Source organism: Camelus dromedarius, chromosome 21 (genome assembly GCF_036321535.1).
Source record: "Camelus dromedarius isolate mCamDro1 chromosome 21, mCamDro1.pat, whole genome shotgun sequence".
In the NCBI taxonomy this organism is placed as follows: domain Eukaryota; kingdom Metazoa; phylum Chordata; class Mammalia; order Artiodactyla; family Camelidae; genus Camelus; species Camelus dromedarius.
In genome coordinates this window covers 7,282,250-7,422,679 of record NC_087456.1, presented here as the reverse complement: position 1 = coordinate 7,422,679, position 140,430 = coordinate 7,282,250, and the positions used below count along the sequence as shown (strand labels likewise).

Below are 140,430 nucleotides of genomic sequence, written 5' to 3'. Positions count from 1 at the left end.
GGGGTGTGCCGGGGCAGAGGACAGGCTAGGCAGGAAGTTTAGGTCTAGTAGAGGGCAATGGCCAGTACCAGACTGTGTGTGTGTGTGTGTGTGTGTGTGTGTGTGTGTGTGTGTGTGTGTGTGTGTGTCTGTGGCGGGGAGGGGAGCAAGGGCTTAGAAGATCGGACAGTAGATTTCCTTTGTTGAAGAACAGGAAAATTATAAATAAGCTCTATGAGCTTGGAAGGGAGCAAAAACAAAACAAAAACAAAAACAAAAACAAAAGCAAAAACAAAAACAACTCCCAGGTAAGAGGGTGTTGGCCGTGGGAGGCAGTAATACCGCCAAGAGCCTTCCTTGTATCAATAAATTCCCAGAACCGCCCACGGAGGAGGGCAGTAGCCTCAGTTTTCAGATAAGGGGACTGAGGCTTCCTCTCCCTCCCCCTCACATCCCACCAAGTCCCGTCAACACCACCTCGTCACTCTCTCCCTTCACTCCCTTCTCCCCTCATCTTCTGCTCCAAAGGGTCCAGCCGATCACATGCCTTGCCTGGACCACATTGCCCTCCCTTCTTGTCCCTTTCCCTAGCTGTTCCAAATGGCAACCATCACAGTGACATCCACAGGGACAAGTTCTTCATGTGATCTGCAAGGCCTTCCACCGCCAGCGACCGCCTGCTCGTCAGGGCTCAGCTCTGGCCACAACTTCTCTTGATGCTGCAAATAGAGGCCCTGCTCTCAGTCCCCAGGGATGCCTCTCGCTTCCCTGCCCTGCCTGGCAGGCGGGCCTGTGTTGGAAACACTGGCCCCTCTCTGGTGCTTCACTGGGCTAACTCCTCCTCAGCTATTAGCGATCAGCTAAAGCATCATTTTCCTCCAGTGAGGCTTCCCTGATCCCAAGACCAGGGTAGGGGCCCCAGCATGTGCCCCACAGCCCCCACGATCACGGGGCCAGAACATCAGCTCCGCTGGGATGGGAGTGCCATGGGGCTGGGGTTCCATCCGTGTTTTCATCCGTTTTTCACCATCACCTCCCTTGTGCCCAGAGCAATGCGTGACAAGTGGTTGAGACTCAAGAAATATTTTTGGAAGGAACAGCTTCTGCAATATTGTATCATAATTATTTGGTGTCAGCCCTTAAACTGTAGTCTTCCTGAAGGATGGGCCTGTTTTAACGCCAGCCTTCAGCATAGAGATCGGTGCTTGTAGATGATGAATAACTATTGTAGAATACAATAGAATAAAATTCTTAAAAATAAAATAAAATAATTTTTTTAAAAAAGAACAATGAAACGTCCTGTGTAATAACGCATTGCAATAACTATGTAATAATATATTGTTATGTGAAAAGCAATGGCAGAATCATGGGTATCCCATGCCCTCTTCTACAACAGGAGGCTTAACTAAGATTTTATATCATTTTCACTTGTATATAAAGAAAGCTCTAGAAGGATAGATAAGAAATGGATAAAAGTGGTTACCTTTCAGGGGGGACTGGGCAAGCAGGAGTCAGGAGGGGAAGCAAGACTTTTCCTTGTATCATTTTACACTGCAAATTTTGAACTCTCGTAATACATTATGTAACCAATCATTTGCAAAAATGAAAACAAGTATTGGCGGAAGAAAGAACAAGCAGAGAGAGAAACAAAACTCCAACCAGGACTTGGCTGCCTCCAGTCAGTCACACCCTATGGCCTTGAATCCAAGGCTGACAAACTTGGATTCTGCCGCCAGAGAAGGGCACATGCCTAAGAAATCCCCCAAGCCTACGTGCTCTGGCCAAGACGCCAAGTCCCCTGGGGTGTGGTGAGATCACCTCAAGTTCTCTTGGTTCTCCTGTGTCCTATAGGAGGAAGCTGTCTCCTGGAGTGTTAGCTAATAATTGAGCGAATGTTTCCAACCTAAGAAGCTCAGCTCTGGAGATAAACTATCAAGTCTGTGCATGGCTCTGTGAATTACCATATAAATGACTATACCTAGGGGTAGGAATTTCCCAATGTTAAATCTCAGGGCTTACCAGCTTGTCGGCACCCAAGAGTCCCCTTCCCTAAGCCCACACTGACCCCTGAAAATATGCTGCTCTACCTTATGGACTCCACAGTAAACTGGAACAACTATTTTTTGGCTATACTGTGTAAAAGGCACTACATACAGGCCCTCCACCCCTGCAATTGCACCCCTGCATATACACAAACCTTGCCGGTGCACCAGAGGACATGATCAAGAATTTTCTCCCACAACCAACATAATACTAAAAGATGAAAAGCTGAAAGCCTTCCCACTAAATTCTGGAACAAGGCGAGGATGCCCATTCTCACCAATTCTATTCAACATAGTACCGGAAGTACTAACCACAGCAATCAGACAAGAAAAAGAAATAAAGGACATCCTAACTGGAAGGGAAGAGGTAAAATTGTCATTATACGCAGATGCCATGATACTCTATGCAGAAAATCCTAAAGGCTCCACGTAAAAACTACTAGAACCGATGAATGGATTCAGCAAAGTAGCAGGATACACGATTAATATACAGAAATTGTCAGGGACAAGGCAGGCTGGTGTCACGGGTTGTAAAAGAATTTACCAGAGACAAAGAAAAGTGGAAGGAAAAGTTTGTTAGGGGAGTGCTGCCACAGACAGCAGTGGGCCACACAGACAAGGGGTGCCTGTGTGAGCCCCAAGGGCCGGTTGTTGGGGTGTTTTATAAGATAGGATCACAAGGTGCCTGATCGGCTTGTGCACAAGTCTCTGATTGGTTGTAGGTGAGGTAAGAAGTTGAGGGTCCGTGATGGGCTGTGGGGTTTATCACTCCGATAAAGTGGGCTGAAACAAGCCAGCCTGTGCCACTGTGAGATTAGGCATTACCTCGGGCCACTTGTTAGGGCAAACATGCCCAATGAAGAATGCACTTTATCTGCTGAGGAACTGCAGACAGACATCTGAAAGCCCAGGAATAGGGGTCATTGGACTTAGAAGGATGCCAGTTGGCCCCACATCCCCCCCCCCCCGACAGATTGGCAGTGACAAATCTTTGCAATAGGGGTGAAGGTCTCTTCTTCTGTATCTACCTCTTGCCGAATGAGGGTATCGTGCTGGCCCTGCCTATCACGCCAGTCTGTTCGGGGTTACGGGGTCCTGGCACCCCTGCAGCCTTAAAGGTGGGAGCGGAAGGAGACCCCAGGGACATCCAAGGGCTGCATCACCAGGATGTTGGCTTGGTTCATGGCCGCAATCTTGGTAGGAAGGGTGTGTTTTTTCCTAAATTCTTGGACCTCAAATAGAGATAACCGTTTTTGTAAGAGAGGAATACAAAACAGAACTAAGCATATACCAAGATAAATGGATAAACCCAGCAGATGTCTGAAAAGAAAGACCTTATCTCTTCCGGGATCCAGGAAAAGGCATGGAAGAACCGGTCTTTGCTTTGCTGTAAGCACTGACGTATCTGTATCTGACTCATCCGGGGTTCAGCACAGCACTCAGCACGTGTAACTGCCGGTGTGCCCCCTTGAGAGGCTGTAAGGATGTCAAGAGCCATGTGGTTTTGTAAGACAGCTCTCCTTAACGGCCAAAGCAGATGTCACCATGAATGGCTTTAGTGCCTTTTTCCTAGATATGAGGAGGTGCAAGACTTTGGGCTCATAAAATCTTCTCCAGAAAACATCTAACTACCTGAAGGCCTGTTTTGCCAGTTTTCCCAGAGCACAGAGTGTCTCATTCTTGATCTCCACCCTGAGCTCCTTTCAGGGTGTGCTGAAGGGCAGCGACTTCAGTGGCTGGTGATTTCATCCTCGCAGAGGCAGATGGAACGTGCCCCCGTGAGCATAAATTCGACCAAGGCTTGGGAGGCATTTCGTGGCTATTTTGTCCTATGGTGCTAGGAAAACGCATTCCTAGGTCAGGCAAGGATTTCGCTGATAGGTCTCTCAATGTGCTCTTATGGGACGAGGCTTTATTAACAGTAGCAAAAAGCCTCTGGACCACCTGTCTTACTAGTCTGTTATGGCCCAGGAAGTTATTCCCGCTTGTTGCTTCTTCCCGTATCTAGAGTTACGCTATGATCATCACGAGTCTCCCACAAGCTCTACATCTGATTCACTGCTCCATTGCTGCTGGTTGCTGTGATTGAGCTTGAGTAACTTGGAAGAAAATGTATTTTTACGGCCAGGATCAGAGCAGGAATCAACTGGCCAAGTGAGGGACTCTCACCTAGTAGTATCACTAGGGGCCTGAACAGAAATATAATTTCTTTTTCTTTTTTTTTTGAAAAATAATTTTCCAATTAGACCTTTAGAGTAGAGAAATCCACCAAGGTAACCCAGAAGTACTGGATATAGGTAGTTTTTCATAAACCTAGCAATTGGATTAATTTTAACTCTGCATAAGATTGTGAAAAACATTTAGATGAGTTTTAGAAATAAACCTGGAGCTTTTTTTTAAATAATGTAATTAAACTTTGTAATGATCCCCAGGGGCAAGACAGCTTTTTGCTGGCCATGTCTTGCCCTCTTCCTTATAACCTAAGGGTAAAGAATGGTCTGGGAAGTGAATCTTAGTAAATACAGACCTCAATTAACAAAACTCGAATTTAATAGCCACTGAAGAATAATCTTTTTCTCTCTATAAGTATCTTTATTTTTATCAAATGTAGACAAATGAAGACTAATAGATCATATAGGCTCTTTTAAATTGGTTGTGTTGAACCTCCTTAGAAGGAGCCTTAGAAGGAATTCCTCAAAATACTCAAGGCCAGGAAAGCCACGCCAGGGAGCTGTCACCGCTCTTACCTTACAGACTGAGGTGAATTCCTCTCTTTTTGAGGTTCCAAAATACCTCAAGATTCCTGTACTTGTTAGAAGGTGATCTTTCTAATTTATCTGATAAAGTTGTTCGGAACTTAAGAGTTTCCAATCTCTGGAGGGATCGGATAGAGAAAAAAGGATAAATGATTTAATTCTGCTTACCAAGGTGTAGTTAGCTCGAGAAGGGTTTCTTTATATTTGGAAAACATGGATTAAAAGCCAGTAATAGTTTAGATAAAACCAAAAATTATAATTATATTTATCACTCAGCTCCCATGTAACTAATCCTTTTTGTTAACAGTCTTATGAAATCAGAGTTTCCATCCGACTTTTTAAATTTCTTACCCATTTCAGCAGTATGATTAAAGTTTTCAGACTCACAGCGAAAGAGAATATGACAATGAATGGACATATGTTCATGTATAACTGAAAAATTGTGTTCTACACTGGAATTTGACTCAACATTGTAAAATGACTATAACTCAATAAAAAAAAGTTTAAAAAAAGAAAGAAATATACCTAAAAAAATAAAATAAAAAAATAAAAAAGTAAATAAATAAATAAATAAATAAATAAAAGTTTTCAGAAACCTGCATTTGTCAAAAAGCCCTTTCTATAAATCTTCCTAAAGAGAAAGCATTTTTCAAAGGCATTAGAGTAAAACCATACCTGTTTATGAATGACGAAAGACTTAAGAAGCATGGTTAAACACCTGGTTACACTGTAACTGATACAGAAACCTGGTTACAATGACTAGAATTATGACTGGTAACATTTCAGACATACCAGATTTTTAGGAATTCCGTATAATTTTTAGAATATCTATATTAATAACATTTTCCCATATAGTATAACCTAAGAAGATTTATTGCTTATTTCACAATACTTCCCATGCAATTTAACATATCAGATGGACTTAATTAGCTTAATATCTCTCTTCAGCTGTTTCAGGGGCCCTCCGAAGCATCCCAAAGTTAGCTGGAAGTCAAAAGGATCTTAATTAAAATTTGATATTTGCAAAGCTTGTTAAAAAGTTTCAAAACACTTGATCAGATAAAATCATAGTTTAGCACAATTTTGAAATTTTGAGTAACCAAATATCTGAAGAGACTATTTTTGAGTATAGACATTCCTCAAACATAATTGTTTCTAAAGAGTTCATCCAAAAGCTCTTATCTCATTTGCATTTAATTTAATTTTAAGAGTTTCATCACAACAAATCTTTCTTTTTTTTTGCTAACGAATTTGCAACAGATATGACAAGATCTTATCTGACTTCTATTAAACCTAGGTACAACAGAAGTATTATGCTTAACATTGATGACTCTTAATTAATCAAATCTGCAAACTTTAATACCAGGTATTAATTTAATACTGAATACTTCCCAGTTCACATGAACTGAAAGTTATTCTGGCCAATTTCCTTTTATATTTCTGAGAATTTATATAAGCGCTTAATTTCCTTTAAGCCAATTAAATAGAGATATTTTATGAATTTAATTCTGATAACATTTTTAGAGGTAGAAGACGTCTCGTGTGTGTAATGTGTACACAGACATATGTACGTCCAGATAAACACAGACAGAGATAGTTTTCCTACTTGAGTTTTAAACAGCCTTTTTCTACTTTTTCCTTTGGTTTGAAGTTCTACCAATTAACCCAAGGCTGAAGACTCAGGCACAGCAGTCTGCGTGTGTGATGACAATCATAAGTCACAACACAGGACATAGTGTACAAAACACACTTCTGCAATGCGGAGCCGGCTGGCGCTCTCTACAGCCACTCTGAAGTCCATAAAACGCTCACTCCTGGGCTCTCCGCGTGCCTGGAGCCAACTGGCACCCTTAACCCCCACTCCCCACCTGAGGACCTCTGCATAGCTACGTTTATGCAAGATGAAAACATCTTCCCTTGACGTGTGTTTACTCTAATAAAACTACTGCCCCCAGGAAATGGCTAATCTTACAGTATCCTGGGTGGACAGGCGTCACTGCAGAGCCCTAAATCCCATTAAGCAGAGGCGCCCCTGACAAGTCTTACCTCACTGACCACCAGTCAGGTGCCTGTGCACGAATGGATCATACAGCCCCCACCCCTTGTGCTCACAGCCCCTTCCTCCCAATAAAAGACCCTGCCCGTTCACCCTCGGTGCTCACACAAGCACCTCTTGTCTGTGTGGCTTGCTGTTACATTAAACTTTCCTTTGTTTCTGAATCATTCCTTTGTCTCTGAAACATTCCTTTGTCTCTGGTAAACTCTTTGACCACCCGTGCACAGGCCCGCCGTGGCACCCAACATACGACACGCATACAAACACACAAAACACAGAGACCTTACAGCTCCCATTTCAAAATTTTAGCTATGAATCAGGTACAATGATGTAAAACCCATCAGTTACAAAAGAGGCTGGATTCAAATTGAGTTTCTGACAGAAGGAACAAGTCAAAATCATCCAGATGGCTGAATCCTTTTTACTAATACTTATGGGAAAGAGGTAAGATGTCTATTTGTCCTTAACAGGTCAGGTGCCAAAATACTTACCCCCTTTCTCATAATTCGCATTTTTAAAAGCTGGCAAGCTAAAGGATCCTGGAGAAGACATGGGGAGAACACTTGCTTCTCAAAGGCATAGAAAAGCAGGCTCCTCCTGCAGTGACTTTGTTTCCTTAGGGTCAGAATTCTGAAAGGGTATCAAGCTAGTTTTTAGTTTTTCTAACTGTGTATGCAAAAAGAACCAGTTTGGGAATTTTCAAAGAGCTTCCCTGAAACAATTTTCTCTGAGTTTAAAGAATATTGTGGCTGTGCAGTGTTATAACAGCATCTTTTTCTTAGTCATAGGCTCATAACTAAAATCTTTCCAGCCAGACAGAATTTGCCCAACAGGGCTCCATGGTGGGCCAGAACCAGAAGTTTCCATTTCCCAAGACGGCATGACAATCACAGATCACAAGACGGAAGACAAAGTACAAAATACACACAGGCATGGCCATCACAGACTGACCCGCGGAAGCCCTCATCAGGCAGCCCTTTCTAAAACCAGATCAGAGTTTTGAGAGAGAGCCAGGAAGGCTTGGAATACGGGACCTTGGACCACTTGCCCAAGCTGTGACAAAAGAGATCAAGCGGGCAGACGGTGTTACCATTTAGGGTTTCATTAAGGAGCCAATTGTCTTGATCCGGGAGTTGATATTGTGGCCAGCTGTCTCTTAAGTCTGGGGACTGAACTTATCCCAGTTCTTTTAAATGCAACCCAAAGGTGAGTCCTGGGGGGCAGAGGAAGTGTTTCCCACAGCAATTAAGAGAGGTGTCAAAGAGACAAGGAAACCAGCACAGACTCTGTTCTGGGCGGGGGTCCCCCAGAAAGAGAGAGGCTAAACTCCCAGCATCCTCCTACTGTGGGCGTCGCCCAAGAAAGAGGAGCTGACAGGCGCAAGGGTTAAAAGCAGCACCAAGCCCACCAGGGCAGAAGCCGAGGAAAAGGCCAGTGCAAGGGCTGAAAAGCCGGCACCAGGGGCCCAAAAGCGAGGGAAAAATTGTGGGGGGAGCTCACCCACCCGCGGCTTCTACCTGGCTTGGCCACCAAAGGCAGAAGGCTCGGTCAATCTGGAGGTGCGATCCCCAAAAAGCAGAGAGAAGGCACAGAGGTACACCAAGTGGTTGGGCCTGAGAACTAAGGAGTTTCCTGAGGGCCAGAGCCAGAGGAGGGGGAGGGGCAGAGAAGGGAGTGAAAAGCAGAGTGACAGGAAATGGGTTTCAGGTCGAGGTGTGCTGGTTCTGGGGAGGAATTTCCAGTGCTTTTACCCACTAGACAGGCCTCTCCCTATCATGTGTCCGGGCAGACAGGAGACAGGGTCCTGGGTGTCTCAAGGCACTGGGTGGCCTGTCCTTATGTGTGCCTTCCCCACCGAGACACAGAGCCCCCTCTGACCCAGGGATGGGGTGTGTAGCGGCAAGGAGAAAAAGGGTCAAGTATTTAGAGAAGGGAAGGCACTTCTCACTTGTGTTCACCCTAGAGGGCCGGGGTGGGGGTCATTCCCATCTGTCAGACTGAGTTTCAGAGCCCGCTGAGAGTAGCCCAGCCAGGACTCCTCAGTCCTCGGCAAGACATAGGGGAAGTCCTGGACACCAGGGAGGGCAGAGACGGGAACAGAGGAGGCCTGCCTTGGCGATCTGGCCTCCTAAGCAGATTCCGATCAAGCTGGGGGAGACCCGAGTAGGAAAAGGAGAGAAGAGAGAGAAAGGGAGAAAGGGACATCTGCTCGTAGGGCTCCCCATAACTTGGTTCCCCATACTTTGGGATCCCCATAAGGACTCCCAAAATGTCAGGGGACAAGGCGGGCTGGTGTCTCAGGTGGTAAAAGAATTTACTAGAGACAAAGAAAAGTGGAAGGAAAAGCTTATTAGGGATGCACTGCCACACACAGCAGCAGGCCACATAGATGAGAGGCTCCTGGGTGAGCCCCAAGGGTCGTTTGTTGGGGTCTTTATAAGGGAGGGTCACAAGGTGCCCGATCGGCTGGTGCACAGGTCTCTGGTTGGTTGTAAGTGAGGTAAGAAGTTTAGGATCTGTGAAGGGGCAGTGAGGTTTATCACTCCGATAAGGTGGGCTGAAATGAGCCAGCCTGAGCTACTGTGAGATTAGGTGTTACCTAGGGCTTATTAGTTTGTTAGCGCAGACACACTCAATAAAGAATGTACTTTATCTCTTGAGGGATCGCAGATAGACATCTGAGAGCCCAGGAATGGGGGTCTTTGGGGTTGAAGGACGCCAGCTGACCCCACAGAAATCTGTTGCATTTCTTCCCTCTAACGATGTATCAGAAACAGAATTTTTTTAATCCTGTTTAAAATTGTATCCAAAAAAAAATCTAGGAATAAACCTAACCAAGGAGGTAAACGACTTATGTGCTGAGACCATAAAACATTGATAAAGGAAATTGAAGGAAATTCAGGGAAATAGAAAGATAGCCCATGCTCTTGGATTGGAAGAATTAACATAGTTAAAATGGCCATACTACCCAAAGCAATCTACAGATTTAATGTGATCTCTACCAAATTGCCCAGGACATTTTTCCCAGACCTAGAACAAATAATCCTAAAATTTATATGGAACCACAAAAGACCCCAAATTGCCAAAGCAATCCTGAGAAAAAGAACAAAGCTAGAGCCATAACCCTTCCAGACTTCAGACAATACTACAAAGCTATAGTAATCAAGACAGTGTGATATTGGCACAACAAACAGACATATAGATCAATGGAACAGAATAGAGAGCCCAGAAATAAACCTACCCACATGCAGTCAACTAATCTTTGACAAAGGAGGCAAGAATATACAATGGAGAAATGACACTCTCTTTGGCAAGTGGTACTGGGAAAGCTGGACAACTGCATATAAATCAATGAAATTAGGACACACCCTCACACCATACACAAAAATAAACTCAAAATGGCTTAAAGACTTAAATATAAGACATGACATCATAAAACTTCTAGAACAGAACATGTCAGAGAATGTTATTCTGACATAAACCATAGCAGTATTTTCTTAGGTCAGTCTCTCAAGACAAAATAAATAAAGCACAAATAAACAAATGGGACCCAATCAAACTTAGAAGCTTTTGCGCAAAAAAGGAAACCATAAACAAAATGAAAAGACAAGCTACAGACTGGGAGAAAATATTTACAAATGATGCAACTAACAAGGGCTTAATTTCCAAAATATACAAACAGCTCATATAACTCAATATCAAAAAACAAACAATTCAATCAAAAAATGGGCAGAAGACCTAAACAAGCAATTCTCCAATGAAGACATACAAATAGGCAAATGAAAAGATGTTCAACGCGGCTAATTACTAGAGAAATGCAAATTGAAACCACAATGAGGCATCACCTCACACTGGTCAGAGTGGCCATCACCAAAAAGTCCACAAATAATAAATGCTGGCGAAGATGTGAAGAAGAGGGAACCTTTGTGCATGGTGTCCTCCCTGCTTCATGCACCTGGCACAGTTCTAGGCCCATGAGGGCTACTTTTGGGGAGGAAAGGCCTTTGGTCAGCAGGGGGCTACCCAGATATCTACAGCCTTGGATCCATCATTATTGAATCTGTAGGAGTTTCCCTTGACTTTAAAGTCTCAGTAACATTTGTTTCATACACAATGACAGCTCATGATTGGAGAAAATTAAATGGATTTCCAAACCCTGAAAGTAGGAGAGACTGAGATTTTTAGGCCTTCTGAGAATCTCTGTTAGTCTCTGATTTGAATTTTTTTCCAAACGTTTCAGGCTAGATTTAGGGGAGGAAATGACTTGTGGAATCACAGTGTCATGGATTTGAAGTCAGGTAATTTTAACCATGCCTTTGTGTGATCTTGAGCCAGTACTGTTTCTAGCCTCAGCTTTCTCCCCTGTAAAATGGGAGCAATAATTATTCCTTGCTCACTTCACAAGGATGATAGAATGATAAAATAAAATCATGAATATGTTAGTTGCCTGGAAACTATACAGCTCTGCATAGCGGCATAGAGAAAGGACACTAGGCTTGGAGTCAAGATACTTTGGTGGGTTGGTTGGCTCTTTTTAAGTTACCAAATATGTATTGAGGATTATCATGTATCAGGCAATCTTCTGAGCACTTTGGACACTGGGGCACAGAATCAGTAAGTTAATAAATAAATAAATAAATAAATAAATAAATAAATAAATAAATAAGGCACAGATGTGATATGCTGGGAGTCCATCCGGGTGGAGAGGCAAAGGAGGGCCTGTCTGAATTGAGCACTGTAGAGCAGAGCCCTGAACAGGAAAAGAAGCTGGCTTTCAGAAGACCTTGGAGGGAGAGCCAATGAAGCAAGGAAGATGAGGTGTCAGTGAGCTGGGAATGTGCTCCATTCAAGCTGTAGGGCAGTGAGTGGACTGACCTGAAGAGTCATGAGAAAGGGGACAGTGGTAAGAGGAGAGGTAAGAAAAGAAGGCTGGACCTGCCAGGCCTCATAGACTGCGGGAAGAAGCATGGGGACCACCCGAGGTTTCCAGGCAGAAGAGCGATGTGATCGAATTTATGCTTTAGAAGAAATATTATTAATAGTATTAATTGTTTAAATAGCATGGAGGTTGCCAATAATAATTATAACAATGCTCAGATGACAAGAGACAGTGAGAAGAAGAGGTCTGGGAAGGTGGACGTAGGCTGGGGGAAGGGACAGTGGTTCAGCAACTGACTTTTGCAGGTGTTTCCCTTCATCTGAGCTTCAGCAGAATTAAGCCTCATTTATCTTATATATGATAATAAAGGGCTGTAAATGGAAATAACTAAATAGATTTCTGGGGCTCTGCTGTGAGAGAGATCAGATTTTTTTCCCTTTTCTCTTTCCACCCTCAAGGAGAGAGGTGGCCCAGAACCCCAAGGGTGTGGGGACCCATCTGCTCTCTGGAGCAAGATATCCATTGAATAGTTTGGAGGATGATTTTTATGACCAGCGCCTTCTCCCCAGGAGCAAGGCTCTTGATTTCTAGATGCAGTTCAGTCTTGGTCAGAATGCAGCCTGAGAGTCAGGTTTTCTGGGTTTTTATTGTGTAGCCTTGGCTGCCCTCTGGGAAACAGGCAGACAAACCCAGCCTCACTCCTGCTTCGCCACCATGAATTTGTGAGTGGAAACAAGATCCCACAGAATAGGGACAATGGAAAGGGGAGATGGCACTGCTGGGACCTGGTAGAGACCTTGGATGTCTGCACTGCCCCTCTTCTCCGATTCAGATGTCTACACTGTCTGTCTTCTCCTCCCCATCCCCCTCACCATGCTCCTACACAGTCCTCTTCTCCCTCCTGGAGAGGGAGCTGATCCACAATCTTAGGAAGCTGACAAGAAGCAAAGGAAAGGAAACTCCAAGAAACAAAACTTTTAAGAAACAAAAAGATTGAATTTGAAAACTTCTGGACAACTGAGTTATTTCCCCCATGCAAAGAGATAGAATTATGCAGACTGGAAATCAGTACACAGTCCGATTTCTTCCTCTTTATTTCCAACCCCAGCTTTTTGTACCCTTGGAGGTGTCGGGGGTGAGAGGATCTTGCCAGAATTTCCTGTGCTGATGCAAAGCTTGAAGAGTTGAGTTTTCCAACCTCTCCCAACCCCGGGACTGCAGATTTCTTACTTTGGTTCTGTTTCCCTCCACTCGGGCCACAAGACATCCCTGGAAGGGACCTGGATTAGGGTAAAGGGAAATCCTTTACCAATCCTGATTCCCTCAAGCTAGTCCCTTGTCCCAGTGACTGTACAGGACTTTTATATACTGTATTCAGCGATGACAGGGCAAGTTTGAAGGAGGGAGGAGCTGAAAATAGACTCATGCAAATAGAATCTCTTTATGCTAATAATATGCAAATACAGCTGGTTTCCTTTTCTTGGCCCCCTGGAGCCAAGAAATGTCTTGTCTATGTGCAGTGGACCAAAAAGAGGCCCAGAGAGAGAACTAGAGAGAAGGGAAGAAAGAGAGGCCTGAGAGCCCTGGTGACAGCCCCCCTTCCCAGACTCGTGACCCTGGGTGAAGGACAGCTGACAAGGTAGCCCAGGCTGCCTGGAGGAAGCACAGAAGTCAGATGGGTGGGGGTGGGGAGAGTATCACCTGTGTGCTGAGCTTCCAGGACAGGTGCTGTCCCCCTTCATCCCCCGTGGGGAGTGCCTCTCGCCACCTCCCTCCACCTGTGCTATTATCCCCTACAATTGCGCATGAATGACAACTCCCCCAGCGGCCTGCCCAGCACTTGAACTCCTTCTGGCCCAAGCGGCTCGCCTGAGGATTAGCTCCTTTTTGGAGAGTCCACAATAGCCCTCCACATCCTTTGTGACTGTATTTGCTGCAAATATTGAAGCTCTCTCCTGAAACCCATTACAGGCCTTCAGGACAAAGGCTTTCCACGGGGCTCCAGGACAGAGCCAGTGCCAGGATGTTCCTGGATACGGTACCTGCTGCCTCACCTGCCGCTTCTTCTCCAGTTACACCTGAAGGGAAATAATCCACATTCACACCATCATCCCTGCACCAGGGCGGTGGGCAGTGGTGCCCACGCCTGGGCTTGCCCATCACAGGAGAAGTGGGGAGCTGGGCACCCTGGGAGTGAACAGGGGTCACAGACAGTTGTGGGGGGTGGAAAGATCTGGGGCAAGGGAGCCCTGGGTGGAGCTGAGGACACAGCAGCAGATGTACCATGTGCTCCATCTGCCTGGAACATTCCTCCCTCACTCCCCAGCCTAATCTTCAGAGGCTAGTTTTATTCATCCTTCTGGTCTCACCCTAGACTTTGTCTCATCACCTCCTCCAGGAAGCCATCCTTGCCTCCCAATTTTAGGTGTCCTTCCTCAGCACTCACACCTGGTAATGTAACTGCCTGTTCACTGTCTGCTTCCCTTGTCCCACCGACACCCAGGCCTCTGAGGTTCCCAGGGCAGCTCATCACTGTGCCCTCATGCGGCACAGCTCTAAGGAGCATGGAAGATAAATGTGGCTGAACCAATGAATGACTGAATGAATGCAGCAAGTGTGGGCTATGCCTGGTCCTTGAACCCTCTGAATTCTAACTATAATGGTGTTTCAGCCCCACGAAGGGACCCAGGGAGGGACAGACCGAGAATCTCTCACTGCCGTCTATGGAGACTTCTCTGTTTAGCAAAAAGCAGTGGACTGAGTCCACCGACCAGGGGACTCCAGCCACCTGAGCCTTGGTCTGCTCATCTGGCAAAGGGGGAGAATAACATTGGGAAGATGGAGTGAGAGAAAGCTCTGAAAATCGCAAAGGCGTTGATATATGAGCTGTCACGTGGGGGGACTTGAAGGACCCTGGCTGGAGGCAAAGGGACCGACCCCCTCACAAGAGGAAGGAGTTCTCCAAGCAGGCCCCCTGCTGCTACCCAGGAACAGGTGCTGGGATGGAGACTCGGGGTCCCACTTCCGGGTCTGAGGGTGCACCTCTGGGACCGGGTGGCTCATGCCGAAGCCTGAAGGCCAGCTCACCCTGCTTTTCCACCTGCCCTTTCACTCTCCCTGTGAAGTAACAAGGCTGGTCAGACAGGCCAGGGGCTGAATCCAACCACTCAGTGAGCAAGTTACTCATTTCTCTGTGCCTCGAGTTCCTCCTCTGTAAAACAGAAATAACAGTGTTGCTTCACAGGATTGCTAAGAAGCTTAAATGAGATAACTAGGTAAAGTGTTTAGCACTGTCTCCAGCCCCTAACAAGTGCCCGACCCACACAGCCCATTGCTCCTGTCCGTCCCTGCACTCACCCTCACCTTGTTTCAGGGAAACGCAGAGATCATCCTCCTGTTTTACAGAAGGAGAACCCAGAGAGGATCCGGAACTGACCAGAGGTGAGCGGTGACTCAGAGATGGGAGGTGGACACAGACCTAGGACGCCCCAGTTTCCACTCCCATTTCCTCATGGTTTTGGGCTTGAATCATTCTCTCACTACTTCATGTGTGCAGGCCCAGGCTACCCAGTGAGGCAGCGACAGAAGTTTCTCTCGTGTCCCCCTTACTTGCTTGGCAGTGCTGGGCTATAAAAACCCTCAAAAAAGAAATAGTGGGATGGCTGATGTATTGAGAGACAGACAGCAGAGCTGCAGTCCCCTGATCCCTCCAGACTCCCCAGAGAAGCTGTACTAAGGAGCCCCGTGCTGACCAGGGGTGTCTGGGGGTCCAGAGGTCCCGCGGTGGGGAGCGGTGCCCAGGTGACTCTGGCAGCCTGGGGAGGGGCGCTCTGGGAGGGCACCTGACAGGCCTGGCAAGTCAGGCCAGGGGCACTGGTGCTGAGACGGGCTTTCCCCAAAAGGACAATCAGAGGCCGGGGCAGCCTGGGCTGCCCAGCCTGCCGACCCGCCTTATAGTCACATGGAAGGAGGCTTCCACGGAAAAGTGGTGACATGCTTGGGAGCTGGCAGCCAGTAAGCTCTCTGGATGTTTCCCTGTGAGGGCACAGAGGCAGTTGGCGGGAAGTGGGGCACCGCCATCCAGGTGTCTGCCCTGGACGAGGTTGCTCCACAAGGAGGAAGGCTTTCCAAATGGAAGGGACTCTCCACCCGAGCTGCTCAGGAGGGCAGGGCTCAGGCCCTTGTTTGTGGTTTTCCCCCTGTGCTGAGCCAGTGTCTGGCACACAGCAGGCGCCTACACACACCTGAGGAACAACGGGATGAACTGTCCTCAAAAACCACCGGGACAGGAGCTCCCACAGCCTCTTCCGCATCAGGACCTCACAGGCCCCTTCCTCTCACCTCCCCTCAGTCCTTTCAGCTGCCATTTAATCCCCAATTTTTGGGTCAAGAGCTAGTAAGTAGCCTCTCCAAGGTCTTGGATGGAGATAAGCTGCCCCCGTGGCCTTTTCTGGAATAAGTAATCCTAAAAATATCTTTCATCACTTCCTTGGCTCTCCTCTTGGCCCATCTCCAAGCCCTTCCTCCGATTTCCGCCTTGGACCCGACCCTGAGCATTCCTGGCCAGCTCTGCCAAGGAGAGAGCCCCTGTGTGAAGAAGCCTGAGGTGGGGGTGGGGGTGGGGACCCGGAGGTGAGAGCAATTTTCCACTTCAAGGGCCTCCAGCCAGGGCACTACCTCCCTGCCCGAGTTTCTGAAACTCTGCTCATTCAAGCCGTCTTATGTTACCACCACCAGCCCAGACCCCTTCCTGGCATCCTGGGAGACGAGCCCCTCCCGGCAGGACACAGCGTGATGATCTCGTGCCCCGGCTCTCAGCGCTCCACTTTGACCATTCCTGAGCACTCCCTGGAGGAGCCTGTTAGAATGCAGATTCCCGAGCCCCATCCTCAAAAATTCTGATTCCAAGGATCTGGGTTGAGGCTTATTTTCAGCCAGCCCCCAAGATGCTGATGGTCCAGAAATACTCACGGACCATCTCCCCAGGAAACCAAAGGGAGGCAGGGACTTGGTCTTACTGCCCATCCCAGATAGAAGAGGCAGATGGAGCGGTGGGGGCAGGACAGTGGCAAGGACCTTGGATCTGGCCACCTCAAGAAAGTGAAATCCCCTCCCACCATCCTCCAACTCAGAGCCCAGAGCTGCAGGAAGCCAGTGGAGGGAGGAGCAGAAAGCACCCCCAGGAGAAGAAATGTCGGGCAGCTTCTGCAGTGACAGAGGTTTTACTCTGTCCCAGGGCACTGAACGGGCAGAGACTGGCCACCCGGTTGATGGGGAAGGACAGGGCAATGGTCCTCAACCCTAACCCTGGTGAGTGGTCCCTTGGTGATCTGTAAGGCTGTCCAGTTGTCCCTCCGGTCTCTGCCTCTCTGTCTCTTGGGAGTCATTTCGGCCCCTGAAACTGAGCCCAGCTCGAGGCTCCTGAGCTTCCTGACATCCCCAGATGCCCCGTCCACAGATGAGCAGCAAACACCCTCATCACCCCTTCACTCCATTGGTCTCGGGCCCCCACCGCAGTCCCGATGGACCCTTTGATTCTGTCAGGCTCTGTGCAAACCCACCCCATCCCCGGGGAGCTCCAGGTATTCCGGATTTATAGTCTGGAGGCCTGGCCCTCTAACTAGCAGTGTGAGCTAGGGTAGCCTCCCAGCATCTCTGAGCCCCAGTTACTTCATCTGTAAAGTGGGACTGATAATCCCCACCTCCCAGAGAACCCATGAGGATCAAATGAAATAAACCATGTGGAGGCACCTAGTTTGGTATGTTCTCTGTGTTCCTACCAGAGCCCCATCCAGGGAAACCATGAAGAGAGACGTCTATTCAGCTTATCTGATGCTCAAGGAGGTGACTTCCAAATAAAGATGTCCTCACTGTTGTCCTTCTTCAGGGTGGTACCTGGTACTCTTGGAAAAGGAGTGCTTGATCAATCAAATGTACATTCTGTTGACTAGACATCACCTGCTCAGCCCCAGCTGGCCTGGCCTTGTCACCTGTCCTCAGACATCCTGCCCTCTGCACCACCCCCACTCCCTCCCTCACATACCTACATGCATCTCCCAAAGCCTGCAGACTCCAGCTGGCAAGGAATGCTTTCATTGCTCCCCAAATCAGGGTCACCTGCCAGTCTTTTCTCCCCACCTAGACCTCACATTCCCCAAGAGCAAACTCTAGGAATTGCCTGTTTGATCCCAGCTTTAAATGATCCAGTTCCAAAAAAGTCAAATGTCATAGCACATCACACAAACCATTCCCAAATTTGTCCCTCTCTGGGGACTTGGAAGCTAGCAGAGGATTCTGTAGTATCAGGTGATGTCATGATGGCCCAGCACGGAAATTCAGGGTTGGGGATGTCCCAGCTGGTGGCCTGCCAGCCACGGTGTTCACCATTCCTTCTCAGAGGCTTTGGTGAGAGAGACCCTCCCTGGTCATGCTGGCCGCTGACGAAGACCTCTGTGCTCATAGCCAAATGGTATTATGAGGACCTGGGGCGTTTTGCAATGTACTTTTCAGAGAACATAGAATATTAGAGCTGGAAGGGGTCTTAGGGAACATCTAGTCCCACATCCCTTCCCACCTCCACTTTACAGACAAGGAAACAGGAAGTGACTGGTCCAAGGTCACCTCGGGAGTGAGGGACAGAGCGCAAGTCCAGATTTCCTAGCACCCTGATCTTACTCAGAACCCCGCTGGGAGGGAGCCAGGATAAAGAGCCATGAAATGTACAAAGCCCTGGAACATTCACCTTTCATTTAGTCTTCTCCTCTAGCCTGTGAGGGAGGTATTATCCATAGCATTCTGATTTTACTGTAGTGGAAGAGGCTCAGAGGGGGTATGGTACCTGCCTAAGGTCACACAGCTAACACATCTGGAGCTCTGTCCTTCGGGAGCCAATCAAGACCAGCTCTGGTAGAGACCTGAGGTCTCTGTGTTTCATGGGCTTAAGGGAAAAGGGCCCTCTGCCTCCTAAGTGGGAGTGGGAGGGTGGCCATGGGAGGAGGTGAGAGGAGACCTCACTCCGTAAATTCTTACCCTCACAACATCCTGACAGGATTGTCCCCAAAGTTTCACAATCACTGTAAGTTAGTGGTGGCTCTCAGAACTGGGCCGAGCGGAGGTCTTCTGTTGTTGGGCTGTTGCCTCTCCCTATAACCCTCCACCTGTACATAAAAGTCCCATGGTGGGGACAGCTACTGTGAGCCAGGACTTACTCACTCACTCGCTCATTCAGCAAACACCATGTGTCGGGCCATGTGTGAGGCACCAAGCCTGCTCAAGTGGCTAGGACAGTCAGCAGAGCCAGAGGGGATGGGGCTCCAAGGGGGGTTGGGGTCCTCCCTGGCTCTCACCTCTTAGCCACTTACCTGTGTTCTAACGGGGGAGACAGAGACATCAAGGAGGAATAGACCATTCACTGAGGCAGATGCTCTGATAAAGCTGTGCAGGGGCTCAAGGAGCCCAGGAAGGGGCACCTGGTCCAGGCTGGGGGACGGCAGATGGAGAAAGTGGGCTGAGTTCAGAAGTATGTATAGAGGTAAACCTGGCAAGATAGAGAAGAAAGGACATTCCAGGAAGCAGATGCAAAAAGCACAAGCAAAGGTATGGGGAAACAAAGAGCGTGACGTGCGTCAGCTGCTTGTGCATGCTTACAGAAAGATCTGGAAGGGTGTATCCTCCACTGCTGAGGCTGGTTATTTCAGGAAAATTAGGTTGTGCAGGCTTTGGCTTTCTTATTTGCACGTTTTAATTTTGTTTGAAATGTTTTACAATGAGCAGGAATGACGTCCGTGAGCAGAAAAAAAAAAAAAAAAAAAAAAAACTAGTACACCAAAACACTAGAATGCTTTGTGGATGATAGAATTTGGAAAAGCATGGTGTTTGGGGAGTGTAAAATTGGAGGAGAAAATGCAGAGAGCGGTCAAAAGTCCCCAGGGCCTGGAGCAGCAGTGGGGTCTGACTCCAGCCCGCAGGCGATGGCTGCAGTGCTCATTAATTGGGCAAGTCCTTTCCAGGAAAGCCGCAGGGCAGCTGGAGCAGGATGTCTTCCAGCTATAGCTCCAGGGAACAAGCAGATCCTTGGGGCTCCGGGGCTCCCAGCTAAAGCTCCTAATTTCCTCACGCTGAAGTGAGCTGGGGAGACGGGTCTGCTGGCAGCATCAGGGAATTCTAGGCGCCTCATACGGGTGTTTCTCTTGGCCCCTGTCTCTGTTCCACCACCTCACTCTCTAGCCTGGAACTGGACTAGACCAGTGAAGGACGAAATGCATGAAGCTCTTTAAACAAGGTCATTTACAGAAAGAAAAAATTTTTTTTGATCTTCAAAGGAGTTTTCTATAGACATCTTCAAAAAAAAAAAAACAAAACACTCTCAGTATTAGTAGGATCTTTCTCTATTTGTCCTTTGGGACAAATCGGAAGGAGGGAGTAACTTGCAAGCTGGAACTCAGGTGTATCATTCAAACGCAAGGACACTGGCAGTTTCTTCATCCATTCTGCTGGGTCTGGAGGAAGTTGCTGCAATTTGAGGGGCACCAACAATGTCTCCAACCCAGAATAACCTCTCCTTCACTGGGGTTTGGAATTTTATTTTAGGGTTAGGCACTGCTCATCCTCTTCCTATAGCTCCTCCTTCCCCGCCCCCCGGCGCCCACTACAAATGCCCGGGAAGATCAGGATCTGATAGATCCCAACAACTTGACGCACGTTTGTTGGTGGTGCGTGTTTTCCTCGGCAGAGATCACAGACCAAATTGATATTATTGGTTCTACCGCTTAACGAGCTCAGAAAGGGGAGCGGTCCCTGGGGACAGATCAGGGGTCCTGGCTGGGGTGCCTTATTACCCACGCCCTCCCCACACTGGGGACTGTGGAGAGCCTCCCAAGAAAAGAATGAGAGAAGCCAGGTGTTCAGAGGAAGAGCCTCTGGGTTCGGGGCCAGTCTCCTGTCTGACCACTCCTCTTTTGGCTAGAATGAGGCGAAGCTGCTCTCTCTTCCTGGTGGGGAGGTCTGCCTTCTAGAGCCTCAGTGGATGAAGAGCAGCTCCAGAAGATAGGGACATGTCTCATTCAATGACACTGCTGATGACAGAGATGATGGATTTCAATATCAGGGTGGAAACAGCACAGGAGACTGAGGGACATTTCAGAGAATGATGATTTTTAAAGTGATGATGTGAAAAATCATCTATTACCAATCAAAATCCCATCATTTGTGCCCGGAGAACATATCTGGGAGGCTAGTGGAGGAAGCAGCAGGATTAGGGGTAAGGCAGGATTTCTCTCACCTAACTATGAATTTGAATCATTTACAGAATACTCATGCCCAGGTCCCCCGAGACATAGTAAACTTGAATATCTAAGGACAAGGTCTGAGAGGCTGTACATTTATTTTTTGAACCCTCCAGGTAGTTGTAAAGTACTGCCGAGTTGGGGAATCCTAACTGTGGTTAAGATGAGGATGGGGGTCTGGGGCGGAAGAACCACTGGGTTAGGGCGGGAGGGGGCAGGGAGCCTAGGTCTGAGAAAGGAAGGACAGTGGGGAGGAGGGGGCTCTGCGCCCATTCGTGGGGGCCTCCTGATTCTGGAAGAGCCGGTCAAGGAAGAAACTGGACTTGCTGTTTCAGAAAGAAATTTGCCACAGCGCAGTCCCCCGGGGAAGCAAAGGCTCTGGGGTGGGGGTGGGGTTTGCAGAGAGGCGACCAGACCACTGTGCACCCTCGCCCACAACTAACTTCCTGATAAGTGGGTCAACTTAGACTTCCCTTCAGGGCCAGTGGAGTGGACTTAGAGTGACTTTCTGAGTCCCTGGGATCCCACTTACTGGTTCCCATTTCTTACCAACGCCTGAAATGCCTTTGTGCAAATTTCAACCACAGGGCCTGCTGGGAGGTGGGGCGTGGGGGAGTCAGGGAGCCCAAGCCAAGGGGAGAACCTGGCACAGATCCTAGAGTCTCGAGGTTACGCAGAGATTCAGCAAGGTGTTTTTAGCGGGGGTGGTGTCATATTACCTGACCTTAGTGGTAGTGGGATGTCTCATTCACATGCACTTTTGAGGAAATACACAATTCTTCAATGACACTTCTGAAACCGTTCTGATCACCCTTCCTCCTTTTCACAATTATTGTTATTTTGAGTCGTCTGGCAGCTGCCTTTGGGTTTTTCAGTATGTTTAAATGTATTATGATTTTTTTCTACGTGTCAGTTCTAGACAGTGACACGGCCTCCCCTCAGGGGAAGGACACGGAACTGGAAACTGACATCTCTCCCATTCCACCTTCCGTGTTTCTCCCAGCACAGCCTTGCGTTTATATCGTCAAAGTTTTAAGGCGTCTGTGCTTTATCTATGGTTGATTCTAAGAATGACTGAAAATCTGTGACATCAGGCCCCTGCGGGGAGCAGTCAGGGCTCCCTGTCCTCTGGGGGAGTCAGAGAGGCATGGCGTGGAGAGCCTGTTGGGCCCCACTTGGAGATAAAAGCGGGAACAAGTCAATACCGGTAGAGGCAGCACCTCGGGGGAAGGCGGTCCAGTTACAGTGTAACTGGTCTATCAGTTATCTAGTGTAAATGACTGGTTATCAGATCCTCCTGGTGGGGGTTAGGGAGATGGGGGAGGGCGTGAAGGCAGAGCCCTACGTGCCCAGAGTGGGAAGAAGATATAAGGGGTGGGGGGTGCCCGAAAGAGCAGTTCAATTCGCAGCTGAAGGAGGAGAGAGTGTGCTGAGAAACCTTGCACCCCCCTCCTCCCCCCCCGATGCCCACCCCCCACAGATCTCCCTAGAGGCTGGAGCGGGGCAGGCCAGCCCTGTATACCTTTAGCTGGTCAAGGACAAACAGAATGGGTGCTGAAGTGTTGATCATGCTTTTGTAAATACAGTGTCCCTGCACTTAATGAAGGTTAGATTTGGGGACATGTTTTTTGGTGGTTAAAAAAAACAGTCTGACTTTATTATAAAGCAGACTCTTTCTCCAAAAAATGCAGGACTATTATGCTAAGGGAAAGAAGCCTTCCCAGGAGTACCTTCTGTATGATTTCATTTATGTGAATGAAGCCACAGAAAGGCCAAACTACGCGTGGTAGAAAGAAATCAGAAGAGTTGCTGGGCGGGGGTGGAGTGGGGATTTATTGGGATGGAGCAGGAGGGGCCATTCTGGAGTCATCGCCATACTCTGTAGCTTGACAGGGATTTGAGCTGCACAGGTGTATGCATTTGTCTGAACTCATCCTTGGCACACTTGAGATCTGTGCATTTCATCATATGTCAAACTTACCACCAAAAAACCCAAAGTAACTGCAACAAATGCTGAGCCCTTGTTCATGATATGATGCTGACAGCTTGGCCTAGATGGGTGCTCGATGTCTGCACCTAACTTTAAAATGCATCCAAAAATAAGAGGGATGATGGATGAATAGAGCTGGATAAACATGTGATAAAGAAGATACAGCAAAATGTTTTTCTTTTTTTAGGTCTTTATGTATTTTTGTCGGTGGGGAGGTAATTAGGTTTATTCGTTTATTCATTTGTTTTTACTGGAGGTGCTGGTGATCGAGCCCAGGACCTCACACCTGCTAGGCATGTACCCTGCCACTGAGCTACACCCTCCCCCCAAAACGTTAATGGTAGTAGAATCTAGGTGGTGGGTATATGATGTTCTCTGGAGAAATCTTTCAACTTTTCTGTATGTTTAAAATTTTTCATAAGAAAATGTGAAAATAAAAAGAATTAAAGCATCAGGGAGTCGTGCTGCCCCCTTGGGACCCTCTGAGCCCCTCTCACAGGTCTTGGTTCATTTGACTCTGGCTGAGCGAGCAGGGGTCCAGGACTCTTCTTTATCCCTCCTCACCCCACCTCCCTTTTGCTCTGTCCCCTGAGTTCTGGCTCAAGCCAACCTGATGACCACTCCAGATGTTACTGGCACGATGGACTCAGAGAAATGTCATCTCACAGACTCCTCACCATTTCCCTGTTTAAGGACCAAAGAGTCCTTCTTCCTTGGTAACTTTCTGACCAGCAGGCAAGTAGCGCCCTGGCTGCAGTATCCCAAGCCCAGAATTCCCTCTTTCTCTCCCATTCCCAGGCAAGGAAATAAGTAAGGGGTGTAGTTCCCACGCTCCCCTTACTTTGTTCTTTTATTGCTTCTCCATCTGCCTAGCTTGAAGGTGTTCATCAGTAGGGCCTACACACCTTATTCATCTGATTATCTCTGGGCAAGTCTAGTTTTTGTTTGTTTGTTTGCTTCTTTGTTTTTTTGGGTTTGTTTTACTGGAGGTACTGAGGATTGAGCTCAGGGCCTTGTGCATGTTATGAGTGGGCCCTACTGCTGCGCTATTACCGCCCTCCCCCACCAGCAAGTCCAGCTTGAGTGTCTCCCTCACCCCCAAAAAACCAGAGGGATAAGCATTTCTTTCACATTTATAGAGACTATCAAACTTCCTTCAGAAGATTCCATGCTGTCTAGTCTCTGATCTAATACCCTCACCCCAGGAAGTTCTCCTTTGTGTCTAACTTAAATCCTGCATGCTGCTTTACTATAGAAGCCAATGAGGCCTGGGACCTGGAGTCTGTTCTGCTCTAGACATGTGAATGTGCTCGTGTCAGGTGCGCAGGGCTGTGTTTGTGTAATTGGTGGGGCAGCAAAGTCAGGAACACTGGGGTCAAACCAACCTTTCTTCCCCGCTGGCCTTTATCCTGCACTCCACCCAGGCACCTGGTGTGGCTGAGCCACTCGAGGTGAAAGAGCGAGTCTCCATCCGCCAGTCTTCCTGGGCTGAGGGCTTTCTCAGGTGACACCTCCTCAGTATGGTTCACCCCAGGCATGCCCATCTCAGGGCAGCAGCCCCAGGACACCTCTCCCCCCACCCCGACCCCAACCTCCCCAGATCACTTTAGGTCCACAGACCCATTTGCCTTGTGGTTTTGGAATAAGGGCAGGAACTGGATAGAGACAGGGTGTGTGGGAAAAGCAGCAAATCCTCCACATTGTCTGGGGATGGCGAGGATGTCTCCCCCCCTTTCAGAAGAAGAAACGGAGGGCTGGATTGGCTAAGCGGCTCACCCAAAGTCTCTACAATGCCCTCTTCGATCCTCAGTGTCCAACAGGTTCCAAGTATAAGTCAAAATACATCATATTTCAGCCTGGCAGGATATACAAATAAAAGCACTAGGCTAGAAAGTCAGGAACCCCGAGATCTGATGCAAGCTTGGGCATTTCCTAGGTGCGGGTAACTGGGAAAAACACATATGTAAAACAGGAATAAATAGTCCCTGTCCACGTCACAGGGCTGGGGCCAAAAATTAGATGAGATAGTGCATGAGAAAGCACTCTAGAAACTCTAAGTGTTCTGCAAATGTAGGAGTTCTTAAAGCACCATTTTTTCCCCCTTAACCTCAGTTAGTAGCAAAACTCCGTCTCTTACCTGCTTGTTATTCCCAGGGAGACTCTAAGAGTCTAGACGCTACCAACCCACAAGGCTCTTTTTCAACCCTGAAGACCCCCCGACCCTTCCCCTGTCTTTTCATTCTAAGCAGGAGACAGAGGTGAGCCAGGCAGGAGGGCTGAGCCCTCGGCGGGGAGGCTCGCCTTACCTGGGGGCATCCATTACAAAGCACCAGGCTGGGAGTCCCACTGCCCAAACTGGGATCCAGAGACTGGGTGTGTCTGACGAACTGGTGAATCAGAGGCCCTCCAGACATTTATTTACTGGGGAGGAAGAGTTCCTGTGGTCAAGTCGCTGGGGCAGAGAAAAAGAATCCAGGAAATGGACTTCTATATCCTCTCTCCAGAGTCAAGCCCTGGGAATCAGTCCACCTTAGAGGGATGGGGTGCAGGCCTGAGAGCAGAAGTTGAAGGGGCTGTGTTCTCATCACACTCGGGGCCGCTGTGCTTCTTAAAGACTGAACTGCAGTGCAGTCGAAAGAACCTCAACACACTGGATTGCAGAATATAGGAATTTTTCTCTCCTACAGCTCCCAAGGTGGGCAGGCTACTGGAGCCTTTGGCTTCATGAGATCGTTCACAAGCTCAGATCCCTTTCATCTGTGGCTTTCCCTTTTGCCAGGCCATTGTCATCCTGCATGGTCGGTGCTGTGTCACCAGCGTGGCAGGAAGAGGCAAGAGCGTGGAGAAGGCACGCCCAGGCCCTTACGGCTATGACCTGGAAGTGGCTCTCCTTGTTCTGTGATGCTTCGATGAGGGTTCAGGCACATCATAAAGGAGCCTGGGACATGGAGTCCAGCTTGCCGCCATGTGCCCTCCATAACACAGTCTCTGGTAGACAGGGAGCAGTTGGCACCACGGCATCACTAGGGTTGAGCCAACACAATGTGACACAGACTGGCGACAAGCTGCCACCTGGAGTGGTTTCTGGTCACAGTGGGCAATGAGGCATTGGACCCTTAAGGGCTGTGTTTCCAGGAGGCAGCAGAGCAGAGCTCCCAGGAGGGGCCCTCTCTCCGTGGCAGGTGGGCAATGGACAGTGAGAATGATTTTGGAGCAGAAAGCCCTTCCCAGAGACCCTGGGAACCTCGCAAGCCTAACCATAGGGAACTGCGGCCGGGGAGGGGATTCAGGCCCTGAGTCAGAGGGAGGGAGCGCGACAGGCAAAATGTGGGTAAGTCACGATAATATGAGCTCACCAGCTGCTGGGGTGTGGCTGCAAATGAAGCACCTCTTTGGAACCCTTGGCCCTTCATGGAGCATGGCTAAAACCGCAATAAATGATGGCTCTTCTGTAATTGCCCGGGCGCAGGACCCAGGATGGGAATTCAGTCAATAGGTAGGTCAGTCAATAATAAGCACTCTTGTTCATATGCTTAGTACATTTGGTCTGTGAGGGACACAATAGAAGCGAAACACCCAAATCCGATGCTACTGGAAGGTAGCTTCTTGTAAACCATCAGAGCCACATCCCTAAAAGCTCGTGGTCATGTGTCCAGCTGCGGTTATCACCTGAGCAATCAGAGCAAACAGGGTGGACTTCATGGAGGAGGTGTGGGACTTGAGTTGAAGGACTTGGAGAACTGAAAGAGAGGGGAGAACATTTCAAGCTAGACGGGGACAGGGTATAAGAGAAAGGACAGGGCAGGTGAGGTGGGTGCTCTGGAAATTGCCAGACTCTGCACTAAATGCTTTTCATGCATCACCTTGTTTAATCTCCCCAATATCACTCTGAGATGGGTGCTGTCATTGCTCACATTTTGAAGATGAGGAAACTGAGAGCTCAGAGAGGTGCAGTAACTTGCCTATAATCACACAGCTTGTTCCTAGGGAGCCAGAGCCAATCCCAGGACACTCTGGTTGCAGAGTCTGCTGTCAGCCTCATCGCCAGGGCCAGCAGTGGCATCAGAATGTCCCAGATGAACTTGCTGCTACCCTTGGCAAACAGCCCCAACGGTCACCTCGAAGGCTGACGAGCCCCGACTGCTCCGAGCTCCCTGCTCAGTGGAGCAGTTCGGGTCCTGCCCGCAAGCCTGGCGCCCTGCCCGCCCCTGAAGATGCCTTCAGTGCTTCAGTGGGAATCACAGCCAACAAGCGTACCAGCAGGACGAGACAAGCTAAGTGCTCAGGAGGCTGCCAGGGAACAATGCGGCTCTGTAAGCAGCCCAGGCCGGAGCGCAGCTCTGGAGGGCTGACAGGAACTCGCCCCAGCCAACCGAGCTGTCCCCAGGACTCCTCAGAACCCGCTTCTGCTGCGGCCTGTTTCCTGCACTCAGAGGAGTTAGGACATGTGATTCTTAAGCCTCGGACCCCAGAGCCACTCAGCCAGGTTCCGGCATCTCCACTTCTGCCTACTTTGCTGGGAGACCCAGAGAAGTGGCCCCTGGTCCTCTACTGCACCCTCACACTGAACCCACATTCTCGGGGAATTCCATGCATGTCTTCCATCTCCCTGACTCCCAGAGGGAGACTGGGCTTCAAGCTGCTCAGAACTGACTGGACAGAGGAACCCTGGGTGTGTCCCAGGCTGAAGCCCTGTCTTGGTCCCAGTCTCCTACCCAGAGTGGACAAGCCCCTTCTCTAGGGCTGAAAACCTACCCCTGACCACAGTCCCACCTCTGCCTTAGCCCTTTGTGAGCAGTTCTGGGAAAGAAGAGGTAGGAATCAAGGTGCTAGGTGCCCTGACTTTGGAAAGTTGAAAAAAAAGCCACAATAAATGAGGCTTTCTTTGGGGAGGTTCACTGATAACTTTCTGGACGTGTCCCCTAAACGCAGCCCCTGGGGAAAAACTCAGGGGAGTCACCTTCCCCTCCACCGTCCTTTCTCTCCAGTGTGAACTGACGGGGGTCCCAGCTGCAAGACTATTCTTGCAAGGGCTGCCCACATCTAGTGTGGGTCTGGCCCTAAAAAGTCTGGTTTATTCCTCAGGCAGGAGGCCTCCAGGACGCAGAGGATGAGGGGACACACCCCAACCCACCAGACGGTGAGGCAACAACCACAGACAGATGGTCATGAGGGAGCGTGTGGGGTGAGGAGGGAGCAAGAGGGAGGGTGTATACGTGCCCTGAGGCCCACTCCCTTTTAGAAAAGCATCTCTCCTCTCCCCCAGCACCCACAGCTCGGACACGCACACACACATGCACTCTCAGACTCACACCCTCCCCACGTGGCACCTCCCAGAGGCAGAAGGGGCAGGGGGGCAGGGGCTCCCAGGCCCAGGCAAAGGTAATGCCCAGTTGGTTTTGCTCTGCTACAGGAGCTTGGGAGAAGAGCCTTCTTCAACCCATTCTGCCACTTGGCTGCATCCCTGGGAGGCCGTGAGAGAAAGCCCTGTGCGTGGGAGCTCAACATTCCGTGTTCCTGGAGCCAGGGTCATTTGTGGTGCAGCGGGAGAAAGGGTGTCCCTGGCTGGGGTGTGGCCAAGCGGCTGAAGGCAGCAGGTATCCAAGAGATGACAGAGATGGGCAAACAGCCGGCGGGGGCGCAGTCGTGCCCGAAGGAAAGGAGCCTGCCTTACAAAAGCACCTCTTGTTGCCGCATGTGCCCTTTTACAGATGTACAAACTTAGTCCCGGAGGCACGTAACCTGCAAACTCAGAGTTAGGATTTCAGCCTGAAGTCTGCTCTTCTCACGTTATCCTGATGCCTCTCAAGTACATGTGACGCCGTCACTGCCTTCAAAGAGCTGTTGGGGAGGCGACAGCTGGGAGACCTAGAACGCCTGCTCTTTGGCTGGTTGGGGTTTGGAGAGCACAGCTGTCAGCACTCAGAGAAGAGGGGCATGTGTGGTCGCGGGTGACGGGCAGAAAGCGTTGGGAGGACTGGGCTGGGTGGCTAGGGAGGGGTGCCTTCCAGTTTGACTCTTTCCTGGAGCATGCAGGATAGGAAAGGGGAAACGGAGAGGGATCATCTTCCAGTGACTCTCCAAGGTCAATGGAACAGCATCTTCTGGCTGAAACCTCTCGCTGCCCAAGCTGGACCCTGCGGTTGGGTGAGGCCCTGGAACCAAGAAGATCAGTTCCGCGTTTCTCCCGCTCTCTCAGTTCTCCCAGAAATGGGGTCTAGGTCCTCTATAGCCCACTCCTCATGGCAGCCCCTCCACCAGGTTAATATGTGCTTGGCTTAAGGCACCAAAGCCAGGATTGCAGTCCACATTAACAGCCCAGAACTCACCCTCTCCCCACCTCCAGCCTCATTCTCAGCACTCCCAGGTCAGCGTGAACTGCCCTGGACACCCTCAACCACTCCACCAGTTTCTGGTTCTGAGCAGAAGCATTTCTTCTCTCTGGGAGCTGCAAGACCAGCCCCCTGGGGGCCACATCCCCGGGATCCCAGGCCCTGGCACTGCAGACTTGTTTCCCCCAAACCTCTCCCTTAACAAAGGTGGCTGGTGCTAAGCGAGCAGGGCAGGCCCTCTGCAGCCAAAACGTGTTCACTGCATCTCTGGATAGTAACTGAGGGATACTGAGAAGGGGGAGAGGAAGGGGGTTGACAAGTAACCTCCCACCCGCTTTGTGGAGAGAGAGCTTGGTTTGTACTTGAGGACCAGACTGGAGGGGTAGGCTGGGGTCCTGAGCCGAGCTCGGGGCTCAGCTCTGACACTGCCTCTCTGGGTGACCTTGGGCAGTTACCTCCCATTACTGGGACCACGGGTCTCTCATCTGTAAAATAAGGGAGGTGCCTCAGATCCCTAAGGCCCATTCCTCTTCTCCCCGTTCTCTGGTTCAGCTACACTCCCTCCCCTTCCTCTGGCCTCAGATGCTTGGGGGTCTTGGCTAACTCTGATCTGACTCCAGATGGGTCCTGTCCTTACCCACCACCCTTCCGCATCCACCCTTAGGTTCCTTCCAACATACTGCCCCCCAACCCTGTGACTGTGTGTATCTTGGGGAGCCTCCCTCTACTTTTCAGAGTCAAGGCCTCCCAGGGACTGGCTCTCATGGGTCTTGGGTCGCCAGCACCTAGCACAGAGCTGGACACACAGCAAGAGCTCAGGTTCCCTGAGTTGAAAGACCGAACACAGGTTGGCATCACTTCCGCTCACCCTGCCTCCCTTGTCTCCTGACCGGCCTAAGATGCTCACTGCTGGGGCACTGAGCCCCTGGCTTCCCTGGAGAGAGAAGTGAGAACTGGCTTCTCCTTGGGTATCTCTGCAGCCCAGCCAGTTCCCATGCACTCAGGGAACTGGCAGCCACTGGGCCAGGTCAGATCCCGCCACTGCAGGTCAAGGTACTGAAGACTCTCCTGTCTCCAGCCTTGAGCTGTTTGCTTAAGTCACTGGGCTGCTCTGCTCAAAACATGATACTGCCCACACCCTTGGCACAGGCCTCACGCGAGGCCCAGGTGCAAGGAGCCAGTAGGTGCAGATAAGGCCAGAAGCCCAGGGATGAACAGAGGTGGCAGAATTCATCACCTTGGGGAGGTCTAGCCTCAGTTTGCTCACATAAAAACTAGCTCTTCCTTAGCTGGACCATCTCAAAGGTGATGTGTGTCAGGAGGTTACTTTGTGAGTACTTTGACTTTATCTGCCTAACGTAGTAAATCCCTGAAACCTGTTTGGTTTGAGTGAGTGTGTGTGTATGAGCACGTGCTAGAAGATGTGTCGAAAAATAGGGTTGGGAGAGGATGACTGAACTCTGATCCGACGGGAGCACAGGGATGGGCTTTAAAGAGAGAAACTGGGATGGGGTCAGGAGTCAGAGGGCTTGCGGACAAGCTGATAACCCCCTATAAAAGTAGCCCTTCCCGGGACAGCCCCATCCCGCTTCCTCCAGGGAGTGGCCACCTGGACTTCAGAATTCAGGTCTCCTGGCTCTGGCCAAGAAAGGTCCTCCGGGTCTCCTCCGGTTCCCCTCCTGGTCTCCTCACCTCCCTGTCTTTCCTTGCAGGGGTTGGGCCTTATTTACATCAGTATCCCCAGGGCAGCATCCTGGCACTGGATAAGGGTTTTAAGTAAATAAATGAATGAATGAATATAGCTTTTAACCCTAGGAGTGGGGGTGGAATAAGTCGCTACCAAAAGAGAATCTGAAGGCTCCTGAAAGAGATTTGGGGTCGACGCTTACCTGCTTTCACTGTGAACAACAGACAATGATTTAACAAGAATCAAGACTCTGACCTGCTAGGATCTGATGCACTCTTTGCCCCTGGCTCTTTGTTTCTGAATCTGCCTCTTCTCTGTGTTTCCCTTCCTGCCATGTGTTACATACCTCTCCATGTCTTTGTTTTCCCTCCACCAGCCCTAACTCTGTCCCACAATTTAATTCTACCCCAAATACCCCCAAGATGCCCTTTGGAGCCATCAGTCCTCTCTCCCTCCTGTCCTCTGCTTCTCCAGCTTCTGGTCTGACTTTCTCCTTCCTGGGTGTCCCTTCTGTGACCCGTCCCCAGATTCGGAGGTGCCTGTCCAGCTCCCTTGGTGACTTCGGAGAACCTTCTGGGCTCATTTATGCTTTCTGTCTCTATTATACAAAATCTGCCGGCCCAGAGTTTTGCTGAGACAGGAGGAGAAGGGTTGGGGAGGAGTTCCCAGCCCTGGCACGTACTCTGGAGGCCTCAGCCGCCTTTACCCATGTTGCCCTGGGAGGTGCGCCCCGTGGGGAGGCTGGAAGTGGAGGCTTCCATAAGGCGCCATCCTTGGCTTTGCAGGTTCAAAGACTAAAGTGGTAATAGATGAGGCATGGTATTTGAAGCCATAACAGCCAAACTAGGTTCCTGCCTCATCCATCCAGGTCTTTGAGACCTTAGGCAAGTTATTTCACTCCAGTCAACTTCTGTTTCCTCACTTGTAAAGTGAGAGCAACATGCCTACATCATGTGGTTGTTACGAGAATTAAACCAGATAACCCGTGTGAAAGCCCAGCATCACTACCCAAAGTCAGCTGGGCTCAGGGGAGACTGACTCACATTATCAAAACTCACACTAGACCAGTCAATAGCCCAGGATGTCCATGGGTCATTTAAAAGAGAGAAATGTAACCTGCAGGCAGCCCCAGATACTCCAGTCAATCGGGCAGTGCATTCTCTGCACTGAGGGAACCAAATTACAACCAAAATTTCCCTGGCTGACATGATAACCCAGCAAAGGTCTTAGTCATTTTGGCCACTGTCACCTGGCTATAGAGAGAGTCTGATAACTCATCTGCCCAAAGTTTAGAACAGGTCCGGCTACCCATGCACAGGACAGTGCTGGAGATGGATGGACAAATTCTGGCCCTCTGGCTCTACTTTGTTTGAAGAGTCCATCCCACGGTCATTATATTGACCCTCAGATCTATACTGAGCTTTCACTAAGTGCCAGGCACTGGGCGAGATGGTAGGGATACAGAAGCGAACAAAACAGGCACTGCCCTGCCCTCCCCATGGAGTTCACAGTCTTTGGAGAAAGACTGACAATTGAACGCATGGTTACCATCCATTGTGATCAGTGTATTGCTACCATGGTGAAGCAGAGGAAGCCATGGGGCATGGCAGCTAAGCCAGTGCAGGGGCCTGGGGGAGGGCTGCTGGAGGGATTGTCCACCCACGTCTCCTGCCTTCGACAGGTGACAGAGCACGCTTGGGTGGCTTGCCTTCCAGCTTTCTTCAGTCGTGTTCAGGCCCCTGGCTACACCCCAGCAACTCTGAGTGACCTCGGGTGTTTCCCTAGTCCCCACAAGCAATGCATCTATAAACTCTCCCTTGGGCTGGGCTTGCAAACAATTCATTCTTTCCTTCAAACAACAAATATTTATTGAGTCCCTATTATGTGCTGAAGCTAGATCATTTCACCTTCCCAGCAGGATTTTCTCCTTAACCTCCAGGGTGTCTTACTGAATCACTCCTGTCCCACCTCAGTGCCTCTGGAGTCTTCTGGAGAGATGGAAGGACAATCTAGGATCAAGGCAGTGCCGCCCCAGATGTCTTGAAGGAAGAGACCCCTGGCCCCAGCTGGGGACTCCCCCTCTCAGCCTGAGCTGAGCCACGACCCCGGTGGACGTTCATTCCTGGAAATGACAGAGGCTTACGAGTTAGAGGTTTGCTAGACTTCAGGTCACCTTACACATAAATTGTTGTAAGTCCAGTTTCTTGAGCTCCTTTACCATATTGCAAACCCCCATCTGGCCCCTGGCCCTGCCTGAGAAGTCAGGAGGGCGAGGAACACTTCCCCATTGCACAGATCAAGGCACAGAGCTTACAGATGACTCAAGTTCTCCGTTACAGCCCCAAACCTCCCAAGGGCCCTCAGGGCTTCCTAGACATGGCTTGCCCCCTTCCTCAGGGGTGTTCAGAGTCCTCCTGTCCCCCTCAACACCCTAGCTCTCCAACCTTCAAAGCAAGCAGCCCCAGGACCCCACCCCTCGGGGGGCCTCAATGGGTCCCATTGTCCAAGAGGCTGCTTGGCTTGACCCCAGCCCCAGAGCAGCAGGACAGCAGGCCTGGAGAGGGGTCTGCCTTGTCCCCTCCTCGCCTCAGCTGGCCGCCCTGAGGGAGCCTGTGGGGCCGGGGCCCCGCTGAATGTGACCTATTGTCTTCGGGGTGGATTTAGGAAGTGCCAGGCTCCCATCAAACAGCCCTGCTCCTCAGGTAAAACAAAAAAAGGGCTGTTCATTTGGGACCTTTCTTCCTTATCTCCTTTTCCTATCTCCTCGGGCTTAGCTATGGTGTAGTGTTCGAAACCACTTCCCCTCCGAGCCAATCGGAGGCCAGGGCTCACCCCGTGGCCCTGAGGTAAAGTTATTTATAAACGCCTCCCTGGATTATTTGAGCAGAGCCCTTTCGCACACCTCTGGAACACCTTTCGGCTGCCCGCTCCCCAGACACACCTGCAGCCCTGCCCAGCTGGCTCTGCTCACCCACCGGTAAGCCCCACCCAGCCCACCGCCACCCCCCACCCCGGGCTGGGGTCATCCCTGGAAGAGGGCAGGCACTGGGGCAGCGAGAGGTGGGATGACAGGAACCAGCCTATCAAGGGGATGGCTGTTTGCCACCCTGAGCACAAGTGGCAAGGAGGCTCTGGCCCCTGAGTCTGAGAACCGCCCCCAGCCCTTCACCTCTGAGAAGCCCATGGGGTCCTCACTTCCCTGTAAGGACCTCAGCCGCAGGGCAGGGGGCTGAATGTCTGCCAGACCCCGGGATGGGGTGAGGAGGAACAGCCAGCTCCCTTGCAATGGCTTCTTTCCCTTGCAGAGGAAAGAACAAAAAAATATTGGACCTTCCTTGAAGCGCCAGCCTTTGAAGCTGCTGGCTGCACCTCTCCCTTTCTTTTCAAGTCTTGGAAGCAAAAATCTCTTAATGCTTGGCTCACCCGTCTGTGTGGCTGTCTCCCCCCCTTCTGCCCTCCAGGTGTCCTCTCTCACTCATTCACTTCTCCACCAGCTGGGGGCACCTGTGTGGGCTGCACGGGATCCCATGTGTCCCCATTAGTCCTGAGAGGGTGGAGGAGGTGGAAGGAGGGGAAAGTGAGCATTAGGAGAGGGCGAGCAAGAGACCAGGTCCAGCAGGCAGGCAGGAGCAGGACCCAGCGACCTGACTCCTAGTGGATGCTATAGCACAGGAGCGTCTGGGCCAGCTCCACTGGCTCCCGGCCTCCTACGCCCTCATCCTGCAGCTCTGAGGGGTCCCAAATCACCCTCAGGCAATGCCCACATTCCTCAAAATCAGCTCACAGGGTCTCCAGCCTAGGCCAAGCAAATCTTCTATCATTCTAGCATAAACTGCCCCACTCACACTTTGACTCCACTGGGTCTGAGCGCAGGTTGGAAGACCGGATTTAAGGCCATGTCCCTTGGAGGGGCACAGCATCCTAACTAAGCAGGGCAGACGAAGGGAGGGCTATCCTCCTGGATGGCTTCACTCACACAGACACCCCTCTCCCGGAGCCTCGTGGTCCTCCCCCATCCCTCCCTTGGCCCTGGCATTCAGAACCCGCAAGACCCTCCTTGGGCAGCACTGTGACCAGCCCACGGCTCCTCCCCCACCAGGCTCCTGGGGCGCCCTCCAGAGCCTGGCCGATGTCCTGAATGTTCATTTGTATGAGGGCACAGGTGGACTGTTCTTTCTCTCTTGTTGTCCAGAGACTTCCCAGGAATTGGCACATAGCAGGTATTTAGTAAGTACTGTTGAACTGAATTAAACAACCCAAGTCTGGTCCCAGTGAGCTCCCTGAGGGAATGAAGGACAAGCTAGGCACTGAGCAAGCTCTGGATTCCTTGAACCAGAGCAGGGGGCCCTTCACGGGTCTCCTTGGACACCCAACTGCTTCCAAATGAGACTAACCCTAGTCTCCTTACAGACCTCTAGGAGTCTAACCTTTAGCGTCCGTTTCAGGGACCCATGACCTTGGTCAGGTCTCATTGCTAGAAAGGGCTTTTCAAAGTCTAGCCCCTTTTGATGGCGTTTTGCAGCCGTCCCCAGCAGGGAAAGCAAAGAGGACCAGGAAAGGCCGCCTAGAGATAAGGAGTGGGGATTTGAGGCTCTTCTCCAGGGGGATACCAGCCCCTAGAGCAGCCAGAGAGCAGGAAGGCAGCGAGGGTATCTCATGCTCCCCCTCCCATTACTAATGAGGAAATGAGGCTGGGGTGAAGAGAGGTGGGAAATTTTGCCCCAGAAACATGGGGACAGTCGAAATAAAAGGAGTATTGATAAAATGCCTTGGAAACTCACAAGCCTCTACAGCCTCACTTCTTCCTGCCTGGGACGTGGTCACCAGCTGGGACCCAATCTCTCCTACCCCATCCCCAGTTCCCACCCCACCCACTCTGTCACTCAGAGGAGGCCCTTTCCCTCCGGCTTCCACCCTGGATGAGGCAAGGAGGAACCAGCAGCTAGGGCAGAGGGGAAACCTCAAAGTGACCTTTCTTCTTCCCAGAACACAGCGATTTCCCAGGTAGGGACCAGTGATAAGAAAGCCAGGGTGGGTTGGCCAAGCTGGGGTTGCTCCTGTGCCTGGCACATGTGCACATCAAAGAAACCCCCCCACACATGCATTCACCTGGCAGGACTGAGGACCAAGTCAGCCTGGGCCACAATGACAGGGTCACCTCCAGACCTACCGAAGCCCCACAGACAGGCTCCTCGCCTCCCTGCTCCCCGGATGTCCTGCCCACTCCTCAAAAGATTTTCTGTGTTTCTCTCACCAGTTCTGGGAAATTTTGGAGGAACACGGGAGTGGGGAAGGGCGGGTGGGACACATGTAGGAGCAGATGGGAAAAGGAAGAGAGAGAAAGGCAGAGTGACCTTCCTGAGGTTGCAGAGAAGCGAGGAAGAGAGCCCTCCAAGGTAGAGTAATAAGAACCACACAGTCCGAATCTGTTGCACGTGTACGGTGGGCAGGCACCGTGCCAAACCTTCCTATGCATTAACCTGGGCACTATGCCTGAGCCCACCCCTCCCCACAGTATTCTCAAGGGTGATGGAGAGAGACCTAGCCAGAAATATGACTGGGAGGAGATTCCAGTGGGCTTTCTTTGTTGTGAGCTCACTTTGGAGGAAATTAAGATTCTGATGAGGGTCCTGAAGCCCAAGAGGCGGGTCTGCTCTGGCCTGTGCCCTCCCTGCAGAGTCCATTTCCCCTTCATCCCCATCCCCAGCTCATTTTCTCTGCAAGACCCCTATATCCCCTGGCCCCAGATGTGACCTGCCAAGCCGGGGGAGTTGTCCATACAACCACCTCTTCTGACCTCTGCTTTTCCTTCTTCACCCTTAAGCCCCACAGCCCCCATCTAGGTCTCTCCAGCAACTCAGGACCCTCCTCCTTTCCTCCACAGTGGGGGAGGGGGCAGGGGCACGCTTTTGTCCCTCAATATTGTCACATGGCACCAGTGGGGGATGGGAGGCGGTGGATGGGAGGCCTGGCTCGGTGATACACACTTAAGGCAATAGAGTGCTCGACTTTTTTCAGCGATGCTGACATCACTTGGCAGGGCTGTGTGTTTGTTTAACTAGGGATCAAGTCTTCACATTCCCTATACCTCTCTCCCTTTCTTGCTCCCTCTTTCACCTTCCCACCCCAACCTAGCATTGTAGGAGCCCTCTCTGGGGGTCCCAGGGAGCCCCTGAACTCTCTGAGAACCCTGGGAGCCATCTAGGAGAGGAGGTGCCTCCCACCAGGAGGCCAGCTCACCCTCTTCCGCCTCTCCCATCCCCCTATCCTCCTTGGCCTGAAGGACTGGCTGCGGGTGAAGTAAGCTCCCCTCCTAAGCCCCACCCGGCCTCAACTCCTATTCTTGGAATTAGGAAGTATGACCAGGGCACCTCCTCACCTGGAGCTGGGGCAGCTCGTGTGACTGCCAGTTCACCACTCTGTCCCAGTCCCGGGAAAGCCAAGCCAGGAGAGGCGTCAGGACCCACAGCAGAGCCCAGAAGTCCTGTATCACTGGCTGGGATGCAAGGTCACCAGGGTGGTCCGATGCAACTCAGGGGCAACCCCAGAGAGCAGGATCAGGGTCGTCTCTGGCAGGTCTGGGGCCTTTTCAACAGGAGCACTTGAGCGGGAGTTGAAGGCCTTGTTCGAATTCCCATCCCGCCTCTAAGAGTCAGTTTCCTCAACATGAGAGAGTTGGACCCGCCTTGTCCTCAGGTTCCCTTCTGGACAAATCTTTCTGCGTCTGCTGCTGGATTCCCGTTTTTATATGTCATGTACACTCAGGACTGGGAAAGCTCCCGAAGCCTTCTCCCTTTCAATATCCTATTTCTGGAATGAAGTGAGCTGAGGGCATGAAGAAAGGGACAGATTTTGCATTCCAGTAAAGCAAGGGCGCTTCCCTCCTCCGTCAGCCTGTGTAAGCAGGAGGTCCCCTAGCATCTAACCCTCACCTGTGTAAGGCCCGCCCCCAGAGGGAGAAACATTCCTGCAACATCCACCTGTGCCCTCAGAAGAATTTCTAGCACCATCACCCCCTTTCCTGCCTCCCTTCCCTGCAAGTGACAACCAGCAGCGGTCAAAGCCAACAGTGGAGTACAGGCTGGAGAGGGCCCAATAAAGGAGATCCAAGGAGGCCAGGGTGGTCTTGAAAGGTTTCACAGAAGAGGAAGAGGAGCGTGGGAAGAGGGAGGAGAGGGAGGAGGAGGAACCTAAACAGGTCTTAAGGATGGGCAGGGCTAGAAAGGCAGAATGAGTCAGGGCATCTCGGGGAAGGAGGAAAGTGTGGACATAACTCCAGAGGGAAAACTGAGGAAGCTTGCCTGAGGGTGCTGAGTAGACAGCCTGGATGGAGTGGGCAGATCCAGCCGATACATCTCCTGAGTCCAGCAAATCAGGGCCGGGTGGTAAAAGGACAAACATGCCGCAAAATAAGGAGTCTGGGTGGGCTTGATCCTCCTGGAAATGAGGAAGCTGAGGGTTTCTGAGCAGGGGGCATGGTCCAAGGCTAATGCAACAGTCCAGGTGTGCGATAAGACCTGGGAGGGTGGGGACAGGAGAGACACTGGAAGGAATTAGCAATGGGATTTGATGAACAACTGAATGTGGAGGCTGGCAGGAGGGGAAGGGCAGGAACAAGTGCTCGGGGTCGGGGGGAATGGGGCGGGGGAGTCGGGTTAGTGTCAGTAGGACCAGGTGTTAGCAACCCCCTCTCCACAAACTTACCACCACTAGCACCTTTGAAAGCAGCCTGGGAAGGGGCTTTGGGTACCACCATCTGCTGCTTGGCATGGAAACAAGATCTCCCATCAGCCCCCTTCCCTCTTCTGGTTTAGCCCCCTTGACATTTTTGGCTATTCCTTTACAAGCGGCCTGTTGGGTGGCTGGGCACTGACTCCCCAAACTACAGGTCTTCCTCTGAAGTGGGGCTGGAGCTCTGGATTCCTCTGGAAGGTCATGCCCTCAACTCATTGCTTCCCAAAGGGCCTGCCAGGCAAACCACTGGAAAACTGGACCTTTCCAGACCCTGGGGAGGGTGGAGAGGGGAAGGAGAAGCAAGGTCACCCTGCCTCACTGGAGGCAAAGGGCTGGAAGCCTCTGAATAATCTCTCCCAAGAGGAAAGAGGCACCCTCCCATCTTAATCATAGTAATCATCGCCGTTACCATTTACTGGGTGCCCTTGGAAAAGCAGCCACTGCACACATATGATCTCATTTCATCCTCACGGCAACCACCTGGGACTGTTATTATCCCCATTTACAGGTAAAGAAACTGAATCTTTGAACCCAGGTCCTTCTGGCTCCAAAACTTGTGCTGTTTTCCTCATGCGGCTCAATTTCTCACTTCTCCCACTGAAATATCTCAAATGCCACTGCTCTTACTCTTACTTACATTTCTGCCATGTCTTCTCCAAAGCAGCATCTGTTGATTCACTCAACAAGCATTTGTTGGATGCATACTGAGTGCCAGGCAAGGGGCTGGGCACAGGCGCTGTGGGCAGGCTCCTTCCCCCACTTCCCTGCCAGTTGGGTATCTGTGAGGGGGTGGGGGTTGCCAGGCACCCAGCCCACCCTTACAGGTCCTGGGGGACCCCAGGGTCCTGTGACCACATGAGTGGATTGCACCAGAACAACCTTCATCCACCTGGACACAGTCTTATTCACAATAACAACTCGCATTTGCATCACTGCTTACATGTTACATAACCCTTTCTTGTCCATTTACTCATTGGATCCTCAGAACAAGCCTGTGAGATGATATGTTACCTCAGTTTTGCTGACGAGGAATCTGAGGTTCAGCAAGGTTAATACTGCCCCTTCCACTTCATCAGTGAAGCCAGGACTAGACCCCAGGTTTCTGGGCCTTTACTGCTGTGTTCTCGTCCACAAAAGGTATCAGCCAGCCTGCTCCCCTCTGATAACCTCTCACTCACCCACATTCCCCGCTAGGAAGGCTGGGGGCATCCTGATCTCACTTTTTGGGGGGTGGGTAATTAGGTTTTTTTCTATTTATTTATTTAGTGGAGGTACTGGGGATTGAACCCAGGACCTTGTGCCTGCTAAGCACATACTATACCACTGAGCTATATCCTTCCCATCTCAAGTCTTCTGCCAAACTGGCCACAGCCATCCCACACTCCCCACCTCCCGGATGTCAATCTCTCTCTAAGCCTGCCCCATCTCTTCCTCTCCCTCCGTCTTCCTCTGAGGTCCTCCAGGAGGGCTTCTGCCAGCTCTGGGGGGCGGGAGACAGGAGAGGGACCAGCAGCGGGAGGAGGGAGGAGGGAAAGATCCCTGCAGGGAGCTCCTCTGGGCCTCAGGGGCCCTAGCCCTTAGCTCTGTCCTGCTCAGCTCCAGGAACGTCAGCAAGGTTGCGCAAAAAGTGAGGAGGAGAAAGATGCCAGTACACAAGGGTGGGGGAAAGGTTAGACACAGGAAGCCGTGGGAGAGCCAGCCTGGTGTGGACCATCTTGATTTCCCCAGACAGACTATCGTCCCCCTGGGGAAACCTGTTGGTGAAGTTCTAAGCAGCTCCTTTAAGAAGGTCCTCCTGAGGTCACCTCAGCTAAGCCCCTACCAGGCAGGCTGTTTTCTCTATTTCTTCCAAGCTGACTGGTTGAACGGGATGAGCCTTTCTGCCAGGGAAACTGAGGTCTGGGGAGCCAGAGGGGACAGTGGGGGGCACCAGGGGCTGACGCTGGGGGTGGGGAAGGGGCTGACCCTGCTGAATCCCAGCTGTGACTCCCACCTCCTTTTTGCCTGGTGTTCAGCGGGGGTGACAGCGATGTCACGGGTGTGGAGTGCCAGCCACATGTTGGGCGCCAAGCAAAACAGCCAGGGCAAGTATATGCATCATCGGTGCCTGGGAAGGAAGGCCACCAGGAGAAGTGAGTCTGGCGGAAAGACTTGAAAGAAGGAAGGGAGGCACCTTGCTCGCTGGGGGCGGGGAAGACAGAATAAAACTCTGCTGAGCTAGGACTGGAGAGAAGGCCCAGGCCGGCGCTGGAAAGGGATGCCCCTCACTCTCCCCTGCTCTGCTTCTCCCAAAGCTTGTAAATGCCCCAGAGATGAGCCAGCCCAGGCCCCGCTACGTGGTAGACAGAGCTGCATACTCCCTCACCCTCTTCGATGATGAGTTTGAGAAGAAGGACCGGACATACCCACTGGGAGAGAAACTTCGCAATGCCTTCAGGTAACGTGGCCCAGAGCCCAGACTCTTCTTTCCTCTCCTTCCCACTAAAATCCTCCTGCACCAGGGGCATGGCTCCTGCATCAGCGTCCCTAAGACAGGACTTGGGGAAGCCTTGGGGAAGTGAGGTTCTGAACCCTGCATTTGAGATCCTACATCTCATCTCTACTGAGACCCCCAAGGAGGACGGGGAGTGGGAGCAGGGACCATCCACAGCTCAGAAGGGTTGTAAGGCATCCCCACCCCCCCTTGGGTGAGGTCTTGCCATATTCTCAGACCAGCTGAGTCTCTCCTGGGTTCTTAAGGGAGCTGGAGAAGAGCTTGCTACCTCCCGCCTCTTCTTCTGTGTCCTGTCTCTTCCTTATCAAGAAAAATCTGAAGCCTCCACCACCTGTGCACTTTGTCCTCTTTCCCTCCTGGGTGCTCCTTCCCTTCCCCAGTCCAGACAACGCCCAGAGGCAGCCCCTGCATTCCTGGGCTCTCCTAAAGTGCCCCTACCAACAGGTGGTCTCACCGGCCCCCGGGCTCGTTCCGCTTTCAGATCCCTGGACCTGGGCTGGGGCGTTGTGAAACCATGCCTATAAAAAGGGGGCTCTGCCAGGTGACCTAAACCCACAGTCTGGCTGCCTGAGGTTATAAGCTTCACCTTCCCCCTTCCCAGACGTCTGGCTGACCTCCCTCAGGCCTCACTGTGGTCTGGCTTACCCATCCTCACTCCCCTGGGGAAAGAGCTGATTCAGTTACCTGGATTCAGGTCAATGGCAATAGCTGAGGTGGAGATGCAGGTGGAACTGGTTCAGGCTGGGGGAATCACCCACTTGAGTCTTCACTGAAAGCCCTGGTCCAACCCTCCCTCTCCTGGGAGGCTCCTTCTCTGCCCGGTTACAGTCAAGACCATGAGTGCCAGTGTCCAGGCACCATTTCCATAGCTGTGCCCCTCGGATGGGTGGGCTCTGCCGGCCTTTGTGTCTAGAGAGTTTAAGTTTGGGTTGTTTCTGTGCTGGAGGGATGAGGGTATCTGCTGTTGTCCTGAAAGGTGAGGATGATGAAAATCATAAAGGGAATTAAAAATTCCCACAAGGCTGGCAGGAGAGCCTTGAACGGTGCCTGACACACAGAAGGTGCTCTGATAGGTATTTGTTTAATGAATGAATGAATGTCTAGAAAGTGAATCCCTCTGTCCATTTCCCGCTTGGCTTCTGGAACCTCTGTCTAAGTGTTTGGCATCTGTTTCCAGCTCTTCTCTTAGGCTTCAGAATGTTTTGCACCAAATATGACAGGCTTGCAAGTAAGGCTGGGCATGTACAAGCCCTCCCGTGGGCTGTTTCTCTTCCCCAAGCCAGCTCTCCACTCACGAGTCCAGTTCCCTGACATGAACAGACCTGATAGTTTCTGAAGGGCAAGTTCTCTCTTAGGACGATGCTTTAAACTAGTCCAAGTCCAACTCCCCATCCACCATCCCAGGGTTGGGAGAGGCAGCTCCCCGCCCTCAAGGAGACCAAGGAGTCAGACGTTGATGGTGATGCTGTTTCACAAAGTGTTGGTTGGGACGGAAAAATCTATGCAGACTTTACAGGGTAGGAAGCATTGACTGTGTCAATTTCAGCTTTGGGTGACATCCAGAGGACCCGGTGTCAGGGAAACTACGGTTGAGCAATAGCAGAGGGCAGCAATTGGTGCCGGGCAGGCAAGGAGGCCTAATCAGAGCAGGCCAGTGAGTCACCTGATGGGCCCTGAGTATTTGAGTTCCCTCATCTGGGAGAAGGAAAGCAAGCTCCTCCCACCCTCTTCCAGTCATCAATCCACCAGTTGTCACCCTTCAGACTGAAGGCCCTTGTTCCTACCGCTCCGGAGCTGCTATGAAAAGACCTCAAGGTGCTCAGCAAACAGCAGAGAAAGCAACTCTCCCCACCCTGTGTTGACCAACGAACAGCTCCCCATTCTTCCCTCTCCTGATGAATTAACGGGGGAAAGAACTCCAGCCTTGGAGTCATTGCACACGAAGGATGGTGCGTCAGCAGAGGCGCACCCTGCAGGAACAACGGAACCTTCCTTTGAGGGGAAGTTCCAAGAAACTGCCCCCACTCAAACTAGTTTCAATTCAGGCCCATTCTTTCTCTTATTCATTCATCCATATCAACAGATATCTACTAAGCACCCCAGTGTAATGCACGAGGTATACAAAGACGAACAGACTTCTCTCCATGGTGGGGTTTATTGCGTAGTGGGAGAGATAGATGGAAAGCAAGAAATCACAGCACAAGGTACACACAATGCTGCAGGAGCCCAGACGAGGCTGCCCGGTGCCTGTGTCCCATCCGGCCAGAGAAAGGCCATCTGAGATGGGGGCTGGACTTGACATCTCGGAAGGCTAGGCCACCCCATAATCCATACCTTTAGCCAAAACTTGTAGACTCCACAGGTGAGCAGCCAGCACTCAGAAGACCTCCAGCTGATGCCCAGGAAGTGGAGATGGCTCTCAAGAGAAAGTCCCTGCCTTTACTTCTCAGCATCCCTGCACACCCCACAGTGTGCCTGCTCACTGACTGTTGAAAGAGTTTGGAATGAATGAGGGAGGGGATGAATGGATGACCAGGAACAGGATGTTATAATCTCTTCCCGACTTGGAGTGTCCAGGCTGTGCAGTGCTGACTAGAAACCTGCCTTCATCCCTTCTAGATGTTCCCCAGCCAAGATCAAAACCACGCTGTTTGGGCTGTTCCCCGTGCTCTCTTGGCTCCCCAAGTACAAGATCAAAGACTACCTCGTCCCGGACCTTCTTGGGGGCCTCAGCGGTGGATCCATCCAGGTCCCACAAGGTGAGGGGATCCCCTCAGCCCAGCTTATTCCTCTCCCCGCCCCTACCCTCTGCGACCTCCATAACCTGACCATGCCCCTGGGCCTTCATCCTCTCTGTCCTGTTCAGGCATGGCATTTGCTCTGCTGGCCAACCTTCCTGCAGTCAACGGCCTCTACTCCTCCTTCTTCCCCCTCCTGACCTATTTCTTCCTGGGGGGCATACGCCAGATGGTGCCAGGTAAGTCCTCTCCCCTCTCAGCAGGCAGGGTGGCCTGGACCACAAGGATGGATGGGTGGGTGGCAAAGAGGATTTGGGTGATTTCCCATCTGCATTGTCCTCTAGTTGGTGCTGGGTGGTCCTGGAGGGACTGTCACTGTGAGTGTCAGTCCCAGGTCTTCTGTGACCTTGAAGAAGCCACTTAGCTTCTGTGAGCTCACTTAGCATTAGCTGTTCAGTCTCCCTCCATGGAATTGTGGGGAAGACTGGGTGGAACAAGATACACCATATGCCATAAAGAGCTCAACAGAGATGAGAAATTACTGTCTAACTCCCAGAGGGGTCCCAGCAGGCCACTTCAGGGACATTTGGAGTCCTCCGGCACTAAGTGAGATGGAGAAAAAGGGCCTGGCCACAAGGTCTATTTTCTGGCTCAGGCTCTGCTTGTATTTCCCAATCCATATCCTCATGTGTCCAAGAAAATAATATTAACAGTTGGGGTGAAAGCACCTTGAAGAGTGTAGATCCTGGTTAGATGTGAGCGGTTGTCGTGCAGGAGAGGAGCCTTGCAGGCATGGGACTCCACCCCCGCAGGGACTGGGAGCCCCTCTCTGGTCTCCATGGGTGTGGTCCAAGCCTCTGACTTTTGCTGGCTGGGTGGGGCACCACAGGTACCTTTGCCGTTATCAGCATGCTGGTGGGTAACATCTGTCTGCAGCTGGCCCCAGAGTCGAAATTCCGGGTCTTCAACTATACCACCAACGAGAGCTACGTGGACACGGCAGCCATGGAGGCGGAGAGGCTTCATGTGTCGGCGACACTAGCCTGCCTGACTGCCATCATCCAGGTGAGGGGCACGGCCTCCATCTGCCACGGCCCCACCTCAGGGAGGCAGCAGCCCACCCTGGCCCTGCCACAGAGTCCCAGTTTTGACATTGAAGCTGCCATTTAGGGCTCTGCTTCCTTCCTCTTTCCCATTCTGAGGCCACAAAAGACCTTGAGAAGTCAGAGTATCTCCTCATCTGCCTCCAGCAGGTGCATAAGACCAGCATCTGCTCTAAGAAAACTGTCCTGAGCTAATGGCTGTCCAGAGGACTCGGGGCCCCTTTCCACTACCCTTTCCAGTGCCCTGCTCTCTGCCAGCACAGTCCTCCAGTTTCTCTAACATCCCTCACCCTGCTCCAGCCTCCTCCGCTCCAAGCCGCAGCATCACCTGCACGATGTAAATTGCCTTTCCACCACATGCAAAGGACTGCCAGGTTTTACGAAGGCACACACAGCTGGACGGAATATCAGAGCAGGAAGCAACCTCCGAGGGCACCTTTCGTTCATTGATTCATTTGATTAATGTTTTTTTGGTTGTTTCACTGTGCCAGGAACTAGGCTAGGCTCTGGGGATAAAAGATAAGAAAGAAAGAGACCCAGTTCTCAAGGAGCTCACAGCCCAGTGAAGGAAGTAGCCAAATCAACATAAATAAATGTGTCGGCAGTGAGATAAGTAACATAATGGAGCTATGTACCAACAGCAGTGGGAACACCAGAGGGAAAGTCAGGGAAGGCCTCTCCTCAAAGACAGGAGGTGGCATACGACCTCAGCCTAAAAGGATGACTAGAGAGGGGAGGGTACAACTCAGTGGTACAGTGTGTGCTTAGCATGCACAAGGTCCTGGGTTCAATCCCCAGTACCTCCACTAAAATAAATAAATAAACCTAATTTCCACCCCCACCAAAAATTTAATAAGTTAAAAAAATTTTTAATTAATTAAAGGATGACTAGAAGTTGACCAATAACCAAATGAACAGGGCACAGAAGGACAGTCCAGGCAGAGAGAACAGCACCCTGAAGCACTGAGGCCTGAGAGAGTGTGAACTGACCAGGGAATAGCAAGACAAGGAGTTTGGTGTGGCCAGAGGGCAGGGGGCCTTTGGGAAATGGGCCAGAGAAGAGGCCAGAAAGGTAGGGGCCAGACAATGAAGTCTGAGGTCCCTTAAGCAGTAGCTTTGGGTCCAGTTGGATCATTCAGACCATGGGGAAGATGATGGGTGGGAGGTGGGTTCGAATCAAAGCAGGGGACCTGTTGGGAGATGATGCGAGGTCCAGGCAAGAGTGATAAGGGCTGAGACCAGGGTGGTGGCCATGGAGATGCAGGGTGGACTTGAGGAACATTTTGCCAAGAGCCAGATGAACAGGGCTTGGTGATTGATCGGGCATGAGAGGTGAGGGAGGATGGCTCCCAAATTTTTAGTTGGCCCACTGGGTGGATGGGGGTGCCACCTACTGAGAGAGGAAACACTGGTGAGTACCAGGTTCATTTTACAGACGAGGAAACTGGAGCCAGCGAGGGTGAAGTGCAAGAGGCCCGGGCCCTGAGGGACTAAAAGTCTGCTGGCAGTAAAAGACAAGGTCACCAAGGGCGCATTTCCCTGGAGCTACTGCCGTCCCAGGGCTGCACAGACCTCTGCCCTGGGTGTGGGTCAGGCAGGTGTGGGAACTGCCGACCTTTCTTGGTCTCCTCCCACCCTTCTCTCCTCTCAGATGGGCCTGGGCTTCGTGCAGTTTGGCTTTGTGGCCATCTACCTCTCCGAGTCCTTCATCCGGGGCTTCATGACGGCCGCCGGCCTGCAGATCCTGATCTCCGTGCTCAAGTACATCTTCGGACTGACCATCCCCCCCTACACGGGCCCAGGGGCCATCGTCCTTGTGAGTCTAGGAACACAGCCCTGAGAACAGAGAGGGGCTCGAGCAGGCACATAAGCGGAGCTGACTGTCTTAAGTTGTGAGCGCCTCTCTATGAGATGTTCTCAAGGGCAGGCCGGGTGACCAGCTGTTCAGAGAGGATTTCGAGGAGTTCCGACTTTGGGAGGGAGGGTCAAACACATCAAACACATGACCTTGAGGTTCTCTGTGGTTAATCCCTGCAGAAAAGGAGAGGTACAGTCTCCATCAGTTCCCCGTTCCAGTGCCTCAACCCTTCCTGCCTGGGAAGTCCTTCCTTATGTCTAATCTCCATCCCTCTCCTTTAGCTTGAACTCCTTCTAGAGAAAGAGGATGGGATCAGCAATGCCCTCCCAGTATGAGCTCCAGACGTGCCCTTTGGGAGACGGTGGTGGAAGGTGGGGCGGGGTGCATGAGCAGGGTCTGGATTTTGCTTTGGTGTGCCTCCCTGAGCGCTGACGACGTCCCTTCACTGAGCCAGAAGCTGGGTGAGGGGTGGTACAGGAGGAAGGGGTGGGAGCCCATGGGTGTGATGCTCTCTCCCCAGACCTTCATTGACATTTGCAAAAACCTCCCCCACACCAACGTCGCCTCGCTCATCTTCGCCCTCATCAGCGGTGTTTTCCTGGTGCTGGTGAAGGAGCTGAATGCCCGCTACAGGCACAAGATCCACTTCCCCATCCCTACAGAGCTGATTGTGGTAAGGACCCCACCTGGGACTGAGGTGTTGGGGCCCAGGCAGGAAAGGCTGTGAAAAAAGGGATCCAGCTCCAGCCAGAGCCCAGGGAGCCCCTCCACCCATCCCCACCCCCTGCTCACTGTCAGCCAGTGTGACAGGAAGTAGGGGTGAATCCACTCCACCCCCCCCCCCCATACAGCCCTGGCTCCCACTCGTCCTGCTCCTCGGGTTGCTCCTCCTTAAGAAGGCAGGGCCATGGGAATAGAGGTCCTCAGAGGAAAAGGAGGCTTTAGAGAGATCCCTGCCCTGGCCCCAACTTAGAGCCAATCCCCATTCTCCACTTTGGGGTTTGCAGGTGGTGGTAGCAACAGCTATTTCCGGAGGCTGCAAGATGCCCAGCAAGTACCAGATGCAGATTGTGGGAGAGATCCAACAGGGGTGAGTCAGGGAAGCCTGGGCCCACCCACATCACACTCCCCACCTAGGCTCAGGGGCTGAGATGAGATGAACTCTATGAAGCCAGCTAATGCTGGCTGTTTCAAGAGCAGGAAGTCTCAACTGCCACACAGACCTCCCAAGTCTCATTCAATGGATGCTGTTAAAGCAAACCCTCTCTGATCAGTCCTTCTCTGGTTCTTCGCCTTGCTCTAATGCATTGGCTTTTTTACCATGTGGAAGGGAAGCTATTAGGATCAACATAATTCATTAAGCATCTGCTCTGTGCCAGGTACCACGCTGGGCCCTGGGTGGGGACAGGCAGTGGTGATGCTGCAGAGTTGGACAGGGTGATGGAGAAAAGGCTTCACAGCACTGGGGGCTGTGGATCTGGGGACGGGTGAGCCTAAAGAGTCCGGACTCTGGATGTGAACAGACGAGGCCCTAACACTTCCTAGCTCTGTGACCTCGGCCAAGTTGTGTTCTCTAAGCCTCTGGTTTTTGCTTTGTCAATGGGAGCGATGGAGCTGCCCTGCAGCATGGTCCTGGGGATTCAGACTGGAAAGGGTCATTCCTGTAAAGGCCATGGCACAGAGTGGGGCCCGGCTGTCCCTGTGGGTTGATGAAGGACTCGGAGCCCTCCCTCTCCTCACACCCTTGGGCCCTGCCTCCTTTCTGGCTCCTTGGCAGGTTCCCCACTCCCGTGTCACCTGCGGTTTCACAGTGGAAGGACATGATTGGCACAGCCTTCTCCGTGGCCATCGTGGGCTATGTCATCAACCTGGCTGTGGGCCGGACCCTGGCCAGCAGGCACGGCTATGACGTGGATTCTAACCAGGTAGGTCCGGCCACCCCCGGCAGGGCTGAGCAGGATGGCCCAGAACCCACGGAGTCCTGGCAAGAGACAGCTTGGGGCTCTGGGTTGAGGTGAGGAAGGCTGCCTGCCCGTGGGGAGGGAAGACTCTAATGCCAAGAGGCTGACTTCTACTTGATTGGGAGTACATGGCTTTATAGCAGTAGGGGCGCTCTTGAGTTCAAGATCAAGCTTGTGTTTGTTCTGGCCTGTACCCTGCATCCCATCCCCCATCCACCCTAGCTTCCAATCCCGCCCCTGTGCCCACAGGAGATGATCGCCCTGGGCTGCAGCAACTTCTTCGGCTCCTTCTTTAAAATCCATGTCATTTGCTGTGCCCTCTCCGTCACTCTGGCTGTGGATGGCGCTGGAGGGAAGTCTCAGGTGAGTGCTGGACCAGTGGAGAAGGGGAGGAGTGGGAGGTGACCAGAGCAATTGCCCCAGAGAGAAGGCCAGCTGCATCTCCGACCTTCCTCTCCCCTCCTTAGTCTCCACCCCACCAAAGGCATCTACTGGAAATAAATCAAGAGGGAGAATTTCACACCTATGCCCTACTCCCAACCCTTTCTCTGAATAGATCTCAAGCCTGTGCGTGTCCCTGGTGGTGATGATCACCATGCTGGTCCTGGGGACCTATCTGTACCCTCTCCCCAAGGTAAGAGCACAGCCCGAGAGCAGAGGCCAGCGAGAGGCTCCAGTAAGACCAAAATCCCTAAGAGCTGTGTGGCACCTTACAGATTACAATGTGTCACACTTTGTCCTAATCACAACCTGTGAAGTAGTCAATTCTCCCCATTTTACAGGTGAGGGAAACTGAGGCTGAGAGAGTCTAGGTGACCTGCCCATGGTGATACAGCTCACAAGTGCCGGGCTGGTCTCAAACTGCAGCCTTCAGACCTCAGAGTCCATGCCCCAGTCAGTGCTGACAAGTGCCTGTGGGTGCCTGGCCAGGAGGGCTCTCGGCATGGGGCCGCTTGGGGATGAGGGAGGAGGGGAAGGGCAAAGATGGGCCCTGTGTCTGTAGCATCTGCACTCCCCAGCCCTAAGATCCGCTGCAAAGATCTGGGGGGTCTGCCAGCGGAGGCGTTCTAGAACTGCAGCTCTGTCCTGCCAGGCTGCAGGGTCAGGCATTTGCAGGATGGGCCGGAGGAAGGGGACACCCCGGGGAACAAGGAGCAATGTTCTGCTTCCCCAGTCTGTGCTAGGAGCCCTGATAGCTGTCAACCTCAAGAACTCCCTCAAGCAACTCGCCGACCCCTACTACCTGTGGAGGAAGAGCAAGCTCGACTGTGTAGGTATTGGGCGACCTCTGGGTACCCATCGTGCCGCTGCCACCTTCTCCAAACCCACAGCCCTGTCAGCTCTTCTATCAATGGTCCCTCCAGTTGGCTGCCCCCTAATTAGCATCGCCGGGTGTTAAGAGCTCAAGTTGCAGAGTGAGACATCTGATTTTCCAATCCTAACTCAACCGTGGCCAATTAGCAAGTCCCTTAACCTCTGAATCTCGACTTCCTCATCTGCGAAATGGGTATTTTATACTCTTCACCCACCAGGGATGCTTATGATATAAGATAAGATAAGGAAAGAACATACCATCTGAACTGTAACTCGGGTTCAATAAAACTTAGCTATGACTATTTTTATGATTTACAGTTCCAAAGAAAGCAAAATGAAATCACTTTAAAATAACAAAAAAGCCTAGAACCTAAAGCCAGCGGACCAGGATCTTGAGCAGGTTAGGTTACCAGACTTCTCTGGAGTTCTGTCTCCTCCTCTGTAGTGGCGGTGATAGCCGCGGCTGAATCACACGCTGGCTCTGAGGATTAAACGAGATCATAGTGGGAAACCGTGTGACCATAAAACACTCAGCAGACATGACTTACTGTTTTGATTACTCACATTCCCAGCACATCTTCCACTAGACAGTAGAAATGAGGCTACCTTGTATTGACGCCACTGCATTATCCCCACTTATGCCCCGCCACAAGCTGTGGAAGGGGATTTACTAACCTCCTTTCAAGATGATGAAACCAAGGCTCAGAGAGGTTAAGTAACTCATCAAAGGCCACAGAAGTCGTAAGTGGTAGAGTCAGGACTGGAACCCCAAGTCTTAGACGGCAAACCTCTGGGCTGTACTGTCTCCTAGGGAAGGAGGCTCGCCTGCATGGTAAGGGAAGGACATTCTTAAATCCAGAGCAGTGACTGGTCCATCTGGGGTCCTCCAGTGAATGAGGAATAGGGGGGAAAATGATGTCCCCATTCCCAGCCCCTAAATCTGCTTTTACCACATCCCAATGACCCCACACTACAACAATAATCCCTGACATTTACGTAGCGCTTTGGGGTCCCCTCTGAGCTTCACAATTCTCTGCAGCAGAGAGGGCAGATTTGTTTCCTTTAGAGGAACCTGGGGGACACTGAAGTACCATAGGAGAGAACAGTCAAAACTGCAGCCAGTCCTGCCCCTCCCCACCCTTAGCCAGGCCCCAGGCCACCAGGCCAGGAAGCACAGCTGAGCGCACGTGTCAGGCACACAGCTGGGTGAAGGGAACTCACGTGTGTTGATCGCTCACTGGGTGCCCATCACTAGGCTAAGAGCTTGCCTTCCTTGACTCCTTAATCCTTTCGTGAAGCTGGTATTACTACTCCCCCTTTGTGGATTTGGCAACTAAGGCTCACATAGCCAGTAAGCAGAAGGAAACTTGGAACCCAGACGTATCTGACCCAAGACGCATACTCTCGTCACCACACCGTGCTGCCTCCCTGTGTGTCCTGGGGTTGCTATTACACTCAGTCTAAGGGAACTGGGCAAGTGTAACCAAAGCGCAAATACATAAAACAGTGCAAAAATGCCATGAAAAGGGAAGGGAGGGCCTGAGGTTGTGCGGGCAGAGAATGGCCTTGGCTGATGCAGGAAGACTTCCCCAAAGGGGCAGTTTTCTCCCCGGGCCTGCTCTGACATCTCTTTCCCCGCAGTGCATCTGGGTGGTGAGCTTCCTCTCTGCCTTCTTCCTGAGCCTGCCGTATGGTGTAGCGGTGGGCGTCGCCTTCTCCGTCCTGGTTGTGGTCTTCCAGACCCAGTTGTAAGTAACAGCCCCTCCCACCAAGGCCCAGCAGTGGGGCCCCTGGGCTCCCATGCTGAGGCCAGGCCCAGCCCTCTGCGCCCTGCCGCCTTCTGGGCCTGGCACTGGAAGGAGAGCCGAGTCCAGCCAGGACTCTCACAGGCTGGGCTGTGTGACTCCCTGTATCCTGAAAACTCAGAAGAAGCCATCATGGTTTCAGAGGGCTGGGGGCCCAGAGAAAGTAGGGGACGACCTGGGTGAGCCTCAGTGTCCTTCCAAGGGCACTGCCAGCTCCCAGACTAAATGGGACCCCACCCCAAGGGAATACCAGGCCAGAGGACAGCTGTGCCCTTCTTATAAAAACATTAAGTAGAACAGACAAGGGGGTCCAGGCCAGGGCAGGAAGGATGCTGAATGTTAGGGAAACCCTGTCTTCTCTTCTTGAGAACTCAGAACCAGGATGTGATGACTTCAAGGCCACTTAAGCTTGTCACCTTGTGTAACCCACCCCTTCTCCCCCGCAAGCCCCAGTCTGGGAGCTATGTCAAGGAGTTGTCTGTCATCCCTCTAATAATAGCCCAGCCACAGGCCACCAGTCACGTGTCTCCAGTGCAGAAAGACAAACACCAGTTCAGAGTGAGGAAGGGACCCTCTGCCCTGCCTCTGACCAGCCCCCAAGCCCCTGCCCCAGCATCACTCCCGGCCCATCCACTAATAGCCTTCTCTTGTATTTTTCTTTTCCTTCTTCATCTAGTCGAAATGGCTATGCTTTGGCCCAAATCACGGACACTGACATTTATGTGAACCCCAAGACCTATATTAAGGTGCGTAATCCAAGCTTATGACCCTTCTCTTTTGCCCTACCCACCCCCCCAATAAACGAGGGCTTTTAAAGAAAGCCAATAAAGACATTGCTGCTCCCTGAGCTGAGTGTCCCTGTTACAGGCCCAGGAAGTCCAGGGGGTTAAGATCGTCACTTACTGCTCCCCACTCTATTTTGCCAACTCGGAAATCTTCAGGCAGAAGGTCATTGCCAAGGTAAGGCTCAGTCCTCTGGTGAACAGAGGGGCTGGACAGATTGTGCCCAGAAGATGCAAGAAAGGAAGCTGGGAGCCAAGAGCAGGCCACCTCCAAAGAGCGTGGAGGTCAAGGCTGCTCTGGGCTCTCTCCCTACAGACGGGTGTGGATCCCCAGAAGGTACTGCTGGCCAAGCAAAAATACCTCAGGAAGCAGGAGAAGGGGAAAATCATGCCCAAACAACAGAGGAAGTCTCTGTTTATGAAAACCAAGGTGAGCTGAGGCTAGGAAGAGCCCATGCCCTCTGCCCGGCCCTCTCTGGTCTTGTCACCTGGTGTCCCACCTCCCAGCATGCTTCAAGGCAAAGACATCAGGTCTCTGTGGCCATTGCCTGGTGGGTATCCCCTCCTTGGGGGAGAGGTTGCCAGCCCCTGGGGTAACTGCTGGACTCCCATGGCCCCTCATTTTCTGGCTAAGATAGGATATGCCCATGGACTTATGAACAGCTTCAGATGGGGAGCAGCAGTGATTTTCTGGGGTACCCAACCAGCCAACCTGGAGCTAGCAAAGCAGATGTTGGTGTGGGAGTTCTGGAGAGAAGGCGGCAGATACGGATAAATGCAGAAAGGAGCTCAGTCATTCCCAAGGGGCCTCCTCTCAGAGCAGACTGGGCTGAGGCTTCAGTGCCTCTCCTGGAAGAGTCTTCCAACTTTGCCTGGGTGTGAGAAACCAAATGTGCAGGGGCTTTGGGAGACGCTGGTCCTAAGGGGTTTTTGGGGCTTGTGTTCACCACCACCAAGTTCAGTGACACACCTCCACTTTTACGCTCTTTGCCTCGGCCTCAGCTACAGCCAAGTCTGGTTGATTCTGATGATCCCTGACTCTGCCCCCTACTCCCACCCTTCAGACTGTCTCCCTGCAGGAGCTTCAGCAGGACTTTGAGAACCCCTCCCCCACGGACCCCAACAACAACCAGACGCCTGCTAATGGTGCCAGCGTGTCCTACATCACCTTCAGCCCTGACAGCGCCACAGCTGCCAGCTGTGAGCCACCAGCCCCTGCTGAGACCCCCACTGAGCCCAGTGACATGCTGGCCAGCGTCCCACCCTTTGTCACCTTCCACACCCTCATCCTCGACATGAGTGGGGTCAGCTTTGTGGACTTGATGGGCATCAAAGCCCTGGCCAAGGTGAGGCCCTCGGGCAGAGGGAGCGCCAGCCCACCTGCACCTGGGCACCTGCACCCCTCCTGTCCCACACCCCCTTTCTTGGGAGGCCTCATTTCAACCAGCTGAGCAAGAAAGCTCGCCAAGGAGGCTAACAGCTCCTAAGATCCCTTTCCTCAAGAGGCCACCAGGACAGGATGCTCTTGGCAGAGCCACCCCTGCAGCCCATGACAGTGAGGGCCTGGGAGAGGTACCAGAGCTCCAGCCCTGCTGGGCCACCCTGTCCTAGCATCTTTCCAGCAGAGGCCATTGCAAGTTCCCTCTCAGGCCACCCCAGGGTCCTCTGAGTAGAGTTCAGCTTGGCCCTGGTTCATAGTCTGCTGCTCCTTCACACACTCACCCAGACACTCTAGCATCAGCTGGTACCGGCCAACCAAGGAAAGAACAAGAAATATTATCAGGGCCCTGCATCCTTAGGCCAAACAGGCAGCCTATGGGACACCTTAAATAAATGAACACATCTGATAACTTCTCAGCAGCCACCTCCAATGGCAAGGAATCAGCAAACCTCAGAGATGGCCCAGAGAGAGGCAATCAGGGGAACTGAGGGGTACAGAGAGCACACAGGCTGATGTCACCATCAGCCAGGTGCACAGAAGGCTCCAAGCCAGCCATGGGCTCAGTCTGCTTCGCTGGCCTGGACCTGGCGTCCAGGCAGGCGAAGCACTAGCCTCTCTGGGCCTCGGTCCTTCCCTGAAGCTTCTGCCTAAAGCCACGAAGTCTGGAAAGAGGTAGAGTCTGGGATTTTAAGCCACTAAAAGAAAAGGCCTGGCCCCATAAGAAGGGGCCATGGGGACTTTAAGTGGCCGTCCCGTTGGCAAAGGGCCACGTCCGCCCCGCTGTGCAAAGCAGCGGGCCGGCACTCCAGGGACAAGTGGTGCGCTCTGTGGCTATTTTTATCCAGGGCTCTCGGGGCTGCTTGTTTGTTTGCTTCCCCTCGGAAGTGCATTTTGTGAATCACTTTTGAGACCCACTCAGAACATTCCTTTCCTTTTGTCTCCTACCCCAACACCCTCCCCGACTCCCCTAGCTGAGCGCCACCTTCGGGAAGATCGGTGTGAAGGTCTTCTTGGTGAACGTTCATGGTAAGAGGACAAGCTGAGGGGACTGGAGGGCTGGGGAGGTGATGGGGTGAGCACAGGTTGGTGGGACGCTGGATAGTGAGGGGGCTGGAAATAAGAGCATCCAAGTGCTCCCCCAAACTACTGCCTGCTCATGAAAGCTTCAGACACAAGTCAGGAGAGACTGCGGCCAGGTTACATAGACATCCTAGGGGTCTCAACAACAGCGTTGGAGATCGTGGAGTTAAGAATGGACAACTAGGGGGTGTGTGTCTGTGTGTGTGTGTGTGTCTGTGTGGCGGGGGAGAGGAAATTAAGCTTATTTATTTATTTTTAATGGAGGTGCTGGGGGATTGAACCCAGGACCTCATCCATGCTAAGCATGTGCTCTACCACTGAGCTATACCCTGGTCCCACAATTAGGATTTTCACTTGCTCCATCACTAATTTGCCATGTATCCTTGGTCAAGTCACTTTATCTGTCCAGGGATCAATTGCCACCTATGTAAAATGAGGTTGAATTTGGGAATCTTCGAATCCAAAAGTCCATGAATAAGCATAAAGCACACACATACTATAACTATTGCAGGAAGAGGCAGATAGACATTTTTATATGCACACCATCTCCAAGAGGCACCCATACACAGCCCCAAGGAGGTGTCCGCGTCGCAGCGGACTGTCACCTCGTTAGCGTGCGTGTGGAGTGCAGGGACGTGGACACACAAACACACAAGGGAGTGGGAAGGCGCACACACACACACACACCCGGCTGCCCGCAGAGGGCCAGCCCCTTCCTGCAGGCCCAGCTACCCAGCTTCAGCACTGACTGAGCACGGCCCGGGCTCCGTGCAGGCTGCCCTCAGGGAGAGTCTGTGCTGGCGGTGACCTGTTCTGCATGTGCTCCAGAGTTAGAGTCAGAAGATGCTGCCCACCCTCACTGAACCCTCCTCAGGAAATCATCTCCAGGATTTGGTGGGAGTAAAGGCTCTGTGCCACACATTGGACATTGTGGGACAGTTCTAGGTAAACAAGAGGAAAGACAGCCTCTCAAGGGGCAGAACTGGGGGTCGTTTTAGCCTTTCCCTCTGCAATCACCACAAAGTACGGAATCCCTGAATCAAACTGCTTCCTTCTTGCCCTGGGTTGAAGGTTCAGCATCCTCGAGCTCACATTGCCCTCTGCTGTCCAGAACTGATACTGCAAGGCCAATGCCAAGGCCGTAGGACATAGCAAGAGCACAACCGTCAGGGATCTTATCTCCTTCCCTCTCACCATCTCCCCCACCCCCAACTCCAGTCCACCGTGGTGTGACCTTTGAAGGTGATATTTCCTCCTTCCAGCCCAGGTGTACAATGACATTAGCCACGGAGGTGTCTTTGAAGATGGGTGTCTAGAGCGCAACCACGTCTTTCCCAGCATACACGATGCGGTCCTCTTTGCCCAGGCAAAGACCAGCAACGTGGCCCCAGGACATGACTTCCAAGGGGTAAGATGCCTGAACCTGGGGAGCCCTCAGCCCTAGGGCACTGAAATAGCAGGACAGGGTGTAGGGGGAACAATCAGAAAGAACATAGGAAACAGTTTGGGTTCCAAAACCAATTCTGTCATTTAACTTTCCTGAATCTAATTTTTTTTATCTGTGGAATGGGTACCCTAAAGTAACACAGCTACCGCACTGAAGTGTTCTTTTGTTTTTGTTTTAGGATTAACTGATAATTATATCTTTTATGTCACTTGAAAGAGCTTTGTCTATTGTAAAATCCCTGATTATGGAATCTATTGTAAAATCCTTTATTATGAGATAATTTCCAGATCACACAAATACCCAGAGCATAGTAGGTTATGCCTGGTGTCCTGGCATTTCTCCCCCTCCTGCTCCTTCACCCTTTCTCGAAGGGGTTTTGGGGAAGGGAGGGGAGTAAGCCTGCCCATTTTAATTTAGCAGAGCTTGGAGATTTCAGGCTAGTGATGGATGAAGAGTATGGATCAGAGTTTTGTGTCAGATTCTTGACATTTAATTTACTATCTCAGTAAGTGGTATGCAAATGAGCTACAAATCACATTGTCTACAAATAACACTCCAGAAGGTGGGGAGGCAGAGAAAGCCCATCCCACTGGGGTCCCTGCCCAGGGCTCCCCAGCCAATCCCACCACCCAGGCTCCCCTCCCAGCTCATGCTGCCCTTGGCCTCCCAAGACTCTGTGCCGCAGCTCATGATAAAAGCCTCTCCTGCCCTCTGTGGGTCGTAAGAAAGGCTTTTCTGGCCCTAGAGCAACCATTTGCTCTTTGCTTTAAAAGACCGAGCAAGGTGAAGCCATCTGTTCTAAGCACTGAATGCCTGCCCAGGGAGACACGGGGCCTGGCGCCCGCCCACAGCCCACAGAGGGAAACTGGGGGAGCCACCGCCTTTCTGGCCTCATGCACCCTGTCACCAGAGCAAAGGGAGTATCTGGAAGAATCTTCATCATCTGGCATTGCATAAATAATGTCCAGTTAATACTGTCTATATATTCTTTAAACTGTATATTGTATGTATTATATATTTACATATTACAGACTATTTTCACATATATATATGAATTATATACACACAGTTTTCAACAGCATGATGAGGTAGAAAGCCAGCAAAGTGAGTTTGATGGTCCTACTTTTACAGATGAGGAAAGAACTTCCCAGAGAAGGGAAATGGAGCCCCCAGGTCAGGCAGCTAGCCAATCACCCTTGTAAGCTCAGTAAACCTTCCCTGCCTCTGAAATGCCCATGGAGGAAGCAGACCCTGATGCACCCCTGTCTGGTGTGAGGACGAAAACCACAGCTGTGCTGAATTTTGTGAGGCAAATGAGGGAGGAGAGGGAAGGGGCAGGAGGGCGAGTTATGAGTCAGAACACACAGTGCCCCCTCCCCGCCCCCAGCCTGCCCTTGATGCCAATCTGTCATTCCGTTACTGGAGCTCATTCTGCACTGGTTTCCCCCTTCCAGCCTCCAGTGGACCCTGAGCTGTCATTGTATGATTCAAAGGATGACGTCCCCAGCTACTGGGACTTAGAGCAGGTAAGCTAGTGGGGTGGGGGGTCAGGATGGGAAGGAAGGAGACCCTCTCAAACCCGAAGTGTTGGCTGGGCTCTCTCACCTCCAAGCCAGAGCGGTCACCTTGAAGGCAACAACGTTTCTTTCTCATCGTTCTTTTAATAGCAGATCTTAATTCTTCTCACTCCCTGCAAGGCATCGTGGGGGAAGGGAGAGTCACTGGACCAAGTCCTAGGGAGCTAATATCTATTCTTAACTTTCCAACACAGCAGCCACGTGACCTTGAGCAAGTCACGTAACATCACAGCCCAGTTTTTATCTTTGTCAAATAAGGGAAATATGCGTAATACCTGTCCTGTCTACCTAACAAGATTAGTGGGGGATTCTTTTGTTCTTTCGTTAATTCAACTGGTATTTACAGAGTGCCCACTACTTGCCTGACACTCCTCCAGGGTGGGCACACAGCAGTAAACAAAACAAAGATCCCTGCCCTTAGCAAACTTAAATTCGGGTAGGGTCAGATGAATTCTAGGGGTGCAAATTCAAGGGATACAAATATTACTGCAAGTGGACAGGCCTTAAAAACTAAGAATGGAGCCATGGAGGGTATAGCTCAGAGGCAGAGCGCGTGATAAGCATGCACGATGTCCTGGGTTCAATCCCCAGTCCCTCCATTAAGAAAACATAAACCTAATTACCTCTCCCCACCAAAAAGAAATAACCAAAAAAAAAAAAAAAAGAAAAGAAAAGAAAGAAAAGATATAGCTTTAAAATAAAAAGAACTGATAGCTATGCAGATGTGAAGTGTTAACTTCACATAGAATCCTGTGATCTTGACATGAAAAGTAGCCTCACTCGATGCCCTGAATTCAGAGAAATCGGGTGACCAGGTTTAGGGAAAGCTGGCTTTGAGTCTGTTAGAAATAACACCCCACTTTGTGCCTCTTGCCATTCTTTTTGAGCATGAATTCCAGGGTCCTCTGAACATGTCTCTGCAAGTACGGGTGGCATGCGAGAGGCATTAGAAAGTAGAGCCGGGGCCACAAACACTCAGCACTGATTTCTGTCCCCCCGTGGAATCTCCAGCACCTTCCAAAAAACCTGGATAGGACCAAAATAGCTTATCAGAGCAAGAGAGGACTTCAGAGCTTGTCTGAGCTCAACCCTCATTTTACCTAATGAAGCGAAGCTTAAAAGGAGGGATCGACCTGTGCAGGTCACACAGCACTCCTAGGGTGATTCAGAATTAGATCCGAAGCATCTTCTCTTGTTCCTTCTGTACCAGCTCATCTCTGAGGCTGACCTTGCCTCTCCGCGGTTCGCATACACACGCACACACACTCATACACGTTCCCCCATGGTGCCTCTTTCTGGCCCGGGACTCGGCCACCTGGTGATCGCAACCACTCTGAACACACTGGATCTAATGCTCTCTCCCCCTCCCCTTTCCTCCCTGTGGCCCTGCAGGAGATGTTCGGGAGCATGTTTCACGCAGAGACTCTGACCGCCCTGTGAGGGCACAGCCGGTTCCGTGCTGCCTCCAGAGCGCCTGGCACCTGGGGCCCCCATGAAGGATGAGCCTGGGATCACAGGGAGTGGCGGGTAGAGGAAAACGCCTCCACCAGGACTCCAGTACCTCTCCATCCTCCTCCTCATCCTCTCCCATCCCCCCACCTCCCTCCTGACATCTGCAGCAGGGAGAGCCACCTCTTCACCCTTCTGCTGATCCTCAGGGCCCCAGCCAGCAACGAGCAAGCCTCCTGCTCACTCCCCCACACCCACCCGCACCCTGTCCGTGGCAGCTGATGGGACTCCCGACTGTCGGCCTTTGAGAGTGAGCCAAGAACAGAGGGGAAACCATGTGCGGACACAGGGTGCAAGCTTCAAAATTATCCTGGGGCCAGCGTGACTTGGTGTCAGATGATGTCAAGCTGTCACAGGACACAGGGATGAACTAGCTTAGGACTCTGTGACTTGCCCCCGCCAGCTGCCTCAAGTCTGTCCTTGGTGGCTCTGCACCCCTAGGACCATGTTCTCCCACAAGGCAGGGATCTCTGTCTTGGTGACTATGTCCCCTTCCTCTTCATCTCAAGGCTGTAAGAACCTCCACTGCTATTTAGCACATCAGACTCTGGCCTGGGGAGTGGCCACCAGAGCTACCTCCCCAGGGGCAGCCCACCAAGTAGCTGCCCCAGCCTCCTGAAGTGTGACCATGCCCCCTGCTCTCAGGGGCTGTTCCCTTCCACTTGAGACTGGGTGGGAACCCAAAAGGGACAGCGGGGTAGCTGGCAGAATCCTCTGGCAACCTAGCAACAGATACCAGTTCTTCGGCACAAAAGCTTTCGGGAATCCCTCTTTGTACCGGAGACACGAGAGGGAAGGGGTGCTAGTGTCAACCCAGGGCAGACTGGTGGGACCTGGGCCCTGACAGTCCCCCTCACCTCAGACATGCCTCCCCGACTTGGGAAATCTGCCTTGTTCTCTTCGTTTGGCAAAGAGCCAATGATTTTAACTCTCCCTTATCAGCTTGGGGCCTGAATCGTTCACCCAGGTGAGGGAGGCTGCCCCTCCCCACCCCAAGGTCACACCCCAGCAGAGAACAGGACGAGGAGTAGGGCTGGTTCAGACTAAGTCTTCCTCCACAGGCATCCCTTCACAAACTTGAGAACTGAGGCCATCTTCTCCTAGGGAAGATGAGAAGAGGGATTAAGTTCTCCATATATATAAGAAGGTAGAGGCACCCCACTGTTGACTTGAAAATAAACAGGCCCCACGTGCGAGTGTTTGGGAAATTCTCCATGGACATGCACAGAAAACTTTTTGGCCTCTCCCCACCGCTTCTCCCAAGCTCTTTCAGTGTAATGACCCCTGCCTCACAGGTCAGGCTGGCCCAGCCTGGAAAAACGTCCGAATTCCCAACTTCAGCCTGACCTGCATTGTGTGGTCTGCGTATGTTGAGTGAAGCGCTCAGCAAGCAAGTCTTCTTAGAGTTAAAGGAGGGGGTGCTGTCGAAAAGCCAACAGATTCTTGGCTTAAAAGCGTTGCTTCTCTGAGAATTCATTATGCCATCTGGCTGCCAATTGAACTCAAAACTTGGAAGGCCGAAGACAATGTTATCTGGGGTTCACCGTGCCCAGCACCCGAAGTGCCAAATTTCAAGAGGACAAGAACCTTAGCCAATGAAAACTCACCGTCCCCTACTCCACCTCCTGCAAAGTCCAGCTCAGGCCCAAGAGATGGGGGAAGGTCACAGAGCCTCAGGACATCCCAAGTCAGAGGTGCCCTTTGAACCAAATGTCCAGAACCCCTGAGGACTTGGGGAAGTGACCGTTAACACCCAGGCCAGCTCCAGACCTAAAAGGGATTTCTGACTCCCGGTGGCCTGGAAATGGGGCTCAAGGAGAGATCCTGCAGTAAGTGCAAGGGTGTAAGTATTCACAGAGCCCACGGTGGAGGTAAGCTTGGAAACACTGGGGTGGACGAAGACCGTGAAGAAACGTCACTGTTGGAATACTTTGGAAAGAACACAGATTCACACAGACCACTCACTGGACCTGACCTAGGCAGGAAAGGAAGGCAAGGCAGTGAAACAATCCAGAATTTCAATACTTTTAAATGTTCTTAGTGATACTGACCTGTGATGATGTGGTTCCGGGGGAGACCGGGACTCTTGAGATGTTTGTGTAATTTATTTAATTTAAACGTCATTCTCCTTTTGTTCATTTTGCTAATAAAGTGGTTTTGAAATGTGAACAAATGCATGTGTTTGGGTGGTTTTATAGAGAGGCAAATCCAGTCACGTCCGGGAAAACATGGCCTTGCTTTGCCCTGTGCAGGGGGCAGGCAACTTCTCCATGAGTCTCCCAGCTCCTCTCCAGCTTCTGGTTTTCCACTCCTGGGAATGAATAACCCTTCACGATCCAGCCGAAGAGCAGAGATTGGATCCAGAAGACTGAACTAAAGCATCCTTATACTCAGGACCAATTCCCAGAGCCAGCTCTGTGATGTCTGTGGCCATCAGGGAAGATGAATTTCCACCATCTCTTCTGTATACATTTCGCATGCTAATCCTTCAACGTTCATGGGATGTTTGTCAAGGGCTATTCCCACCCATACTCAGCAAAGCTTTCAGCACCCTTGGTTTGGGGGAGCACACGATCTAATCCCCCATTTCCCTCCTCTGTTTATGAGACCATGCAAGGAGCGTAAAGCCAAAGGACTCAGGTGTCCGACGAGCTAGGTAGATTCTCAATTTTGTTTGCTGACTGTATGAAACGGGAGGAAATAAGAGGAATCACAGAAAAAGAACAAAGGCATGAAGGAGATAAATATGATGAAGTGGAAAGAGATGGAGGACTAGAAATAAGACAAAGCAGAGGCGGAAGGAAGATCAGAGGGATAGATGCGTGGAGACAAAGAGGTCAGGAAAGCTAGGAAAGACAGAAACAGGTGGAGGAGGAGGAGGAGGAGGATACACTGCAGAGAACTGAGAAAAGTCAGTTCCAAAGTGATATCTATGAAAATAAACTAATCTTGCTTTAGCCTGCTCTTTGACTATCCTGTAAGATCTGACTAAATTAGCAATTATCATCCCTCCGTTTTGAATTTTATATATGTGTGTATATATATGTGTGTGTATATATATATGTGTGTGTATATATACATACATATATAAAAATTGATGCTATCTTAGCTTGAACCCCTTCTCCCCAGGAAACAGAACATGAGACATGAGCTTGCCTATGGGTATTTGGGAGGTGACCCCAGGGAGCAGGAGTGAAAGGCAGAAAGAATGAAACAGGCAGGGAGGGAAAACCAACCAAAAAATGAGTTACTGAGGTTGCCACTGCAGAGGGCAGCTGGGGCTCCACCCTCCTGGGACCTCCCAGGAGCCCGGTGAAGTGCATCTCCAAACTGTCCTAGAGAAATAATTACCCATCATTTCCATCTTCTATTGGTCAAGGGTGATCCCTTGGGTATTAACGCTCCAACAATTATAGTTTGCACCGATGTGAGCACAGAGCAGTCCCCAAAGGGCATCAAGGAAGTCTCCTGGGGCAGGAAGGAAGAGGTATGCTTGTCTCCAGGGAGGGGCCAGCTGGTAAGACTGCCCGAACTGTCACCCCAAAAGAGGCTTCACAGGAGAGTTTGGCGTGGCACATGGCGGCATCTAAATCAGATGCATTTCCTTAACTTCTCATCTTTAAATCCCATTTTTACCTTTAATTGTAAGACTACAAGATGGCTGTGGCTGTTTTAAGTCTTTAGGGGAGTAATGTCAAAACAGCTATAAAATGTTAACTGCATGTATTGTGGTGATCATTTTTACAATATATACAAATATCAAACCATTGTGTTGTACACTGCAAACTAACATAATGTTGTATGTCAATTATTTCTCTATTTTTTTAATTCTATAAGATGATTGATCATCCCCCATTCTACAGTGGAATGGGGTAATTTAAGACTGTGTATTCCTAAACATGGTGTCTAATGCAATTCCTTACTAAGCGGAACCAAGGCCCTTCTGAGAAAGGGCTGGTTCCAGGGCCAGGGTAGGACAGGCACAAAATGAGTCAGAAACAACTTTTTATGCCAGAAAACAAGGAATCTTTTTTTTAATTATGGAGGCATATCACAAGGACACAGGAATCAGATTCAAGCAACTTCTACTAGCCAAATATAGGATAATTTGGGCACCAAAATAAATACAATGATGCATTTTAAACCACTGAAGATAAGAACTGAGTCTATACCATATACCAGTGATGTAGCCATAGATAGACAGGTAGATAGATAGATAGATAGATAGATAGATAGATAGATAGATAGATAGATAGATAGATAGATAGATTATAGATAATTATGGAGGATTTGTAGAATTTTTAAATATCTGATAGGGTTAGTCCCCACCTATAACATTTTTATGATACAGTTTTCTTATTCAAAGATACGGTATCCCTTTCCATTTAAATCTCCTTTTAATAATCTAAAAAGTATTTTCTCAGATAGATCTTACACATTTCTCATGTCTATTCCTAGTTATATTTTTCTTCTTTATCATCTTTCCCGTTACAAATGGAATTTTTTCCTGTATCTTCTAACTGGTTGTTGTTTGCATAGATCAAAGTTATTGCTTTCTGTATATTAATTTTATACCAAGATTACCTGCTGAATTCTTTTACAACACTAATAGTTTTGTAGTAGTTTGGCAGTTTATTATTTCAAGTTTGCCGGATACACATCCTATGTCTGCACATAAATATAATTGTACTTCCTTTCCAATTTTGTATACCTTAATCTCATTCTCTTGTTTACTTGTCTTGACAAATACCTGCAAAATAATATTAAACAATAGTGATAGTAGGCATTCTTTTCTTGTCCCTGATTTTAACGCTAATATTTCTACTTTTTTCTCATTAAACATGATTCTGGAGGGGAAGATATAGCTCAGTGGTAGAGTCTGTGCTTAGCATTCACAGTGTCCTGGGTTCAATCCCCAGTTCCTCCATCATAAATAAACAAACAAACAAACAAACCTAATTACCTCCTTCCTCAAAAAAGTAGGGAAAAAATCATAATTCTTGCTTTAGCATTGGAATGTATATTTTATCATTTCAAGACTTTTATCACATATTGATTTAGGGCATTCAATGTCTGGTATGACATTATGAGGCGTTACACTGGCCAGCTCTCCAGTGAAACTGTTGACTATTTTCTTAAAAATGTAAGCCTCTAGAAATGATCCTAAGGGCAAACAGCAAATGAAGAAATATTTGTTCAAGAAATAGCTATTTGAAGAATATAGATAAAAGATATTAGAAGAAAACATAGAATAAATTTTCATGACCTTGGATTTGGCAAAACATTCTTAGATATGACACCAATGCCTGAGCAAGAGAAGAAAAAATAGGTAAATTGAACTCATCACAGTTAAAAACTTTTGTGCTTCAAAGGGGACCATAAGAAAGTAAAAAGACAACCTACAGAATGGGATAAAATATTTGTAAATCATACATCTGGTAATAGGAACTTGTACCTAGACTATATAAAGAACACTTATAACTCAATAATAAAAAGACAAATAATCCAATTTAAAAATGGACAAAACATCCAACTAGACAAGAAAGGTACACAAATGGCCAAGAAGCACGTGTAAAGATCCTCAGCATCTTTTGTCACATGGGAAATGCAAATCAAAACCACAATGAGATACCATTTCACACCTGCCAGAATTGTTAGAATCAAAGTCAGATAAGTATTGACAAGGATGTGGCAAATTCAGAATCCTCAGACATTGCTGCTGGGAATGCAAAATGGTGCAGCCACTTTGGAAAACAGTACAGAATTATATCAAATGATTGAACATAGAGTTACCATATGACCCAGCAATTCCATTCCTAGGTACATACCTCAGAGAAATTAAAATATAGGTCCACACAAAATCTTGCACATGATGGTTTATATCAGCATTATTCATAAAAGCCAAAAGATGAAAATCCAAATGTCCACCAATGTATGAAAGGATGAACAAATGAAATGCAGTATATCCATACAATGGAATATTATTCAGGCATAAAAAGTAATGAAGTACTGATACATACTATAATGTAGATGAAACTTGAAAATTATAAGTGAAAGAAGCCAGTCACAAAAGACCAGAAATTATATGGTTTTACTTATATAAAATGTCCAGAATTGGCAAATATATAGAGACAGAAAGTAGATTAGTGGTTGCTTAGGTCTAAGTGGAGGAAGATGGGAAGAATTAGGGGATAATGGCTAAAGGGTATAGGATTTCTTTTTGATGAAAATGTTCTAAAATTGACTGTGGCAATGGTTACACAGCTCTGTGAACATTCTAAAAGCACTGAAATGTAAACTTAAAAAAAAAAAGAAATTTGGCTCCATTGTGCAATGGATAGCGCATTGGACTTCTTAAAAAAAAAAAATTTGACATCTAGACACCTTGTAGTGAAACTGAAGAATACTAAAAACAAAGAGAAGTCCTTAAAAAGAGCCAGAAGGAAGACAGTTCACTACATTCAATAAAGTAGCTTCAAAAAGATGAACACTGGGAAAAAGAAAAATTATTCCAGAAGAAAGGCCTGAGATTCAAGAAGAAAGATGTATATATAACCAGAGAATCTCTTCCATGGGTGGCCCAGGAGACATGTGCAATAAATGCTTATATATGATACCAGAATGCAATATCAATCACAGTGAATGTGACTAGACTATAGTTAGATATAACAGGATGAACAAATCCCACAGACACAATGTGGAGTGAAAACCACAAATTGCACAAGACTATGTACAGCATGCTGCCATTTTGATAAAAGCAAGCGAAACCAAACTCTCAGCTCTCATATATATACACATTTGGCATCATATATATGTGGTAGAACTATTTAAAGCACACACATAGACTCACATAGCTTCAGATAGTAGTTACTTGGGCAAGGAACCGAGGCACAGGGGCACTAGGACACATACCACTTCAATGTTATTGATCATTTGTTGGGGGTGGGGAGGGGGTGGTCACAGTTGTTCACGTTATTATTTTTTTCACATACTCATAGCATATGTATTCACTAAGTATCAAGTATTACACAATAAGAGAATTTAAAGAATATTTAAGAACAGAGAAATATGATAATGCTCAAAGAAAGAAACAGAATATGGGACTTTGCATATAGTACGCATCTGTTTCATTTTAAAACTGATACTTCATATGTGAGTATTTGTATGTGCAGAAAAAAGATTAAATATCATCAAAATATTATGAGTGAATATCTCTGGATATTGGGATGGCACATGATTTTTTTCTTTATACTTTCCTGTGTTTTCCAAATAATTCACATGGGCATAAATAGTCTATTAATTTTACAATTTAAAAAATTTGTTTAAGTTTGGTAGGAATTAAACTACTTTGTATTAAAAATCTTATCCGTGTCCACTTTTAAAAATCATTTCAACTATTTTTAATGTTCTAGGTGTTAAACTGGGTAGTGAATACAGAAATGTTTATTATATTATTCTTTATATCTTTCTAAATGTGTGAAGTGTTTTGTAATATTATTTTTAACTGCTATTGAAAAATAACTACATGATTGTAGGGGAGGGGCTTGCTTATTTATTTTTTTAAGTAGGAGAAATGAAAAAGTCGGAGCAAACCACTCCTTCTCTGAGCTTTGGCAAACACCAGAAGTGTGAATTTGCAGCTTTGGTCATGACTAGTACACGGCCCTACTGGCTGTATAGCAATTATGAATTTCTCTAGAGAATTCTAAAATGTTAATGTGGTACCATATTAAATTGCATCAAGGGATCTGGAAGGAAAGGTTTCTTCTGGCTCCAAGAAATCCAATTTTAAATCTCTGTATCCTTAGAGACTTTTTTTAAGTGATCCTCTACTCTGAATAGTTGTCAAATTTCCGTTTGTTGGATAGACTGAAATTACAAATACATAATCTTTCTAAAAAATTTTTCAGTCTTAATTTATTTGCCTAGAGCTGCAAAAATGTAGTGTTAACACTGATATAAAAAACACTGTCAGGTGTGAGGGTACAGCTCAGGGGTAGAGTGCTTATCCAGCACGTAAAAGGTTGGGTTCACTCTCCAATACCTCCATTAAAACAAATAAATAAAATCTATTTATGCCCCCAAAATAAAATTTTGAAAAGAGGAAAAAAAAAAAAAACACTTTCAGCGAATTCCTAAACAGAGGCAAACCCTCTGATCTAATTCTTCAAAACAATGTCTATAGATTGAGCAGTACTGTTCCAATTTCAAATGAAATCAAGCCAGGGGCCGGGAGAGCTTCCCCAGTGGAATCTGGGGAAATGGTAGGCAAGCCCTAAGCTTCAGAAGTGAGACGTAGATGAAGGTCTGATAAACTCTGTTCATTTATTTTGCCTTTCCCTCCCCGCCCCTAATTTGATCTGCTGACATACAGAAAGAGATTTATGGGTATCTCAAAGCAAAACACAAGTGCAGACAAAACCTGCGAACTGCCAGGAGCCCAACTTCACCTCTGCTCGGTAGCGGCAGGAAACCACGACCCCCAAAAGGCCTTGCGGGCCTGGGGCGGGGCCTTCCCGTGGATTGGTTGCTCCGCATCCCCAGGCAGGCAATGATTGGCCATCTCTGGGGGTGGGGTGGGGCTAAGGAAGTTGAAAGAATTCTATCTGTGACAGGGAGAGGAATGCGGGCTGGGTGGGCGTTTAGGTCCAAACTCCAGCCGCCGACTGGCAGCGTGGACTTGAGAGGAGCATGCCTCGGCCGTACATTTGCCTGCTAGCGGCTGTGCTGCTGCTAGGTATTGCCGCCGTCTCCAGGTCGAAGGGCCTGCTGGGCAAGGAGCATGAGAGGACGCCGCGAATCACTTCTCATTTCAGCCAAAAGGAGCGCGTCACGATGAAGGAGGCGCTGAAAGGTGAACCTGGGTTCCCTTCGCCCACTTATTCTCAGATACAGTTCCCTGTCTCCTCGAGCTAACCCGTGACTCCCGTCTCCAGCCTCAGAGGTCCACTGTTCGACTTCCGTAACCCCCTAGAGGAGCCCTAGCCCCATTCCTGGCACTTCCTGCCTGCCTTGGGGACCTCACTCTTCTAGACCTGGCTTCCTACGACTCCGGTGTTCCCTGCCTAGCCTGGAAGCTTCAACTTCGCCCGTGTTGGTGTGACTATCACCCATCCTACCCCACCCCTACTTGCCTGGAGCATTACAACAGCTATTTAACCTTCGATAGTTTGCAGTTGTTAAATCTCTTAAGCCAATACTGAATAATCTTAATCTTTTCTACAGATGACGGAAATGGAAGTTTAGGTCAGTTAAATGATCTTCCCCGTCAAGGGGTGTCCACGGGATGGGAATATCTAGTGCCTGTAGGATCCTCTGGGTTCTAGATGGCTCTGAAAAGAGGTGTGGGGTGTTACAGGTGTGTGGGATGTCCCTAATTCCCTCTCCTAATTGAAGGACATCTCCTCCCCAGACCTAAAACCAAGGTTAAAAACTTATTTACCCTGTCAATCTGCATTTTCCAAGAGAAAAGGGAAAAGTTTTTGTAGAGTTCTAGATCCAGTAGTATAATGAGATCCTTATTCACCTTTGGTCTTAGCGCCAGTCTTTTCCCTTCCATTAAGTAATGGATAAAAAGAAACTGCCTATAGAATAATGTTCAGGCAGATAGATTCAGGGACCAAAAGCTAACCCTTGTTGTTAAATATAAACTGGGCTTGTGCTGGAGTGATCAGCCTGGGAAGCAGAGCAGGGCTTTCCCAAAGCATCATAGTATAAATTGTTCTCTGAAAGGCATTGGGTAGCCACTCACCAGAGTCTCTTTGCAGGAGAGAAAGCAAAAGCTAGGTAAGAACTTAACATAGGGGCCTTATAGCAACATGGCTTAGAGGGGGCAAAACACCTGAGTTTAGATCTTGAGTCTGAACTCAGTCTCATATAGACAGCTGATTTTGTCTTTCTGAACCTCGGCTTCCCCCATCTGTGTGGTGAGCTATGATGTTGATCCTTAGCAAAACTGAGTACAGAAGTCAGAGGCCCTCACCTGACGTCAAGCTCCCCCAGGAGCATTTGTTCCCACTGTTTTTGGACAGCCATCTACTCAAATAATCAAGCCTTCACCAAGGGATGATCTTAGTGGCAATCCAGGAACCAAGACATCTGTGTAGAGTGGATGAAATTATTTATGGCTGAGGAGCTTGTTTGGGAACTTTTAAATTCACACCTTCTCAGGCATCATGTGACCCCAAAGCTGGACTTGGCTGAGAGATCAGTGAGACACTGGATGAGCCAGGCCACAGGGAATAAGGCTGCTCTCTGTACAGAAAAGCACATGAAGCATCATTGGTGTAGGGACCAAGAACAGTGGGCTGCTTGGGTTCATCAAAGGAATGGTGGCTTCAGAGCAGAGGGAGGCCTTAGAAGTAATTTACAGAAGCTTCGAACTTTGGGTCAGGGTGCAAAATCTACTCCTGTCCAATGTCCCCCCTCCACCCCATCTTGGGGTTTACTTTCCTTTAAGAACCATATTAGCCTAAATGAATGCAAAGGGCATGGGTTTAAACCCTAGTTCTACTGCTTGTTTCTGGACAACCTTGAGCAGCTCACCTAACCTGTCTCAGCTTGTTTCCTCACCTCTGAATTAGGGAAAACGGCAGTGCCTACCTCAAAGAATTGTTTTTCCTTCTGCAATAAAATAATACATGCAACAGAGCTTTTCATGTACAAAGGGCTGTGGAAAAATCAATGGTTGTTATCATCTGTAATCTTCCGTCTCTGACTCTGACAGGTGCCATCCAGATTCCAACAGTGTCCTTCAGCTCCAAGGAGCTCAACACGACAGCCCTGACTGAATTTGGAAGATACATTCGTAAAGGTCAGCCACAGACTGGGGAAAGGGGGTAGGAAAGGTAGCGTTGAAGACAGTTCTTTTACAAGATGATAAAAGGGCAACCTAATTTCCATGAGCCTCTCTTGACAAAAGTTTGTACATAGTGGGGAGGGATAAAGGGAAAGTCCATGAGTGGGAGTAGACACAGAGTGGGGACTATAGATTTGCCCTTTGAAGAACACAGCTGCTGGGTTGTAGTTTGAACTCCCCCAATCTTTGCCCTCAATACGTGTCAGTGAGTAAATATGATATAATCAAAAGATTCAGACTAGGAATTCCTTCTTCCTGTGCGAGTTTCCAGAACTATGCCTCATGCTCCTCCCACTCCTACCTCCATGCACACCTACAACATATACACACACACTTACCCACCCAGACCCCACTCCAGATTCATTACTAGCACATTTCTGAGCTTCTAGGCATCAACAACTCTGAACTGTCACATCAGTCCTCTCCCAGCACCCTACCGTCCATGAGCTAAAGAAGGATGGGTTAGGGTAAAAAGGAGACTTGGAGCTCCCCTTCCCCATATAAAAAGATCTTGGAGAATAGTAAAGCCACCTTCCTAAATCAAATGAAAAATAGCCCCTCTAAAGTCGGCAGGGGTGAGAGGCTGGCGTAGACACAGCAAGTAGCCCCCTCGCTAACATTCTGGAGCAGGTGAGCCCAGGATCAATCCCCAGCAGCCAGGCTGGAAGTCTTCACTAAAAAGGAGATAAAAGTCAGGAAAGAAATGTACAGTAACAGTAAACTAGATAATCTGGCTGACAAGATAAAAGCATATTCTTCTTCCTTTTTTTTATTTGTTTGTTTTCAGGTATGCACAGAGGGAGGTCAAAGTTCTTTCTCCCATGTATTGAAGGCCGCCTGTGCTAAGATCTGTCTGTAACCTGAACAGCTGACCCTGGAAACACCCACACCTGCAAACAAAAGTGTGGCCATGTGCTAGACAGAACAATCTTTTACCTACACAGAATGCAAACAGTAGGAGAATTGTTTTGTAAAAGAGAAAAAAATCCCTGATTTTTATATATATATATGATATCTCTGAGATATGTATGTGTCATGTTTGGTTCCAAGTGATTTGGATACTGTGGCTACTATATTTAAAACTTAACAAAAAAAACCAAAAACTCAAGGGGGCGGGTATAGCTCAAGTGGTAGAGTGTATGCTTAGCATGCACAAGGTCCTGGGTTCAAGTCCCAGTACCTCCATTAAAAAACTAATGAAATAAATAAACTTAATTACCTCCCCAACCAAAAAACCTAACATAGTCCTAGTCTGCATAGCCTATTCTGTTACAGACATGTATTTGTGACAACATTATAGGCCAGACCGAGCCAGATCTTGAGGTTTTAACTGTCATAATGGAGCGTCTTGACGGGCATAGTAATAGCACATCAAACTATGGGGAGGAGGTATTTTAGGGATGGTCTGGTCAAATCAGAAATCAGACTGGCTTTGTCCCAGAAGGCTTTCTAAAGGAGGCTGCATGTTTTAAAGAAAAAAAAAATAAGGAGAGGGAGCACCAGATGGTAGGAAAACCAAAGGCAACTGTTGAATCTGGCTTTCTCTCATTTGCTTCTAGTCTTTCCTACTGTGTTCCAGACCAGCTTTATCCAGCATGAAGTTGTGGGAGAGTACAGCCACCTGTTCATGGTCCAAGGCTCAGACCCCAGCTTGCAGCCCTACATGCTCCTCGCTCACATAGACGTGGTACCTGCCCCTGACGAAGGCTGGGACGTGCCCCCATTCTCCGGGTTGGAGCGTGATGGCTTCATCTATGGTCGAGGCACACTGGACAACAAAAACTCTCTTATGGTCTGAAATGTTATGTTCCCTCTGCCGTGGGGCCCTGAAGATCAACCCAGGATGGGGGAGCTTGGCTGACCCCTGAGAGGCAGGAGGTTATGGGAGAAAGAGCCTTGGCTCTGGGAGACCTGGGTTCCAGCCATCAGTTTGTCACTTCCCTTTTCTGGGCCCTGAGTTCTCAGCTGTGAAATAGGGATTAGAAGAGATAACCCCCAGGCACCCTTTCTGCTCTGATGCTGATAAGTTTATGCTTTTCTCCAGGTGGGAAAGGTTTTATGTGGAGCTCTACTTCCCTACATCCCACTCCCGGGGACCATTTGAATTTGTTCTCTCTAAAGAGAGTCTATTACATCCTGATCCCATCAGCCCTGTTACAGGCAGCTGAATGTCTCTGATGCCTTGGTGCTCCCACTTAGATAAAAAAAGCCTTTCTCCTCTTCTGTTGTCCTGTCCGCCAGGCAATCATGCAGGCGTTGGAGCTTCTGCTGATCAGAAACTACATACCCCGAAGACCTTTCTTCATTGCTCTGGGCCATGATGAAGAGGTAGAGCCCCCTCACCCTGTACCTACCTCTGGGTCCCCTACTGAGGGAGGGAGCACACTTCATCCTAGCCTGGTTAGTAGCTCCCCAGCGGCACAGTCTCCAGGATACGGCGTGGTAGTTTGCCAACTTCTCTGTTTATCTGTTGCCAGAAATATCTAAGGACTTTGACCAAAATGCAGATCCCTGGGCCCTGGGCCATAGATCTGAACTTGGTTTTTTTTTTAAGACTATTCTTTTTAAGAGCAGTTTTAGGTTCATAGCAAAAATGAGACGGCACAGAGATTTCCCTTATTCCTCCAACCCACACACATACATAGTCTCCCCTAATATCAACATCCCCCATCAGAGTGTACATTTGTTACAACAAATGAATCTACATTGCCACATCATAATCACCCAGAGCTATTGTACACATTAGGGTACACTCTTGGTGTTGTACGTTCTTTGGGTTTGGACAGATGTCTAATGACGTATATGGTAGCATTATGGTATCAGAGTATTTTCACTGCCCTAAAAAGCCTCTATGTTCTGCCTATTCATCCCTCTCTTTCCCCCAGACCCTGGCAACCTCTGATCTTTTTAATGACCCCATAGTTTTGTCTTTTTTTAAATGCTATATAGTTGGAATCATATAGTATGTAGTCTTTTCAGACTGGCTTCTTTCACTTAGTGATAGTCACAGATCTGAATTTTTAACAAAGTCCAACTACACCTTGAGAAACATTGGTGTGATGGGAAGAGACCCAAAGAGAGATCAATGAATGTGTTTTCTTTCCAGCGATGCCACTTACTTTGACCCTGGGCCAATCACTTCACACTCAGGATCGCAGTTTCTTCATTTGTGAAGTGAGGGCAGTTGGGCCCTTCTGAACCTGACATTGCAGGATTGTGTGAGGCAGGATTATTGAGGGCCCTGCTCCCCAGGAAGGAGTCTGGGCGGGAGGTTCTGGAGCCCCTAGCTAAGCTGAATGAGTCATATCTGGAGGGCTGGCTGAGAAGGACAGTGGCTCTGGGTTCAATGCCTGCAGGTGTCAGGGGTAAACGGGGCTCAGAAGATCTCAGCCCTGCTGCAGGCAAGGGGCATCCAGCTGGCCTTCATCGTGGATGAGGGGAGCTTCATCTTGGACGGTTTCATTCCCAATCTCAAGAAGCCCTTTGCCATGTGAGTACAGTATCCCATCCCCAACCTTGGAAGGTGTTCTCACCCCACGGGAGGTGACCTCAGCCTGGTATCTGTAAGTCACGCTGAGACAGCTCTTTATTTTACTCCTCTTGGCTTTAGTCGCCCTGGGCCAGGTCTGGGGTCCCCTTTCCCTTCCTCCTCTAGTGTAAGTTTTTTAAGCAGCGTGAAGCTGAGATTCTGGCCCACCAGACCACTGCACAGATGGGCCTGTGGGCCGACGGGCTGGTTCAGGGTGGAGGTCAGGGGGGCCCTTTCTGGTCCTGTCCTACAGGATTTCCGTCTCTGAGAAGGGTGCGATGAACCTCATGCTGCAAGTGAACATGACTCCAGGCCACTCTTCAGCTCCTCCCAAGGAGACAAGCATTGGCATCCTCTCCGCCGCTGTCAGCCGGTAGGCGACTCCGGGCCCTGCTCGCCTGCCAGACTCAGGCTGGAAGACCTGGCACTTGCCTACTTTGAGTTTGAGGAGGCTAAGCTTCCTGTCCCGAGGCTGAGAAGCTGCCTTGGGGGCTGCCGGGAGGGCAGAGCTACCAGTATCCAGGCAAGGGCCAAAGGTCTCAAGAAGATCAATGCATGTGACAAGCAAAGGCCAGCAGACGAAAGCTCGGTTAGATAGAAGCTGGAACAGGTCAAAGTCCAGGCCTGAAGTTAGAGCTCACAAGCTGGAAAAGGACCATCTAAATTCTCCCCTTGCCCTGGGAAGAGGACAAAGACAAATAAAGGCTGCTGGCTGTGGGCGAGGACAGCAGGGTCTGTGACAACAGACCTCACCTCTGGCCAGTTTTCTTGCAGAGCGGGAGGAATCCTATTCATTCAGTTAAATATTTAACAGTCTACCATGTTCAAGACTTTGTGCCCAGTGATGGGCATACAGTGGTGGAAAAACCAGACAGTCCCTTTCCTCCAGGAACTCAACAGTTAGCAAAAGAGACTGACAATTTTGCTACCGTGTGGTAGGTACTCTGAGAGTGGGTGATGCCCTGTGGACTCGGTAGACAGGAACAGCCCCTGCTGGTGGGGTAGAGGTGGTCCTACTTATGCTTTGAGATCTTGGAATGGTTGGACTGGTGGAGGTGATGGGGCGGTGAATGGGAGACCTCCTGGCCAGGCCTGTTGAAATGTCCTGTCTCCCTCCTCCTCTTCAGGCTGATGGTCTCAACTGAGTTCGGTAAGTCTTGAAAACTGCATTTCTCTTCCAGACTGGAGCAGACACCGATGCCCAACATGTTTGGAGACGGGCCGATGAAGATGGCTTTGCAGCAACTGGCAAATGAGGTGTGAGAAGGGGTCTCACACGTTCCTGCTTGGCTGTGGAAGAGGAAGGAAGGGTGGCAGAGAAGTTGCCTTTAGAGTAATGAAATGTCCCAACTGCTGACCAGTGCTCTGCCCTTTCTCATCTGTTCCCAGCCAGTGGCTGAGCCAAGATGCAAGGACCTGGCTTGTTCCTTGGGGCTGTTGGTGCTCAGGCCAAGAACCTGAAACCTAATACACTGGGAGCCCTGGGGAGAGCTGGTTTTCCCAATCATCCTTGAGGCCACTGCCAAGGGCCCTTAAGGCAGATCTAAAGTCAGGAGAGACCCGGGCCCAGGAAGAGTGACCCTGCTTTGCTGACCCCTCTGAAATCCTGCTGAAAACCTGCTTCTTTCCCTTTCAGTTTCCCTTCCCCGCCAATATAATTTTGAGCAACCTGTGGCTATTTCGGCCCCTTGTAAGCAGGTAAAGTTCTATTGTCCCGTCCTTCACATCTCCCCCGCCAAATCTACCCACTTCCCAGTTCCCTCCCCTTGGCTTAGCTCCGCCTGACCAACCATCTCCTCAGCCACCAGACACTACATCTAATTTGTATAGAGGTCATGCCTCCTAGTCTTAAAGGTCTCTGAGGTTCGGGAAAGTGGGTAGACCTATAGTCCATTCTTTCTTTCCATTGGACAATGCCTGACTTAGTCCTTTTGCTTTAGGTGGATGGAGAGAAATGACATAACCAATGCACTGGTTAGGACCACCACGGCACTCACCATGTTCAACGCGGGGGTCAAGGTAACACCACCTGGCTCCTCTTACACACCTTCCTCCCCACCCCCTACCGCCCACACACCCCTCCTTCCCTTTATTTCCTGGCTCCTCCTTCCTCCTCTGGTTACAATTTGAATAATAATCGGAAGGCCCAGTGCTGAACTGTCCTGTGTCATCAGATGGATAAGTCTCCAGAGAAGGGGTTCTAGCTAATGTCTACAAACTCTCTGAAATCCCTGACCCAGTTCCATATGTTTCAGGGGCCCCCCTCAGGCTCTTTGTGCCTGCCCCCTTCAAAGACACAAACATCACACGGATGTGAAGAGGCGTTATTTGAGAGTTAACTCTGGTGACCAGTACTCATTCAACAGTAACATACCTACCTAGCATTTCGGTCATGTAAGCTAAAGATTCCCAGCCTCTCCACTGCCTTTTTATTATTCTTCCTTGTATTTTGAAAGATTTATTCACCTAACAAATTTAAGGAATGGTTAATCTATTTTCCCCTAATGTTACCTTAAGTTGAATGAGAGAAACTCACCTGCCATTTTAAAAATCTGTAACATTTGTGATACATACAACACTTAAAATATATACATTGTCCAAAAACAAAATGCTGAAAGGAAAAAAATATATGTATATATACACACACACACATATGTATGTACACATTGTCTTTCCCCAAAGTACACTAAATATTGTGGGGCCTTAGCAAACATAAATTCTATATGACGTTTACTTTTATAAAAAGAAGTTCCAGGTGAACCAATACTTCGATACATTTTTTTCCTAAGAATTACTTTTCAGCAGACTGGTGTACTTCGAGCTGGACTGGCCACTAAGGGGCTTCTCTCTTTAAAGGAACGTGCACAGCCACACTAGTTTGCCTGCACCGAGGCCCTTCAAAATCTTGAAAGGAGGTAGATCATTCCAAGCTCTTCCAGTACCACCAGCACGGCTTCAGGGAGCACCACTCACCTAGAATACAATGTGGCCTTGTGGCGCTCTGCTCATCTGGAGCCCAGGTTGAGTAGAAGTGAGTGGTGCCTCAGAATTAATTGCTGGCATAACTGACTGGAGTGTCCAGTGTGTGACGGCAGACCCGAGCCGTCTTCACCAGCTGCCTTGAGTGTTCACCAAAACAGTAGTACTGTGTCCTTGCATTTGAATGGTGTTTCTATCTGTCCAGACTCCTTTTCACATTTGTGGCTCCATTTGATCCTCCTAACAGCTCTTAGAGGATTATTGCTCCAATTGCCAGTTGAGAGACAGAGGCACAAAGAGGTCATAATTCTTTAAAATCACATGGCTAAATTTGTAACAGCCCAGTTCTCCCATCCCTAGCCAGGCACTTTTTTGCATCATGCCAGTTAAAAGAAAGACACGCAGTTGGGGAATCCGGTCTCTGAGGGAAAAATCCCTCTGTAGCTTAACTCTCTTCTCCAGCTAGTCCCGGGGTCTTCCTAGCCAGATGGAGAACACAGTCAAATTTTGCAGTTGGATGTGCGAAACCACAACCACCATCCTCGTGATCACCCCCATCGGGGATCCCACACGCCATGGCGAGGCCTGGGGAGGCTCTGGGTGCGCTGTCCTGAGTGAGCACTAATGTGGACCGCTGCAGAAAGGTCCCGGGCACCCCCAGAAAGAGCATGCACGGGAGACTGCCAGTGGCCAAAACAGAGATGTCTGGGCAGTCACAGAGGAAGCAGCCTTGCTCTGATCAGCTCTCTGTGACCACTTCCAGGGCCAAGAAGGATGAAGCTCTGGCCTGACACGGAGACATACCTCTAGCTTCGGACATAACCACATGTCAAGGGTGCAGAGAAGACAGGGGCTGACTGAGAAAATGAGGTCCTGGATTTTTAAGTCAAATCAGCTTCCTCTCCCCCCTGCTGGTGGTAGTTGGCATTTCCTGGGCAGGGATCAGGTGTGGGGTTCTTGAGGTCGCCTCAGGTCAGTTTGTGGTTCTCTCTCTAGGTGAATGTCATCCCCCCGGTGGCCCAGGCCATAGTCAACTTACGAATCGACCCCGCACAGACAGTCCAGGAGGTAAGTACCCCCTGTTCCCAACAACTGGGTCGGCATCAGTGAGGCGTGGCTCTCAGGACTGGGGTTTGGCTGCAGTCCCAGGGCTGGCCCATTCTCTGATTTGTTCAGCCTTTTTCGAAGGCTTCCTATGCGCCAGGTGCTTGGCTAGGATGGACAGTCTGTGGCTTGGGGGAACTTGGAGTCTGGGGGTGGGAGACGAAGGATAACAACAGTAAATGACAAACAGCAAAGGAAAGAAATCGTAGCAAACACATAGTGGGCTTGCTACGTGTCTGGCCCTGTTCTAACATGTTCACGCACTCATTTCATCCCCACCCACGCTATGAGGTAGGAAATGTATTCTCCTCATTTAACAGGGAAAACGGAGGCACCGATCCATAGAGCAGGGGAGTAACATGCCCAGGATTACACACCTAGCGCTGGTTCCAGAGTCTGTCTCTTAGCCCCCAAACTATACTGCACTTGTAACAATTAAGGACAAACAAATTCCCACAGGGCCAGTGCAGAGAAGGGGACGGATGCTGCCTCTGAGGATCTAGAGAGTCTTTTCTGATCACTAGAAATTTGAACTGGGACTTAAAGGACAAGCAGGGCTGTGCTAGAAGTAAGACATTCAGAGAAAGGCTAAAATAAAGTCTAAAGAGTAAGTTAACTTGGGGAGAAGTGATGGGAGATGAAGACGGAACTGTAGTTTGGGGATCCAGGCTTTGTGCACCACGCCGTGGAGTTTGGGCTCTTGTCTGTGGACAAAAGAGAACCATCAGGGGTCTTGTATATCACAGGACTGTGATGTACTCAGATTCTCTTTTAGGGAGACAGTGCTAGTGGCAATGCTGAGGAAGCCCTGGAGTGAGAAGAGACAGCTAAGAAGCTGTTGCAAAGTCACGGGGTGAAGAGGACATGGGCCACGGGTGTGAGAGATGGGTTCAGTAGGATGCGGCGTGCAATGGATGTGGGGGAGTGAAAGGCAGGGCAGCTCCAAGATTTTAAACCTGGGTAGTTGGCCAAGTGCTGCTGCCTTTAACCAAGATTAGGAATTCGGGAAGAAGAGCAAGTTCACCGAGAAATATCATGGTTTAGAAATTTGAGAAGCTGATAATACATTAATAAGCAATTATAAACACCTCATGTGTAGGGAGAGAATGAACTAGAGAGAGAGGCTGGAGTATTATTAATTGAATCCTCTAGAGCCAATAAAATCCTATGGGAAGGATGTGTACATTTTGGAGAGAAAAGGGTTGCAGACAGAGCCTTGCGTTGGTCTGCTATAAACATCAATCTAAAAATTATAAAAATGAATGTATAATTGCAAACCATGATGAGTGCTGTGATGAAGAGGAATGGGGGCTATAAACCGAACATAACAAGGAAACAGACTTTGTCTGGAGGTCAGGCAAGGCTTCCCTAAGGTTGTGACATTTGAGCTGAAAGATAAGGAATGACAGGAAATACACAGAATATATGACACCGGTAAGAAAGGCCAGGTCACTGAAACACCAGGTTGAGCTAAAAAGAATTCAAAAGGTAAACCTAGGGGGGTAGGGTATAGCCCGAGTGGTAGAGGGCATGCTCAGCATACATAAGGCATGCTCTAAAAATAAGTAAGCCAACCTAAGTACCTACACCCCCCAAAAAATTTTTTTTAAAAAAGGTAAATCTGATCCTTCCAAAAATGATCCAAAAAAAAGGGAGGGTACAGCTCAGTAGTGGAGTGCATGCTTAGCACACACGGGGTCCTAGGTTCAATCCTGAGTACCTCCATTAAAAAAAAAAAAAGTGATCAAAAGAAGCAACATAACAACTGTCAGATGAATATTATGTTCCAGAGTTAAGCAGGGTGAGGGGCAGGTGGTGTTTCCGGAGTCCCTGGCACAAATCATCCAGGGTCCACCACGCTTAGACTTCTGTTGTCCTTTCTCCATAGAGCCTTCCCAGTGGAGGATTTTGTGCATCCTCACAGAGGGTGGGAGGCACACCCCTGGCCGCAGGAATTAGGGGGACAGGTTGACAGCCTGCCCAGCATCACCCAGCATTGAGGGGGAGCTGGGACAGTGTGAGACCTGGGCTCTGCTGCTTTTCATCCAGTGCCAACCTTTGTCCTCTCCCCAGGGGCTCATGGGGCCAGGAAATCACCGAATTCCCCTCACTGAGTTTCTTTCCACCAGTTTTTTTCCAGCCTCATTCCAACTCCATGCCCTTTCCAAGGGCCGTTTGCCCCCAGCTGGGGCTTTCATCTCCCCGGGTTCTGGCACTCTTCCCTCCCCTCCAGTCCCCTGCCACCATGGCCTTCCTTCCCCACCTATCTGATGAATTCCCTGGAATCCCCAGGCCCATCCTGCTCACCTGCCCCAGTGAGGAACGAAAGACCCCATCGTCCCAAAAGCACACAGCTTTGTCCTGGTCACTCCACTCCTCGTGCTCCGATTCCATGCGTCAGGGACACTCCCTGCTGGTCTGAGGGCCGAGGGTGCAGAGCCTTGGGCTGGGTCAAGTGGGAACTTAAATGGCTCCGAGAACCCTCTCCCTCCATCTTTAAGTGGTCTGTCCCAAAGACAGATGCCAGATAGGTCTCTGGCATCCATCTTTGAGGAACAAGAGCCTTCAGACATGTGACAGACCACTGAGTAGAAAGGAAAGCTTATTCTCAGTGGGCCTCGGGGAGTAGAAATAAGGCCACTGGAAGATGCTTCAAGGAGCACCCACTTAAATATGTTCGAGTATGGCACCTTGGATGGTAATGAGCTTCTCAGAGGATGGATGTCCACCTGTTTGGAGTGTTTTACAGAAAATTCCTTTCTTCCTCCATTTATTCATTCGCCAAGGGTTTACTGAGTGGCTACTATGGGCTAGCCATCCTTCCAAGCACTTGGGAAAATGCTGAACAAGACAGCCAAGATCCCCATCCTACTGGGGCTTACATGCTAATGGGGAAGAGGCAGCAGTAAGCAAGTAATCAAATGAATGAACCAGGTGGTTTTTTAAGAAGCGGGGACCACAAAGATGATTGTAGGATGAAGTGTCACAAAGTGGTTGTGGAGGAGGGAGTGGGGGGTGAGCAGCTTTAAATACAGTAGTCAGCCGTCTCTGAGGGCTACTTACCTTGAGACCCAAGAAGGAGCAACAACCTGGGAACAGTATCCAGGCAGCAAGAGCTCAGGCCTCTCATCTCAACAGAGGTGAAATGCGGCTGATGTGTCCAGTACCTGTATCTGTGGTCTACATAGAATATCAAAAAAGAAAAGAGAGAGAGAGATGGAGGGAAGTTAGATGCTACAGGAAGCCTTATCTCAGTTCATTATTAGGAAGAAGTTCATAACAGAGTTGTTCAAATGTGGAATAGATTAAAAACACATGATGGTGACCTTTCTGCCACTGGAATTATTCAAGCACAAGCTAATGACAACCTGTCATGGATGCTCTAATGAGCAGCCTTACAGCAGGACGAAGCTGCTCTTGCTAACTAAACACCTTACCAATTTTTAAGCATTCATTGTCCTTTCCTTAGACGAATCTATCATTCACTTGAGAGGGATTCAGGAAAAAAGAGTTTGCTTAAAACACAAGTCAGCACAGTGTGGGACTAGGCTGTCAGGACTAGGAGCTCAAAGAAATGATGGGTCAGTCTGCTCTAAAGTAACCTTTGAGGTCCTCTTACCACTGATGAGTCCCTCCCCTTGGTCCTATCCTTCTGTCTCTGATTATCACCCAGGGTGGTCCCTCTATTCTAAAAAGGCAAATAACAGCTAAAATATATTGGAGTGTGTGTGTACTGTGTGCCAGGAACCAGCTAAGCACATGGCATATATCCCGGTAAGGGTAACAACCGCCTTACCAGGCAGGTGCTACTAGTATCCTGTGCTAACAGATGAGCAAGCCAAGACATAGAGCTTACGGAGCTTGCCCGAAGTCACACAACTGCAAGTGGCCACCTGAGCGACAAAGTTCGGTGCTTCTGCTCAATTTCTGTGCGTGCTTCTCTCCGTGCTCAGGCTACCCCTTGTCTCTTCTCCGTCAGTCTCATATCCTTCAAATTCTGGCTCAAAATTCATACCACTAAGGAGTTTGTTTTAAATGAAAACCACCGTCTTTCTGTCTCTTCTCCACTCCACCCCAGCCTGTCTGTACTGTGGAAGCAGTAAAGCATCGTCCTTGTGAAGTCAGACAGACCAGGCTCGGGCACACAGCCCATGACACTGACTGTTATAAACCTCGGGCAAGTTACTTAATGAGACAATCCCCACTGTTATTTTTATTGGTTCACATCTTTCAATTTTGTATACCCAACGTTCACTGCATGCCGTTTATGTTCTTGGCCCTGGAAATAGAGGAATGAGGTGGGAAACCTAGACTCTTATGATTCTCACTGAAGGAGGTCCAGTCAGTGTGCCGTCTCGGCGGGGGGCAGCGGGCACAGTCCCAACCCACCTTATAGGGGATGACTTTGGGAACCTCCCGGTGGGTCAAGAATATATCAAGACTTTATATTCTTGTATTAGAGTGTTTTGGACATACGGGCTAGAGTGAAAATAAGCACTGGTGAGTGAGTTGACCTCTCCCCCAATCCAATGGCAGAAAAAATGGTGATTTCTAAGCCAGAAGTAGGAACCTTCGTTTCCTTTCCAGACTCGGCTCGTAGCATGCTGCTAGGGGACACCGACCCAAAAGGGGTGCTCATGAGACAACGCCCTCCAGCCATGAGACACTCACCCTTGTACAGCAGAGACAGCTTTTTCTTTTCTTTTCTTTTCTTTTCTTTTCTTTTCTTTTCTTTTCTTTTCTTTTCTTCTTCTCTTCTCTTCTCTTCTCTTCTCTTCTCTTCTTTCTCTCTTTCTTTCTTTCTTTCTTCCTTTCTTATTTGCTTTTGGGGGAGTGATTAGGTTTATTTATTTATTTAATTTTTTTTAATGGAGGTACTGGGGGTTGAACTCAACACACCCCACCTACCACTGAGCTATACTCTCTCCTTTTCCCAGAGACAATTCTAAAGCAACTGCCAATCAGATGGGTTGAGACCAGTGCTGGGGCTATCTCTGGGTAGCTGGGTGGGTTTGGGTGGGCCACCCTAAACCAGCCCCCTGGTCCATTCCCACATGGCTCTGTGTGTTCTGATCCTCAGGGTCTGGTCTACATCCTGCCTAGGACCAGGACTTTTGCTGAGTCCTGCCCTAGTCATTTCAGACCAAATTTTCTAGAAGCTTCCTCAGGTTCCTTCCTGAGGAAAGGAGGCAAAGAGAGAGAACTTGAATACCAGTCCCCCAACTCCTGACTTTTTGTCTGTTGAGCTCATCTTCCTGGCTCCGGTGCAGTTGGTTGCAAACAGGAAGCAGGGATGCCCAGAGAGGGGAAAGAAAGAAAAGTGTGTGACCCTTTCACCACCTGTCTGAGGCTCTCCCAGGTTGAAGTGAGGTCATCACATCTCTTCCTCCTGCCTCGAGATGGTTTCCACTGTGCTGTCTCTTCTCTAGTTTCATCCGGCCCATAGCTCACAACCCAAGGGGAAGGACACAGTTTCCTGATTGTCCAATCCCCCGCCTGCTTCGTGGCTGTAAGGCAAGCCTCGCAAACACTTAACCTAAATCTCCCCTGCTGGAGATTTCCAGAAAGACCCAGCTCTTCTATCTCTTACCACCAGTCAGCTGAAATTGAGGTCCCAGTGCTAAAATGAGTCCCCTCTGTAAACCGCAGGGCTCTGCCTTGCTGGAGAGAAAGCAGGACTGTGTCAGTTCACCTGGTACTTGGATGGCAGATCGATAAGAAATTGAACTCTCTTTGTTTCCTCCCTCCAGGTCCTAAAACTAGCCAAGGACATTGTGGCTGATGACCGGGTCCAGTTCCAGGTGTTGGATGCCTTTGACCCCCTGCCGGTCAGCCCCTCTGACTATCAGGCCTTGGGCTACCAGCTGCTCCGCCAGACCATACACTCTGTCTTCCCGGAAATCAACATTGTTGTCCCAGGTAATGACTTCATCAGGGGTGGCTGGGGGAGGGGTGAGGGCTGGGACTGTTTCCTATCCAGTGTTCACTGCCCCACCCCCACCCCAGCTGTTCAGCCTGGAAACAGCTGGCTGCTTCCTCTCATGATGGGACTGGAACTGTATTTTCCCCTCCAAGTGGAAGTGAGAAAGCAAACAGGAAAGGAGCAGAAACAAACAATTAGGTCAACCAAGCCTGGGTCCTTGTTTAACCTAGGCCAGTCACTCTCAGAGGATTCAGCCCAGCCTCCCCCTCCTTCAGAGGAGACGCAGAGGGGCCCAGGTTCCCCCCAAGGTGGGTTCTGATCCATTCTAGAATAACAGCTCAGCAACAGAGCTCGGAATCTGCAGCCCAGAAAGTCCTCCTGACTGTATCATTTGCATGAACCCCCTGACCTCTCCCGGCAGCAGTGCCTCTCGGCCCCTTCCCCAGTCTTGCAGCGTACCTTCCAGATCTACAGACTGCATAGACAGAGGTTCTCAATTTCCAGAGTAGAAGAGGATCGCCTAGGGAACTTATTAAAATGCAGATTACCTGGACCCACTCCTAAAGATTGGGGTTAGCCAGCTCTGCAGAGGACCCTGGAATCTGCCGTTTTAACAAATGCCCCAGGGGATTCTGACACCAGATGATGGCTGACCACAGTTTGAGAATCTCTGGTCTGTGATGTGAGGAAGAGATGCTCTAATGTGAGGCCCTGTGTCCACTTGCCTTTTTTCTGGGTTTAGTCATGGATTCCCTCATTTTCCAAGCTAATTCTTAGGACCTGCCCCCATGCTAGGTATGGGCTTTTAAGGAGAGTACAGTGAAATTCTGCATCCATAAACTCTTCAGGTGTGAAAAAAGCAGACTTTTTAAAAATCAACTTAAATCTGACTCACTCCTCAGAAATTCAACCTCAGACATTACTCCAAGCACCCCCACCCCCGCCCCCACATTGAATCAGGCCTCAGGGTCTTATGTGGCAACATGGCATCAGGGTCCCTTAGCCTGAGGTCATGGGTCCTCATGGTTACCTCGGAGACATCCGTTGTTTCAGCCACAGGGTCACTGCAGGTTGCAGATTTCCTCTGATTTCCTGGCCCGTCTGGGGAGTGGGATCTTTGACTTTAGACCCAACATCCTTCCTGAACATACCCTCTGAGGTTTGCCACCTCCTTGGACTCCTGCCACAGAACAGGAACTGGGTCCCCACCATCTAGGAACCCCGGCTTTCACACTCCCTGATTCTCCTTTCTAGGCCCTCAAAGGCTCCCTCCCCTCCCCTCTGCCTTCTGGGGCACCTGCCATAATCCCATCAACAGAGTTTGATTTTTCACGGAACAAAGATAGGCAGGCATCAACTGGCAGAAATCCCCAAAGCAAGGAATTGTGAAGGGGCTGATTACCCATTTGAAATCAGGAGTGGAAAATAGAACAAAACACATATCATCCTTAACTCATGCTCCAGGGCGCCTTTTTTCAAAGTCCCCTCCTATAGTAGGGACAAGTCCCAGCCCCAGCTGGGGAGTGCCATGACACTAAGAGCGCAGGACACCAGGAGTGTCCTGGGGCTTTCCAGACCTGAAGTCTGACTCTCAGAAAACAGAGTCCTCCTTCAGAGGACAAGAATACCAGGAAATTTACCCCCGAGAGTGTTTATTTCTGGCCTGGGTGATATACAAGAAAGCTCAGGCAATAAAGAAGTGATACTTAGATTTCTGGATGTCTAGATTTCTAGGATAACCTGGCAATGGGTATGAAATGAACCTATTGGCCTCCCTGGTCATCATGGAGAAGGGTACTTAGCTTTGGACCATTCAAGAGGTGTCTCACTAATGCCCTTGAGAGGAGATCCCATGGTCCTGGCTAAAATGGTTTCTCAGAAAGGTTTTGAGAATTAGTAGCCTGAGGATAAAAATTCATAGCTGCAGGCTCCCAAAGAGGGGCCAGATATTTTTTGGGGTGACTCAGGGGTCCTGATTTTCCAGATAGCCCACCTGCCACCACTGTCTTGGCTTGGCTGCTCTCATAAAGCCCCATTCCTCTTGATTCTCCCTTTCTAGGTATTTGCATCGGCAACACAGACAGCAGACACTATACGAACCTCACCACTGGCATCTACCGGTTCAACCCCATCTACCTGCAGCCTCAGGGCTTCCGCAGGTGTGTGAGTGCAACAGGTTTGGACAGCTTGGTGGGGAGAGGGGAGATACACTGACCTATCTGTTTCCCACCCCATTCTCCTGACAGTCCACAGAATGGGGGAAACCTGGGGTTGCACAAACTAAAATTAAGACATTGTAGAACCCAACTGGCCAACTTCCCTCAGCACCAGAGTCTTGTCACTCCCCAGAGTTTGTGGGAATTGGTGACTATTTTTCAGGGATGGGGATAATCAGATGATTGGAGAGAGCCTGTAAGAATTGGGACCCTTGGGTGCTAATCCCAGCTCTGCCTCCCTTTGAAAGAGTGCTTCCCCTCTGGACCTCATTTTCTCCCCCAAAAGGAGAGACTCCAGAGTTCTCAGTTACCACTCAGTGAAATGCAAACACGGATGAGGTCAAAGGTGGGCTCGTGCTTTGAATCCGCAAAAGAAACACCCACCGTAGGAACCGAAGACATGTTCACCAATTTCAACTACTGCGTGTGAATTACTGCTTTGTGGGTTCTTCAGCGACTTGTTAGTCCCGGGGTGTGTGTGGGGTGGGGGGGTTCCATTTAGCCCTCTGCTCCTTAGCATATCCAGCCCTGATTTCCTCATCGTAAGTCAGTTGCCAACAGAACAAAAATATTTGAATATGAGCTAAAGTATAGATTTCATGGGGGGATGTTCTTTGGTTCATTTTTTCACAGAGGTGGGAGTAGCGAGGGGGTAGCTTTTCTTTATATTCTTTCATCTTTGAGGTTACAGGTGTGGTTTGGTCAGGTGTTGAACTGTGTTATGTTGGGGAGGCAGGTTGTGGGCATCAGGTCTGGTGGTGAAGTTCCCAGTGAAGTAGGGAACCCCGTGGGTACCCTGGGGAGCTGCCCTCCCTTTCCATTTGTGTCCCTAGTAATGTGAGGGTGGGGGTGCTGGCTTAGAGATAAGTCTAGCTGGGACTCTGGCCTAAAAGAGAGAATTACAGAGATCATTTCCTCTCAAAGGAGAAATTATCGAATGGATTCCAGAGCAGGAGAGAATTCTGAACTCCCCAGTTTACTATCTCCCCGCACTGTTCTTTGCCATGGTCAGGGATCCTGGAGTGATGACCAACATGTCATATGAGCCCTCACTTCTTACAAATGGCTGCCTCCGGGGATGTAGGGTGAGGGGGTGCTCTGTAATAACACTTGTACTACAGCAGTGGACTCTGCCCCCCATATCTCTTTCCCTCAGCATCCATGGAATCAACGAAAAGATCTCAGTCCAAGCCTATGAGACGCAGGTGAAATTCATCTTTGAGCTGATCCAGAATGCTGACGCAGACCGGATGCCAGCTCCTCACCTGCACGAACTATGAGGTCGGGGAGCCGGCTGGGTCAGGGATGCCTGAGGCTGGGGCCAGGACTAACCCAAGGCGGAAAGCCAGTGTTGATGAAACCTTGGGTCATTATAATAACCTCGCCCACCTGCCTTGCTCACTCCTCAGACTCACCCAAGAGCAAGGCCAGGGGGAAGGGAGGGCCAGCAGGAATCTGGTTTCTCCTTTCCACCCGAGGACTACAGCCATCCACTGACTGGCATTTACTGCCCTCTTGGCCCGATCTTAGAAGGTACCTGGCTTGTCTGTCTTACACTGGTGATTTAACTGCCCCTTGTTAAGGCCTGACTTAAATGCAGATTTTTAAAATATCAACCAGGTTTTACCTTTTACAAGTGTTTAATTTAGGACATACTTGTTAGGCTGTCTTCATCAATTATATATTTCTTCTTACTGTAACTTCCTTTCCCTTTTTTGCCCCCACTCTCCTTGGGTTATTTAGCTGACTTTTCATCTCTCCTCTCCTGCCCCTACATCCTTCCCCCTACCCTCTAATTTGTTCTACCCCTGGAGCAGGACTTAGTCAAACTCTGCTACCATAATTACCCAAACAGTTGGTCAAATAAAATGATCTATGCAACATCAACTGGTCACTGAGGGGTGAAACAGAGGCACAGGGCTTTGGAGGAACCCCAGACCTCCTGGTTCTGGAGGCTGGAGCCTGGAGAAGGAAGCCTCTGTCCTTGGGCTCCTCCCAAGCGTTCCTGGGGCTTTGCTCCCTCCCCTGTCCTACTCCTGCCACCTGCTGCTGCTGTCCCACCCCAGGAGGCACTAATCTGTGGAAACATTTCCCTGGCACATCCTGCGGGCCGGGCTCCCAAGAGAAGGGCACTCATGACCCAGCCTCTCGTTGGAGCGCAGGACCAGCAGGGCTCTGGCCCTGGCATCATGTCCAGGGAATTGGAGGGCATGGGGTGGGGGACTGGCTTGAGGGGCTCTGCCCTGGCTGATCAGGCAGGAGAGGGGGTCGAACTGCCCTCCCTTTGGGGGCTACGGAACTCCTGCCTTTTTTCTCTGGAATCCAAGCCTGAGCATATTTGAATCTGCTCAGTAGCTGTCAGGTGGGGGGCATTGAAAGGCAGCATTTCTTGGCTCAAGGCTGGGAGCTGTGCTTTGTGGATCACAAGGGAGATGAGGTCATGGAGGGAGACACAGAGGGAGCTGGGACTTGAAAAACTCCCTTTTTTTCTTCTCCAGGCAAGGACCTTCCATGCCTTCCTGGGGTTTGACAGCAGTGGGCTCCTTTTCCCTCTTCACAGCCCCCTGCCCCGTCCCATCTGCCTGCCTGGGGATGTGAGCTGTTTTTTAGGAGCTTGGGCCTAATGGGAAGTTAGAAACACAGTGCAGGGATTATTTGAGGGTTTTTTGCTACTCCCCCTAAGATTTCACATTCCTTCCCTCACCCTCCCTTTTTGGCCAATTCAGTACTTATACAGCCTTTGTTAGAGGGTGAGGGAAGAACCAAAAGGATTCTTCTCATTCGTACAGAGCTGTGCAAAGTGCCTTCATACACCTTATCTCATCGGAGCCCCGTGAAGAAGGTGCCCTTCTTCTTACCAAGGAGGAGTTGGTTCTCAGAGAGGTTATACATCTAACAGGGGGCAGATTCAAACCCATGTCACCTGACCCCAAGCTCATTGTTCTTCCATGATCCTACGTTACTGAGGAAATCTCCTTCCCGTCGATTGATTATCTTATTTAGTGCTGACAACTCCAAAAGTGTCACTCCCCCGGTTTTTACCATTGAGACAGCTGAGGCTCAGAGTTTAAGCAATTTGCCCAAGGTCGTGCAGGTATCGGGGCAGAAGCCAAAGCCCGTGCTAATAGTCCTAAAGAAGATACTGAGGCTCAGAGAAGCCTTTTGCCCAAGATCACACCATTCTTAAGGGGCAGCCTTAGAAGTCAAACACAGCTCAAACATTCCCAAGTCCTGTGCTTTGTCAGTTACAGCACACTGCCTGCCCCAGGAGGCCGTGGTGTGTGGCTCGTTCACTCTGATCCAGGGAGACCTCAAGGACAAAGGCTGTTTTGCTATTGGGTTTGGTCTTAGCTCAAGCTCTCTGGGTTCCCCTGGCTGACCTCTCCCTATTCACACCCCTCCCTCTATGTGCCAACATTCCTTACCACCCCCACCCCAGCTTCTGGGTTCAGCTCTTTTCCCTTCTTGACTCTGGGGACAGCCAGGTCTCTAAAGATCTGTGGGATGACTGGGAGAAGAATGAGCAGGGGACCCTCTCTCCCTCTGGTCTCACCACTCTCTTCTAGCATCAGAAAGGATAGTCTTCTGAGGGGGAAGGAAGGCCTTGAGAGGGAACTGGTCCAAATCCTGGCTCTAAGAACACAGACATACCAGCCTATGGCCCCTGAAGGCTTCTGGAAAGAGCAGCTGAAAGCACTGGTCAGGCCAGAACAACATGAGCCCTAAGATTCTGGGCAGGATGGGACAATGAATCTGTGACTTTCCTCCACCCTTACCTACATCCATCATACCACTCCTCAAATCCACCTTGAAGGAGCTCCAGCAGGGAATCACAAGGACACCGCACACCCCCATCAAGGACTTAGCTCAAGCTTTTAACTCAGACCTCACTCCCTAAGATTGGAAGGAAGACAATTTATTCATAAGCAAGGAGAGTGGGAAGGGAAAGTAGTAAATTTGGGCTGAAGTCCCTTGATTTTGAACCTGGGTTTCTGAAAACTTCAAGATCCAATATTCTTTTCTTCCAGGGGAAATAATAGAAAGAGACAAAAAGTTCCCATTGAAGAGCTGGACACTTCATTCATTTTTTTTGAAAATGTAAACCTAATTAAATATATTGATAAAAATGAAACTATTTGCAATGTTTGTGTTCAGTGTCCATGTGGCTATCAATAAAACGGGTAGGTATCGTGTTTCATGTATGTTACATCCAGAGCTACAAAGGTAAGAATGTTACGACTTATTTAATACTACAAAGTGTTCCTCAGCCACCATGTGCAGTGTAGCACATCCTATACATTCACGAGTGCCTCCAGAACCAGAAATTGGAACTCAAAGAGGAGCAAGAAAATGGTTGCCCAGCACTGCTGGGAAATGACGTGTCCTGCAGGAATCCACTGCCGTCATACTATCTGAGAGGAAGGATCTGACGCGTCAATTTTCTTTTCGCTTAGCTAAGCACTTTGACAGCTCAGTTCCACCCTTCACTCCAAAGTTATGTCTGTCTCCCGAGTTCACAGTGACACACCCCACAAACCTTCAGGGCATTTCAGATGCAATTTTTTTTTTCTTTTCTGAAGACATAGGGCAATTTATATTGAGAAGTGTTTCTCCGGAGCCTGAGTCTCAGAAACAAGTGTTAATCTGACCAGGTATGCGTGCCAGCACCGAATGCTGAACCCCACGTGACAGAAACACCCCTATGTTTTTAATAGATTTAGGTCTTTTGTGGTTTTCATCTATGGTACCTTCTAAAACATGAAGCCCAGGGCAAGGCATTCTCTTGCCCATGTCTAACAGATAATGTCTTATTTTCAACACTCCATGGTGCCTGGTCGGGGGAAATCAGGAAGGCTTCTGTGGTGAAGAGGTTATGAGTAAGCTGAGAATAAGAGTTAACAAAAAAAGTTGGGGCGGGGCCGGGAGGATGGGTGGGGATGTTGCACCAGACAAAATCAAGTGTGAAAATGAGAGCACGATGTCTTCAGGAAACTGAAAGGAGGCCTGTTTGGGCCGTGTAAGTCAAGGGAGGAATTCTGGAACTTGACTTAAGGACAATGGGAAAGGGAAGAACAGTTAAGAGGTTATTTTTTCCTTCCTTCCATCCTCTCATCCTCTTCTCCATTTTATTCCTTCTTTTTAACACTTATTCAGTGATTACTATATGCTAGGCACTGTTCTAAATAATTATATCTGTCTATATATATTTGTGTGAATGGATAATCATTTAATCCTAATTACCCTATGAAGTAGTCTATTGCAATGTGACAGTTGAAAAATCGAGTCAGTGGATTGGAGAAAAGTAGGCGTATTAAAAAGTTATTTAGGTTACTCATTAGGGAAATGCAAATCAAAACCACAATGGGACACCACTTCATATCCACTAGGTTAGCCATAATCAAAAAAAAAAAAAAAAAGGAAAAAAACAAGTGTTAGTGAGGCAGTTGTGGGGCAATTAGAAGCTTTGTACATTTGTTGGTGGGAGTGTTAAATGGTGCAGCTGCTCTGGAAAACAGTTGGTTGTTTCCTCAAAAAGTTAAACATAGAATAACCATTATTCCCCAGCAATTCCACTCCTAAGTATATACTCAAATTGAAAACAGGTATTCAAACAAATATACAAAAGCTCAGAGCAGCACTAGTCACAATAGCCAAAACATGGAAACAACCCAAAGGTCCATCAATAGATGGATAGATAAACAAAATAAATACATTGTATCCATTTTATAGACTGTTAGCCATAAAAAGAAATGACACATCCTGCAACTTGGATGAACCTTGAAATCATTATGCTGAGTGAAAGAAGCCAGACACAAAAATTCACATATTGCATGGTTCCATTTTTATGAAATGTCCAGAATAGGGAAATCCATAGAGACAGAAGCTGACTAATGGTTGCCAGGAGCTGGGGCTGGGGTGGGGGGCGTATGGGGAATGGGGAGTGACTGCTTAATGGTTAAGAGATTTCCTTTAGGGGTGATGAAATGTTTCATAACTAAGAAGTAATAGTTGCACAACATTGTAAATACACTAAATGTTAATGGATTGCATGCTTTAAAATGGCTAATTTTATGTTATGTGAATTCTACCTCAAAAAATATAATCCAAAAAAAAAAGTCTTTAGGAGGGGGAGTCAATGGATGGCACATGGTGACTGATGGATGGTAGCGAGATGGAAAAGTAGAGGAAGGAGACAAGATGGACTTCCAGCTAGCTGATCTGAGCCAATGGGAGAGTGACTACATTCACTGACATGGGAATTTGGAGGAGGAGGAGATATCCAGGAGATGATGAGCTCCAGGATGTGACAAGTGGGAAGTGCTGATCCATCCAAGTCTGGAGCTCAGAAGAAAAGTCATATTCAGGAGTCATCAACAGAGCACCATAAATGATACTCAATATCTAAGGGTCCAATCGAGGAAGAAGAACCAAGTTTGTAAGTTTAAATTAGGTTGTTAAAGACATGTCTGATAAGAGATTGTCATCCAAAACATACAAAGAACTCTTAAAACTGAACAATACAAGTCTAAACAATCCAATTTAAAAATGGACCAAAGACCTTTGGTCATCAAAAATATATAGATGGTAAATAAGCATACGAAAAGATGTTCCACATCATATGTTTTCAGGGAAATGCAAACTAAAGCAATGAGATGCCACTACACACCCATTACAGTTGTAGGTCAAAAGCCAGAACACTGATAACATCAAATGGTGGTGGGGATGCAAAGCAACAGGAACTGTCTTTCAATGCTGATGGAAATACAAAGTGGTACAATCACTTTGGAAGACAGTTTGGTGGTTTCACACAAAACTAAACATACTCATCATATGATCCAACCATCCTGTCCCTTAGTATTTACCCAAAGGAGCTGGAAATTACTTCTACACAAAAAGCTGCACATGTTCATTTATAACAGCTTTATTCATAATTGTCAAAGCTTGGAAGCAAGCAAGATATCTTTCAGTAGGTGAATGGATAAATAACTGTGGTAAATCCAGACAATGGAATACTATTTAGCACTGAAAAGAAACTATGAATAAAATTTAAGTAAATAAAAATAATAAAATGGCTATCAAGACATGAAAAAGACACGGAGGAATTTTAAATGCATATTACTAAGTGAAAGAAGCCAATCTGAGAAAGCTATGTAGTGTATGATTCTAACTCTATGACATTATGGAAAAGGCAAAACTCCGGAGACAATAAAAAGATCAGTAGGTGGGGAGGAAGAAAGTTATGAACACAGACAGCACAGAGGATTCTTAGGGCAGTGAAAATACTCCGTATGGTATTATAATAGTAGAGCGATATCATTATACATTTGTCCAAACCCATAGGATATACAACACTAAGAGTGAACCCTAAGATGAACTATGCACTTGGGTTATTATGATGTGTCAAATTGGTTTATCCTTGGTGAAAAATGTACCACTCTGGTGAGCGATGTTGATAATGGGGGAAGCTATGCATGGGCAGGGGATATATGGGAAATCTCTGTACCTTTCTCTCAATTTTATTATAAACCTAAAACTGCTCTTGTAAAAAATAGTCTTTTTAAAAAGTAGCATGCATTACCAAACACCACAGAAATTTTAAAACGTAAGGCATTAAAAATTAATATAAATGTAAAAATATAACGTCTCCATCTTCAAGGACTTTGTAGTCTGGGTGGGAAAACAAAACCAACACATAAAACAATAGGTGCATGTGAAATGAGTCTTAAGTTGTATAACTTATATCATCAAAGCTCCCCTTTCATCTTTCACCCTCCATTCCTCTACATGCGTGAGGCCACTTGTTGAACAACACCCTGCTGTTCCCTGAAAACGCCACATTCTCCCTTGCCTGCCTGCCGTTTCACTGTTTTCTCTAACTAGAATGCTTTTCTCCTTTGTTTTCAATGCTTTCGGGCCTATAATTCGGAGTGGAATTGCTGGGTGATATGCTAATTCTACGTTAAACTTTTTAAGGAAACACTGAAGTATTTCCACAGTAGCTACATCATTTTACATTCCCACCAGCAAATGCACAAGGGTTCCAATTTTTCCACACCCTCACCAACACTTGTTAGGTTTTCTGTTTTTTGCTCTTTATTTTTTATGGCCAACCTAGTTTGTGTGAAGTGGTATGCCATTGTGGCTTTGCATTTCCCTAATGACAAACCTCAATAACTTTTAAACATACCTACTTTCCTCCAATCCACTGACGATTTTGACCTAGTATACTGCAACAGCCTACTTCACAGAGTAACTATTCGGATTAACTGAGTTAATGTATAAATCCACACAGGAAGACTCAGATGAAGCATCTCCATGTCTTTGAAGACTTCCAGAGCCTTCCTAGCATTCAGTGTTTCCTCCTATGACAAAGGCATATTGTTATTAAAGCCCTCCAGAAAGTTTCTAATATGCAGCCATGATTGAGAACCATCAGACTGGGGCAATGTTCCCCAAACAGGTCATATCATAGGAGTCATCTGGGGCACTAATTAAAAGGGTGATTTCCTGGCCTGACACCAGATCTCTGGAAACAGAATTTCCAGGAGAGAGGCCTGGAAATCTATATTTTAAAAGAAGTGCCCACAGGTGATTCCTATGACGAGGCCTATTTAGGAAACCCTGGGCTAGTGGATAATCAAAGGGCAATAAACACTGAGGGCAATTTGAAACCAGATAATCTGGTTTGCAAAATGCGATCTTCTTGCATCCTGTCCCTGGAAAGGTAAAGTTTACTCATCTTTGGCTGATGACTTACTTACTGCAGGAGTGATACCTCCCTGGACTATCGCCCCACCCACATCCGTGTGACAGAGACTGGCCATCTTTAACCCTTTAACTCTGTGAAGTCTAGACTTCAGTGTGATTCCCAGAAAGAGCCTGAGCTGCCCCTTCCAGATGCCTAATTATTATTTGTGGCTCTTCCTTCCTCTTTGGTGAGATCATACTGTTCCTACTATGTGCGGGAAATGTTCCAAATGACATGATGTCACTAATTCTCACAGCATCTCTATGAAAGAATAGTGTCTCCATTTTTTAGATACGGCCCAGAGACATAAAGGAGTTTGCTCAAGGTCACATACCTAATATGTGACTGAGCATGGATTCAAACCCATGTGATTACAAAGCTGTGGCACATTCCACTCTGCAGCCCTGCCTCTCAAAGATTACTTCATCTCCCCAGTTATAGCTCACCGGACTATTTTGCTTGCTGCTATGTCTTTCCAGTTATACCCAGTGATTTCAGAACTGCAGTTCCAAAATACCTGGAACCATTCAGGCTAGAGGAATCGAGGGAGAGTCTCCAGGGGGCTTTGGGAAAAGGGAGCTCAATTAGAGAGAAGCAAAGGGCATGGTGAAAGCAACTAGCTGTGAGCACAGATGGCCATACTTCCCCATCCCACCCCCATCACTACATCCTCCTAGAACTGAATGAAGCCGGAAGGGGATATCACCTTAGCTCTGGGCAGCAGGAAAGAAGTTGACCTCTGCGAGGGAGACAGCAAGGGAGGGGTTATAGCAAGGGGAAAAATGGGAGGAGGCACCCCTTCCCTGGCAGAAACAAAAGACAGAAAAGTTTCCAGCCGTGTTAGGCTAGTCTTGTGACTATGCCATGCTCGTTGGGGGATCCAGGATTTACAGGGTTCTGGAATTTTATGATGTTGCAAGATAAGTATCCAGGTCATCCATGGAGAAGCCTTTGGTAGACAGCAACTATCCATGAAGGAAAGTCATGGGACCCGGAGGACCCCAGGATAACGGCTAAATGAACCACATGGTAGGAAAAGCACCAAGCAAGACTGAAGAAGGCTGCTCACAGAGGTCCTTCTCTCATAGGCTCCTCCACTGGCCCCTGGTAGTGATCAACACCTCCTCCTTCTCCAGAATTCTCCACCCCCACCAAAAATCTCATATGCTAAGTGAAACACTGTGCTTGCTATACAAATGCCATTTCATGACACATCATTGCCCTCTCCAACTAGACTGCTACCCCAAGCTTATCCTATATAGAAAATCCTGGAGCTGCTGCTAGCCTCACTGTCTTCTGGAGGACCTTGGATGGGGATGCAGTGAGTTTGTGACCATGTTGCAAGGGGGAAATCTCTCTCCTATAGTAATGGGCGTGGGTCAGAGACATCTGACCTGAACTGGTATCAGTTATAGCTGAAAGAGGAGAAGGAGAGGATGCTGGAGAGAAAGACAGTGACAGAAGACAGAAGGGAACTCAGCAGGCCTGGGGAAAGGCTTCCTGGAGATGAAGAGACTGGCAGTGGTCTTCCATCTTCTTGATGGACATTACAGGCCATGAGGAAGTTAAAGCCATATCTGAAAAAAAAGAGATTTTTTTAATGGGGAAGTAGGGGTGAGACTCTGCAACCAAAGTCTCAGGGCATATCCTTCAGAGAGGCAAAGAGTAGAAGAACTTTCTGGGCTGACAAGCTTTAAGAGTAAGCATATCTTGAAGCCAGAGGAGCTCCTACATGACCTACATAAAGGTCTGCTGTCATGCCAGAGACCCTCACTGTCTCCTTGACACCACCACCCCCTCCCCCCCCCAACTGAGTCTCTCCTTCTGAAGCATCTGGCTGGCTTGCTACCTGCTGCTAGTTCCTGTCTTTTCATCTGTGACCTCTGCTTCCTACATCCGTGCTTCTCTCTTCACAGACTGTAGCTATTTCTGCTTTTTCAGTAGGGGAGGGCTGGGTGTCTTCCCCTCACCAGGGTCACAGTGGGCAGGGCTAGAAGGAAATCGGCTCCCCGCAGCCCCTCTCAGTGTTTGGCCCTAGGGATCAGCACAATACAGGGCAAACTACCTGGATGGGTCTCATCCATCTCATCCATCATCCAATCAACATACTTATTTAGTACCTACTAAGTGCTAGGAGCTGGGAACACACAAAATAGACATAGAGCTTATAGTCTTCTCAACATAGTGGCCTTGAGGCTTCAGAAGCTCCCAATACTGACGTCTTCTGTGCTTATATACTCACAGAAATATTTTCAGTACCTATAGCTAGTGAAGAACTCATATCTGAAATGTATGAACAACTCCTATAAAGCAATAAGACAGAAAGCCTAGTAGAAAATGGACAAAAGAAATGGACAAAGTACTTGAACAGATATCCAAATAGCAAATAAATGTATGAAAAGGTGCTTAACCTCATTGGTTATCAGGGAAACGCAAGTTTAAACCACAATGAGATACCATTACACACCCATCAGAATGGCTAAAATTTTTAAATCTTTTTAGATTGACACTGTAAAGTGCTGATGAGGATGTGGAGTAACTGGAATGCGAAGACACTCCCAGAAGGAGTGTAAACTAACAGGAGCACTTTGGAAATCATTTAGTAGCATTTACTGACACTAAACATAGGTCTGTTCTTTGACCTAGTAAGTCTGTTCCTAGGTATATATCCAACAGAAATATAAACTTCAGTGTACCAAAGGACACAAACCAAACTGTTACAGAAGCATTATTCAGAATAACTTCAAACTGGGAACAAGCCAAACGTCCATCAACAGAATAATTGAAAAATAGATTGTGGTATATGCATTTAATGGTGATGAAATATAATTCATATTTCATGGCAAGAAAAGAAAAATTTAAACATACAATTCTTCTCTGCCCTTTGGGCCTCCTTCTTTCCCTTTGGTGTGTATGGTGCATCTGCCTTAACCAGACCTCCTTAGGAGGTAACAGTCCTTCTTGATCTTGTAAGGGGTTACAAGGACCCACTACTTGCTTTGTACTGCAGCTCTGGATTGTACAAACTGTCAATACATCATTTGATGTATAACCCTTTGTCTCAAAAACGTATATAACTGTGCTTTGACCTGCAACAGGTGAACAGGCCACAGAGCCTTCTGAAAGACTGACCCGCAGGTTATAATCCTCAGGATGGCATGAATAAAACTGTCTGTTTCTTTCTTATATCGACTATTGATTAACTTTTCATCAATATTTGCAATGGCATACCATGCAGCAATGAAAATGAATGAGCTACTGCCACCACATCGTTATGCATCAATTTCACAAACATAATAGTGAGTGAGAGAAGCCAGGCACAAAATAAGACCTACTGAATGGTTTCATTTATATAAAGTTCAAAAGCAGGTAAAACTAACATATTGGATTATACAGAGGTTAATTTGGGAAGGTGTGTGGGGTAGTGACTGGGAAGAGACATGAGGAGGGCTTCTGGGGTGCTGGTAATGATCTGATTCTTGATCTGGATAGCGGTGTATTTACTGTGTCATAATTTGTTGACCTGCACTCTTAGGATTTGTGCACTTTCCCATAGATCTCATATGCTTCAATTTTTTAAAAAAAAGAAACTCACAGGAGAGGGGAAATGCTTTCAGAGAGTTTAAAAAAAGGAGAAGGTGGGAAGAGAATAGAAGGCAGATTAAGATTTTACATACAGGTGGCTGAGTTGTGGCAAGATGAAAAGGAAGCACGGAGGACTGTTGAATGAAGCAGGGCAGGAACTGTTTCCAGCCCCTAACCGAAGTCTCCAGATACATCAGTCTTAATTTCCCACCCGACCCTACATCACCCGTTAAAAAATGGATCTTTTTGGACGAAGCCCAAGATTTCCTAGTTTAGCAGTTACTTCTGTCTCCAGGCAGAGACACTCAGTGTTGGTAGCCAAAATTAGAACCCCAATTTTGACACTAACATTTCCTCTAGTGGGTGCTGTAAGACTGCAGGCAAATGTCCCAGCAGCCAGACTGGAATAATTCTGATTACTAGAGTGGGAGGTGGGAGGCTAGGTTGTATGTTTGTCATCCTTGTTCAAGGGAATTACCTGCTCCTGTGGTTGTGTATGCTGGTGTGTGTGTGTGTGTGTGTCTGTGTGTGTGTAAGAGGCAGGGACAGCCAAAAGCTTCATACCAGTACTGTGTTCTCTTCCGAGGCACACCTCTACTCCAAACCCCATCCAGGGGTCTGGAGTCATGCTCGAATGCCCCCTGAGCCACTTTCGGGAGGAAAATGACAGGAAGGAACCTCTGGTCACAGGTTCCACTGACAAGAGGGGAAAACCTAGGGGTGGCGGTTCCTTTATGGAGGAGGTCACACCCCCTGCACAAAAACATCCCCCAAAAGAACTGGTACCGAGTTTGCATTGGAGAGGTGGAGATACCCCAGGGAGGAAGTGGCAAAGGCGAAATGGGAACACCCCTCTTTGATCCCCTAAGGTGCGTCAGGGAAAGTTGGACTTCGTTTAGCCTGGGATGGAGACAGCTCTTCCCATGCTGCCACCAGGATCGGTGGGTCAGAGGAAGCCAGGCTCCCCTCCGCCCCGGCCTCAGGTGGTGCGCGTGGAACCCCAGCGGTGAGTCTGACCTCTTTTCCCTCCCGCCCGCCCATCCCCACCCCTTTCTAGGCCGGGACTTTATTAAGGCCAGTTCTATCAGTCTGAGCCATGCGCTTGGAGGAACGCGGAATCCGGCGGAAGCGCGAGGTGACAAGCCAGCAGGACAGGAGCTGTATCCAGGAACAAGGTAAGGACGGTTCTCTCCGGGTACCGAGCGCGGGGAAAGAGCGCGGAGGTGGCTGCTTGAGCCCCGGGGGGTGGTCAGAGCTGGCTGGCTCCACAGAGAGGCTGCCCGGGCTTGCTGACGGCCAGAGGCTCAAGGAAACATTCAAGACGCAGGAGTGGACGCGCACAGGCGCACACGCCTCCGAAGGACGAGGGAATGGGCCCGACGCGGCAGAGACGACCTGAGGGAGATGGCACAGCGCCTGGAGGGCAGGGAAGCGGGAACCTCCGGCCGCCAGCGGATGGGCGCTGGGACCCGCGAGCTCGCGGCACCGACAGTCAGCTCCGCGTTCCCGTCACTCCTCGCACTGCGTTTCCCCGGCGCCCCGCCTCCGGGGCACGAAGCGAAGGAAAGGGGCCGGGCCGAGGCTGAGCCCGCCCCCGCCTCGTCCCCGATTGGCTACTGCTGTTGTCCATCTAGAATCTATTTTTGATGGAGTGGGGGTGCCACCCAGTCTGCCCCAGATCACGTTTGCCACTAGCAGCCAACCAGTCGGGCCCAAGTCCGCGGGCAAGAAGCGATTGGGGCGAGTGAGCTCGGCCCCGCGGTCCCCCGTCTGGGTGCCCCCCGCCCGAGCCCGGGGCGGTATATTCTGCCCTCCCCGGCCACCTCCCCCTCGTGGAAGCGGTGCGGCGGCCTCGCAGTAACGCAGAAGCGAAATGTAGCCAGCCGGGTGTCGCGGCTGGACGCTCGCCTTGCCTGGGGGTGTGGGGGTGCACGCCGGGGGCCGAGGAGGACTGCCGAGGAGGAGAAGTGATGAGAAGAGGGGGAACCTTGCACCCCCCGAGACCACGGGTCCTTGCTGCCACTCGCCAGGCGCCCCCCTTCCTCCCAAGCGAGGGGCAGGTCAGTCCTGTTGAGGGGGTGGGTGGCGGAGGGCGGGAGACCTGGCGCGCAGCGCATTTGCTGAATCTGATCGGGGAGAGGCGGGAGGACACCCAGTTACTACCCCCTTCCACCCGCCCCGGGTTTGGGGATACTAAAACGGTCTTTTTTTCGTCCACTCCTCAGGGCATCCTGGGTCACTCTCGCTTCTTTCATCCCAGGGCCTTAGGCCCTTCTGAAGTCTCTTTACAGGAAGGAGTTGGGTGAGGGACTGGCTTCTCTCCCTTCGAGCCCCCTTCCAGGTTAGGTGACCTGCCAGGAAGACGGGAGAAGGAGGGAGGGTCAAGTTTTAGCGGACTCAGAAACTTTTCTGGCACAAGGGCAGTGAACTCTCTCCTGCTCAGAGGTTTGCTTCTGGATCTCTAGTGAGGGTTTTTGAAAGAACCACAGGACAGTGTTTAAGGAGACTGGAAAGGATAGTCCTGGTGACGTGAGTGGATAGAAAGAGAAAACAATTTCCGTGGGCCAGTTACTGGAGTTTGAGCCACCCTTTCCCAAACTGTAGTTGACTAATTGCGTGTGTTTGGAATACTTGAGGACATATTCATCCCTTCCTAGGGAAATTCTCTTTAAGTATATTTTTTACTTGTGAGAGCTATTCTGACGAAATGGAATAGGGTGGGATCAAGGCCTGGGGATTCCTTTAGGCAAGGAAAGTGGGGCCATTCAAGCTAAAGAGACTGTGCATTTGGGGATAAGTGCATTTTCGCTTATGCTGCTTTGGTTTTTGTTTTGCCTTTTTTTTTTTTTCCTCGGTTGGTGCTTTTGTTTTTTGTTTTTGTTTTTTAAGAATTCCATTATATCCAACTCTCAGTAACCCCGGGGAACAGGGCGAACTTAGAGAACCTAAATGTGGGCATAATAACCAATCATTTTACCCTCTTTCCCTTCAAACTGAGATAACACCCTGTCCTATCTGACAAGCTCACAAGGCCAAGAGCAGGGGGAGAGAAGTAGGGACAGAGGCCTGGATCCAAGTCAGTGTCTGAGCTTTTTGTAACACTGTTGACTCTCAAGGGCAGGAGTGGGTAGGCCTCTGGCTCTTGGCCTTGGTCTGGCAGCCTTGCCCCATTGCCCAGGGAGTCCTCCTGGTATTTTTTTTCCTCCGAGACTAGGGCTTTTAGGGGGTCTGGGGACCTTCACTCAGTGGTCAAATTCTCCCTGCTTATCTGCCCTGTGTGGCTGTCTTGTGACTGTAAACAATCACATTCTACAGCGGGGTGGCTGTGTGGCAGGGAGTTGGTGACTGAATTTGTAACTGACCCCATTGGGAGACCACACCTAAATAATCTTGGGTTCTTACTGGGCATTCAAGAAGGGATTCCCTGCCAGGGCATCCCTGCCCACCCCGGGTTGCTGAGAAGGCAATGCCAAGGCCTCCTGCCCAGCATCTTCCCAGTCCCAGGCGGGCCCCATCTCATTGCCGTTGACCATGGTGGTGATCCCTGTGGGGCAGGGGGTGACCTGTTGGGAGGATGGCGGGAATGGTGCCTGTTGGACATCCAAATGTCTCAGGGCAGGAATGGGTGACTTTAGTGAAAAACGGAAGGCAAATGGCAAACTCTTTATGCCTGCCTCGTGGGAGAATTCTGCCAGGAGGACCTGCCCTTTCTGTATCGTAACATTCTCCTTTTCTTGTCTTCTTTCTTCCCACGTAAGGTGTTCCATACAGATTCTTGTGACTTTAAGGACCAGGGATTTGGGAAGCTACGAGGTCTTCCCAGGAAGGAAGGAAATCTCTGGAAGAAGGGAGAGAGACGGCAGACACTGCCCTGGGACCAGCAGAGCCCGAGGAGCTGTGGAAAAGAGCCCAGCCAGAGGCCGGGGAAGGAGCTGCAGCCCCAGCCCAAGTCTGCCTTCTGAAAGATCTGAACTCAAGCTACTTTTCATGAAAGAAGGCCACCTCAGAGGGCACCCCCAGACTTGACTGGGCTCTTCTACTCCTCTGGATGCCCCCTGCTCAGAGGAGCCTGCGCTGAGAACCAAAGAAGAGGCCAGAGAAGTCTCCCCCAAGCCCGGCGCTGGCCGGCTGGGTCAGGCATCTGCACCCCTAGCGGCCAGCTGCAGAGTCTGGTTAAGACTTTCTTGCTTCCTTCCAGCTCGTGGCTTCAGTGCTTGATGGGGCTGCCTGTTGGTGGATCAGTTTTTGCAGCGCCTGGTAGGAGCGGAGAGCCGTGGGAAGAGGTCCCGCGGCAATCAAGCCTGGGTTCACCCCAAGACTAAGTTTTTTCCCAAGTTAGAAAGGGAGAGAAAGCCAAAAAAGAGAGGAAAGCTCCCCTTTCTCCTCCTCCCTTCCCGTCATGTCCTCTAAGCCGGAGCCAAAGGACACCCACCAGCTGAACGGGACTGGCCCTCCTGTTTCACCCTGCTCTTCTGATGGCCCTGGGCGAGAGCCGTTGGCCGGGACCTCAGAGTTCCTGGGGCCCGATGAGGCTGGGGTAGAGGTGGTGGTGATCGAGTCTCGGGCCAACGCCAAGGGGGTTCGGGAGGAGGACGCCCTGCTGGAGAACGGGAGCCAGAGCAATGAAAGTGACGACGTCAGCACGGACCGTGGCCCCGCACCACCCTCCCCGCTCAAGGAGACCTCCTTCTCCATCGGGCTGCAAGTGCTGTTCCCCTTCCTCCTGGCAGGCTTTGGGACTGTGGCTGCTGGCATGGTGCTGGACATCGTGCAGGTAAGACCTGGGTAGGGCGGCTCTTGACCCTGAGCCCAGAGCCACCTTTTCCTCCTGGGAATTTGTCTCTTGGAGCCTTTCCTCCACCTCCCTGTCAGAAGCAGCTGCTGCTTCCTAGAATACTGTTTCCCTTTGGATCATGTCCTTGGTTTCTTCTTGGTCTAGTTACTTTCTACAGCAGCCCTAGGAAGCCCGGTAGCCCCGGGGAGGTGGTCAGGGCAGTATTGCTTACCAGAAGCAGAATTGGTTCCAGAGCTCGGGCTTGGAAGAGGAGAAATGGAACAGGGTTGTTGCCTGCCATCCCTCCTGGGCATCCTTGCTGAGCCCAGCTCAGTGGGAGACATTTAGATGGGTCTCCTCTTTATGCTTTCTTTTTATGCCTCTACTTTGGGGTTTCAAGGACACCCGTAGTAGAAAGCTCAGTTTCAAGTCTCCCTTCCATCCCCCTGCTGGGCAGGAATTTGTCCAGCTGCCAAGAGGGTCTCAGATTAAGTGGGAATGTTCTTAACGGCATTTCGTGATGCTTGTCTGCCTGTAACCTTGGCAGGATCCCCTTGGGGAATGGGGGTGGAGGTTGGGCACATGCTGTCTGATAACCTGATTTGGGTGGGGGGTGGGGGCGGTGACATGATCAAAGTGCTAATTACGTGACATATATGGAGACAAAATATAACCAAGCCTGGGCAGACCTGTCTCTCCTCCTTACTCCTCACCTGTCTTTCATGAATCTGCTATGGGCAAAGAGAGTTCTTTGTGAGGCTCCTGGGTAGAATTAAGGAGAGGAATTGGTGGGACCCGGAAGCTAAGAGCCAGGGATATGTTGCGTTAGTATATTGTGAGCAAGGACTTTCCCAGAACCTCCAGGTCCCAGAGATAGTTAAAAGTCTTATTTTTAGCTAGAGTCTTTGAAGCTCAGTAGAGCACTCAGAGCTTTCTGAAGGTGCTGGGTTTATCTAAGTTAATCATTAGCATTCATCAAATTCCTACATAGTGCTGGGCTCTGTCCTAGGTACTCAGAGAAATACAAAAGCTGGAGGAGATCTGGCCTTTGCTCTTTGGGATCATCCCCTGTCCTTCCCCACCGCCACCACCCCCCAGCCCAGTGTGTCCCTGACCATGGAATCTCTCAAGAGGACATGGAGTTCAGCATCCCCTCCTCTTTGCCAAGTCAACCCGACAAACGATGCATGTGGTAATAGAGTCCTGCTGGCATGTGTCCATGTCTGTGTCCCAGGAACTGAGGGTGGGTGGCTCTGGGTGGTTGCTTCGGTAGTGTCCACCTGGACCACTTTGACTGGGGTCTTTAGGAGAAGCCTGTACCTTTGGATACTGATGAGGATGGTGTTTATGTCACGCCAAAATGCCTTGTGCTGCCTCCTCTCCCCTCAGCCTGTTGTCTGGGGACTCGCTTCTCCTGGAGATGAGGGAGCCGGCCCGGGTCTGGGAAGGTGGGCTTTGGATTCCTCCCCCTGGCGGCTGCTCCTCCTCCCGGGGCAGTTAGTGGGGGTCATGGGAGGAGGAGAAATGAGGCCAGAGTGGCCGTTCCTCCACGTCTTCCTTCCCTTTCCTGTGGCCTTGGTTCTCATTCGCAGAGTTTCCCAGGTCTGGTTTGGTGCGTCCAGTGGGGTGTAGAACCAGGGTCTGGCGGTGAACTTATTTTCTGGATAATAAGAATGTCAGCAGGGAGCATTTGGTGGGTCCCTTCTGTAGGCCTGTAGGTAGAATATAATTTGTTGATAGGTAGCCTGTGGCTCAGAGTCAACAAGTCAACCTGGTCATCTGACTCAGAACCTGCGCCATTAATCTCTGTGGCCTTCACTGCGGCCATGGTTTGCCAATTGGTTAAAGACTTTGGGAGGAGTCTGCTCGCTTCGTCTTTCCCTGAAGAACAGGGTGGACTGGAATCTGGAACAATTGGAGTTGTATTCTCAAGTGAGCAGGAACAGAAGTTCTTAGAGAGCCCCTCCCCCCAACCCACACACAGAGAGTTCTAGAGCTAGAAAAGGCTTCTGACCTCTTGCCCCACCCCCACCCCTCAGCCATGAGCCTGAGAGACCTAGGTAGGAAATTTGAAGCCAGCCCAGTGTGCCCACAGATGGCCAGCATTTGCCCTTGGTGTGCCACCTCGGCTCACCCCAGAGCTAGGGTCCGGTCGGTATGGATGACAATGACTGGTTTGTCTTTGTCCCCCTCCCCAGCCTCCCTGCTGCAGCTGGCCCGGAGCAGGCCCTGCAGATAGCTGCAGTGATGTCATGGCAGGGGTGGGAGCAAAAAGCCCAGGGCGTGAGACCACAGGGAGACTCTTATTCCACATCCAGAGGGGTGAGAGGGGTGACTGACAGCCTCAGATTCAGGAAGACCAGGACGGTTTCTAAGGGCTCACACCTGCATCCCTCCTTCACAAGCTCAGATGGCCTTCGGTGGGACAGGATCTGGGAGTGCCTAAGAGGCTGGGGCCACCTGCGGGAGCTGGCTATAGAGTGTTCCCAGTGCCTCCAAACAACTGAGCAGAAGGCCCAGTGTTGCTGCAAGATGTCTCCTTGATCTAGGGCCCCCTGTTTCCCTCCGCGGCTGCAGAAGCCCCAGTCTCTCCCCAGAAGGCCCATTTCTGTCTCCTCTTATCTGCCCTCCTCTCCACTCAGCACATACAGCCAGCCTCTGCAGTGAGATAAGGGGCTGGCGTACCGGCCAAAAGTGGGGAAGGGATAAAGTGGGCTGCGATCTGCTGCATGCTCCCTACTGAGGCTGAAAGTTCCTATAGCATTTGGGAAAGAATGCTGGAGATGCTGTGCCCCGCCTCCTGGTCTGGTCTCAGGCTGCTGCAGAGCATCTCACTCCCCTCTTCAGTTAATATTTTGAGGGATGGAAGTGGCAGGAGGTGGCGTGCCAACCTTCACTGGAGCGTCCATCTGTGTTAAGACAGGTGGGACTCCTAGGTCCTTATCTTAACTCACTACTCACTTGCTGAGGATCCCAAGGAAAGGAGACACCCCTCCTTCCCCCAGATAACCCCTTTTCTGCCCTGCTGTGTATACAGAGGAATCCACCGAGATGAAAGCGGATGGCAAGCTTGGGGAAGTGGAACGGGAAAGAGCATTCCTCTCGTGGCTGGCCTGCCCCCGCGGCTGCTGGCATTCCTGGGCAGGACACGCGGGCTCCACATGACCACCCCTTTTATCACACTTTGTACAGCCTTCTGTACCCAGGCGTTGCCTGGGGGCCCTTCTCCTGTGACACCTCGAGTATGTCTGCGGGTTAAGGGGAAAGCCTCAGGTGAAGGCTGGGTTTACTCTGATCTATTTTGACCCAGCCCTCACCCTGAAAGGTCAACTCCAGCCCAACGTCCCAGGTCCTCCCGCAGCCTGGTTCTTACAGCTTCTAGGGATTTCAGTTTTCTTCACGTCTTTGACGACAGCTCTTCTGGGCTGTGACTTTCTTCCCAGCTGCTCTCCACCTGGAGGGGAAGAAGGCTCAGAGCAGAATGATCAAAGGCAGGGGAGGGTCTGCCCTTGAGGCTGGAGGAAGTGAGGGATAGACGAGCAATCTGGCAGGACGGGGAAGCAGTAGCGGCAGGGCCACTGAGGTGCGAGACTTAGGCTGATTGCTCAGAATCAGAATTATTTCTAAGTGTCGGGGGCTGCAGTCTTACCATCACCCTTAAAATATCAGGAGCCAGTGAGCCCCCACTCCCCGCCAAGGACAGAGAAAGAGAAGAGGAGCAGCATTTCTGAGAAGCAGTGAAATCTGGTGTCCCGTCCTGTCCCCACTTCCCACCCAGTGCTTCCTGGAACATGTGCCCTTTTCCATCCCCAGCAGAGCAGGAAGGCGTGGGTGAGCGCTTGGCTGACCAGTTTGACTTCAGGGGCAGGAGCTTCCAGCCAGGATGAACAGGATGGGCCTGAATTAGGCCTAAGGAGGAAGGAGAGACACTGTCTGCACACATTCTACCCACTCCTCACCTCACTAGCCTAACCCTGCTTCCTGGGCTCTTCCCAGAGCTGTGTGTCTGTGTGTCTGTGTGTGTGTCTGTGTGCGTCTGTGTGTATGTGTCGGGGTGTGTGTGTGTCTGTGTCTGCGTATGTGTCTGAGTGTGTGTGTGTGTGTCTGTGTGTGCGTGTCTGTGTGTCGGTGTGTATGTCGGTGTGTGTCTGTGTGTGCGTGTCTGTGTGTCTGTGTGTGTGTCGGTGTGTGTCTGTGTCTGTGTGTGTGTGTGTGTGTGTGCACGCACCCGAAGGCACGTCAGAGACTCCCACGCCCGAGCATCATCTTTGCGAGGGTTTTGTGGGTGAAGAAAGTATGTGTGTGGGAATTGGCTACTCTGACCCAAGTGCCAGCTCAGAGCTTTGCTGGGCTGGGGGCCCGGGGACGGGAGGTTTCAGGCTGTTCCTGGACAGGCTGGGGAGACTTTTGCATAGGGGCTATTATTGCAGCTGCTGGTTCTCCTCGCCCGTCTATCCCGCATCTCATCACCACTAAAACCCCATCCCTTCCAGGTCCTCGTGTAGTTAAAGGAGAGGGTGCGTGTGTGCTGGGAGGTGGAAGGACCTGGGAGTGCTTACAGTGGCAGCCTGGGGTCGGGGGGAGCACTTAGCTGAGCTTCATACATTTTTTCTCATTCATAAAGACAAACAATATTCCTTACAAACAATTTAGAAAATATTGCTGGCATACACGTGGAGTATTTCCTTCCGGGCTTCTTCACTCTGCCAGTACGTGTACGTATATTACATACGCCTACCTGGAGACCTCAGCTCTTCACAGAGCTGACAGCTTAGAAGCCGGGAGGGGCAGGTGTTTTGCAGTGAGGAGGAGATGTGAGGCTGTGCTCTGAGAGGAGCTTTGAAAACCCACAGTCGGCTGCCCTGATGAGGGGAGGGGAGGGAATTCTTCCTCTCTGGAGCTGCGTGTCCAGTTGAGGCGAGGGAGGAGGAGGTGCAAGGCCTTGCCTGCTGGGAGCTGGAACCCCGGTGGTATGCACAGCCGTGTCCAAGAGTAACAGTGCCCGAGTTCCTCCAGAGCGGATGGGGCTCACTGGGGCTGGCTGCCTTCGCTCTGGGGGCCTCAGGGGTGAGAAGGGATTTGCATCCCTCCTGACTCTTTCTGTGGGTGCCTGAAAGTTCAGCAGCAGTTGCCGGGGGAGAGGGGATTTCTTTCCCATCCTTAGTCTTCAGAAAGGGGCTTCTCTAAAGAGTCCTGGGCCTTCCACCCGTGAGGGGCCAGGCCAGGAGCTCAGGGAAGGGTAGGATCTAGGCTTAATGAGATGAGCCCTTCCCAGGGTCCTGGTAGGGACTCACCCTGCTGCCATCACCGTTAACACACCCATACCCAAAAAAACTCAAACAGGGAAAGAGGAGTCCTTGCCTCCATAAGACACCCCAGGGCCCAGCCTCTCCTGGTCTCTAATCCTGGCCTCAGCCCTTTCTGATATCCCTGCTCACCCTTTTTTTTTTTATTGTGATTTAAAAAAGAAAACATAAAATTTATCATTGTAACCATTTTTAATGTATAATTCAATAGTGTTAAATATATTCACATTGTTGTAAAACAGATCTCCAGAACTTTTTCATCCTGCAAAACTGAACCACTGTATCCACTGAACACTAACTTCCCTTTTCCGCCTCCTCCCAGCCCCTGATAACCACCATTCTACTTCCTGTTTCTAGGAATTTGACTCCTTTAGATACCTCATGTAAGTGGAATCACGTAGTATTTGTCTTTTTTGTGACTGGCTTATTTCACTTAATATTATGTCCTTAAGATCCATCTGTGTTGGGGGGAGGGTGTAGTTCAAATAGTAGAGCGCATGCTTAGCATGCATGAGGTCCTGGGTTCAATCCCCAGTCCCTCCTCTATAAATAAACAAACAAACAAACAGAACTAATTACCTTCCCCTGCCAAAAATAAAATAAAGTAAAACTAAGTTATTAAAAAAATAAATAAATAAAATAAAGGTCCATCCATGTTGTTGCGTGTAACAGTACTTCCTTCCTTTCAGGGCTGCGTAGCTTTTCCCTTGTGTGTATAGACCACGTTTTGTTTATTCATTCTTCCATCAGGGGACACTTGGATTGCTTCTGCCTCTTGGCTATTGTGAATAATGCTGCTGTGAATATGGATGTGCAAATATCTCTTCCAGACCCTGCTCTCAGTTCTTTTAGCACATGGGAGATTGCTAAATCATAAAGTAGTTCTCTTAATTCTTTAAGGAGAGATCATACTGCTTTCCATAGTGGTTGCATCATTTTACTTTACATTCCCATCCACAGTGCACAACAGTTCCAATGTTTCCTCAACCTCACCAACACTTGTTATTTTCTGGGTTTTTTTAATAGTTTCTATCTTCATGGGTGTAGGTGATACCTCATTGTGGGTTTAATTTACAGCCTCGCTCATCTTTAACTATAGCATGTCGGTGGTGGCATTGCCTTTAGGGACCATCTGATCTGCCCCCTGAAGTGTACGGTTTATAGTCAGGCGCTCAAGGCCCTTGTAACTTGTCTAAGGTGCCTCCACTGCTCTTTGTGTGAGGATGTTGGGGAGCGAGCACGAGGCCCAGCCTTGCAGTCTCTTGTGGGGGACCCAAGGCTCTCAGTCCAGTTCCCTTGCACATCAGAGCACTTTCCCTCCTGACCAGGATGCTCGGATTTGCCTGCATACCTCTGCCTGGCCGCCTGACCCCTCCCCTCTCCAAACCTGAACGTTTCCCACTCTTAAAACAAACAAAGGAGCACCGAACAGAACCCACATTGCCCTCGGGGCCAGGGAGGAAGCGCAGTCCCAGACTTTTTGCCCATCTTCAGTTTCAGTTGCAACTAAAGTAGCTTTTAAATAGCCCATCCTGGCTCCTGCAGGTTTTCTTCCTGGCGTTACGGAGCGCAGTGCTCTCTGCACCTCAGTTTTCTCGTTTACAGAATGGGGATTGAAATAGCTCCTCCCTCACTGGGAGGTTGGTAGGATGAAATGAGAAAACGCGCATAGAGCACTTAGCCTAGCACCAAGTGCGGACTTAAAAGATGTAGCTGAAGAAAAGGGTGGGCGGAGAGCCAGGGCTGGGGGTGTCTCAGGGAGAGAATTCACATCTCCTGACTCCCAGATCAGTGCTCTTCCTGCAGGGGGACACGCCCCTCTCCTAGCTGAGAGATTTGGGAAGGTCTGTGGGATGAGGGAGTTCAGAGGGGGAATAAAAAGCTTCTTGCAGACCAGCACTCTGAGGTTTGGGGGCCAGGGTCTGACTTCAGAGCCCTTTCTGAAGGAGGGTTGCTGTGGCTGAGGCCCAGAACCCTTGAAGATAGAAACCAAACAAATTCTAATCTCCTCAACCCCAGCCCCGTGGAGCCCAGCGCTCAACAGCTGAGACAACACCACCCAAGGCTGAGGCCACAGAGAAACTAGACTGAAGGTGATTTGAAGGGAGGTTCGCAAAGGGGTGTAAGCCAGCCCAGGGTGACTCAGCTCTGTGGGTCCCCAATGTCTTTTCCCCTGGCCCCACAAAGCATGCAGAGGAAGCAGAGCCAGGCTAGGGTCTCCTGACCGGAAGGGACCCTCTACGCCCCCCCCCTTTTCTGGGTGGCAGGAAGGGGGGCTGTGTTGTTCGGAGCACCATGGGCTTGGTTTGCTTCCAGGGTTCCTGGAGAAAAGGCGGCTGATGTGCTCACTCCCTGCTGATTCCATTTCCTCCTCAAGCCCCTGCCCCTAGACTGTCCAGTTGTAACCAAGCAAGGGTGCATGTGCCCACAGCCAGAAAGCCAAACTCTGACAGCGGCGTGTGCAGCCAAGGAAGGGCTTCGTGCGGGGCGCCAAGCAAGGGAGTGGAAGATAGGCCTCCGGTCCACTCCCACTCGGTCTTTGAATTGAGAGTTTTTCAAGGGGAAGAGCAAAGAAGCTGGGGGTTAATCATCATCTTGTGACACTTCTTAATTGTAGTTTCGGAGTCTGGATGCCTACTGTTTTTTTAAGAGACTCTGATCCGATGGTCCATGACCCAAGGATCTGATAGCTCATCTTGCCCTGGAGGAACAACCTGAGTCTGTACTTCAACAGTGTTATCACTGACCTCAGCAGTCCTAGCCACCTGACTCCAGTGGCTTGTGTTCAGTTAGCACAGGACTGAGGAAGAGGGGACAAGAAAGGGAATAAAGTTTTGGATAGAGTGATTAACCATAAACTCAAGAAGGGTACTCGCTTTTAGGTGAACTTAGTTTCACGTTCAACCTTGGTGCCAGCCCTTTGGGGCCCTGAAATTCCTGGGTTCTGTTTTCACCTTGTAGCACTGGGAAGTCTTCCAGAAGGTGACGGAGGTCTTCATCCTGGTGCCTGCGCTGCTGGGGCTTAAGGGGAACCTGGAAATGACCCTGGCATCGAGGCTTTCCACCGCAGTGAGTGTCCTGGCGGGAAGGAGTGGGGCACACAGAGGACTCCGGGCAGCACAGACCCCGACTAGGAGACCGCTGCAGCCCTCTCTCAGCCGCCCGGGGCTGCGGTGTGGGGCTGGGGTAAAAAGGTGTAGGGAGATCCCGGGCTGGTTGTCCTGCTCCTGGGCACGGGCTCCCTGCCCAGAGTGGTTCCCAGGCTCGGTTTCTGGATGTCCCAGCCATCCCTGGACTCTTGCCCCACCCCCTGCTTCGCAACCCACCTCGTGACTGTTTGTGCAGCTTTGACAGGCAAGGCTCATGCTGGTCCCTCCACCTGCACAGATGGGGGCCTCCTCTGATCTCCAGCCCTACTCTGCAGCTGGGCAGGAGCAGAGCCAGGCCCTCCCAGCACCCGCCTCCCATCCCGTTCCCTTTCCCCCATGGCCGCTTGCTTCTCTGTGAAGGAAGAGGTGAAGAGGGGCTGCTCATCCCTCCCCCCACCCGCAGTCGCTTAGATCAGCCATGATGGTTCAGAGACTGAACCAGATACAGGGCCCTGGGCTGGAAGCCATAAAACTCAGGATGCCAGGGGAGCCAGGTGGCAGGGATGTCCCTGCATAACCATGAGCCTGGAGAAGGCAGCAGAGAGAAGTGGCAGCCAGCCTAGCCCTCCCCAGCCAGCCCTACTCCCGGCCGACCCGTGCCACCTCGCTCCCTCCCAAACACTCTTGCAACCTCTGTCCTGCACCCGCAGCTGATTTCCTTCCCTAATAGAGCAGGCTGGCTTCAGAGCCAGGGATCCATCATGTCATTCTAACCCAGGTGGGAATGAGCCACCCGAATGAGAAGGGCAGAGGATGAACTCTGCCTCCGCTCAGTGACTGCCCTGAGAGGAAGAGGGTGGGGAGCCCTGCTGTGGGAGCCCCCTTCTCACCCCCAGCCCGTTGCAGGACCTCAAGTCTCTTCAGCTCCTTCCCTCTCATCCCAGCCCCCTGCCCCTGCTTCACTCTCCCTGCGGGTCGTACCCTGGTCCCAGAGTCTCAGGTCACATGCACTGCCTACTGATCCAGGCAGGGTCCTAACGGACGGAGCTACAGGCCTTTTCCAGCCTGGAGCTCCAGAATCCTTGTCCCCCCTATCCCAGGCCAACATTGGGCACATGGACACACCCAAGGAGCTCTGGCGGATAATCACTGGGAACATGGCCCTCATCCAGGTAAGACAGCAGGTACCAGAGAAGGTGGGCTAAGCTTCCTCCTTGGTCAGGAATCTGGAAGGCTCAGGTCAGCCCCCCACTGGCTCCTGAGTAAAGCTCCCGCGTCCTGCTGAGCTGGCTTCTCCCAGAGCAACTCTAGGAGGTAACCAGGTTTCCTAGGAGAACAGCAAAGATGGGGGGACCCTAGTATCTCCAGTGTCAGTTCTTGACTTCCAGTGGTCCAGAGAGCTGGTGTCCCCACAGATCAGACTCGGGAGGAGATTCAGGGGTGCTGAAATGCCCTGGACCACTGTTGTCCCATCTCCCCATGAGGCCACACAATTTCCAGACTGGTCTCAGGCCTTGTGTCTGGACTGAAGTCTCACCCCTATCCCCAGAGGAATATTCACTCAGCTAGTAACATGTCCTGGGCTCCTGCAGAGTGCACTCCCCAGTACTGGTGTCTGGTGTGAAACTAAATAAATAAAGGGATTATTCCAGCCTGGGAGGGTTGGACAGTCCGGCCCAGCCTGCCTCCTGGGGCTGCTGAGGGCCAGGAAGAGGTCTGGCTAAGTGCTCAGTGACTTCAGCTAAGAAGCTCTCTGCTCTCCGAGTTACCACTCCCCTCCACAGGTGCAGGCCACGGTGGTGGGCTTCCTGGCTTCCATCGCGGCCGTCGTCTTTGGCTGGATCCCTGACGGCCACTTCAGTATCCCGCATGCCTTCCTGCTCTGTGCCAGCAGCGTGGCCACAGCCTTCATTGCCTCCCTGGTCCTGGGTAAGGAAGGGAAGGGAGGGGCAGGGAGTAGCCCAGAGGTGTCAACTAAGCTTGGCACCTCCAGTCTCTCTTTTTGTTGCTTGATGCCTACTTACCTCTTCTTACTTTGCCTGGCCCATCTCCTTCCTCCCCAGGCATGATCATGATTGGAGTCATTATTGGCTCTCGCAAGATAGGAATCAACCCAGACAATGTGGCCACGCCCATTGCTGCCAGCCTGGGCGACCTCATCACCTTGGCACTGCTCTCAGGCATCAGCTGGGGACTCTACCTGGAGCAGGGTGAGGCTGAGGCCACCGAGTGCGTGACTAGGGTGGACTCCTGTGTGGGGCTGGGAGAGATGGTAGTGGGTTTACGAATGTGTAAAGATTTCTATGTTCTTAACGATTTGGTTGGAACACAGTTTGTAGTAACTCCCTCCCTTCAAGAGATGAGGCTAAGTATTTATCTCAAATTCATGCAGGCAGTAGGAGCAGGGGTGAAAATATCTGAGAAATATGCTTGGTCCTGTGGATTCTTACCTCCCTTGGAGGGGTAAGGTGGGAAAGGCAAAGGAAAGGAACTAAAAGCTGGAAGCTGCTTGCAAAATGAAGAAGAGGAGGGGAGACAGGGATTTCTGAGAATCAAAGCAAGAAACCTGGCATCTGGTCCCTACCCCTAATATGTCCAATGTCTGGGGAGGAGCTTTCAGCCTTGGTTTCCTCATCTGCAAAATGGAAAAGGCTGGCCCTGCCTACCTCCTGGGCTTACAGTGAGCATCAAATGAGGCAGTATATGTACTGGCACTTACCATGGTATTACTGTTGATCTGTTGGGACATTTGCAGGCTGAGCCAAGGGGAGGCTGCGAGCCGGGAGGCACAGTGCTCACCTCCCTCTCTGATCTCTGCCTCTCTCAGGTGTCTGGCAATACATCTACCCCCTGGTGTGTGCCTTCTTCGTGGCCCTGCTGCCTGTCTGGGTGGTGCTGGCCCGACGGAGCCCAGCCACAAGGGAGGTGTTGTACTCGGGCTGGGAACCTGTCATCATTGCCATGGCCATCAGCAGGTAGGCTCGGGCTCTTAATACCCACCCCCATCCTCCCCCGTCCCTGCCATAGACTCTCTTTTAAGCCGTGGAAAAAGGGAGTGTGGCATGGACTCTAGAAATGCCTTCACCGGTGGATCAGTCACATGTCTTTCTGTTGCAAGCAACAGAAGCCACCTGAAATGGGTTTCATTAGAAAGCAGAACATGTTGGCTAGGGAACTAAAAAGGCACACCTGCATTCAGGGACATAAATGACATCATTAGGGCCCTGCAGTCTCCATTTGTCGGTTCTGCTTTCCTCCGTGCTGGCCTACAGTTCCAGGTCTGCACTTTTCTTTTCTTATGCTTACTAATTCCAGGATGGGGAGAGAGTTTCTTTCTCTCAACAATTCCACAGACTCCCACTATAGAATTTCATTGGCTCTCACTCAGTCACCTGGTTATCCCCGAGCCAATCACTGTGGCCTTGGGGATGTGCTGCTCTGATTGGATGGGCCTGGGGCCTTGCTATCATTGGAGCACTGTCACTCGAACCACAGTGACTGAGTTCGAGAGAGGTGGTTCCCTGAGGAAAAGCCCAGCACTGTTCCCAGGAGGGGAAATAAATACTGAGCAGGCAGAACAGCAGGCAGCTCCTCAGCCAGCGTTGGGGGTGGGTACCGGAGGCGGCTGCCTGACCCAGCACCACCAGCTTGCTCGGGGCACTGTGCCAATGTCAATGTTAGAACATCAGCTGCTTCTGGCAAAGGAAGCGAGGACTGGAAGACCAGGGACTCCTGGGAGCCACCTTGCTGCCCACAGCCAGATGGGCCTGGTCCTCTCCTCCCAGGGACCGAAATCTTCAGTGATCTTTGTGTCATCTTGTCTTTGTGTCTGTGTAGTGTGGGAGGCCTCATCTTGGACAAGACTGTCTCAGACCCCAACTTTGCAGGGATGGCTGTCTTCACACCTGTGATTAATGGTGAGGTCTCGACGTCAGCTGCCGGTGGGGAGGAGAGGACAGGGTCAGAGGACTCGGGGGCTGTGTATCAGTCAGAGTTCTAGCAGGCAAGAGAATCCAACTCAGTTCAAGACTTTAATGACGGGGCTGCTCACAGAGGTGGAAGCAGGGTAGAGGGACCCAGAAGAGAGCAACAACAGGAAGCCCTGGTCCTCAAGGGTCAAGGGGGAGGAAGTGGTGTTGCAGGAGCCCAGAGAGAGCCCTTCTCTGCCCCTCGCAGGGGTTAGCCACTGCCAAAAAGCAGGAGGGATCAGGAAAGAAATACCCAACCTCTCTCTCCTCCCACCCTTTCTGTGTACTGGTGCCTTCTGATGAACAGACCCAGTTAGAAGCAGCCAGCAAGGGAGGCTGGGCGATGCAGTCTGTGGAAGTCAGCTTCCCAGGGCTCAAAGCAAGGCTGAGGGAATAGGTTGGGGTGGAAAGGCAGAGTAATTAGTACAGTTCCTGGGAGAGGTACCAGAGTTCAGAGCTCAAACCTAATGCTTGAAACTGGTTACTGGAACCAGTGCATTAGCGTTGGGTGGCTGGGTCCGTGCAGAGCTTCCGAGAGGGGCTAAGGCAAGGCAGGGCCCCGTCCCCTTGGCTGTGTGGGACAGCAGGTGTGCCAGCTGCTCTGGTGGAGAAGGCAGGCTCCCTGAGTCTGCAGATCTGCCCATGTCCCTCCTTGCGCTCTCAGCCACGCCAGGGGTGCATGGGAATGCCACATTTCCATAGTAAGGAGGATGCGAGGAGCCTGGAAGACTCTCTGGAGAAGGGGTACCCTTGTCTTCCTTCTTAGTGTCTCATTCTTCTCCTAGGGACTGGTGCAGGGGCCATGCACTACCTCCCTGGCCCCACCACGTCTCAGGTCTTGTGTGTCTCTGCAGGTGTTGGGGGCAATCTGGTGGCCGTGCAGGCCAGCCGCATCTCCACCTTCCTCCACATGAACGGGATGCCAGGGGAGAACTCTGAGCAAGCCCCTCGCCGCTGCCCCAGCCCTTGTACCACCTTCTTCAGTCCCGGTAACGTAATGCCAGAGTCCCCACCTCCTAGGTTCACGCCATCACTTAAGAAACAGCTATGGCCCAGATACATGGGTTCTCTTTTTCTGTTGGTTCTGGAGGGCAGAGCCCAGGCAGGAAGGCTGTCCTTGCCTGGGACACCCTGGGGGCTGGGAACCACAGGATGGAGACGTAGGGACAGTCAGTTTCCTGCTGGCCCAGAGTATAGCGTAGGGCCTCCTGACTTTGAAAGGCCTCCTGGAGCCAGGTCTCCTCCTTCTCACACCCTCTCTCCCCCGGTCCCAGATGTGAATTCTCGCTCGGCCCGGGTCCTCTTTCTCCTCGTGGTTCCAGGACACCTGGTGTTCCTCTACACCATCAGCTGTATGCAGGGCGGGCACACCACTCTCACACTCATCTTCATCATCTTCTACATGACAGCTGCACTGCTCCAGGTATGGACTGGCAGGGGCACGGGCTGGGGCCAGGGCTGCCCTGCAGACATGGGAGGGGGAGGTCCAGGCTTGGCCCATCAGACACTTGGCCACCTCTTTCTCTGTGATTGGGTGGCCGATAAACACCGGACAGGGGCTCAGGAGAACAGGCGAAGTCACTAACATGCTGTGTGACTTTGGCCCAGTTGCTTTACCTCTCTGGGCCTCAATAATACATTTGTAAATTGAGAGGAATGGACCAGAGAGGGTGGCCTACCCCCACTGGCCAGGCCACGCAGCTCCGCAGGTTCTGTTTACGTGCTGGGCTTCCTTGGGAGATTTCATTTGAAGAAAGGGTTTCACAGCTTGAAAAAGTGTCAAAACTGCTGCACTAGATAATCTGTGTCTCACATCCAGCCTTGCCACTCTGTGATACGATGGTGCTTTCTCCCTGGTTTTTTTTTTTATTACATTTTTGCAACTTTTATTTTGAAATAATTATATATTCACAAGAAGTTGCCCCCCCCCAAAAAAAGAATGTAGAGAGACCCCATGGACTCTTCACCCAGTTCTCCTCAGTGGTAACATCTTACATAATTACAGCACAGCATCGAAACCAGGAAATCAGCATTGGTACAGTCCACAGAGCTACTCAGGCGCACTCGTTTTACTTGCACACGTGTGTGTGTGTGTGTGTGTGTATGCGTGCAGGGTTATGCAGCTCTATCTATGTGCATTCCTATAACCACCACCACCGTCAAGATACAGAAGTCCATCACCACAAGGCTCCTTCATGCAACCCCTTCATAGCCAAACTCACCCGTATTATTATATTTTAAATTCCTGCAGATTTGTTTTGTGAATAGATGGTAAGAGTCACATGGTTCAAAATTTTTTAAAGGTTCATAGTGAAACCTCAGTGAAAAAGTCTTCTTTTCTCCCCTTTTCCCAGCCATCTGGTTCTTTTCCTCACAGGCCGCTGGTGTGATCTGTTTATTTTTTTAATTTTTTTAATTGAAGTGTAGTTGATTTACAATGTTTCAGGTGTACAGCGAAGTGATTCAGTTGTAATATGTACCTGTATTCTTTTTCAGATTCTTTTCCATTATAGGTTATTACAAGACATTGAATATAGTTCCCTGTGCCATACAGTAGGTCCTTGTTTATCTATTTTATATGCAGTAGTGTGTATCTGTAAATCCCAAATTCCAAATTAATCCCCCCCCAGGTGTTTCCTGTTTCTTGTATATCTTTCAAGCTTTATTCTGTACCTATACAAACAAACAGACATGTTTTTCTTGTTTTCCTCCTTTTTAACACACATGTAGCGCACTGTACGTGCTGCCCACGCCCTGCTGTTCTCACTTAACAATCTGTCTTAGAGATCATTCCACATGGATGTGTAAAGAGAAGAGCACACTGATTTTTATGGCTGCATTCTCTTGTGTTGTATAGATGCACCATAATTTCATTTAACCAGTCCCCTGCTGGTTAACCTTTATCCCTCCAACCCCTCATCCCCAACTTTAGAAACATGTGTTAGGACATCTTGGCAAGGGCTGGCCTAGGAATCCACCACATGCAGTTTCTCGCAGCAATTACCCCAAGTTGTCACATTCCTCTGTGCTGGGGTTCAGTGCACTCGGTGGGAAAGGGGAGGGTTGTGTGTGCTGAGGGTCTGTGGCTGGGGGGTAGCCCTCAGCCTACATTGGGAAGGATGCGCCTTGGCTCCATTCCCCAGTAGGAACACGCTGGAGGCTGCTGTCACCTCTGCTGTCTTCTCCAGGCTGCGGCAGGCTGGGGTGTAGCACTTGATCTAAAGGTTCTTCCTGATTCCTTTGCCACCACCTCCCAGCCACGTGTGCCTGGGCCTGCTCGGGAGGCTGGAATGTGGGGACAGCTGCTGCCATTCCCTTCCTGGGGCACATCCCAAAGTCCTCCTGGCCACACGCTCTTTATTTGGGACTTTTCTGCAGCTGCTGGAAAGGGTGTGAAGTTAAGGGGCGGGGGCAGGGGGAGGAACTGGCCCTCACCCAGGCTGGGGCCAGGGACACAGGAGTCCAGGGCAGCCGTGTGCAGGGCCACGGGGAATGTGATGGGGGTTGGAATTGTAACCCCTGGCTTCCTCAGAGAGAAGACAAGAGAGCAACCAAGTTTGCCTAAAAATAGGTGTCACTTCTGGCTTCCGGATCCCCCAGTGAGCCCTGGTTCCTGTATCTCAGCCCCTTTGGGCAGAATTTGCATAGCACAGTATTTACAAATTACTGTAAAGCCTCCCAGATGACTGTGTTGGAGCTTTACCGTTAGAAACCACTTCATTCTCACACAGGATGAAGTCATTTAGAAAGCCCAAACATCAGGGATCATGCAGGGTATATAGAAGACGCAGGCCCGCCCACTGCCCCGTGGTATTCTAGATCAAATACATCACCAACTTAACAGTGCGTGTGACTCTTGTTAAAATGCAGGTTCCGATTTAGGAGATCCAGAGTGAGGCCTGAGAGTCTGCATTTTTAACAAGCTCCTAGTTATTGTCGGTGCTGCTGGTCCTGGGCCCACTAGCAAGATTTCTAATCTAGATCCTTCTTTATTTTCTATAGTAATGGAAGAAAAGCAAGGGCCCAGATAATCCAAAGCAGCAGATAATCCAAAATGTCTTTTGAATTGCTATGCACTGTCTGCTTTATATTTAGCTGACTTATTCTGAATTCTATTTCGCTAGGACTAGTGTTAACATACACTTGCATTCTTTGCGCCCACAAAAGCAGAATGGAAGGGGTCAGGAGGAAGCCAGCTTGGGATAATCAACTGTTACTCAGACAACTGTGCCGGCAGCAGCCTCAAACACTGTCCTTGTCCCACTTGGCTCTGAGGAGAAATCCCTGTATGAAAGGCGAACCCTACCCCCCAGCCCCCTGCCGGGCTCCCAGAGAGGCCAACAGGACGGGAATTGGAGTGACCTGAGAATTGGATGACCCGGTGTTAGAGGCCAAAGGGATGGATTCCTGCAACCAGTCGGGTGTAGGTTAGGAAGCCCCCTGTTTGGTAGGTTTGAAGGCAGAAAGTAATGCGGATATGGGAGACCTCAGGGAGTAGCGACATCTTCCTTCCCAAAGAGTCCAAAATACGCCTGTCTTCTGTTCAAGGTGGTAACTGTGGGGTGGAGGAACATAGAGGGGTTACCGGGTGGAAAGATGAGCTGTCCCAGCTTAAGGGTTGTGGACGGCCAAGCCTTGTGATGCAAAGAATGGGTCCAATCGTGTGGCCTCTGGCTCCCCCTGGAGAGAGGGGATGGCTACAGGAATGGCCCTTCTGTTTCTCCAGGTGCTGATTCTCCTGTACATCGCAGACTGGATGGTGCACTGGATGTGGGGCCGGGGCCTGGACCCGGACAACTTCTCCATCCCGTACTTGACGGCTCTGGGGGACCTGCTTGGCACTGGGCTCCTAGCACTCAGCTTCCACGTTCTCTGGCTCATTGGGGACCGAGACACGGATGTGGGGGACTAGCCTGGCCACTCAAGCTCCTCTCCACCCCTCTGCACTTTCTTTCGAAAATTGGGTTTTGTTCTCCTTCCCCCCCCCCTCCACTCCACACTCCCACCTCTTTCTAGGACTTCACTTTGATACTGAATTCTCATTATTTTCAATGGGAATTTTTATACATTGAGCCAAGTTTGTATAGCAAGAATTCAGGCAGGACAGATGGACTGCGATGCACAGTACAAGTTGATTTTTGAGACAATCACCAAGTGCAATTTCATGGTGGGTGCCTCCAGGTGAGGGGCTCGGGGCAGGGGTTTCTGTCTGGAATCTGGGGCTATTTGGTGTAGCTTTAGCAAACTCAGTCTTGCACCTAATGAGGAAACCCTTTGTGAGTGGGCTCTGGTTTTTTCGGTTTTGTTTTTGTTTTCTTTTTTTCTTTTTGGTTGAACAGATGGAGAAATAGCACTCTCCTCTTCCCTCCCCCACGTGCATACTTCTTCTAGAAATGGACCAACTTCAGAGCGCTAGGCAGGAGACAGCTTGCTCCTTGCCCGAAATAATCCTAGCCCTATTCTCTGCCCTTCTGCTTTCAAAAAGAGTGGGGTGGACTATTTAATTGTGTACCTGGTTCCCACCCAGTTGCCTGATAAATACCACCAACCCCTCCCTTTGATCTTTTTCCAGCAGATTGTCTCATCCAGGAAGAAATGAGTGGTGGTCTGGTCTGCTTGTTGACCCATGTCCACCTATAGGTTTGCCAAGATCTACATCTTTCCTCCCTGGGCCCAGAGGACTGATTCTTTATCTCTGTTCAACCTGCATCTCTAATTGTCTCTAAGCACTACCTTCCCCAGAGCTTGCTAGGTGGGGTTCCGAGATTAGGGATGGAGAATGGGCATGTGGAGAATGGTTGGGAGGGTGAGGGCAACCAGGGGTGTTTCACTGCTGCTGTTTCTCCTGAGGACATAATCACGTGGTCATCTTCGACTCTGGCACTTCCGAAAAGCACTCATTCTTCCATGCCAGGGAGGGCAGTTCTCCTCTCTCTTGACTTCTGCCCATGTTCATCATTCATTCATTCACTCATTCAACAAACACAGCCTCCCCAGTAGGAGTTCTCCTGCAGGCATGGTCTGAAGCTTATTGAGCACTGTTTATTGAGTGCCTACTATGTGTTAGTTACTGTGCCAGGCACTGACTAGCCAGGGGTAAGGGAAACACAGTTCTAACCTGGCCTCAGTCCCCAGATACGAAGGCCGTGTGCCCTTTTCAATCTGGCGGAGAAAGTTTTCTCCCTGTAAGTATTTCTATCTTTATCATCAAACCAGATTCTGCCCTTAGATTTCCCTCCCAGATCCCACCTCCATACAACACTGACCACAACTAGAGCCCCAGCCCCATTGCTCAGCTATGGTTGATTTCCCTAAACGACCCTTCCTTACCTTCCCTTCCCTCCAACTCTCCTCACCAGCCACCCAAAAGAGGATTCAGAACTAGGAGGCTGGCACCAACCAGCTACTTTTACCTTTCTCTGCCCAGCACCAGAGTGGAAGAACACTGGAACCTCTGCACCTTCCCTGTGACCCTTACTGTGAACAGATCCACATTCACGTGTGTACACATCTGGGCATGAGGATGCAGGTCTTTTCTAGCCTCTCTATCCACAGCCTCCCTATCAATCTTCCCCTCTGTAGCATCCCCAGGGGAAGACTAGACAGTGACCCTGTCTCTTACCAACACCATGCTTCATCCCAGGAACTTGCCCTGAACCTCCAGACACACTTTCCTCTCCCTCCGTTTCTACCCAGGCCACCTCCGGCATCTAGAACCTTAGAATCGGAACCATAGAGGTTACCTCGTGGGGGTTGTGTCCAGCAGAGCTAATTAACACCAGCCTGGGCTTGCTTCTGCTCTTCCTTGGGCCTTTTTTCATCTTCTCCTCCACCTCCAAACACATTTGCACACAGACGCTTTCTTGTACAGACACCCGAACCAACTCCTCTGCCTCCAAGGCTGTGCACCTGTGATCAGCAGTCACTCCTGCCCCAGTCACTCACCCCTCCCTCATCCCTGGAGTTGGGCCAGGCTGCCCTGGAGGTGTCCTCCTTTATGGAAAATGCAGGCAGGTAGGCGTGCCCCATGCCCTGAGTCTGCGTGCGTGCCGAGGGAGGACTGCGGGGTGAGAGGGAAAGAAAAGGAACCTCACGACTTCATGACGCTCACAGAAGATGGGTTTCTCTTCCCCTGATTGCACAAACTGCATGTACTTTTGGCCGGGCTGCGAGGAGCGACATTGGTTTATATCCTTTACAAAGTTACAGAACTGTGTCTTAAGAGAATTATTTATAGTGACTATAACTGAATTGACAAATGTCAACGTAACTGATAAATTATATTTGGTAAAATAAAGAGGACGTTTATTTAGGTGGTTGGTGGTTCCTATGTGTCTCATCCAAAAGCAACTTCCACTGTTGTTTCAGGGCCCCTCTGTAGTCCGGTTCTCTCCTCACACGGAAGTGGAAAGGGGCCAGAGTGTGGCCAGAAATGAAATATCTCTTAACTACAGAGATACGTGATAGAAAACCAACGTCAGTCATTTATTGGGAACCCGTTTCTCAGTGGTGCTCTGGGACGTATTCCAGAAGCCTTGCTCTGCCCTTGCTATCCACACACCTCTCTTGGGCTGAAGTGCAGGGGGTACAAGCATTTATGGATTAAGATTCCTTCCCTCCAGAGGTTTACAATCTGCTTGGGTCAAAATAACAATAGCTATTATGTGTTGAGTCCTTATCACGTGCCTTCACTGTGCTCAACCCTGTAAGTGCTTAGAAATTTACAATTGACAGCAAAGGATTTAGAGTCAGACAGGCCTGGGTTCAAATCCCAGCTCCTCTGCTTGGACTTGTGTGACCTTGGGCAAATCATTTACCCTCTCTGAGCTTCAGTGTCCTCATCTGTACTGAGACCTATTTCCTCGGGTTGTTAGGAGACTTCAGTGAAAGAATTGACATAAAGCACTAAGCACTGTGCCTGGCACATATTAAACCCTAAAATCCTAGGCGATGTCAATACACTGGCCACAGGGATAAATGGAGGGTGGTTGGAGAGCAGGCAGATGGAAAGGACACCTGAGTCTTGAGGGTCAGGGAAGTCTTGGAGGAAGGCGAGAAGAACAGGAGTTAGGAGAAGAAAGAGCCATCCTGGAAAGGGAACAGTAAGCTAAGCAGGGAAGTGAGCCCATTGCTTTTTGGGAACCACAAATAGTTCATATGACTTGAGTTTGGAGGGCAGGGTGACAGCACAACCTTATGAGACACACAAACGTGTTTTGACAGCAGTTTTTCTAAGACGGCAGATAGGGAAGGGCAGAGCCACAGTGCAGCCCCACCCAGGTCTTTCTGACTCAGAAGCCTCTGCTGGGAACCACTGCCCACCCAGGACATGTTCCCCAAGGATGTACGACAATGTTATACAGCACACGGTGCTGAGCATTACCCATCTCGGTGATCAGCCCTTTTTTTTTTTTTTCAGCTTTATTGAGGTATAATCGACAAAGTTGTAAGATATGTAAAGTATATAATGTGATGATTTGATGTATGTATACATTGTGAAAGAATTCCCCATCATGGAGTTAATTAACAGCCAACACTTTGCATTATTACCTTCCCCCCTCCCCCCTCCCCATGAAAACATTTAAGAAATCAGCCTTCTTTTTTTTAAATTGAAGATCAGTCCATTACAATGTGTTAAATTTTTTTTTGCGGGTGGATGTTATTAGGTTTATTTGCAGGTGGATGTTAATAGGTTTAGTTTTTCGATGGAGCTACTAGGGATTGAACCCAGGACCTCATGCATGCTAAGCATGCACTGTACCACTTGAGCTATACCCTCTCCTGCCCCAGAAATCAGCCTTCTGATACTAACTACTATATATAAAATAGATAAACAACAGGGTCCTACTGTATATAGCACAGGGAACAATATTCAGTATCATGTAATAGCCTGTAATGAAAAAGATTATTAAAATAACTGAATCACTATGCTATACACAAGAAATTAACACAACATTGTAAGCTGACTATATTTTAATAATTAAAAAATAAAAATAAATTTAAATTTTTTTAAAGAAATCAGTCTTTTATAACAGGCCTGGGCTTTAGGACTAACTCTTCAAAGCAGCAATATGTTAGTAAGGCCATTAAGGATTAATGCAAAGGATAATTGCTTATTAATTATTATTTGTATAGTATTTTCACATACAGTATACTATACAATATGATATACTTTTAAATAATAGCCTCATTTACAACTTCAAAAGTATCTCTAATAACACTGCAAAATGGATATTATAAACATTTTGCAAAGGAGAAACTGAGGCTCAGACGGGTTTAAGTGTCTTGCCCGAGTTCATAGATTCACACCCAGGTTTCTCTCAGCCCAGTGCCTTCCCAGTCACCATGCCTGGAGCCAGATGAAACAGCTAGCCAAGGTGTCCCTGTAGAGGACACAAAAACGTTACTGAAATGATCAAAAATATGCTGCCTGTTTTCTCACTTTTGCCCTCGAGACACCTTATATTGCTGCACAATGTTAACCATCTACTGAAACAGACAATATCTTCCAGTGGACATTTAAAAGCATGCCTGCCAGGCGCCAGCCTAGCCCTGATGACATTTTTGCAACATAATTACAGGCAACACGACCAACCCTGAGATCAGCTTGCTGACAGTCTCCTGAAATCCCTGTGTCCTTCAGCTAAACAATCCACAGAATAGTGCTGTTTACTGCACTAGAGTGTATTTTATTACATTATCTAGCTAGAAAATATTTTAATATGGCACCCAAGAAAACATATGACTTGGAAAAAAAATTTTTTAAGCTGGTAAGAAAACAAACTGCAGAAAAGTGAGGACCAGTTGGCCAGCCAGAGAAAAAAAATTTAACATAATTTGAAAGACTTCATGGCTATATTCATATTTAGTTAAGTGTGGTTGACTAATACTGTCTAGCTGTTGGTGATTTTTTTAAAAAGTTAAATGAAAATCATTCCAAACAAGTAAATATTATGTCATACTCAGTGCATAGTATAAATTCCTTATTTTGAACACATTAGGACAAATTTCTCATTTTGAACATTATAGAAATTATTGTGGGGGGACAGGTAGAAATTATAGGTTAGTGGTAGAGTGTGTGATTACATGCATGAGGTCCTGGGTTCAATCCCCAGTACCTCCATTAAAAAATAATAATAATAAAATAAAATAAAAATAAATAAAAGTCTTTCTAAAAATTATTTTCTCTTCACTCTTATCAAAGAAATGTTGAACAAGTAAATAGAGAACATTGCTTTAAGGGAGCTCCAAACTGTGGCCTGGCTGGGACACCCACATGTCTATCTGTCCTTGACTTTGCACAGACTGTCACATGTGTGACTTTCAAGTACATTATCTATGTTGTTGACTACCTCACACGTTACTCAGAAATTATGTATTTGCTTTTTAGGAGTAAGAAATCTGTGGGAAAAGAAACTAAGAGTGTCAAATATAGGATAGTAACGAAGATTGCCAAGCCAAAATTCAAACTAGCCTTCGATACAGATTGGGAAGGAGTAGGAGAGAGATGTCACCATTGCCTGAGAAGTTCTCAGGGGACCCACTCCCAGGTGCAGAACACAGCCACTGATCTTCTGCCTTGGACCTCCCAGGCTACAGAGGACAGAACAGCATGCCATGTGCCCACGCAGTCTGCTACGTTCTCTACCTCTTGGTTTGCTTACCATCTAGGTTATCTTTCCCCTGTGTCAGGGTCAAAGCTGGCAGCCACAGTCCTCTGGGATGCCCAGGGCATCACTTGAATTCTCCTACTCCTCCAACCAGGCACTGCTGCCAGGCTGCCTTCTCCCATCAAGGCAGATTCTTCTTCTTTAAGCTTAGTAAGTGAGAGTCCTAATGTCTGCTTTTGGAATGAGGCAATTCTTGGAAAGCACACTGAAGACGCTCTACTCTTCTTCCAAGAAGTTGCCCTCATGTCCTCACGCAGCTCAATTTTAAATGTAATAACAATTAAGCACAAACTTAAGAGGGAGACATGGATTTGAATCCAGCTCTCTTGGCTGGTGGCCATAATTAGCTTCTTTTGGTCCCGTTGTCCCATTCTATTGTCCCTTGATGGGACAATAATGCCTTCTCTGGGGGGCTGTTGGGCACACAGCAGATTCAATAAACATCAGCTTTTATTATTATTATACAATGTTGATTGAAATAAGAAGAGGAATACTCCAAATATAGATTTGGGGATGATATGAAGGAACTAGTGAGCTGAGAAGTTAATAGGCCTGGATCCACCCTGGGTTTTGTTCATCGGTGGCCTGGGTACAGTTGAGGCTGCACAGCTGTGCAGTGAGGAGGACCAGCCAGCTTCATAGGTTTCCACTGGGTGAATGCACCATGACCTTGAGCCCAGCTTCATCCTCAGAGGCCCAGAAACTCAATCCCATCCAGAAATCATCTCAGGGAGGCCAACTTAGGGCCACAAATTCACAAAGGCCTGTGCATAAGACCATATGGTCAGTGGGCCAGACAGACATGTCAGCCTGACATTTACTCCCTAGAAGGAAGCACCCCAGGAAGGCGGGGAGCAGAAGGTACCTGGAGACTCTGGAATCCTAACAGACAAGCCTGCCTTGTAACTTGAAAATAAAGTGGCGTCAGGCCTTGTTGGTCGGCTGCGTGAGTTTCCACAATACAGACACCTGACAGCCGGCCAGAAGGTCTCTTAAGACCCTGGTGTCCGTCACATAGAAGTCAGAGCAGTGTGGCCACGATTCCCCTCTTGGTGTCTCCTTTCCTTGCCTCTAAGACTGACCAGCTTCCCTTCAGATCAACACACCTCTTCTTTAGACTTGTTCATACCCTCAGTCCAGTCTCATTCCTGGGAGCCTCTTACTACATGTTGGTTTCAGTGTTTACCTCTGGGAGGCCCAGGAAGGCCACGGTGTTTCCAAATTCTTGGTGGGTAACTAAGGATGGCTTATGGGTACAGTAATCTCTGCCTTGCTCTCCTCTAACAGAGTTGAAAGGACACAGAAAATTAGAATCATCTGTGTTGGAAGGAAACGCCTTCATTTTATAGATGTGACTTTCTCAGTGACACGTTGACATTGGGACCACACACTCAGTTCTTTAAACCCCAAATTCCCCTCTACCCCTTCTCCTATCTTCTTTCCCTGATCCTTATTTGGGGTGGATGGGACGGAATCCATGGAAGGAGGCAAATGTGGTAACAAAAGCAGTAAAATCTAAGGTTAGATGCTTTCCCCAGCTACTCCCAGGCTCAAAGCCAGCCACAGACTCTTGGCACAAGCCTGCCGAGGAGTGAGCCACAAGTTGCCCTTTGAGGATGCCAGCCTCTCTCTAGAGGGTTTCCCAGAGCATCTTGCTGTGGAAGCTTCCAGCTGAATGCTTACCTGAGCCCCAGGCACCTCACCAAGCTGCTTCCTGTGCCTGAAGCAATCACCAAAAAGTTATGATCACTTAAATGAATCTGGAGCCAGGGGCTGAGGGACAGCTATAGCCCAGTGGCCTTACCCTTCTCTCGGTCCCTCCCTCTCCTCCGTGCTCCTGGGCCACTTGCTGTGTCACTTCAGTCTCCATTTCAGGTCACGAAACATCTTCCTGCTCTGTTTCTAGCTCAGTGCTGGAGGCTGTGGCAATTATATAAACTCCTCAGTTTGAAGTCAAGCTCCCAAGCCCTTAGGAGACTTCCTGGTGCTGTGCCACTTCTCTAACAAGTATTTATTGAATTCATACTGCAGGCATCACCAACCTGAAATTAGCAATGCAATAAGCGGTACACCACATCCTTTATGTATGGCTCCTACCAACCACATTTTTCCAGAATCTAACCTTGAGAAAAAGATCAGACAACCCAGAATGTGGGTTGACAACCCAGACTCTCGACGATACAACTGGCCTGGACTCTTTAGAAAGAAAATCAGTGTCGTGAAAAGCTTAAAAAAAAAAAAAAAAGGCAGAGGATTGTTGTAAACTGATGCTGTCCAATAGAACTGTCTGTGATAATGGAAATAGCCCATGTCTGTGCTGTCCAATATGGTAGCCATTACCACATATGGCAGTTGAGCACTTGAAATGTTGCCAGTGCAACTGATGAGCTGACTCTTAAATGTATTTAATTTTAATTAATTTAAATATAGAACCACATATGTCTACTGGCTACTGTGTTGGATACAGCATAGTCCTCCATTTAAAAAAACTAATGGGGAGAAGTGGATGGTGGTATACCTCAGTAGTAGAGCACATGCTCAGCATGCACAACGTCCTAGGTTCAATCCCTAGTACCTCCATTTTTTAAAAAATTGAAAAAACAAAACAACCAAAGGCAATGCACCGACTTTTATTGTAGTCTGGACTGGGGGGTGGGGAGAATGAGGAAAATATTTCAAGGGATGTAGGTAAATTTAAACTGTAAACTGTTTATGACATTAGAGAGCTATGGTTAATTTTCTTAGGTGTGATAATGGTATTTTGGTTTCATAGGAGAATTTAATTATTAGGGCCTGTGCGCTTAAGTGTTAGGGATGAAGTGTGTGCTACTTACTTTTAAATGTTCAGTACACATACACAAAGAGACAAAGCAGAAGGGGCAAAATCTCAGTAACTGAAAATCCAGAAAACTACCTAAATGTCCACCAACAGATGACTAGATTGTGGTGTATTTATACAATGGAATACTACTCAGCCATAAAAAAAGAATAAAGTAATGCCATTTGCAGCAACATGGATGGACCTAGAGATCATCATTCTAAGTGAAGTAAGCCAGAAAGAGAAAGAAAAATAGCATGTGATATCACTCATATGTGGAAGATATATTTTTTAAGACACAAATGAACTTATTTACAAAATAGAAACAGACACACAGACATAGAAAACAAACTTGTAGTTACGGGGGGGGAGGGTGGGAAGAGATAAATTGGGAGTTCAAGAATTGCAGATACTAACTAATATACATAAAATTGATAAACAACAAGTTTCTACTGTACAGCACAGGGAACTACCTTCAATATCTTACAGTAATGAATAATGAAAAGGAATATATGTGTGTATATGTATGACTGAAATATTATGCTGTACACCAGAAATGGACACATTATAAACTGACTATACTTCAATAAAAAAATTTAAGAAAAAGAAAAAAGAAAATCCAGCTGAAGGACATACTGATATGCTTTGTACCCTTCTTTTAACTTTTCTATGGGTTTGAAACATTTTTAAAGAAAAAGTGGGAAGTAAAAAGCAGAGAGGCAGGGACCTGTAGGAAGTGTGATAGAAACAGAGCAAGGCTGACCGCTTTCCCCAGCTGCCAAAAACCTGTGTTCCAAACATGTCCGTGCAGATCCATTGTGTGGCACTCCGTGCTTTCCTTCTGTCTAATTTATAACTGTCTTTCTGGGAAACTGCAACTTACTATGGAAGAAATGTAATACTCCCACCCCCGCCAAAGGAATTGTCACTCTTTTGATAGAAACTCTGTGACCTGAGAGGGGTTGGGTGGGTAGCACTAGGAACTTGCTAATCCTCCCTCTTAAGTCCTCAATCCTCACATTTCTGATTTGGAAAACTTAAAGTAGTTCCTCTTACAGACAACCAGGGCCAAAGCGAAAATTCTGTATTAGAAATCCTTGTTTACTTTGCAACGTATTGTCTGCATATAAATTAAACAATTATAAACTGGTCACATAGTTAAAAGACCACAAGTCAAACCGATTGTGAAGGCTCCAGGCGATGAATAAGTTCGGTGATAATAAGGGAAATATTCCTAAATGGGTTGATACTGAAGTCAGGCCTTAAAGCAGCATTTCTCAAAACGGAATCTGGTCTCGGAATCACCTTCATACTTGACAAAACGACAGATTCCCCTGGGTCCTACCCCAGCCTGGCAGATTCAGAATGTCCATATTTAACAAGCGCCCCTGAGTGATTTTCGTGCTCACTGAAGTTCAAGAATCTAAAGGGCGGTCAGACTTAGGTGTGTGAAAAGAAGCCTGACAGGTGTTCTGATGGGTGAAGCACCCAAAGGAAACATACAAAGTCAAAAGGGAAACTGAGATTTACAGAGTATAAGGAGCGTCCCCTTCTGGAGGTGGGAGATTCCCACTGGAGGTCAGGTGAGAGAGGGTTGTTAGGTAGGGAAGGGCCAGTGTATAGAATGCTTTGGCCACCAGTTCAGGGAGGTTGGCCAGTTTTGGGGTAGTTGGTAGACAATGAAGGAACAATGATGTTTCAGGAAAATTATCCTGGCTGGTTGTATAAGATGCACTGAAGGTAAAAGAAAATCAAGGAGACCAATAAACAGGTTTTTGAAGAGGATCCAGGTATGAGTAATGAAAGCCTGAACTAGAAAAGTGGCACTGGATACAAAGTATAAAGGATGAGTGGGAGAGATGTCATTGAAGGAAGAATCAGTAGGATGTGGTGACTGACTTTTTATTTTTTTTTCTTTTTTTTTCTGGAGGGTGGGGGCAGGGGGGCTGCCCTCAGGGCCTCTCCTGAACACCCTCCCAGGAACTCCAGTGTCTAGGGCTCATATTTGTGGGAGAGAACGGGGCCCTGGAGGGCTGGTGACTGACTTTTTAAAAGGGAGGGGCTGTAGAGGGATGTGTGTAAAAGGAAATATTAATAATGCTCAAGGTCTGCAAACAAAAAACTAATAACATGATTTAAAAATTGGCTAAGGAGTTGAATAGATCTTTCTCCCAAGAAGATAGACAAATGGCCAAGAGATATGTGAAAAAAAAAGTTCAATGTCACTGATCATCAGTGAAACATAAATCAAAACCACAATGAGATATCACTTCACACCTCTGAGTATGGCTATTAACAACAACAATAACAACAAAAAAGGTGTTGGCGATGATGTGGAGAAACTGGAACCCCTGTACACTGTTGGTGGGAATGCAAAATGGTGCAGCCACTATGGAAAACAGAATGGAGTTTCTTCAAAAAATTAAAAATAGAATTATTATATAATTCAACAACCCCACTTCTGGGAATTTATCCAAAAGACTTGAAATCAGAATCTCAAAGGGATATTAGCACTGTCATGTTCATTGCAGCACTATTTACAGTAGCTAAGATAAGGAAGCAACTTACATGTCCTTTAAAAGACAAATAAAGAAAAGTGGTATATATACATACAATGGAATATTATACAGCCATTAAGAGGAGGGAAATTCTGCAATAAGCAGCACCATGGATGAACTTTAAGGACATTATGCTAAGTGAAATACCCAAGTCACAAAAAAACAAGTACTGTATAATTCCACTTACATAAGGTATCTAAAATAGACAAATTTATAGAATCAAATAGTTAAATGAATAATGATTGCTAAGAGCTGAAGGGAGGGGGAAATGGAGAATTACCAATCAACAGACATAATGTTCAGTTAAGCAAGATAAATATATTCTAGAGCTATACTGTGTAACAGTGTACACTTAAAATGTTGTATTTTTTGTATTGGATTGAATATTTTAAAACTTTAGAGGCAGATCTCATGTTAAGTGTTCTAACCGCAATACAATAAAAATGTTCAGGTCTGAAGCCTGAGTAAAGGGAAAAATGATTAAGCTAGGGACAGAAATATGTTTTTGTGGTGATGCAGTGAGGGACGCTCTCGCAGGACAGCCAATTGAAGGTACCTTTATGGCAGTTAAACAGAACTGATTGGAGATAAAGATATAAATAAAGTTTAGACAAAAAGAAATGTGAAGCCAAGAGCAATTCATTAAAGTAAACAGTTTAAAGAACAATCAGTTCAGAGACCAAGAATCAAGCCTTAGGAAATATTTACTTAGGGGGTGATGGGATGGAAGGAAACCATGAAAGAAAAAGGTGATCATCAGAAAGGTAGAGGGATGAACCAGAAAGAACAGTGTCACGGAAGCCATGTAAGAAACAAATTTCAAGGTAGTGCTCAACTATGTCAAAGCCAATGGAGATTGAGAAAGGGCCACTGAAAAGGGGCCTGAGACAGCCGGAAAGATGAGTAGCCTAGCCTGACCCCCTGTACCTGAGTAACCAACATTTTGGGCTAAATACATTGTGAACCATGCTGAGGTTCTTTCCTCACAGAATGTAAGTAGTAAGCTGTCAAAAGATCCGAGCAGGGCTGTTTTCCCATCATGCTGTTTTTTTCTCTTCTACTCTTGGGAAAAAGCATAGAAAATGGAGGTTATTTTCTGTGCTGTGAAGCTCATGTCCCCTTAATTCCTACCTAAAGGGCAGGCAGGTCAGAAAATTTACAGGCTAAAAAATTAAAAATATTTGCAAAACTGTAGTTCAATCATAATTCATGAGCAAAAGCAGCAACAAATGGAAGATGCTCAAAGCACTCCAATTCGCTTCCAGCTCAAATGATGTGAGTGGTGGTGTACGACTAGGGATTGTGGGAGTGAGAATGCGGAACCATCTGTTATTTTCTGTCTATCTAGTTATGGTAATACCTAACATTTAACGACATGAGTTTTTCTAACAGCCAGTCTCTTAATCGAGTCCCTGAATTTGACTAATACTGGGTTATCTGAGAAAAATGTAAGAGCTAGCCTTCATTATGTTCACGAGATCCTAGAGTTGTCTATCTGATTGAAAGAATAGTAAATGGACTTCACTTGGAGCATGAGGGACGAGGCTTGAGCTTTTATTAGTGGAGTAAGGTATGGAATCTGTGGCATAATTTTTAATCTTAGCTCCGTAACACTTTTAGAGATAATGAGAAATCTATCTAAGGACGGATTTAGGCAAGTTAGATCATGGTCAAATAAATCGCTTCTTAAGGATCTTTCCCGGAATCATTTAAAAATAAGATTCCAAAGGGTTGAAGGAGTTTGAAACTTTGTGTAGGTTTTTAAAAGCAAGAACAGTGCATAAACTACACCTCCCAGGAGGCCACGCGGGCGAGTCTCCACACACGGCTAGTTCTCTTCACCGCGAGGTCAGCTGGGAAATGTAGTGTCCTAAGCAACCCTGCACGTGACGCACGCGGAGGAAGGCGAGAGGGAGCGCGCCGCCTGGGGTGGTAACTGGGTCCAGCTACTCAAGGTGTGAGCGGCTCTTTCCCCAAAGTTGGTTTGTGCGGTGGAGGGAGGGCCCCATCTTCTCCCCAACCGTAAAATGAGCTGGCCCGGTTCAGATGCTCGCTGGAGCAACTCTGGGGAAGTCCCGGTGGGTGAGGCACCCACCGTGGTGCTTCATCCCATTTCTCGGCAGCGGGGCCGCGAGGGGGAGAAGGTGAGAGCAGCCGGGGGCTCGGAACTTGCGCCCTGCGCCCCACCCAGGCTGCGGCCGCGCGGGGAGGAAGCGCGTATAGGTTGAGTGCAAAGTTTCCTTTTTTGCTTTCTCGTCAGAGCAGTCCCAGCGGGCGGTGGGCAGGAATGCCGAACTTCAGTTTGAACGAGGTCTGGAGCCAAAGGGGTTAAAATAAGCGACTCCCCCACTTCCCGCCTCCCTAAAACGTCTGTCCCGCTAGCCATGGGCAGCCGCGATCACCTGTTCAAAGTGCTGGTGGTGGGGGACGCCGCAGTGGGCAAGACGTCGCTGGTGCAGCGATATTCCCAGGACAGCTTCAGCAAACACTACAAGTCCACGGTGGGAGGTGAGACGTCGCTGCGGGGACGGGGTAGACAAGAGGCCGGGACCACGAATTCGAGCTGTGGACTCGAGTCGGATGGGGGAACGGGGAGTTTGGTGTCCTTGGGTCCTTCCTCGGGTCAGGAAGTAGATGTCTGGGATCCTGAAGGGGGTCATCGCTGGGTGTTGGATTTGCATTCCTCTCTTGGATTTCCCCAGTTAGGTTTTCCCAGCCTGCGCTGACTGCCAGGAAAGAAATAGAGCAAGGGTGTGACGATGAGAATGGGGAAGGGAGGATGAGAAGATGACTAGTTGCTGCCTTTCGCTAGGGAACTGTGAGCCGCAGTCTCCTCCTGCAGCGTAGCCTTCCAAGCGGTCACGGGCAAATGTCTGCGCTCAGCAGAGGCAGCAGAAACCCTCCGGGAGGGCCTAGTTAGGTGCCAGCTGGGGCTGTTGTCCTGCCCCTCAAGGGAGTTCCAGGCACCTGTTGAGGGAATAGAAGGGTGTTTAACCTGGCCTCAGGGAGCCCAGCTTTGTTTAGGGGAGGTGGGAGTGATCGCGTGGGAGAGCCACTTGGCCACACGATCAGATGCTTATGAGGGCTGATGAGCTGTGTGTTTTTTGTCCATTGATTGCTTAAATAAAGACAACCTAGGAGTTCTTCGTAGAATGTGAAATATGCCACTGCTCTGACCTATCTTTCCACTGCCTTTTCTCTCTCCCTGAGGAGGGGAAGAATGAAAGGAACACCAAGAGTTAATTCATTTCTTCCCAGGGGTGTGGCCTTTGGACTCAATGTCTTTTCTGAAGGAGAAATGCCTTTTAATTAGAAGTTTAGATGGGGAGAGCTGGTGAAGAGGGAGAGTAACAAACATTTATTTATCTCCATTAAAAGAACTTTTTTAAGGTTAAATAAAACTTTACAGTAATGTAAGTTTTGAAAATGTGTGCTGGTGTTCATTATGGAATTTTTAAAAATTAACATGCCTTTGCATTGCAATGAAAACATTCTCCTTAAGAACATCCAGCAAAATTAAGGGTTTAAAGTTTCAAAGATTGTTTCCTGACTACTCTGCCCCTGCCCCCCAATAATATGAGGGTCCCTGTTTCATGAATTTGGTTTAATAGTGTCCCATTAATTTTTAGCAATTGCTCTAGCTTTCCTTTAGGGAAGAATATAATTGACTGGCTAATTTTTTTCTAGTTTTCCCCTAAATTTTCATTTAGTTTTCATTTCCCCTAGCTAAATTTCCCCTAGTTTTCATTTCTGTCACAGATGTGGAAAAATATGTTTCCAAACCTTGGAAATGATCCTATTTCGGTCCATATCAGAAAGCTCTTTCCTCGGCCTTGACTCATGGGCTCTCAGCATCTATAAACACAGCAATAGATTCCAGCACAGCTCTTAAGCATCAGCTTCTTCCTGGGAATCCCTCTGAGACCTTTGCGCTTTATCCCATTCCTGTCCAAGCACCTGCCTTATGGAGGGTGTAGCATTTCCCCAAGGGTGTGTTTTTCTCATAGTGTGAGTGGATTAGAAACCAGCAGTAAAATTGAATGTGGAAGATGCGAGTCACCACATTTACCTCATTTCCCCCTTCTACTCCATCATCCCCTCTCTGAGAAAACCCCCTAAATCTCCCAGAAACTGTTTAACCTGAGATGAGGAGTAGTTTTCATAATTACTCCCACCTTCGTATCCCCAGTCTTAGAGACAAGTAGTATCAAATAAGTTGGTTTGACCGGAGAGTAAAACCTGGAGACGCCTTGGGAGAGTGCATGTGTGTGAGCTCATCCCCACAATTAATACATGAACTCAGCTCATCTCAAGTCTGCTGAGGGGTTACAAATAAATAAACAAATAATAAATGAATGGGATTGGAGTTGTGTCCCCCTAGGGTTGTAATTGCATGTTTGATATGAATTTATCTGTGGATTTGTTAACAGTAAATTTTATCCGAGTATATCTTACGTATATTTCCAGTGGATTTTGCCCTGAAGGTTCTCCAGTGGTCTGACTCGGAGATGGTGCGGCTCCAGCTGTGGGATATTGCAGGTAGGCTGGGAAGACTGGGCAAGTACAAGGGAAGAAATTTTGGTTTGACCAGCAGGCTTTCAGAGAATAAGTGTTCTGCAAAACCAGGTGGGTTTTTTTGGGAGGGGTGGTTTGAGGGCGAACAGGGTGTATAGCTCAGTGGAAGGGCACGTGCTTAGCATGCAGGAAGTCCTGGGTTCAATCCCCAGCACCTCCATACAGAAAAACAAAATAGAACAAAAAAAGGTTTTTTTAAAAAAGGAGGTTTTCTGAAGCTGGAATGATTAAGCTGCTCTGAGGATATATAAGCTGGAGATGTTGTAGGTGTTTTTCCCTGAATAAACGTAGAGCAGTCTCTGTGGGTGGAGGGGCTGGCGAGGTGGTGAACCCTCCAGAACTCTCCAGGTGGACGCTCCCACAGCAGGAGGATGGTGTGCTTTCTAGGTTTCCAGCTGACCATGGTGAGAAACAAGAAAATAGAAACAATAATAATAAAAGCTGACCCTTATCTATTTTGTGCCAAGTACTTTTCTAAGCATTTTAGAATCTCTGACCCATTAATCCTCATGGTAACCCTATGGTAAAAGCTACGGCCTTTCCCCCCACTTTACAGATGAGAGATCTGAAGCACTGAAAGCTTGACTTGTCCAAAGTCACATAGATAGTAAATGACAGAGCAGGGATTTGGAATTAGGCCTCTGGGTGCAGAATCTGGGCTCACCCACTATGCCTCCTGCCCTCTTTCCCACAACGAAGGTGGAAAGGGCAGGGTGTCAGAGAGGGTCCTGAGACTGGTTCTCAGGATGACCTTCTCAAGAACTGTCTGCTGTCTTCCCAGGGCAGGAACGCTTCACCTCTATGACACGACTTTACTATCGGGACGCCTCTGCCTGTGTTATTATGTTTGATGTTACCAACGCCACTACCTTCAGCAACAGCCAGAGATGGAAACAGGACCTGGACAGCAAGCTCACGCTGCCTAATGGAGAGCCCGTGCCCTGCCTGCTCTTGGCCAACAAGGTATGTGGTTAGTCTTGGAAAATGGCCTCTGGTCTCAATCTGTGGTCAGAGAGTAAGCGTATCTAAGATGCACTCTGATCCTGGGTATCCACCTCCCCTTCTCAAGTTGGCAAAATCTCTGCCTCCTTTCAAGAGATGTTGGGACTCTTTGGGAAGAATGTTGATTGTGGATTTCGGATGGTGCTGTTCTAGCCACTGGGGGAACTGTTTCCAGTCCACAGGTATCCGAGAAATGTTCCTATCCTGAGGAATTTTATGGTATTACCTTTTATTTATTTTCTTTGCCAGTGCGATCTGTCCCCTTGGGCTGTGAGCAGAGACCAGGTTGACCGGTTCAGTAGAGAAAATGGTTTCACAGGCTGGACAGAAACATCAGTCAAGGAGAACAAAAACATTAATGAGGCCATGAGGTGAGTAGCTCATGCTGTTTGGGGGATAGGCACGCAGATTTACCCATCTTCCAATACAGCCTCTTGGACCTTCTTTTCCTGTTTCTGAGCAAGCAGGAACAGACCGAGCCACTGAAACGCCAGCTTCCGAAGGTCAGGGATGATGTCTTCTCTCCTGAGATAACTGGGGACAAACGGGCATTTAAACCATGTGGCTTTACTGAATGCCATCTGGTGATAAGAAGAGACAGCGTCTGCCATTTCTCCCTTTTCTCCATCCACCTTCTCAGACTTATTGTTTATTTGCTTTTTAGAGTCCTCATTGAAAAGATGATGAGCAATTCCAGAGAAGATATGTCTTTGTCCACCCAAGGGAACTATATCAACCTGCAAACCAAGCCCTCCTCCAGCTGGGCCTGCTGCTAAGAGCGTTTGGCTTGTTTTCCCTCCCAGTTCTACGAGGTCTTTCTTGTCCCTTCGGCTGCCCACCCAGCAGTTTTACTGAGTACATTTCAGCTGCCCCCTCCCGACTGTCCAGTAAGGAGGGCCATCATCACTCAGTAAAGACACCTGGGACCGACGTGCATTTCTGCCTCTTGTGCAAGTTGCCTCTCACTTGCTGTGGCCCAGTTAGTGCCTTCTGTACAAGAAAGTTTGTCTCATCCCTCAGTTTGTGATCTGGGATTTCGTGGGAAGGATTAGAAGTCAGCAGCTCTGGGTTTTGTTTGTTTTTAAAAGAGGTACTGGGGATTGAACCCAGGACCTCATGCATGCTAAGCATGTGCTCTACCACTGAGCTCTACCCACCGCCCTGCCACCAGCAGTTATGTTTTAAGGATCATACTTCTCACCTGCCTTTGAGCATATTTTTCTGTTTGATGTACATTGATATCTCAGTCTAATAGGCCTTCAGGTTGCAAGGAAAATGAGATCAAAGGTCATTTCCCAAATTCCTTGTAAGTCATTGCTTGGACTTTGAATTTAAACATCTGATTCTTAGATGCAGAAGGAGTGGGACTGGATATCTATGGGTTTGGGGCCACTGGAGGTAAACCAAAAAGTCACTGCATTCTTTTAAGCTTCTAAAGTCATAATTAGGTTTCTCGTCTTGGTTTAAGAATAGTCAGCCTTTTAAACTGTATATCTTGTGTGATGAGGACATTTCTTTCCCCAAAGAAATTAATTCTCACATTAAGGTTTCCTAGTGTTGCTCTCCCAGTGGGATGGGGGTGGAGTTTGCAGGTTTCTGGGTTGAGGTCTTGCTGCCTAATGCCCTGAAATAGGTCTGTTCTTCGCAGCTCCCAGAGTCTGAATGGAAGAAGAGAGAGAGGTTAGCAGAACAAAATCCTGTGGGGCAACTTGCTTAAGAGCACTTTGGGTAGCTAGCACTTAACAGCCATAGGAAATAAACATTGTGTTTATACCTTTGCCTGGAAGTGGAGAGTAGACAGAAAATCATTAGGTAATTTAAGTGCTAAATTGGGTGGAGTTTTTAGTATCAAATCACTTCTAGACAGTTTAATTCGTTAAATTCTCACAGGATGGTGATTTATAACCAACCCAAAGTTATGACTATTCTTAGTGCCCTCAGAGGTATAGAGTTCTTTGAGAGACACTTATTTATATAAGTGTCCTAAGTCTGTGGTTCCCAAATCTGACTGATCAGAACCACCTGGGAAGTTTGTTTAAAATTTAAAAAATAAAATGCTTTAAAATTTCTGTTTCCCAGCCTCAAACCTACTGAATCAAAATGTCCAGGGGTGAAGCATGGGAACTTGGTGGTGGTGGTTTTCAAAGCTCCCCAGGTGATTCTGATCAGCTTGGTTTGGAAGCCATTGCTGGAGAACTTGGTAAGGATACAGAGACCCAGGCTTTCTCTGTGGAAATGATCTGGGCTTCCATAGGCTCTGTTAGCCCTCCAAATGGTTTTGATACACACCAGACTTTGAAACCCACTGTCCTAAGAGAGAGCAGAGGCCAGACATCAAAAAGAGCCTTCAGTGGCTGGTTGGTTTTTAATGCCAGTTATAAATTTTGCACAGTCTTTTGAGACATTCAGGTTCTTTTTTGTATTACCCTTTCCAGGTAGAGTTTTTATTACAACGATTCTGCAAATAATAGTGGAGTAACAAGTTCTCTGTGAAAAGAAAATTGATTTTATATTCATTGGTTTGAACTCTTGCAAAATCACAAATAAATGGGAAATGCATATTATAGTCATGGTCGTTACTGGCCTTTAGTGTGAGTTTGTTAAAGTGTTACTTTATACTGAGAGTATTGTGAAAATGGAAACTTTATTTTTTAAAATAACTTCTTTAAAAATGAAGGTAAATGTTACTCTGTTTATCTGTAAATTTACTAGTACCGATTGCACCATTCAAATTCAGTACTTGGTGTAACTCCCCAAATACTGCTTGTTAGTGTGACCATTTTAAAAAACTGAAAATGCTTTCTTTTCCCACTTGCTGACTAGGATATTCCTGCTTTTTCAAGCATTGCTGGAGGCTGGCCTGCTAGCCCTTCTGGATT

The 140,430-nt window shown here is 49.1% G+C and overlaps 4 protein-coding genes across 11 annotated transcripts; all 4 read left to right on the top strand.

The window, feature by feature from the left end:
- The first annotated feature begins 41,051 nt into the window (after window positions 1–41,051).
- On the top strand, window positions 41,052–60,032 carry SLC26A9 (solute carrier family 26 member 9). The gene is made up of 20 exons (XM_010991353.3): window positions 41,052–41,176; window positions 43,853–43,992; window positions 44,100–44,210; window positions 44,861–45,036; window positions 46,726–46,890; window positions 47,453–47,605; window positions 47,940–48,022; window positions 48,710–48,857; window positions 49,143–49,256; window positions 49,450–49,527; window positions 50,068–50,163; window positions 51,849–51,955; window positions 52,689–52,758; window positions 52,880–52,972; window positions 53,111–53,224; window positions 53,859–54,140; window positions 55,207–55,261; window positions 56,578–56,723; window positions 58,217–58,288; window positions 59,732–60,032. The coding sequence occupies exons 1-20, from the start codon at window positions 41,052–41,054 to the stop codon at window positions 59,777–59,779; spliced, it is 2,376 nt and encodes a 791-aa protein (XP_010989655.2). The 3' UTR covers window positions 59,780–60,032.
- Window positions 60,033–68,412: 8,380 nt separating this feature from the next.
- Window positions 68,413–88,340, top strand: PM20D1 (peptidase M20 domain containing 1). Of its 5 annotated transcripts, none has more exons than XR_010377115.1 (14): window positions 68,413–68,702; window positions 70,575–70,661; window positions 72,266–72,498; window positions 72,948–73,034; window positions 74,063–74,196; window positions 74,489–74,608; window positions 75,417–75,492; window positions 75,872–75,933; window positions 76,176–76,254; window positions 78,211–78,282; window positions 84,069–84,237; window positions 86,301–86,400; window positions 86,744–86,917; window positions 87,614–87,737. XR_010377115.1 is itself a non-coding variant. In XM_031438705.2 (14 exons), the coding sequence occupies exons 1-13, from the start codon at window positions 68,540–68,542 to the stop codon at window positions 86,793–86,795; spliced, it is 1,434 nt and encodes a 477-aa protein (XP_031294565.2). In that variant the 5' UTR covers window positions 68,413–68,539; the 3' UTR covers window positions 86,796–86,842; window positions 87,614–87,729. The 5 variants fall into 5 exon arrangements, 4 of the variants coding, with proteins under 4 accessions (XP_031294565.2, XP_031294564.2, XP_064333191.1 ...); XM_031438705.2 differs by having other exon boundaries at window positions 86,744–86,842; window positions 87,614–87,729; XM_031438704.2 differs by lacking the exon at window positions 86,744–86,917 and having other exon boundaries at window positions 87,614–88,340.
- An 11,551-nt stretch (window positions 88,341–99,891) lies between these two features.
- SLC41A1 (solute carrier family 41 member 1) lies at window positions 99,892–123,241 on the top strand. Of its 3 annotated transcripts, none has more exons than XM_064477120.1 (12): window positions 99,892–99,966; window positions 102,550–103,565; window positions 111,833–111,940; window positions 113,061–113,132; window positions 113,745–113,889; window positions 114,024–114,170; window positions 114,788–114,935; window positions 115,798–115,877; window positions 116,783–116,917; window positions 117,203–117,351; window positions 118,425–118,481; window positions 120,655–123,241. In XM_064477120.1, the coding sequence occupies exons 2-12, from the start codon at window positions 103,191–103,193 to the stop codon at window positions 120,838–120,840; spliced, it is 1,602 nt and encodes a 533-aa protein (XP_064333190.1). In that variant the 5' UTR covers window positions 99,892–99,966; window positions 102,550–103,190; the 3' UTR covers window positions 120,841–123,241. The 3 variants fall into 3 exon arrangements, with proteins under 3 accessions (XP_064333190.1, XP_064333189.1, XP_010989660.2); XM_064477119.1 differs by lacking the exon at window positions 99,892–99,966 and adding an exon at window positions 100,476–100,851; XM_010991358.3 differs by lacking the exons at window positions 99,892–99,966; window positions 118,425–118,481 and adding an exon at window positions 100,478–100,851.
- Window positions 123,242–133,854: 10,613 nt separating this feature from the next.
- RAB29 (RAB29, member RAS oncogene family) lies at window positions 133,855–140,117 on the top strand. Of its 2 annotated transcripts, none has more exons than XM_010991359.3 (6): window positions 133,855–133,929; window positions 134,240–134,482; window positions 136,442–136,513; window positions 137,331–137,512; window positions 137,801–137,922; window positions 138,216–140,117. In XM_010991359.3, exons 2-6 carry the CDS (start codon window positions 134,359–134,361, stop codon window positions 138,325–138,327), a joined length of 612 nt encoding a protein of 203 aa, XP_010989661.1. In that variant the 5' UTR covers window positions 133,855–133,929; window positions 134,240–134,358; the 3' UTR covers window positions 138,328–140,117. The 2 variants fall into 2 exon arrangements, with proteins under 2 accessions (XP_010989661.1, XP_031294567.1); XM_031438707.2 differs by having other exon boundaries at window positions 133,861–133,929; window positions 134,235–134,482.
- Window positions 140,118–140,430: the final 313 nt, after the last annotated feature.

Bases quoted from the DNA above. Each gene is read 5' to 3' on its own strand.
- SLC41A1 (XM_064477120.1), top strand. From the start codon at position 103,191: ATGTCCTCTAAGCCGGAGCCAAAGGACACCCACCAGCTGAACGGGACT. The intron at 111,941-113,060 runs GTGAGTGTCCTG...CCCCTATCCCAG, and splicing joins CATCGAGGCTTTCCACCGCA to GCCAACATTGGGCACATGGA. The intron at 114,936-115,797 runs GTAGGCTCGGGC...GTGTCTGTGTAG, and splicing joins ATTGCCATGGCCATCAGCAG to TGTGGGAGGCCTCATCTTGG.
- SLC26A9 (XM_010991353.3), top strand. From the start codon at position 41,052: ATGAGCCAGCCCAGGCCCCGCTACGTGGTAGACAGAGCTGCATACTCC. The intron at 44,211-44,860 runs GTAAGTCCTCTC...GGGGCACCACAG, and splicing joins CATACGCCAGATGGTGCCAG to GTACCTTTGCCGTTATCAGC. The intron at 51,956-52,688 runs GTAAGTAACAGC...TTCTTCATCTAG, and splicing joins GTGGTCTTCCAGACCCAGTT to TCGAAATGGCTATGCTTTGG.
- PM20D1 (XM_031438704.2), top strand. From the start codon at position 68,540: ATGCCTCGGCCGTACATTTGCCTGCTAGCGGCTGTGCTGCTGCTAGGT. The intron at 70,662-72,265 runs GTCAGCCACAGA...ATTTGCTTCTAG, and splicing joins TGGAAGATACATTCGTAAAG to TCTTTCCTACTGTGTTCCAG. The intron at 74,609-75,416 runs GTAGGCGACTCC...TTTCTCTTCCAG, and splicing joins CTCTCCGCCGCTGTCAGCCG to ACTGGAGCAGACACCGATGC.
- RAB29 (XM_010991359.3), top strand. From the start codon at position 134,359: ATGGGCAGCCGCGATCACCTGTTCAAAGTGCTGGTGGTGGGGGACGCC. The intron at 134,483-136,441 runs GTGAGACGTCGC...GTATATTTCCAG, and splicing joins CTACAAGTCCACGGTGGGAG to TGGATTTTGCCCTGAAGGTT. The intron at 137,513-137,800 runs GTATGTGGTTAG...TTTCTTTGCCAG, and splicing joins GCCTGCTCTTGGCCAACAAG to TGCGATCTGTCCCCTTGGGC.